Genomic DNA, 111,303 nt, shown 5'->3' on the forward strand with positions numbered 1-111,303 from the left:
CACCCAAATATCCAATTCACTGAAAGGGTGTTTCTCAAAAGATTAAGTGTCTGGAGGAGACCCCGGGCTCTCAATCTCTGGCTTGCACAAGCGCCCACAGAGGCCAGTGCACCCATCCATTAACATAAATGAATTAACAAGAAACGTCCAATGGGCCTGGTGAGAGGCAGAGGATTCTACAGCCTAGTACTGAGAAACAAAGAGGGGAAACAGTGCTGCCTTTAAAGCAGAAACCGAATGTTGAAAGAACACAGAGTGCCAATAACATCAACTATAAAAACCCATTTTCTGACAGTTACAGAGCATAAATATCCACCTTAGCTATTCGCTGCTAAAATTCGGAAGATGTTTCCTAAGTCTTTGTTCAAATTATTTGCATATATTATGCAAATGCCCAGAACCACTCGAGGACCGCCCACTCGGGGAAAGTCAAGGATACGCTCCTCTGGGCCCGCTCATTGGCTTGCCCGTCCACTTCATTTGCATGACGTGATTTGATAACCGGCAAGCCCCGCCTCCCTGACGCGTTTACCTCTCCCCCGACTGGACACCAGACCTGACTAGCTAACCCCTTCCGTCCGTCCGTCGCAGTTCTTTCCGTCTTCTCCGCTGCGAGCGTCGGGGGTTGGGGTGCGGTGAGGGGGAAGAGTAAGGTGGGGGGGAGCCCCTAGCATCAGCGTTTCCCTGCGTCTTTCTCCGCGCCCATCCTTCCTGGGACGCACCGCGCATGCGCCGCCTCTTCCTCCCACCCTCCGTCGTGTAAATTCTGCGCCCCAACGGCCCGGCGTTCCGCCCGGCCTACGCGTCTCAACTGCCGACGCCGGGGCGCCTCGCTAGCCAACCGGCGTCCTAGCGCCTGTAAGTCCCTCCCCTTTATGCAAATGCCCTCCGCACACCGCCTTTACTTTTAAAGCAGGGGCGGCCCTGAAGGGCGGAGGCGTCCGGCGGAGGGGCCCCGCCCTCTATGCAAATCAGGGGGCGTGCCCAGCCGCGGAGGGAGGCGGGAGGTGGGGGGGTGCTCCCGGGGGCGGCGGTTGCCCGGATGGGCCGTTAGTCGGAGCCCAGCCGCGGAGTGAGCGAGGGAGACGGGAGGAGCCGAGCGCGGCGCCATCCGCCGCCATCCGCCCCCGCCCCGCCGCCATCCGCCCCGGGGAGCCTCTCAGCCCGGGTCCCGGACCCCCGCGCACCCGGCCAGGTGAGTCCGGGCGAGCCGGGCGCTGACGCCCTTTCCGGCGCGGGGCGGCGGCGGCGGCGGAGGAGGCGGAGGCGGCGGCCGGGGGAGAAGCTGCCATCAGCCGCCGCCATCTTGTCCTCCCGCCGCCGGCCGCCCCTCCCCCTCGGCCTGCGCCGGCCGCTCCCAGGCCGCCCGGCTGCCGTCCTCTCCGGGCCCGGCCCCGCCGCCCGAGCGGCCCCGGCCCCCGGCGGTGCGCTGCGGCTTTCCGCGTCGAGCCGGGCCCGGGGCCGCTCGCCCGGTGCCCCGCACTCCCCTCCCCGCCTCACGCTGCCCGCTTCCCGGCCCTTCCTGCCGTGTGGTTGGTTGTCTTGGGATCTGTTGGGATTTGTCTGCCCCGCGATTTCCTTTTCCTTCTCCCCTCCCCGCTCCCCCGTTGTCACCGTCGGCTTCAGGCCGAGCAGCCCCCCGTCCTCGCCGCGGTGAAGTTCTCGCCCCGACCCCGGCTGTCGCCCTCTCCCCCATCCCCTCTCTTCACGCCGCTCCCACCCACAAATGGATGCCTGGTCACTCGGGAAGGCACGAAGATGGAGGAGAGTGTGGCCTGCCCGGGCAGTGAGCGCCGCGGAGGGAACGGACGCCTGCCTACGGCCCGTGCTCACGGGCTGTTTCCAGGGTCGCTCCGTGGCGCTTTGTTTCCCCCCAGTTTTACACAGGATGCAACCAGCGTCCATTAGCCTTTTGGTTTTGTTTGGTTGGGATTTTTCTTTTTTGTTGTTGTTTTTGCTGTTTTGTGTTTTTTGTTTTTTTCCTGCAAGCAAAATTGTTTCCAAGAGCCAGGCTGGGGGCAAACTAAGGGACAGATGGGAGTAGTCTGCTTCCAGGGGCTTTGTTGAGCCTGGGGCTGTGTGGAGGGAGCCCCTGTTGTTCAGCAGGCTGACTCTGGCCCCGGCTCCCAGCCTGGCCGAGCAAGCTCATAAAACTCCTTACGCTCCCAGCATACCTTCCTTCAAAGCTCCCCAGATGGGACTTAGAGCTGCTGGGAGTGGGAGCTGGGGTGCAGGGCCCTGGGGCGCGCTTGGGGAGCTGCAGTCTTAATAGGCTGGCAGTCTGAAGTTCTCCCCTTGCTGGATGGAGTTGCGTGCCTCGCTCGGGTTTTCTCTGGGGCCCGGACTTGGTTGCTCAGCTTTATCATATTTCTCTGGATTGATTTTTGGAGGAGTGAAAGATTTTCACTTTGGGGATGACAAGAAGCTGCCGCCGACTCTGAAGTGGCACAAAGCATAGGGCGTTTGTCAGGAAGGTGCTTGGTTTTCATCTGGCTCTCTTTGTCAGGATATGTCAGAGAGGAAGACCTTGGCTCTGGGAGCCGAGTGGGTTGTGGTTGCTTAAGAGACTGTGCTAGTTTACACAAGCCAGGGCCATCACAGATCTGGCCCTAGGGAGAGTGAGGGGGCTTTAGGCTTTTGTCTGCGGAGGGCAGAGCTGAGCTGCCTGCTTGTCTGGCCCACAGGCACCGGCTCGTTCTGGGGGAGGTGCCTGCAGGACCCAGCGTACTCAATGAGCTTCCAGCGCAATGTCCGATCGCTCGGGGCCGACTGCCAAGGGGAAGGATGGAAAGAAGTATTCCTCGCTCAACCTGTTTGATACATATAAGGGCAAGTCCTTAGAGATCCAGAAACCCGCTGGTGAGGGTCTTGCAGAGATGCTCCTAATGTTTGCAGGCTGCGCATGCATGGGCTTAGGCTTTAGAGCTCTTCAACAAAGGCAGCTAACAGACCAGGGGAAGGCTGAGGACCCCCCCCCCCATTTCATCTTCAGTTATGAAGGGGTGCTGGGCTCTGGGTAAAAGAGCAGTCAACCTCCTGCAAAGGCGTGTTTTTGGTTCCCTGTCCTTGGACACGTAAGAATCGGAGGCAAAGAAACAACGGATTTGTAAAGATCTGGGGCCAGCTTGCTCCCCGCGGGCTCAGGATCCACCGTCCCACAGAGAAGCATGATTATAACGTAGCTCGCCTGTCCCAGGAGAGTGCAGACATTGTTATTACTGAGTAATGGCATGGCTTCTGCGGGAGACCTGTGGTGACCAGGTGGTGGGATTTTGAGGATTGTGTAGTGGGTCTGTGAGTGGAGGCTGTCGGCATTCCTCAGGAGGCGTCATTCACCCTTTCTCCACTCTTTCTTCAGTTGCCCCTCGACATGGCCTGCAGAGTCTTGGAAAAGTTGCCATTGCCCGGCGTATGCCACCCCCTGCCAACCTTCCGAGCCTGAAAGCCGAGAACAGAGGCAACGACCCCAATGTCTCCCTAGTGCCGAAAGACGGGACAGGATGGGCAAGCAAACAGGAGCAGTCCGACCCCAAGAGGTAGACGCTGGCCTGAGGGACCTAGAGTCTGTTAGCTTTGAATTTGGGGGAGTATGTTGAGGTGTGGTCTGCTTCAGCAGAGAGAGAACACAGCCCACCTTCTGCACCTAGTTGGTTAGATGACAGAAACACGAAGCTTTCCGCTCCCACAGCTGGAGAGAAAGCAGGGAGAAACAAAGCCCCTCTGACTGACTTTGTCGTAGGTAGCCATAGGCTAGGGTCAGTTCCAGCTTTGTACCAGTTGGAGAGCTAAGGGAGAGGCATCTCACACCTTTCCATCCTGCAATGCCCTCAGTTCCGATGCCTCAACCGCTCAGCCGCCGGAATCGCAGCCACTGCCGGCTTCGCAGACGCCTGCCTCCAGCCAGCCGAAACGACCCCCAGCAGCCCCCGAGGTAGCTGGAGGGGCTGGAGGGGAATGACCCTAACCCTTCCCTCCTCGCGGCCACTCACTGCCTTTGCTTCCCCAGAACGCTCCTTCGGTTCCAAGCGGGGTAAAGTCCTGGGCACAAGCCAGCGTCACCCATGGAGCCCATGGAGATGGTGAGTGTGAGAGGGAGGACACTGTGAGGCAGGAGCCCTGCTGCACACCTTCAGTGAAGACTGGTCTTCTGTCTGCGTCTCCTCCCAGTATTCAGAGCTGTCCGCTTTTGTGTACATGTTCAGGAGGCGACACCCTGTCTGGTTTACACCCTCACTTCAACAGGTGGAAGGGCATCAAGCCTACTGTCGCGATTCTCTCGAGAGGAATTTCCGACCCTGCAGGCGGCTGGCGACCAGGACAAGGCTGCCAAGGAAAGGGAGTCTGCCGAACAGTCGTCTGGGCCCGGACCAAGCCTCCGCCCCCAAAGTGAGTGGCTGCCTTTGGACCAGGAGAGCGCCTGCTCTGTGGAAGAGCTCCGTGCTGCATTACTCACCTTCCTCCTCCCATCATGTGGGATGCACCGCGTGCCCCACATCAGTAGTAACTGACCCTTCTCCCTCTTTGCATTTTCCAAAATACAGATTCTACAACTTGGAGGGACGGAGGTGGGCGTGGCCCTGATGAGCTGGAGGGCCCGGACTCCAAACTTCATCATGGTCATGATCCCCGGGGTGGGCTGCAGCCTTCAGGCCCACCTCAGTTCCCTCCCTACCGCGGGATGATGCCGCCCTTTGTGAGTTCAGCTCTCTTACTTGGAGTGGTTGCACCGAAAGCCAGAGTGCTGAGTCAGGACTTGGCCTGTGGCAGACCGTAGTGAGACGGGGATGGGAGGCTGGCGCGTGTGAAGGGCTGGCAGGCTGTTTATCCCCCTTAGCAGCTGTTGTCGGGCCCTTTTGCAGATGTACCCCCCGTATCTTCCATTCCCTCCGCCCTATGGACCCCAGGGGCCTTACCGGTACCCAACTCCTGATGGGCCCAGGTAAGCTATCAGATTCTGGGTTTCGGGGGAGGGTAAGGCTACTTGGGGAGACATGATTTTTCTACCTAGGGGGCTCAGTTTTGGATGTGATTCTATCTACTACACGCTGAATTTGACATATCCCCCCTCTTTTCTTTCCCCCAATACACAGCCGTTTTCCTCGTGTGGCGGGCCCCCGGGGCTCAGGGCCACCAATGCGCCTTGTAGAGCCTGTGGGTCGGCCTTCTATTCTTAAAGAGGATAATCTCAAAGAGTTTGACCAATTGGACCAGGAAAATGACGATGGTTGGGCAGGTGACTGTGAATATTTGGATCTTAAAAAGTAGAATCTGATGAGGAAATGTCGGGTCACGTGAGAGAAGAGCAGACGTAAAAGGGGTGGAGGAGAGACACGGGGTAGAAAGCTGAGTGCTGCTCAGTGTTGGGGCAGTGAGGGTGGTCAGTACCAAGGCTGCTGTTGGAGTTCCAGGCTATTTGCTGCCGTGTTCTCGGAAAATGAGGTTGGAGAGCAGACTGCGTAGTTGACTTCCTGTCCGTTTTCTTTCACCTTAGGAGCCCATGAAGAGGTTGACTACACTGAGAAGCTCAAGTTCAGTGACGAGGAAGATGGGCGAGACTCTGATGAGGAGGGAGCTGAGGGCCAGTGAGTGAGGGCACCAGAGGAGAGCAGGGGCCCTGGTCTCCCCATGGCATAACAGACTCCTAGAAGAGCTGGTTACACTGAGTTTGATTATACCGTCATCTGCTCACAGCAAGGATTCCCAGTCAGCTGCTGCTGAGGAACCTGAAGCAGATGGCAAAAAGGGCGCCTCCCTTGGCAGTGACCCCCTCCCTCCCAAGACAGCCTGGACAGAGAACTCCCGTCCTGCAGAGACAGAGCCAGCTGCTCCTGCCCCAAAGCCTCCCCCACCTCCACCTCACCGGGGGCCTGTCGGGAACTGGGGACCTCCTGGGGACTACCCAGTGAGTATCTACAGTGAGGGCTTGATTGGGTCAGTTGTGGGAGGCATCAACTGAGTAACACTGAAGGTGATATTAAGAAGCTAGGGTAGGGGGACCAAGAGATGGCTCAGCAGTTAAGAGCACTGACTGCTCTTCCATAGGACCCGGGTTCAATTCTCAGCACCCACCTGCCAGCTCACACCTGTCTGTAACTCCAAGATCTGACACCTTCACACAGACATACTTGCAGGCAAAACATCAATGCACATAAAATAAATTTTTTAAAAAGGTAGAAGCAGCTAAGGTAGGGCTGTGCTGTATCAGAAAAGCTTGGGAACCTTTGGTTCTAGGGGAGTTGGGGTGCTGGGAGGGAAGGGAGGCCTGCATGTTCAGGCTTCGGAAGGAAAAAAGGAACAGAGGTAAGGGTGAGACCATTAATTCCAGAGCCTGGTTCTTTGATCCTGTAGCTAGAGACAGCTGTTTGGTCTCAGAGAGGTAGGAGGTCTAATGACTGACATGCCTGGCTTGCTGGGTTTGCCCATTGCCAGGATCGTGGGGGTCCTCCCTGCAAACCCCCAGCACCTGAAGATGAGGATGAGGCGTGGCGGCAGCGTCGGAAGCAGTCTTCCTCAGAGATCTCTCTGGCGGTGGAACGGGCACGAAGGCGCCGGGAGGAGGAAGAGCGGCGCATGCAGGAGGAGCGCCGGGCAGCCTGTGCTGAGAAGCTCAAGCGGCTTGACGAAAAGTTTGGGGCGCCTGACAAACGCCTCAAAGCAGAGCCAGCAGCCCCACCTGTTACCCCTCCTACCCCAGCTCTACCACCTGCCGTCCCCAAAGAACTCCCTGCGCCTCCAGCTCTGCCACCAGCACCAGCCCCAACACCAGAGAAAGACCCTGAAGAGCCAGCACAAGCCCCTGCTGCCCAGTCCGCCCCCAGCCCAGGTGTGGCTGCAGCTCCCACTCTGGTGAGTGCTGGTGGCACTGCCAGTAGCACCAGCAGTGGCAGCTTGGAAGCCAGCCCAGGTATGGAGGAAGGAGCAGGCTCTGCTGGGCTTAGGGGGACGCTGGGTGGTAAAGATGGCTGTCAGTGGAAGAGAGTGGACTGTGAGTGGGGGCGGGGCGGCAGACATGCAGAGAAGATAGGAAGCCGTTCTGTAGACCCGAAAGTGGAACGGAGATTTCCTGCTCTCTGATGGTATCACGGGAATAACACTTGTGGCCTTAGTATTGTCATGGGTCTTGAGTGGGTGGGCGTTAGCGTAGATGGGATTTGGCGGAACACTTCACTGGGGTTGGAATAGCGTGGATAATAATGAACTGTTAGGATGGACCAAGTCACTTTGTTCTTCTATGCAGTGGAACCCCAGCTGCCTTCAAAAGAGGGGCCTGAACCACCAGAAGAGGTTCCTCCACCTGCCACACCCCCGGCCCCAAAGGTGGAGCCCAAGGGTGATGGAGTTGGTCCTACTCGGCAGCCCCCCAACCAGGGTTTGGGCTACCCCAAATACCAGAAGTCATTGCCACCTCGCTTCCAGCGGCAGCAACAGGTGAGGCCAAGTTCTTTCCCTCCTGGGGCTGTTGGTGTCTTCCCGCCCTCTTCAGGGTCGCCCTCAGCCTGTGTCTGCACAGTTCCAGCAACTCCATATGTTTGTCTTTTTTTTTTTTTTTTTTTTTTTTTTTCCTGAGACAGGGTTTCTCTGTGTAGCCTTGGCTGTCCTGGACTCGCTTTGTAGACCAGGCTGACCTTGAATTCACAGAGATCCGCCTGCCTCTGCCTCCCGAGTGCTGGGATTAAAGGCATGCACCACCACTGCCCTGCTTCATGTTTTTGTATTATCAGTGCCTTAACTTTTCTCTACTGATGCCTTGGGATGTAGGCTGTGGTAACCTCTTTCATCCTGTCTTGTCCTGGCAGGAGCAGCTCCTGAAGCAGCAACAGCAGCAGCAGTGGCAGCAGCAGCAACAAGGCACTGCCCCTCCTGCCCCAGTGCCCCCGTCACCACCACAGCCTGTGACCCTGGGAGCTGTACCTGCCCCACAGGCACCACCCCCACCTCCCAAAGCCCTGTACCCAGGTGCTCTGGGCCGGCCCCCACCAATGCCTCCAATGAACTTTGACCCCCGCTGGATGATGATTCCTCCTTATGTGGACCCTCGGCTTCTCCAGGGCCGGCCCCCTCTCGACTTCTACCCTCCTGGTGTACATCCATCTGGTAAGGGTTCACAAGAGTGGTGAGGACCACCATAGTCCCAGGAGGAGGGGGCCACTGTCTTTGTGACAGGCAGCCATGGAACAAGGTGGTGTGCCCGCTTAGCTCTTTTGAGGGTCTTGTGAGAATAGGCCTGGGGAACAGGGAAGCAGTGGTCCTTGATGACGTCATAGGCAAGCCAAGTGGTTGCCTATTTCCACAAGAAAAGACAAAGCCTGTGCTTAGGGAACAGGGGGAGCAGGTGCTGATGGCTCACACAGAGAAGGAGCTTCTGGTATGGAAGGCCTGTGACGGGATGATTTCTTTGTTTTCTTAGGCCTGGTTCCCCGGGAACGCTCAGACAGCGGGGGCTCAACCTCAGAGCCGTTTGAACGCCATGCGCCCCCCCCTCTGTTACGGGAGCGGGGCACCCCACCGGTAGACCCCAAGTTGGCTTGGGTAGGAGACGTCTTTACCACCACACCCACTGATCCTCGCCCTCTTACCTCACCACTGCGCCAAGCAGCAGATGACGACGACAAGAGTGTGAGGTGAGCTGCTAGGCCTGGTGCTGGCCTGAGCCATGTGGCTGAGGTGATGAGGGTGCAATGTGGAAGATGAGCCTAGGTGGCGTTCAGAACGTGCTCTTCCATCTGCTGTGCTCATCCTCCTCCTGACAAACTTCTTTCCTGTTTCTCTTCAGGAGTGAGACTCCTCCAGTCCCGCCGCCCCCACCTTATCTGGCTAATTATCCAGGTTTTCCAGAGAATGGAGCTCCTGGGCCTCCAGTCTCTCGATTCCCTTTGGAGGAGCCAGCTCCCCCGGCACCCCGTCCACTACCCTGGCCCCCAGGCAATGAAGAGGCTGCGAAGATACAAGCTCCACCACCCAAGAAGGAGCCCCCCAAGGAGGAGCCGCCGCAGCTGTCGGGGCCAGAAGCGGGCAGAAAGCCGGCCCGTGGACTTGGAGGCCAAGGCCTGCCGCCGCCACGTAGAGAAAATCGTACTGAGACTCGATGGGGCCCTCGCCCAGGCAGCTGTCGCCGTGGGATCCCTCCAGAGGAGACAGGTGTTCCTCCTCGACGAGCTGGGCCTATAAAGAAACCATCGCCACCTGTGAAAGTCGAGGAGCTGCCTCCTAAATCCCTAGAACAGGCGGACGAAACCTCTAAGGTTCCAAAGCCAGATCCACTCAAGACAGCTAAGGGGAAGGTGGGCCCCAAGGAAACCCCACCGGGTGGCAACCTCTCCCCTGCGCCTAGGCTTCGGAGGGACTATTCCTATGAAAGAGTAGGCCCTACATCTTGCCGGGGTCGGGGCCGAGGCGAGTATTTTGCTAGAGGAAGGGGTTTTCGGGGGACCTATGGGGGCCGAGGTAGGGGAGCCCGGAGCCGAGAATTTCGAAGTTATCGGGAGTTCCGAGGAGACGATGGGCGTGGGGGTGGTGCAGGAGCAGCACCCCAGCCCTCTGGTCCCCGAGGCCGCACTGCCAGCGAGACACGAAGTGAGGGTTCCGAGTATGAGGAAATCCCCAAGAGACGCCGCCAGCGCGGCTCTGAAACAGGCAGTGAGACCCACGAGAGCGACCTGGCCCCCTCTGACAAGGAAGCACCTCCACCCAAAGAGGGGGTGCTCGCTCAGGTCCCTCTTGCCCTACCACCACCAGGAGCTCCCCCATCACCAGCCCCAGCCCGATTCTCCACTGCCCGGGGTGGTCGTGTCTTCACTCCAAGGGGAGTGCCATCGCGCCGAGGCCGAGGTGGGGGGCGGCCCCCTCCTCCTCTTTGCTCTGGCTGGAGCCCTCCAGCCAAGTCTCTGGTTCCAAAGAAGCCTCCAACAGGTCCTTTGCCCTCAAGTAAGGAGCCTTTGAAAGAGAAGCTGATCTCAGGGCCTCTGTCCCCCATGTCCCGAGGCAGCAACATGGGTGTAGGCATGGAAGATGGGGAGCGTCCGCGACGGAGGCGGCATGGCAGGGCTCAGCAGCAGGATAAACCGCCTCGGTTCCGGAGGCTGAAACAAGAACGTGAAAACGCCGCCAGAGGAGCTGATGGCAAGCCCCCTTCTCTAGCCCTTCCGGCCTCCGCCTCTGGACCTGAGGAGGCGCTGGCAACAGTTGCAGTTCCCCCACCCCCTCGCTGCACAGCTGCTAAGTCTCCTGATCTGTCAAACCAGAACTCAGACCAGGCCAATGAGGAGTGGGAGACTGCGTCAGAGAGCAGCGACTTTGCTAGTGAGCGCCGGGGTGACAAGGAGACTCCCCCAGCGGCACTTATGACCTCTAAGGCTGTGGGGACTCCTGGGGGCAATGCAGGTGGCTCTGGACCAGGCATTTCAACCATGTCTCGTGGAGACCTGAGCCAACGAGCCAAGGATTTGAGTAAGCGGAGCTTCTCGAGTCAGAGGCCTGGCATGGATCGACAAAACCGGCGCCCAGGCCCTGGGGGCAAGGCTGGTGGCGGCGGCGGCGGCGGCGGCAGTAGTGGAGGTGGTGGTACAGCCCCTGGGGGACGGACGGGCCCTGGACGAGGGGATAAGAGGAGCTGGCCCTCTCCCAAGAACCGAAGGTGGGTAAGGATGTTAGGTTGTAGGGTGTGGGTGGATAGTACCAGGGGTTTGGGGCCCTATGAGTATAGCAGGCATCAGGAAGGTACCGCAGATCCTCGATCTTGTGGAGGGCAGTTAGGGACAGAAGCTGGCGAGCCCCCTGCACGTTTCCCTGCTCCGGTTTTGTCTGCGCACCTTTGTAAACAAAATCGCAAAGGGTTTTAGGGGGAGAGGACGGGATGCCAGTGGAGAAGCTAGAAAATAGGTGCTTGGCTTGTAGGGACAGAGTGAGTTCAGTGAGCTCTTGTGAGGATGGTGCTCTGCTCTCTCCAGCCGTCCTCCTGAAGAGCGACCCCCGGGGCTGCCTCTGCCTCCGCCACCCCCTAGCAGCTCTGCTGTCTTCCGCCTGGACCAAGTGATCCACAGCAACCCTGCTGGCATCCAACAGGCTCTGGCCCAACTTAGCAGCCGCCAAGGAAATGTAACTGCACCAGGGGGGCACCCAAGGCCTAAGCCTGGCCCTCCCCAAGCCCCTCAGGGCTCCTCCCCTCGGCCCCCAACCCGTTATGATCCCCCGAGGGCCAGCAACGCTGTCAGTTCTGGTAAGCTGGAGGCAAGCGGGTGGGAATGACTCCATCCCCAAAGGTCAGGTGCTGGAGTGGGGAGCACAAGTTTGGTCTGGGGGGCCCTGCTGTTGGGTTCTGCCAAGCTGGAAGGCCTGGGAGGTGGGGCTGGGAGAACAGGTTCGGGCCAGTGGTAGAGTGAGGCAGATGCTGACAGTTTTCCCCTTTTCCCCAGACCCCCACTTCGAGGAGCCAGGGCCGATGGTGAGGGGGGTGGGCGGGACTCCCCGGGACTCTGCCGGGGTTAATCCCTTCCCCCCGAAACGGCGGGAGCGGCCTCCCCGAAAGCCGGAGCTGCTGCAGGAGGTGAGGGACGGGGCTGGAGACTGGGCCTCAATGCACTCCCACCTCTGCAGGCTCTTGGCCATGCTTTCTTTACGCTTCTGCACTCTGTTCAGCTCTCGCCCCAGACTCTCACTAGCGGCTACCACTTGTCTCCCACGTATCTGTCCTCCCCTATTGCTGCCGCGCCTCACTCTGCTGCTGCTTAATTGCATTTTGCCCTTTGGGGTTTCCTTACCTTAGGAGTCTGTGCCAGCTTCTCATAGCTCTGGATTCTTGGGCTCTAAGCCTGAGGTCCCAGGCCCTCAGGGAGAATCCAGAGACTCGGCCACTGAGGCCCTAACTCCCCACATCTGGGATCGTTTACATACTGGTGAGTGCAAGTAAGGAGGAAGGAAAGACTGGACTGGGGCACGGTGGTGTGTGAGATGGGCCTTAGAACTAGAACTGCCTCCTCACTGCCTGCCTCAGGGGTGGTGTTGGTGTTCTCCTTCAGCCACAAGCCGGAAGAGTTATCAGCCTGGCTCCATAGCGCCCTGGATGGAGCCCCTGAGTCCCTTTGAAGATGTGGCAGCCACAGAGGTGAGTGAACACTGGGAAGGAGGTGGCTGTGGGGCTGGGGCTGTTTTGAGTGTTGGTCTTGTTCACCTGTTCTGGATCAGTACACCAATCTGGAGGCTGTTCTAGCCTCCTCGGGGTGTGTGCACCTGTCAGGTGTCAGGGTGTTTTCTGCTCTTAACTCCTCAGATGAGTCAGTCTGACAGTGGGGTGGACCTGAGTGGAGATTCTCAGGTGTCATCAGGTCCCTGCAGCCAGCGAAGTTCTCCTGATGGAGGACTTAAGGGGTCAGCAGAGGGACCCCCCAAGCGGCCTGGAGGACCCTCGCCCCTGGCTGCTGTTTCTGGTGAGGGTGCATCTTGCTCTGAGCCCTCTGAGCCTCCTAGGAGACGGCCACCTGCTTCCCACGATGGGGACAGAAAGGTAAGAGACCAGGGTGGATGGGGAGTGTTGGCAGGACGCCTCCCTGGCCCTGTCTTTGTCTGTCCCTTCTCTGCCCATTGTTGTGGTGTTTGTTTCTCCGTCACTTCACTGTGCTTTGTTTCCGACCTAGGAGCTGCCCCGGGAGCAGCCTCTGCCCCCTGGTCCCATAGGCACAGAACGATCTCAGCGCGCAGACCGGGGCCCAGAATCCGGCCCCCTCCGACCAACGCACCGACCTGGCTCTCAAGTTGAGTTTGGCACTGCTAACAAGGTCTGAACGGGCTACACTTGGGCATGTCCTGGGTTGGATATGGCGAAAGACACTAAGTGGGGTGGAAGTTTGAAATGGTGTTACAGCTTCCCTTCCCACCCCCATGTTACAGGACTCAGACTTATGCCTAGTGGTAGGGGACACTATAAAAGGAGAAAAGGAGTTGACAGCGTCAGTCACAGAGGTAGGTGGCAAGGTCTGTGACTCCCGAAGGTAGATAGGAGCAGTGAGCATCTAGACCAGTGGTTCTCAGCCTTCCCGGTGCGGTGACCTCCTGATACAGTTCCTTGTACCGTGGTGACCCCCCCCCCCAGCATAAGATTACCTGGTTGCTCTTTCATAACCATGGTTTTGCTACTGTCTTGAGTCGTAATGTAAATATCTGAGGTGGAGCCATGTGAGAGTGCTGTCCAGCCTCAGAGGGGTCATGACCCACAGACTGAGAACCAGTGGTCTAGAATGTCAGCCTTGACAAAGCTTCTTTTGCTCAGGCCATTCCCATATCCAGAGACTGGCAGCTGCTCCCTAGTGCTTCTGCTTCTGCTGAGCCGCAGCCCAAGAGCCTAGGTTCCGGGCAGTGTGGTCCAGAGCCGAGCCCTTCCGGTCAGCGCCTGTACCCTGAGGTCTTCTATGGCAGCCCTGGACCTCCCAACTCCCAGGTGAGCCCTATCTTTATCATATGCCCCTTTCTTTCCTTTTTTTTTTTTTTTAATTTTATATATATATTTATTTTTTATTATGCATACAGTGCTGAAAAGGGCATCAGATCACATTATAGATGGTTGTGAGCCACCATGTGGTTGCTGGGAATTGAACTCATGACCTTTGGAAGAGCAGTCAGTGCTCTTAACCACTGAGTCATCTCTCTAGCCCCGCCCCTTTCTTTCTTTCTGTCTGTTTTCTATGAGACAGGCCCTTGGAACTCGGTTGTCGTGTCTGCCAGTGTGTGGGTTTCAACTGCTAGCACAGGGCAGGCAGCTGTGCCGGGCTCCTTCCACCTCTTTGGTTGGTTTGGTTTGGTTTTTCGAGACAGGGTTTCTCTGTGTAGCCTTGACTGTCCTGGACTCACTTTGTAGACCAGGTTGGCCTTGAACTCACAGTGATCCTAACCCTGCCTCTGAGTGCTGGGATTAAAGGCGGGTGCCACTACCGTCTGGCCTCCTTCACCCTTTTACACGCATGGGTTACAGGCTAGTGGGTGTCAGCAGCACCTGCCTTTACCTGCTGAGCACTCTCATCTGAGGTTGGCTAATGAGAGAACATTGCGCTGTATTCCATTTTTCTTTTTCCTACAGTGGGCAGGTGAGGTCTTTTTGTTCAGGAAGTTTTTTGTGCGTGCGTGCGTGGGTGTGTATGGATGGGTGGGTGCGTGCACGTGCCTGTGTGTACCCACAGTCAGTGCCCATAGAAGCCAGAAGAGGTCATTGGCTCCGCTTGGAACTGGAGTCCCAGGCGGCTGTGGGCTGCCGTGCGGGACTTTGTGGAAGAGCAGCTGGTGTACTTGATCACCAAGGCATTGCTCTAGCCTTTTAATTACGTGTGTTCAGTGGGTATGCATGCATCATTTCATGTGCTCGCAGAGCCCAGAGGTGTCTGATCTCCCTGGAGCTAGTTAGAGATCTTTTGTTAACTGCTGAGCCATCTGTCCAGCCCCTGCCCGTGCCCTGTTGCCATCCACACTGGCCTTGAGCGTGCTCTGTGTGTAGACTGCCTGTGAACTTGGCGTCTGCCTGACTAGGATCCTTTACTGCTTTTCACTTGCTCTGTCGGGCCCCTGGCCTGCTGGAGGTACTGCCTGCCTGCCCGGTTAGCCCTTCCCTGAAACATGCAGACACAGGAGTGTGCTCTCAGTCTAGCTGACCACCAAGACCCCATCACACTGCAGGGAAGCCCCGCTACCACTGTTCTGTGTAAGCCTGGGGCCCAAGTGAGCATTTTTGAGCAGAGGAGACGCGGGAACAGCTTCCACCCTGCTTTTCTCCAGCAGGTCTCTGGGGGCACCATGGACTCTCAGTTGCATCCCAACAGTGGAGGCTTCCGCCCTGGGACACCCTCGCTGCACCAGTACAGGTAAAACTAGTAGATCCTGCAGACGGCCAACGGGAGTGGGTACCAAAGAACAGTGAGTGGGTAAGGCATCGCTCAAGCTCAGGAGTAACACCTCTCCTCCCCGACTTCTTTCCAGGTCACAGCCCCTGTATCTACCCCCAGGTCCAGCCCCTCCGTCGGCGCTGCTCTCTGGGGTAGCTCTCAAGGGCCAGTTTCTGGATTTCTCCGCACTGCAGGCCGCAGAGCTGGGGAAGTTGCCTGCCGGGGGAGTTCTCTACCCTCCGCCATCCTTCCTCTGCTCCGCAGCCTTCTGCCCCAGCCCTCTGCCTGATCCGCCCTTGCTTCAGGTAGGAGGTGGGCAGTTGCTAGGGCAGCAGAGAGGCTGGTCTTGGGGGACCTGACCTGTTCGGGTCTTCTCACTCTGTAACCCAGGAGAGCCTAGAATACATTATGTGGTCTAGACTGCAAGTGAGCCATCAAGCCCACCTGAGAATTGACCTCCTCCCCATTTTCCAACAGGTACGCCAGGATCTGCCATCCCCTTCAGATTTTTACTCCACTCCTCTGCAGCCTGCTGGGCAAAGTGGCTTCCTCCCTTCGGGGGCCCCTGCTCAGCAGGTATCCTTAATCCTCCCGTGTCCCCTCATCCTGTGCCTCTGGCTTAGTTGGTGTTTCCCCCACATGCCTTGCTGCCCTTGTGGGCTCACTGGGGTTTCCTGTTGCAGATGCTTCTACCTGTGGTAGACTCACAGCTGCCAGTGGTGAACTTTGGCTCCCTGCCGCCAGCGCCACCTCCTGCTCCGCCCCCCCTTTCTCTGTTACCTATGGGTCCTGCTCTTCAGCCCCCCAGCCTGACTGTGCGGCCCCCTCCTGCTCCTGCTCCTCGGGTCTTGCCTTCACCTGCCAGGCCCTTCCCCCCTAGCTTGGGTCGAGCAGAGGTAAGGTAGAAGGACTCAGTATTTCAAGTTCAGTGGGTTTTAAAAGATGGCAAGGTGGGGAGGACTCATGGTCTATGTGTCCAAAGGCGGGGGGGGGGGGGGATGGTTCAGATAGGAAGTTCATAGGGTGAATTACTTTTCATCTTCAGCTGCACCCAGTAGAACTGAAGCCTTTCCAGGATTATCGAAAGCTGAGCAGCAACCTTGGGGGTCCTGGGTCATCGCGGCCTCCCCCATCTGGAAGGTAAGTAGGATGGGGTATAAGCTCTGCGTTCCCAGGGATTGGGTCTCAGGACTTGCCGTGACACCTTTCCTCTTGTAGGCCCTTCTCTGCTCTCAATTCCCGTCTCAAGGCCCCACCTTCCACCTACAGTGGAGTATTCCGGACTCAGCGCCTCGACCTCTACCAGCAGGTGAAAGAGAGACAGTGAGCCCAGCCTATAAGTTCAGGCCCCCTTCTGAGCCCCCAGAGGGTTGCTGATTGACTCTTCCGCGTGTACCTGCCCTCAGGTCTCCCCACCAGATGCCCTACGTTGGATGCCGAAGCCTTGGGAACGGACAGGGCCACCTTCTCGAGAAGGGCCTCCCCGAAGAGCAGAGGATCCTGGGCCCCGGGGGGACAAGGAGCCTGGATTGCCCCCACCCCGCTGAGGGAGTTCCCCTTACCCCAACCCCCGGGGCTTGTATATAGATTATAAATATATAAGGGGGAAAGGGGTGAGTGGGGAGGGGTTGTGGGTCTGGAGCCTCACTTCCCCTCTTCTCTTCCCCTGGTCCCCTATCCCTGGGGCCGTTTGTTAAAAAAGAATAATAAAAGAATAAAAAAAAAAAAAAAAAGTGGGGGGGGGCCCTGTGGGCCAGTTAGTTGCAATGCTTTAACTGTTTCAAGTTTCTAGAGGTAGGAATTTGAGATAGACGCACAAAATGAAATCATCTTGAACCTGTGGACAAGGTCAGTGGGTGTCTGTTTTAGTTAGAGCGTCTGTTGATGTCACCGTGGCAGCTCTTAGAAAGTGCCTGCCTGACAGGCTCAGGTCCATCCTCACGATGGCAGCATGCTAGAGGAGGGTCTGCTGCTGAGCGTCTGAAACCTCACAGCCCACTCCAGTAACACAAGGCCATGCCACCTAACATGACGCCCTATGAGCCTATGGGGACATTTTCATTCAAATCACCACATTCCACTCCTTAGGCCCTGTAGGCTTGCAGCCATGTCAAAATGCATCCTGTCCAACTTCAAAAGTCTGTCTGTCTCAACCATTTAAAAGTCCAAGAAGTCCAGTCTTTGGAGATCGATGGCATCTGTTCTATTAAGCACTGTAAAGTAGTCCTTACATTCATACCCTTTAGTCACTGGGACTGTTTTTGCACATACAGTGGCACACAGCATCATTCCCAGTCCAAAGTCGGAGTGTAGTGAGGAAATGCAAGAACCAAAGTCAGCTGGGCAAACTACAAACTGCGTCTCTCTTAAGCTCTGCAGCTCTCCTGGGCAGGTGCCTCACAGCTCTGGCATCGCTAACATCTTGGGGCCTCCATGCAGAGATCACCCCACACCTGGTGCCTGTCTGAAGTGAAGGGAGATTCCATAAGCCAGAACTGAGGCCAAGAACATGGCCCCTTGTTCTATTATATCTTTACCAGTTTTCTGGTTTTGCTAGTTTCCTTCACTGTCTAAACTTTGCTGTCCTGGAACTGAGATGTCCCTTCCAGAAAACTGGGATTTAAAGTGTGTTCTACTGCTGGGTGTGGTGGAGGCAGAGGCAGACATCTCGGAGATCAAGGCCAGCCTGTTCTACAAAGCAAGTCCAGGATAGCCAAGGCTACACAGAAACTTGAAAAACCAAACTCTGCTACCATAGGTCCTCACTACATAGGTCTGCTTAACTGGAATAACTGAACAACACGTCAGGATGGCTGGACACTTCTGCCAAAGCTGTTAGTCTGCAGTAGGGCCCATAAGCCACACTTGATTCCTACCATTTGAGATCCAATTCGTACGTGTATAGTGTTCTACCTGCACGCCAGAACATGCCACCAAGTCATAGGTGGTTGTAAGCCACCATGCGGCGCTCTTAACCTGTGAGCCACAGCCTGCTGGAGAACGTCTTGATCCGCAGGCAACAGGGCATCTGAAACCTCAAAGCCCATCCCCACAGACCCTTCAACAAGGCCACTCCCCAGCATCTGTGTATGATGTGCCTCAAAAAATAGTGCCACTCCCTCTCTGGTCATTTTCACGCAGACTCTGGGTACTGTGGCTTGCCGTGCTTTAGCGTGGAGCTGGGCGATGAGGCCGTTCATGTCCCAGACATTCAGGTGGGGCTGGCCTGAGCTGCTAGTGAAGGCAGTTTACGGTACACAGCTTTCTGAAGAAGGCACTTGACACTGCCAGACAAAGGAGCCAGGAAAATCCGACTTTTATTTCTTAAATACTGTGAAGGAAGGGGGGAAATGGTCCCCTGGTGAGAAAGCTAGGGGTCGTCAGCAAATGCCCGGTGGGCATTAGGGAAGCGCTGGGGGCTGTAGTTGGGATCTTCCTGCAGCCGTTTTTGGATATCAGACCGGAGCTAGAAAAAGAAAGCACAGGCAGGTCGGAGGAGCCCTGGTTTAGCCCTATGATCCCAGCAAGCGCAAAAACCGACCCTCAGGAAATACTTCCCCCACCAGCCATGCTGGCAAGCCCAATGTGAGATAGCTGAGCCTTCCCAGATGCCACAAGGAAAACCTTGACCATGAGCGGGCAGCCCCACACTACCAGCTCATCTCTGCATAGATCCAGGGGAGCAGGAACCTGGCCCAACCCCTCCCAACAGACCATCCCTGTTCTGCTGCAAAGTGGGGGCACCTGCTGCCTGTAGCTCTCCTGAACCTCTGGTGCCTCCAGGTCCCGGCTCAGGCTCTCGGGGCTTGTCAGGGGCCGAGCTCCGGCTGCCTTAGCTGCCCGGCTCACTGCCTCTGAGAGTAGCAGCTGGGGGCCCTCACCCTGCATTGTCTGGGGGACAGGTTGAGAGGGAAAAGGGGGTCAACATCAGACTCAGCACCACCACCCACTTGACCCTTTCCATTAGTTAGGCAGCGTCTACACTAGCACAGGGCAGGGAACCGCCTGCACAGAAGGCACCAGCAGGTCAGCCTGGGATTCAGAGCTATCTACTCTTGAAGTTTGCAAAGCCCACCTTAAACAACGGACCCTAATCGTTTGGGAGATCACACAGCTGAGGAACCAGAGCAGCCAAAAACCAGTAAGGTGAAGGCTCATGTGGTCCTGACTGCCCAACAGGCTTCCTAACGAAGGCAGTGAGCTAGCAAGCAAAAGCCTCTAGCTCAGCAAAGGTACTGGAGTCACCCCAGCAGGAGACCAACCTTGCGTCTCTTGGCAGGCATACCACTGAGGTAGGCGTCACTCAGGGGCGGCTGAGGCTTCACCTTGCGCTGGCTCTGAATGTCCTGCTGGATAATGGGGACCCATTCCTGGGGAGGAAAGGACCGGAAATAATTCCCACAACTTACAGCCCCTGAGCCCACTGGATGACCCCCCTGCCACTTACAGGAGGGACAGCAGCTGCCCACGGCTCTGCCTCAGCTGAAGCTCCGTCCTGCTCATCTCGGGACCCTCCTTCGGGAGCAGGGGGTGGGCCTCGGGACATGGCTTCTTCTGCTGTGGTTCCAGGAGCCGGGGAAGCATTCTCTCGCTAGAAAGGAGATGTCAGAAAGGTCCAGACTTCAGAATCTTTGCCCCTAGGCCCCTTTTCCTGAAGCCATCTACTGCACATTGTCTGGGCCCTCAACCAGCACCTGGGGTTCAGGAGAAGTTCTTTCTGCTCCCTGAACTTCCATTGGCTCTTCAGGAACTGCCTGCGAAATAGACAAAGAAACAAAAGGGGTGGTGGGAGGTGTCAGTCCAGCCCACCCCTCCCCCTTCTTTTTTAGTTTTTTCAAGACAGCATTTCCCTGTGTATCCTTGGCTGTCCTGGAGTCGCTTTGTAGACCAGGCTGGCCTCATAATCACAGCAATCCTCCTGCCTCTGCCTCCCAAGTGCTGGGATTAAAGGTGTGCACCACTACACCCAGCCCCAGCCCATCTCTTTAGTTTTCTCACATCCCCCAACCTCACAGCCATCAGGTCCCTTACCTGGGGTGGATCACCAACCCTGCGGACGTATCTGAGGATGGCGTCGGGGCCCACAGGCATGTGCTCCAAGACTACCTGAAGCCTCAGCCCCATCATAGTTGTCAGCCAGCTCACCAAGGATGGGTTTACCCCACGAGACATGCGACGCTGGGGGTGAGAAAGCAGGCTTACCATGCAACCAATGACCCTCAGGGCAACAGGTGGAACGCTCGGCAAAGAAAATGAAGGCCGCAAGACGTAACAACAACAAAAAAGCTGGAGACTGAGAATGGGGGCTACTTACAATCCGGCCATTGATGACAGCAGCAAGCTCCATCTGCTGGCCCCCCAAGCAGTGCAGGTTCAGGGCCAAGCACTCAAATAAGCCCTGGTTACACAACTCCAGCAAGCGGGCTCCAAATCCACTGTCTGCAGGGAGCAGGAGAGGGCACATGACTCGGCTGTCCTACACAGCCAGCAAGCTCCCTCCCCGCCTGGGCCTGGCCGACCTGTGCAGTGTAGCACGTGAGCAGCTATGCTGTTAAACTGCTCCTGGAGGAATTCCAGATTTGTCCGGATGATGTCCACACCTGGCTGAACCTGCACCAAAGACTGAGACAAGACACAGGAAGACCTCTAGGTCAGGACCTTAAGGACCTATAAGGTAGAGGAAACCTCCAGCCTCCCCACCCAAGCCGAGACAGGAAGAAAACACACGAAGAATACTCACAAAACTCTCCCGTACATACTCCTCCAGCCCAGCGATGAGCGTGTGGGTCGCCATCTGTAGGGAACAGCACAGGTCAGGCTTACCCAAGGCCACGCAGAGCTTCACCCTGCCCCCGCAGGCCCAAGCTTGGGCTGAAGCACTGCCATCACGGACAGAGGCAGTCAGGACTGAGGAGGGGGCAGGAGGGGGATGGCACTGGGCCCTGGGCCTTCATTTACCCGGATGTTGGCAGGCGTTGGCTCCTGGCCCCCCAGGTAGTGTTGGTGGAAGAAGGAGCGCAGCTGTGGCTGGAGGCGCTGCAGTGGCTGGCAGTGCCCGTGCAGAAGCATCACCACGTCCACCATGGACAGGCTCTGGCACAGCAGAGACAGCAGGGCTCCGAAGAACCCTAGGGAGGGCAGCAGTGAGCAACTACCTCCGCGTAAACCAAGGCCACCATCTCCCCTGCCTTCTGCTCCCCAACACCATAGCACCCCCATTTTGCTTACCAAGGGCCCCATCAGCCCCAGGCTCAAAGATGTTGCTGGATCCACTGAGGCGCTGGATGAAGGCAGCAATACTCTCACTGCTGCCAGCCCGAGCCCCCAAGGAGCCCAGGAGGGAGCTCAAGACGCCCTGCACCACTGAGGTGAAAAACTCTGGGGGCAGGCTCTCAGGACCTAAGCCTCCAGGACCCCCCGTTCCACCAGAAGGAGACCCTGGCGGGGGCGTGGTCTGCTGCTCTGGGGCAGGGGGTGGAGGTGGAGGGGGTGGAGGGGGTGGAGGGGCAGTCTGTGATGCCTAGCAGAGAAGGAATTAAGAACAGAAGACAAAGACCACAGGGTCAAGATCACAAAACAACAGGCGTGGCAGACGGGGAGAGCGCTAGATTCTGATCTGACTTAAAATCAAACAAACAAAACAAAAACCTATTTTATCACTATATTTGATGTGTACAGGCATTTTGCTTTCCTGTAAGCCTGTGAAATGTGTCTGGGTGGTGTGGGGACCAGAGGAGGGCACTTGATCCCTGGAGCTGGAGTTACAGGGGTGGTGAACCACCATGTGGGCGCTGGAAATCAAACCCCGGTTTTCGGCAAGAGCCAGCTCAGACCTTAACTTTTTTTGTTGTTTGGGCTTTTGGAGACAAGGTTTCTCTGTGTAGCCCTGGCTGGCCTCGAATTCAGAGACCTGCCTGCCTCTGGCTCCCTGAGTGCTGGGATTACAGGTGTGTGCCACCACCACCCAGCTAACTTAACAAGCTAGAATGCTCAAGGACAGACATTCAACAGAGGGCATGACACCCAACAACTGCCTCTCTGCTCTGCATGACAGGTCAGACCAGAAGCAATGACATCACTAACTCCCGACCTAACAGTGCAGGCAGCATCAATGAGCTTTCAGGTCGCTTATCCACTCGTGTCATTCTCACGTCACTACGAGCTGTTACTCGGAAGCTACAGAACGGAACAAGCATCACTGCTCTCCTGGGCTGGGGACAGAGGGGCAGAGGGGCAGCCGCTCACCTGTAAGAAGTCGGTCATGCCCTGGAGAAAAGCAGGAACACCAGGCATTGCCACAGTGATGGTGGGAGAAGCCATGCCAGGCCCGCCAGCCCCTGGCCCTGCAGGCCCTAGCAGGTTTCCCAGGAGCTGAGAGAACTGAAGATCAGCCGCAGAGGGCTGAGGGGGTGGAGGCTGGGCAGGCCCCCCGGGAGCAGGGCTAGCTGTGGTAGCTGTGTTGGTAGTGCCAGCACTAGCTGAGGCAGTAGCGGGAGCAGGAGCTGCAGCTGGAGCCATTCCTGGAGTCCCCTGAGCTGTCAGGAACCAAAAAAAAAAAAAAAAAAAAAAGTACAATTCGAACAAAAACCAGATTCTAGCTGTCCATTCTGGTCTTCCCAGCAGGAACACAGGAACTGAGACACTGCAAGGCGAGGAGGTGTCGGTGAGCAGGAAAGGAGGTCAACAGGGACAGTGGGCACCGATGCCCCATTGTAGCCCAGGCTGACCTGGAAGCTAAGGCTGTAGTCTAGGGCGTCCTTCAACTCAGGCACCTGCAGTCTCAACCCTGAGGCCCTGACCATCTGCATGCATGGTTGTTGCAGCAGCTGGACATAAGTCAAGTTTCATCCAGGAAAGAACAGGCTCACTGCCAGGCGGTTGTGGCACACGCCTTTAATGCCAGCACTCGGGAGGCAGAGGCAGGCGGATCTCTGTGAGTTCGAGGCCAGCCTGGTCTACAAAGGGAGTCCAGGACAGCCAAGGCTACACAGAGAGACTTTGTCTCGAAAAACCAAAACCAAACAAAAAAGAAAAAAAAAAAGAAAAGAAAAAAGAAGACGAGCAGACTCACCTACAAGAACAGGCTGCATGAGAAGCTGCCCCACAAGGCCGCTCACCATCTGGGCCAATGAAGCGTTTGTGCCCAGCCCAGCGCCCTGCTGGGGACAGGAGGAGGATTCAGTCTTGTCCATCCCACAGGCCACCAGGGTCTTCCCTGGGGTACGTCCCCAACCCTTGCTCACCAGAGTCCCAGAGACTGGAGGGCCCCCAGGATGGGAAGGCCGAGCCTGAGGAGGAGTGGGCCGAGCAATCACCACCCGAGTTGGTGCTGTTGGGAAGCCAGGCACCTGCTGTCCTGTGGATAGCAGAGAGAGAGCAAAGGGGCTGAGGGCTCAGGCCTCGCCTGGCAGCAGACAGTCCCCAGCACCGTCAACTAGGCCCACCTCCCAAGCCTCCCTTCCAGGTCATTACCTGCGGCCGCGGAGGCAACAGCTGCCACCATGGCCTGATGAGTGATCTGGTGGGCGACGGCGTGCATGAACTCAGGGGGCAGGGAGGGCAGCTGGATGAGGGTGGAGCCTGGGGGGTGGGTCTGATGTAACCTTGAACCTGGACCCCTTCAGGCCACCCACTCAGCCCTACCCCTTGTCCTACACAGAGCTCTCTCAACCTGCTCTGATACCTTATCCTTACCCAGGGTCTGTCCATGACCAGGAGGCCCCAGGGGACCGGTGGGAGCACTCGGGACACCAGCAGGTTGTGCTCCAGAATCTGAGCAGGAAGACAGACAGAAATGTAAAGAGGGCAGGGCCACGGCCTGGCTGTTCCCTCCTGAGGTCCCATCCTTCCAGCCTCCAGACACCCTGCCCTTTCCCCACCGCACCAGGAAGGCCAGGTTCCCTTCTCACACACCCAAGGACAAAGCCCCCGCTCCCGCCCCTCTCCCCTCCCCTCCCTGGCCCTCCCGCCCCTCCCCCTGCTCTTTTCTGAGGCAGGTGTGCCTAACTCACCTTGAATGTTCATGTGCATCATGACCACGGGCTCCACGCTCTGGTGGGAAATCCGGATGACCCGCGGATGGCTGGTGGCTGGGGGCGGAGCTGGCCCTGGGGGCGGAGCTCCTTCAGCTGATGAGTCAACAGTGGTAGAGGATGGAGGCAGGGATGAGGCCTGGCCAGAGCCTGGGGATGCCGCCTCCGCACTAGGAGCTGGTGGAGGCCGAGTCCCGTTGCCTGTCATGGTCACTGTAGTTCCCACATTGATCTGAAGAGAGGACAGGCAGATATGACACAAGCACAGGAGCCTAAGCCAGCATGCCGGGTCGCCTGTGACGCCTCCACAGGCTGTCTTCCTGCTCTCCCTGAAGCCAGGCTTCCTGAACCCACCTGGATGGGAATGGCGGCCTGCTGGAGCACCATGGGAGTCGTGTAGTGAGACATGGGCCGCACCACATGCAGGTGCCGTGGGGGCGCACAGGCTAGATTGCAGCGCAGATCAGACAAGGCCACAAAAGTGTTGCCTAGTAGCCGCAGGCTCTCCCCCACCAAGTTGATCAGCCTCTGGTCCTCCTCACGGCCCTCATGCTGTACCCAGAAAAACAAGAAAGTAAGAGCCGGGATGACAGCTGGGCATGGTGGCACACGCCTGTAATCCCAGCACTCGGCAGGCAGAGGCAGGCGGATCCCTGTGAGTTCGAGGCCAGCCTGGTCTACAGAGTGAGTCCAGGATAGCCAAGGCTACACAGAGAGACCCTGTCTCGAAAAACCAAAAACAAACAAACAAAAAAAGAACAGGGATGCACATAATACAAAACGCATAAGGAATTTTCTACACAACATGGCGAAGGTTAAATAACCACCTGTAGCTCCTCTCCTCCTCCCACTCCCGCCGCTTGTTTTCATCTTGTTTTGTTTTTCCAGACAGGGTTTCTCTGTGTAGCCCTGGCTGTCCTGGACTCACATTGTAGACCAGGCTGGCCTTGAACTCACAGCGATCCGCCTGCCTCTGCCTCCCGTGCATGCGCCAAGGTGTCTGGCTCTCTAATTCTTTACTACTCTGCATAGTTCCTAACTAAGGACACAGCAGTCCTGCTACCACTCTCACTCCAGAAGACTAAGGAGGACTCTGCGCCAACGCGGAGGAGTGAAGGACTATCTGCAGACGAGGGAGGACTCTGTGCTAACGCGGAGGAGTGAAGGACTATCTGCAGACGAGGGAGGACTCTGTGCTAACGCGGAGGAGTGAAGGACTATCTGCAGCTCAGCCAGCTGCGTGCAGGTCTGAGGAGAGGGCTTCAGAGGCTCACGTTGTTGTTGTAGTCTGTGGTGGCTGCGGCGCCCAGGACCTCACAGTAACGCTGCAGGAAGGGCTGAAGACGGCGCTGCAAGCGCTGCAGCTCCTGCAGCACCTCCACATGCTCTGCAGGGGAAGGGTGGCTGTGGAAACACAGGGCCGTGAGTGGAGGCTCCTCAGCGGACGCTCTACCATTCCCCAGGGAATCTCTCTGCTTTCCTAAGAGCAGCAGAGGCTGGAGAAGAAAAAGCAAACAGCTCCATCTCCCAGCACAGTCCTGTACAGAAGAGGCAAAGGAGCTCAAACCAGACAAGGCCTCAGTAGGCCACAGCTCGAAAGCTACCTATGGTCATTCTGCCTCAGAGACAGTAGTGCTCCTGCTCTGCTGCCAGCCCTAACTGCCTTTGTCCACATGGGAGCACCCTTGACCCCACAACATTCCAACCCTAAGACCCACAGTGACCACTCTCCTCCCATCACACCCTCCCTGGTCCTTGCCCTGCACCATGACCACTCCTCCCTCCGAGCCCCCAATGGTTCCCTGAATCTCTCACTTGGGTGCATTTGTCTCTGGTGCAGGTGTTGGGCCTGCTGGAGCTGGGCCAGAGGGGGTAAGCTCTGGAGTCTGGGCTGGGGCGCGTTCTTCCATTTCTTCTGACTCCATGGGCTCTCGAGGAGGTGCATCGCTTTCAACTGGTTCTGATGTTTGTGAGTTCAAGGCTACCGTCTCCGGAGCCACAGTGGGTGTCTGCAGAGGTGGCTGACTGGCCTGTGCTTGGGATCCCCCTCGACACTGAGGGTGGACAAAGAGTCAGAACAGCAAAGGCAGGATGAGACTCCTGCTGCTGAGGCTTATGAAGACCAGAGGAATTAAGAGAGGAGATGGTGCTTGACCCAGGGCCCTACAGGCATGGCCATGCACTCCTGTGACTGGCAGAAATGGATGCACAGTACGTATCTGTAACATTTAGTGTAAGGCTATGCTTCCCTGACTTCCACAAGGAGAAGAATGGCCACAGGCTGCAGCTATAACAAAACTAATAAAGTTTGGGTAACCCTACAATTAAACTACAATTTAAAAATTGTGGGGCTGGAGAGATGGCTCAGAGGTTAAGAGGATTGTGTGCTCTTCCAAAGGTCCTGAGTTCAATTCCCAGCAACCACATGGTGGCTCACAACCATCTGTAATGAGATCTGGTGCCCTCTTCTGGCATTCACATACACATGGGGGCAGAGTGCTGTATAAATAATAAATAAATAAAATAAAATAAAATAAAAGCTGACCTTAAACCAATTAAAGTTTCTCAGCAGTGCAAGGATCAAAGTTTTAAAAAATAAAAAGTTAAAAATAATAAAAATTGTGGGGCCATGGTGGCACATGTCTTTAATCCCAGCAGTGGGAGAGGGAGAGGCAGAGGCAGTCAGATCTCTGCGTTCAAGCCTGGTCTACAGAGTAAGTTACAGGACAGCCAGGGCTACATAGGAAAAACCCTGCCCAAAACAAAACAAACCGGAAAGAAATCTAAAACTTGGGACATACAGTTATACATGCACTTGAGATGAGCTAGGTAGGAGGCACACTTTGAATCCAAGGACAACCCAGGACAGAGTGAGTTTAAAAAAAAAAAAAAAAAAAAAAAAGGGGAGCGGAGCGCTACTTCTTCAAATGAAGGATCTGAGGCGTCATCTGGCACACCTGAAATGACTCCCTCAGACAGCAGGCACGGGGAGGACTGGCGACGGCACGGACGCAACAATGGCGCACGCCAGGAAGCCTCACTTGAGAAGGGACGAGACAGCCTCACAAAGACACTTTCTCTGCCTAAAGAATGACTACAGAGACAATTCCAGACTAGGGCAGGAAGGCAGACTCCTGTAGCCAATGCGGATGTGGCCAGGAATGTTTTTACCGCAAGACCCCGAGAGGAAAGGAACACAGAAGACATTCTAGCCTGACAGACTCGCCCACTCACCTCCATCCGGGACAGTAAGGTCTGTATGTCCCTGATCATGTGCTGAGCCATCACCAGCCGTACCCGGGGCTCACTCTACAGACAAGAGGGATGATCAGGGCAGGACTGAGACCAAGCTGTGAGCCCCACAACACACTAACCCAGTTCCCAGGCAACTCTTCAGCCAGGGCCTCCTCCTCCCCCCATGGCCTCCTTCTCCCAGATCCCCTTCCCTGACCCTCCCAGGCCCCTCAATACCTGAATTGGGGCCTGTTCCATGTTGATGTGAACATCCACAGCAGAGCCGTCACTCTGGGGAAGGGCAAGGGAAGTTGCTCTGGGAGAAGCCACATCCTAAAGCCTCACACTGCCAGCTCCTTTCCTGCAGCCCTATCCTCTCCTTGAAAACTGAGGCCAGGCCAGTACAGGGCAGAATGTTTTCCAAACCCAATGCAACCACTCAATACACCTATCTTCCAAACTCCCCACAGCTGCCATAACCAACAACTACTATTCCCAACAAAACCCTCCCACATGAGAAACACAGGCTCACAGGAAGATTGAAGGTTCCAACCATGACATAGCTGTTGGCATTCCGATCGTGAACAGAGGCCCCAGGCCCCCGAGCGCCAGGAAGAGATGCCCCACCATGAGTTGCTGAGGCAGACCCTGTCCCAGAAGAGGCTCCAGAAGGGAGCTGAGTCTGAGGAGGAGCCCGCTCCACCAGGTGGATAACCTTTCCCCCAACATCTGCAGAAAAGAAACACACAGCAAGACCTGTAAGCAGGTGGAGCCCGCCTGGCCGGCAGCCCCGTCCTCAGCAGGCCCTGCCCCTTACTGTATTCCTGGAGCTTCTTGTCATCTTGCAGGACGCGGCCCTGGTAGATGAGCCGCTGTTTCTCAGAGGGGATGCTGACAGAGGCAGCTATGTGTTCCTTAAACTCCTTTACAGTCATCTGAAAGGAGAGCCATGTGCTGAATCAGAAAACTAAAGACAGAAAGAATGAAGAGGGGGCTGGAGCGACGGCTCAGAGGTTAATAGCACTGCCTGCTCTTCCAGAGGTCCTGAGTTCAATTCCCAGCCACCACATGGTGACTCACAACCATCTATAAAGAGACTTGGTGCCCTCTTCTGGAATGCAGGCGTGCATGCCTGCAGAATACTGTATTAATAAATAAATAAATCCTTTAAAAAAGACAGAAGAAATGAATGAAGAGGGGCCTGACCTCAGGTGCCGAGGCCACATCAGACGGTTTCCCTAGTCAACCACACATCAGCAGGCAGGGATTTATTGAGTCAAAAAACAACAAGAACAACAAACCAAAACAGACAATAAACAAGGCTCTGTGTAGGGAGTGGAAGGGAAGACACCAGGCGGGTGGGCAGCTAGGGAAATGGCTTGGTACTTAAGAGCTCACACTTCTCTTACAGAGGACCTCAGTTCAGTCTCCAGCACCCGCTGGGCAGCAGCTCCAGGCACCCAGTGTCTCTGGCCTCTATGAGCATTTGTGCCTAGCAGCATAGACATGCCCCCCAATACACCAATACATAACTAAAAACAAGCCAGGCACCATGGGACACGTCTGTAATCCCAGCACTAGGGAGGCAGAAGCAGGGGGATCTCTGTGAGTTCAAGGTCAGCCTGAGTCCAGGACAGGCAAGGCTACAAACAAAACAAAAACCCTATCTTGAAATAATAAACAACAACAATAAAACAAACAAAAAAAGATAGCAGGAAGCTGGGTGTGGTGCACAGGCCTTTAATCCCAGCACTCAGGAGGCAGAGGCAAGGGGATCTCTGTGAGTTTAAGGCGTCAAGGCCATCCTGGCCTACAGAGTGAGTCTAGGATAGCCAAGGCTGTGATACAGAAATAGCAGGAATTCATGGCTGTGATCTCAAAGCTAAGTACAGGTGGGCACTGTGACACAAGCCTCTAACCCTCACAGGCAGGTGGATCTTACTAGCCGGCCAGCCATGACTATAAAGACTACAAAGTGAGGCCCTGGCTTAAAACACAAATGAAGGGCTAGCGACGACACTCGGAGGCTGACAGCACGTGCAGCTCCTGCGCAGGTCAGGGTTCACGTCCTAGCACCCACACAGTGGTTCACAACCAACCACAACACAGTAGGGACTGTGCCTTCCTAACTTCCATAACCAGAGGAAAAGGCGGCAGCAGGTGGTGGCGCACGCAAGGCGGGTCTCTGAGTTCTAGTCAGCCTGGTCTACAGAGTGAGTCCAGGACAGCCAAGGCTACACAGAGAAAACCTGTCTCGAAAAACCAACCAACAACCAAACCAAGAGGAAAAGGCCACAGGTTTGCAGGATCTGATGACCTCTTCTGACCTCCTGGGGCACCAAGCACACACATGGTGTGTGTGTGTGCGCGCGCACACACACATATTTATTTATTTGCAGACAAAATACTTACACATAAGACAAAAATAAAAAGAGTCTATTTAAAAATGGGAAACACACACACCCAGACTGGAGAGAGGGACTGATGGTTAAGAGAGCTCTTCCAGAGGACCACGGGTCCACTCCCAGCACCCACATGGCAGCTCACAACCAACCGCCTTTAACTCTAAGATCTGACACCCTCACACAGACAGACATGTACATAAAATAAAAATACATTATTTAAAACACACACACACACACACACACACACACACACACACGGACCACCGCCACCAATGGCAAGCAGTTCAGGGCTGGGAACCAGGCTTGCAAAGGTAACTAACGCAGAAGGTAAGCAGAGCGCGGGGCCTCTGACGGTCTGGCAGTGAGTACCCTGTGCTCAGTCCGAGGTGCGGTGCCCAGCAGGACTCCACACATAAATTAAGTCAGGGAAGACAGAGAAAGAAGAACCCAAAGGAGGCTAAGGTGGCGGGGCACCTGAAGCCCCACCTCAGTGGGCAGAGGCAGCAGGAGGAGGAGTTAAGACCATCTGTTCTCAGACATATATGAACTAAGACTGACCCTGCCTCAAAACAGAAAAAGAAGGAAAAAAAAAAAAAAATCAGGTGTGGCACACACACCCATCATCTTAGCACACAGAAGACAACAGAGGCAAAATGGTCAGGAAGTCAAAGCCAGCCAAGCTAAATGAGATTGCCCCACTCCCCCAAAAAAGACGCTCTCACATTACACGAGGGACTCTTGGTAACGGCCAGAAGTAACTAACACAAGTGCCTGCTCAAATAAATTCGTGCTTTAGAAAACCACGAAAATGAATTATGCAGTAAAAACAAAGATAATTGTGTCCATGCTGCACTCAGCTCAAGACACTCAAATTACACCTCAGATACTGGCACAGTATCTACTTCTGGGACCTATACGCCTGTCAACAGCCTGTTTAACAAAGAACAAGCACACTACACATGTCTGAGGTCCCAGAGCCAGATCTGTCCCTTTGGGCTGGGGTCTGCCCAGGACAGGTCCAGAATCCTCTCTCTTCACTGAGTCCCCCCAAGGTGAAGACAGGCAAACCAAAATCCGCCGCACTCAACAGTAACCACACCTCCTCACTCAACAAGAACATCAGATGTCCTATCCAGGAGGGGACAAAGCAGTCAATGACAAGAAAACCAGGCCCATCCCTCAGAAGACAAACGAGCGCAGGGGGGTGTCATCTCTACAAAGTACTGGTGTCTCACCTGAGCCCCCACAATAAAAGTCCGAGTCTGAGAGTCCAGGGTCTTCACCAGTACCTCCAGGCTGGCAGGCTCCTCCATAGCGGTACTGGCACTATCACTCGGCTCCATGGCCGACAGCTCTCTAAGGAAGAACGAGGGAAGGGAAGGATGGCTCGCCGTCGCTCGCACTCTGGTTTATACACCCGGAAGCCTCTCTGGCCCCGGTCTCCGCCCCAACCCCTTAAAAGTTTCTCATACACGGGCACATATACTCATCCTCGCCCTCATCCCCCCGCCTTTCTGATTCGGGGGCAGAGGAAGAGAAACACAAAGGGCAGGAGATCGACGGCATAGGGGGATGAAGGACGGGAGGTGGGAGGGGCTCCACAGTGCCAATCACAATAGGGAGAGCCAGTTGGGCTAGGAATCAGGGAAGCAAGCACGAGACCGACGGGAGACCAGTGTCATCACCGGTCGCGACCGAGCAATCGCCCGAGAGATCGGGAAATCCTAAGACAACGCGAGGGGGGTGGGGGGCCGCGCTGGACTCGGCAGAGAAATGTGGCTTCGCGCACGCGCGCCGCCACTATCGAACCCGCCTAAATCACCGCAGACCCAAGACGGCGGGCACTCACGGGAGGCTGGACCGGCTCGCTGACAGCCCCCCTCCTTCCGCCTCCGCCTTCTGCCGGCGTCCCAGCGACACGACTTACCCCGACACGCGGCCAAACACATACACACACATACACACAGCCCACCGCCCTGTGGCTCCGCCCCCGACTTGCCCACGGCACCGTCACTTCCGGTCTCCCCCAAACCTGGCACCGAAGGCCACTTCCGTTTCCCCGATCGTATTTGGGGGACTCTCGAGGCGGTACTTCCGGCTTCCCCAGGCTCCCCACAATTTACTTCTGTGTGGCACGATGAGACAGTCCACAGCCCCAGGCAGTGAGTTTCTGGGGGGCGAGACGGGCTGGGGCCGGCCTAGATGGGAGGGAGCCGACCACCCCGAGGAGCCGCCGCCGCCGCCCGGGCACCGCACTGCGCCTGCGCGAGCCGCGCTGCGCGTGCGCACACGGACAGCAGCCCCCGCCCCCCGCCTCGGGCTGTGTGCGTTTGTTCCCTGCGCGCGCCGGAGCGCTACACGGCCGAGGTGGCTGCTGTGAACGCCTGAAGAAAAATTACTAGGCGGGAGGCTGCCCCTACCTGGAGAAGAAGCGTGGAGGCCGGCGTGGTGTTTGTGGGGACTGCACCTCGTTCACCTACGTTCACATCCTGCCGGGCAGGAGAGAGTCACAGGCACAACCCTAGCCACCTAAGTCTCTGCCAGGCCGCTGGTCCTCTCGTTTCCGGAAGCAGGCCTGCGCTTCCGGAAGTCACGCTTTTCCCCCGGACGGTTGGGGGTGACCCACAGGCTGTGTCCCCTTGTGCCCGAGTCTCCGGTCCCTGGCGGGGCCAGGCCGGTTAGGTGTTTTTGCGGACTCGGGGCGTCATGTAGGTCTTTGGTTGAGGACGCCCGAAGGAATGCCATGTCTTAGCACAGCTAAGCATCTTATTTTTTATTTTACTTACTTTTGGTTTTCGAGACATTCTTCTGCTTAAGAGTTTTGTTAAAAAAGAAAAGAAAAGGTTGCCTTGGGATCGCATTGACAGGCCCGCGGCCAAGGGAGTTGAGCCGGGCGGGGCGGTCAGTTCTCTGCCTTCGTCCCCACTCCTAGATGGCAGTGCTGATTAGAGCGTTCCAGCAAGCATTGTTCAGTGAGCAAATTACTTTGTGTCAGTCTGTGTGATGAAATTTACACACTGTCTCACTGTGTTGCCCTGAATTGTCTGGGACTGTGTTTCCCACCCCACCACCCAGGGCTGGGATTAAAGTGTTAAGGGTTTCTTGTTTTTTCAAGACAAGGTTTCACTATGTAGGTCTGGCTGACCTGGAACTCAGAATTCCACCGCCTCTGCCTCCCTAATGCTGGGACTGAATAACATAATTTGTTGTTGTTGTTTGGTTGGTTTTTGGTTGTTTTTGTTTTGTTTTTGAGACAGGGTTTCTCTGTGTAGCCTTGGCTGGCCTCGAACTCACAGTGATCTGCCTGCCTCTGCCTCCCGAGTGCTGGGATTATTAAAGACGTGCACCACCACGCCCGGCTTAAGTTTTTTTTATAAACACTTTTTCGGCGGGGCTGTGTGATGTGCATCTGCACCGCGCAAGCGTGGAAGACAGAGGGGAAATGTGCTGGTGTCCTCCTTCCGCTGTGCAGGGACCTGGGGATCAAAGTCAGGTCCTCTGCTCGGCTTGGCGTCCTCACCTAGACTCACATTTTAGTTTTTTATTATAAAAATGTCAAGGGCGGGCTGGAGAGATGGCTCAGAGGTTAAGAGCACAGGTTGGTCTTCCAAAGGTCCTGAGTTCAATTCCCAGCACCCACAGGGTGGCTCACAGCCTTCTACAGTGAGATCTGGCGCCCTCTTCTGGCTTGTGGTGCACATGCAGGCAGAACACTTTATACAAAAAAAAAATTTTTTTTATTTTATTTTATTTTTTTTAATTTCAAGGGCTTTCGGAGAAGGTAGAGAGGGCGCTTTCTTTTCTTTAAATATTGTTATTTAATTTTAATTTATGTACTTTGGTGTGAGGGTGTCAGATCTTGGAGTTACAGTTGTGAGCTGCCATGTGGGTGCTGGAAGAACAGACAGTGCTCTTACCCACTGAGACAACTCTCCAGCCAGGGAGAGCATTTTCCTGGCAAACCCAAAGCCTTAGGTTTGGTCCCTTGCTTACTTAGCCCTCCCCCCACCCCACACCCCCCAAATCTGAGCATTACTACAATAGAATAACCGTACCTGTCATCTGATGGTTGTGAAACAGGGTAGTGTTCTGTATGCAGCCGAGGGTGGCATGAATGGCTGTCCTCCTTGTGCGGCCTTCCCAGTTCTGAGGACCTGCACCACTGTTCCTTTATGTAAATCACAAGCCCCTAGGAAGTCTCACTTCTCAGGAGACTTGTTTCTAAAGAAAAGCTGGAGTGTGTGTGTGTGTGTGTGTGTGTGTGTGTGTGTGTGAGTGTGTGTGTGTGTGTACACATACATACATACACGCACGGCCTTAAGGCAGGGAGACAGGCACTTAGGAAAAGGATATAGGTATTGGCTTCTCAGAGTCACCAGACAAAAATTTTTGAGACACACCACAATTTTATGTACATAGTCCCAGCTCTCCCGGCATGGACAGCACCACGCAGTAAGCACTATCCTGTGACTATATCTTGACATCACCTCAAATCTTGACAATCTATCATTTAAAAAGTATCACCAGCAACTGCCGTGGGGCTGTGCAGTTACTAGTGATAGTGAATATTTATTTCTGACTTGGTGTGTCCCTGAGTTCAGTTAATCCTCTGAGACTAATGAACTGCCCATTCCACAAGTGGAAGAAAGAGAAAGGGGGGAGAGATATTAATACAACTGTCTGAGGAGGCTAAGGGTGCAGACCATTGCTGCCACTGAGCCTACCTGGCATGCCTGACTCTCTGGGCTTGATCCCAGCATCAGGAGGAAAAAAACAAAACTATCCAAATCTATTAAGTAGTAGAGTTCCCACATCTTAACTGTCAAGTTAAGGTTTAGACCCGCTCTTATCATTAGTGTTATGCTTTTTAACCACAGAATCTAATAAAATGTCTTCGCTACTGCCAAAGTGAATAAACCCATGAGTGCGCCCATGTGTCAGTGAGCTTTTCCGAGGTGTGTTCTTACTGGTTCCCCTACTACAAACTTGCAAGAGAAATCCAAGATGGATGAAGTGTGCACGCCTTTAATCCCAGCACTTGGGAAGCAAAGGCAGACAGGCCTCTGAGTTCCAGTCCAGTCTGGTTTACGTAGTAAATTCCAGGACAGCCAGAGCTATATAGTGAAACCCTGTTTTGAAAGAAAGAAAGAAAAGAAAGAAAGAAACTCATCACGCCCCAGCAACTGGCTGGTGCCTGTTCTAACACTTATCAGCTTGTATTGCAAAGGATTGTTTGCAAAGCTGTTTTTCCATTTTAAAAAATATCTCCCACCCCCAGCGTGGTCTACAAAGCAAGTCCAGGACAGCCAAGGCTACACAGACCCCATCTTGGGGTGGGGTGGGGGGGCAGTGGAGATCCTCCAGGATTAGCTAGTTCCTGGCAAACAACTGAAATCTCCAAATTTGCCGAGTGGATGAATGTAACCCAGGCACTCCTCTGGTGCCTCACAGCAAAGCAGAACTCCATCTCAGACACAGTTTGGTCTGTACTGCAGGGCTCAGCTCTCCACTAAGGCCTCAGAGTCACTGGACGTGGCAGGGTGTATTTGAGGGAGCTTGCACCCGGAAGAGGGGGAGGAATCCTCAGTGCTGTAGTTAGTCCAGGCTTGGGTTGGAAAACAAGGTTGAAGTTACTTATTAGCAGGTTAAAGGGTCAAGGGTCGAGGCAGGGGGGCTGGAAGCTGAGTGGACAGAGAGGCCAGCAGAGAACAGTTAAGGCAGAAGTCCGCTCACCTGCAGAGCGCCAACCCTCTCTCTCCCGAGATGTTCCACCAAGTTTGGGCAGCTCTGCTCTCTCTCTATGGTCTTCTCTTTAACTCCCTGTACCAGTGCCCTGAGCACAGCCAACTAACAGCGCTGGGGCTGGACGAGAAAGAGGTACGGGCTGAGGGCAGGGAGAGCCTGTCGTGGAAGCCGGAACTCGTGGGTGGGCTCAAACGACCAGAAACCACGTTGGAAAAGGAAGGGAGGGAGAGGGGGTGGGTGGACGGCAGAAGGCGAAAGTCACTGGTGGCTCCTTGTTACAAACAAGGAGGGCCGCCAAACCCTCTCGCCCGAGCCTCGCTCCGCGGAGTGATGGGATGTACAATGGATTTGGTGATGCACCCGTCGCTCATCCTTTTGCCCCCTTCATTGTCTCTCCAGTCCCCAGAGCCCCACCTGGGCCTGTGGTACTTTATCGCGGGAGCAGCCCCCACCAAGGAAGAGCTGGCCACTTTTGACTCTGTGGACAATATTGTCTTCAACATGGCTGCCGGCTCTGCCCCCGGGCAGCTCCAGCTTCGCGCTACCATCCGCACGTGAGTGGTGAGGAGGCAGAGGCACCACTGGGTGTGTGCTCTGCCCATGCTGTGAACGGTCGCCCCACCCAGAGCCGGCCTCCATCACCCTGAAGCCACTTTCTGGAGATGGAGTGGGCTCTGTCTCTTGGCAGCTTGAAACCCAGAGGGCTGGGATGGGGGATGAGTAAGAAGCCGGTTCTGTGTGGTTGGAATCACACTCCATCTTTCTCCCTTGCCACTGCCACCTCTGCAGGAAAAACGGGGTCTGCGTGCCCCGGAAATGGATGTACCACCTGACTGAAGGGAAAGGAAACACGGAACTCAGAACTGAAGGTTGGTCCCAGCAGCCCTCCTGGTCTCTAGTTTCCCGGAGCGGTTTCCCCCTGGGAAGTGAGGGCTGAACCTAGGACATCTAGCATGCCAGAGAGACTGCTCATCGCTGAGCTCCACTCCCAGGCCCCTTCCTAACCTCTCTATTTCTATTTATTTATCCACTCATTTTTTTAACCTCTTTATTTTGAGACGGGGTTTCGCTAAGTTGTTGAACTCACTCTGTTGCCCAGGCGGGCCTTGAATGTGAAATCCTCCTGCCTCAGCTTCCATGACCCCAGGATCACGACCCTGCAGTACCAGGCCTGCCTCAGCTCAGCCCGGTTTTGCATCTGTCTTCATGATCCTCTTTTGACCCGGACAGGCCGCCCTGACATGAAAACAGAGCTCTTCGCCAGCCCCTGTCCAGGGGGCATCATGCTGAAGGAGACGGGCCAGGGCTACCAGCGCTTTCTCCTCTACAGTGAGTGGGGGTCAAGGCAGGAAGTGCCTGAAGGGGAGGGGGGTAAGAGCCTCCCTAGTGGAGGGGATGGGGAGGACTGGGGGGCTTTCAGAACAGGATGGGCATCTTCACTAGGTCTTCTGGGAATTGGGGTGGGGGAGAAGCAGGAACACTGACCAGCCTGCTGGCTCCCTGTCCTTCCAGATCGATCGCCACACCCTGCAGAGAAGTGTGTGGAGGAATTCCAGACTCTGACCTCCTGCTTGGATTTCAAAGCCTTCTTAGTGACTCCCAGGAATCAAGGTGAGGGGTTGAAGGCTCCCAGGAGAGCTCTGGGAGTCACCAGGTCTTGTGCGGGTCTTGTGAAGAGCTTTGCGCACTGTCAGCACAGGCCGTGGAGTCACTTGTGGAGACCGAGAGGGGCCCTGGGCATCTCAGAGAGGCTTTGGTCAGTAATCTCAGCACTCGGGAGGCAGACACAGAAAAAAATCATCACAAGTTTGAAGCCAGCCTGGTCTACAAGTGAATTTCAGGACAGCCGGGACTATCTAGTGAGGCTGTCTCTCAAAAATTAAAATGAAAGGAGGAAAGACATAGGTTTCTGAGTCTCTAGAGTAGTGGCTCTCAGCTTTCCACCGCTGAGACCCTTTAATACAGTTCTTTAAATTGTGGTAACCCCAAACATAAAATTATTTCACTGCTACCTCAAAACTGTAATTTTGCTACCTTTATAAATCATAATATAAGCCTCCGACATGTGACCCCTGTGGAAGAGTTGTTTGACCCCCCCCCCAAAGGGGTCATGATCCACAGACTAGGAAGCCCTGCTTTAGATAAAGGAAGCAGATGGAGAGGGTCTCTGTTTTTGTTTTTGTTTTTTGTTTTTGCTTGGTTGGTTGGGTTTTTGTTTGTTTGTTTCTTTGAGACAGGGTCTCTCTGTGTAGCCTTGGCTGTCCTGGACTTGCTTTGTAGACCAGGCTGGCCTCGAACTCATAGCGATCCACCTGCCTCTGCCTCCCGAGTGCTGGGATTAGAGAGGGTCTCTTACCCAACTCCATTCCCAGCAGCTGCACTCCTCTCCCTGGACTTCCTTTCGTTCCTCTTACTCTCTTTCCTCCCACCACAGAGGCCTGCCAGCTGTCCAGCAAGTGACCTGTGACTTCATCTGTGTCCCAGACAAGATGGGAGCCGAGCTGTGAAGGGAGAAGCTGGAGGCTCTCCGCCCCCTCTCATGGATAATAAAGATGATTTTTCAGTCCTCATCTCCTGGGTTTTGTCTGCAGACTTCAAAGTTTTAATTTCTCCATTTTGATACTCCCGGCCCACAGAATGAAACCGCTGCCGTGTAGCGCCCCCAGCTGTTAGGCATCAGGAAGGACACTGAGCAGCACTGGTGTATTTAGGATTTAGTGTGGTGGCACATTTATTGCTGAGTGAGCAAATCCCTAGCCCGAGTGGAGATGGCGGGCACTGTGCTACCCCAGAGCTGCGGGTCAGAGCTGCAGGCCCTTCCAAGCTGGTCCTCACGCCAACGCGGCCTGCACCGGCTCTGTTTCTTCTGGCTCCCACTGAGTAGCCAACGCCCGGCAGGTACAACACCTGTACCTGCGACTGGACGCCCAGTTCCTCCTGCCTCATAGCCCCACTCTCCTGTAGATGGCGCTGTGGACCTATCTTCCTGTCACGTCCTAACAGACATCTCTGTTCTGCCTCTGGCCTCATCCACCCCTGAGGTTGGAAAGGACCCTTTGGCCTTCATTCTCCACCACTGCTTTTATTTTTATTTCGTTTTGCTTTTGAAAAGTGGAGGTGGGAATTTTAAAAAATCGGTGGGTAAATGGAAAAGCAGAAATAACACCAGCTGGTGACTCCAGTGGGGATGCCCCATTGTGCATTGCTGGACACCCTAAACAGCCGTGTCTGTCGATGTATGACAGGAGCGCCTGTCCCTTTGTGCCCCTGCGTCCCCTCCCCATCCCTGAGGTCACTGCTTACAACCTGGGTCTCCTCACTGTCCTCCTAAAGGCCACGCCGCTACCTTCACCTTTGCCCCCAGCCTCACCCGGTCATGGCAGCCTTCCTGGGCCTTCTCCCTGCTCCTTGGCTTCCCTCCCTGGCCCCTCAGTCTCCCAGTCAGTGGTCTCCTCATCCTCAGTAGGTTCCCGGAGACTGACAGCCAGCACCAAGGCCTGCAAGAGGCCAAAGAGACAGGCGAAGTGCAGGGGGTGGGCAGTGAGTAGGCTCAGGACAGCATGGAGCCCGTGGAGGGCAGCCAGGAAACACAGCAGCCCGTGCAGCCAGAGGCCCACAGGCCCTCGAAGGCCCAAAGCATCCAAGACGGCTCGCAGCGGCCTAGAGCACAGGGCCAGCAGGGCTGAGGCTAGTAGCTCCAGCAGGTGCAGGGTGAGGTTGGTAGAGATCTGCAGATACTCCTCCGGGTCCTGCAGGTAATGTGAGGGGGCCCCCGGGTCCCCCCGTAGCCAACGCAGCAGCTTCTGCCGCCGACCAGGTTTCTCCGGTAGGGCTTCTGGTCCAGTGGTGCCTAGCCTCCCTTGAGGGGACACTTCAAGGCTCTTCATGGCACCCGAGCCCACAGGATCCTGTTCCAGCTTGGGACCGGCTCCTCCAGGCTCTTGAGTGCTAGCGACCGTCTTGGCCCGCTTGAGGGAATCCGTTCTGCTCCCCAGTCGATGCACCTTGACCTCCGTGCTGGGCTCTGGAGCAGCCCCAGGGGTCCTCCGTGTCCCGGAATCCTTGGTCTTGAGAGCCCCCACATCTCCCATAGTCTCTGGGGCACTGTCCCAGTCACTCCCTGAATTCTCCGGGGAGCTGTCCACCCATCTGGGCTCTGGGGCAGGCAAGTCAGCCTTTGCTGATTTCCTGCGGCCCCAAGGTCGAGGTATCCAGCCACCAAGCCGGCGAAGGAACATGACTGAGCTGGGTAATGAGCTCCCCAAATCTGTGACTACTTCCAGAGTCCGTTTACGACTCTCGGGATCTCCTCAGAAGCCAGAGTCTGTTCCGGTTCAGAATGGGTCTGTGTTTACTGATAGCGTCCTACGCTGACTTCAGAAAGGGCTCACCCAGCCCCGAGTGCGGTGAACGGCCTGCTTCCTTGTCAGTTTTGTGGAAAAGAAATCCATTTGCCACCCGACACACTAACAAGACGTCAAGGGCCTGATAAGGCCAGCGTTCCCACCACAATGTTCTGTGATTTCAGAGTTCCTCCCCAGCAGTCAGCACCCCAAGTTTCACTCACCAAGGCCACAACACAAGGTGCCCCAGAAAGGGGAGAGGTGGTGCTCCATCGAAATAGGAAGGAAGGTGGTCCAGGGTCCTTCGGTCCTGAATTTGAGGAGCCTTAAACCGCTGCCCAAGGGAGCTCAAAGAACAGGAAGTCTCTGTTGAGAGGAAGACGGGATGGAAGTGTCCAGCGAACTCCAGTTACTTACACACGTCCCTTTACTTAGGAAGCGATCGGTCCACAAAGTGGCCCCCACCGTCCCGCGAGGGCGCAGCTGAGACGCTGCCTCCGCAAGGTCAGAACAGCGACGTCCTTGGAGATCGCAGCCGCGAGGCACAGTGCCGGCCTACCTGGGGACCCAGGCGTCTGGGTGCTGCGCGGAGAGCAGCTCCGGGGCCTGGCGTCCGGGGAGCGGCCTCCTGGAGCCGTGCGAGCCCGGAAGCAGCTGCACCGGGTCGGGAGGGACCGGCGGGGGGCGGAGTCCCGCGACTGGGGAGGCGGACGGAAAGGAACGACCTCCTCCGCAGCCCCTGGATCCACTAGCGCAGGCGTAGAGAGCGGGACCACCTAAGGCCAGAACCGAGAACAATCCCGGTCCTGCTCTTCACCGTCCAGGACCTCCCACCTCTGACGCTCCACCAGCCCTTGGTTTTTATTTGGGATTTCTTCTTCGGTTTTTCGAGACAGGGATGATTTTTCAGTGTAGCCTTGGCTGTCTTGGAACTAGCTATATAGACCAGGCTGGCCATGAACTCAGACCAGGGGCTCCTTGCCTCCTGTGTCACCACCGCCTGGCTTTGGTTTTAGAAAGTCTCCCTACATATGTAGCTCAGGAAAGGCCTGGACATTATATATATATAGAGAGAGAGCCCAGGGCAGCTCTGCGTTGGCCCTTTTACCTGCTTTCCTAATGCTGAACTCCTGGCTTCCCTACAGTTCTGCACACCCCGCCATTCCTCCGTGTCTCTCTTCAGGTAATACAGGTCCAGGAAGGGAAACAACAGAAGCCACGTGACTTAAGCAGCGCCCTTTGCCCTTCTGGACAGATATGTGAAAGCCTTCGGGTTCTAGCACTTGGTATGAGCATCCCAGGGGATGGGGGTGCCAACTAAGAAAGAGAAATGTAGGAAAGTAAAACGTGCTGCCTGGTTTTCAGGGCGTGAAATGGAGTTGCAGGACTGCCTGCCTCCGGACTAGGGCTTTAACTCAGTGAGCAGGCATGAAGCCCTGGGTTACAGCCCCCATACTGCAACAAAGTCGCCGGTGCACACACAATCTTAGCACTCCAGAGGCAGTTGTATCAGTTGGAAGCTTGAGGGTCAGCCTGATCTACATAGCAAGAAATTGTCTCAAAAAAAAAAAAAAATCTTAAAATCATCTTAAACTTCACGATTTGGGAGGTCAGAATGGCACTTGTTGGTCAGGTCACTTTGGCCAATCTTGCAGGACTCTACTTCCTTTCCGGGGACTTTTAACCTCCCTCTCACCAGGCATTACATTTAACCACAATGGGCCTCTTCAGAGAGTTCAGAACTTATGGGTTTGTGGTGTCTCCTGTTTTCAGCACATAGCAAACTTGGTTTATGACCCAGGTCACTGAATTGACCAGATGGGCCAAGAGACCCACTAAGAGGGGAGTCTTGCACAGTTCACGGGGTTTCAAGGAGCAGGAAGAATGCAGCCAGCGGGGCTGGGATTCTGTCACCTGGACAGCTTGTCCCTTTAGCTCAGGTGAGACATCACACGACCTCAAATTTGCTCCATTCCCTACTATATCATGCAGAATAGTAAACAAGCCACTATGAAGGAAGTTTATTTCCCTCTAAAAGCAGAGAGAGAGAGCCCAACAGCCAAGGCCTGAGAGTCTGGAGGTCCAAGTCCAGCCAGTGACAGACTAGGGCCAGGCCACCCCAGTCAGGGCCCGAGGTTCATGTACAGTCTCAGAGCTCGCTCCCAGGCTCTGTCCTTCTCGGCTCTCCTTCTATTCTCCCTCTGACTCAGTGTGGCAACTCGAGGCACTCTCTCTCCCCCAGACACAGCACGCGTATCCCGAGCCGGAAAGTGCGTGACTCGGGGCTGGGGTGTGGATCCATAGCCCAGCCCTTCCTGGTCCCTTTTGAGGACAGTGGGAATAGGGTTGGCACGGCCTTCACCCCGGGGCCCTAGCCCCATTCCTGGTTCCCAGCCACCCCTCAGCAGCAGCCTGAAGCCAGGACTGGAGGTGGGTACCCCCAGGGGAAGGTTGGAGGGCTGGGGACTCTTAGACTGCGAGAGCAGGTGAGCAGTCGATGTGCGGTGGTTGGCGTCTTCAAAGTAGGCGCCACAGTCCTCGCAGAACTGGGAGGAGGGGGGAGATCTGCAGAGAGAGAGACACGAGTCACAACAAAGGGAGAAAGCTGATGCCTCAGCACCTGGCAGGCCAGGCCACAGGGCTCCATGCCTTCTAGTTTTAGCACCATCTTTTGGTTTTATTTTGGAGAGGGAGCCCAGGGTCTTCCCAGTGCCAGGTTGGTACCCCACCGTCAAACTACACTAGCCCCCTCCATCTGTCCAGAGGGGCTGTTGTGGAGGACTGTTAGGTGGGTGTGTAGTGTACGGGGCACTGTATGTGACAAGCACTGTCCCACCCATCACTTCCCTTGCTAAGCTACAGCATCTTAACCCTTCGAGAAAGATGTGCTTATCCCCACTCCCCAAGCAACGACTGAGATCTGCTGCCATTGCAAATGGAACCAGGATTTATATGACAAAGGCCACCCCACTGCCGCTCTGTGACGTGGCTCTCTTTAGCGGTTCTGGGACCCCTGGTATGAGGTGTCCAGGAAAGGAAGAACTCGATAAAGATGGGTAGGGGCCAAGGGTCCAGTCCTCACCGGCTCTGGTTCTCTGGGCGCCTTGTCTCTCCAGGACTCTCTCTGACCATGCGGGCCACCTCGGGGAAGCCTGCTTCCTCAGCCAGCTGAGCAGCGTCTCTGCCTCCCAGCTCACAGACTCCTACCCAGGCAGCCCCTCGGCCTAGCAAATAGCGCACCGCAGCGCCCTGGCCCGCACGGGCGGCACACATTAAGGGAGTCCACCAGAAGGCATCACGAGCGTTGATGTTGCCCCCAGCGCCCCCTGCCTCCCGCGGTTCCAGCAGCCGGTGCAGTTCTCTCAGATCCCCATTCTGGGCCGCTCGCAGGATCCACTGGGTCATCTTGTCTTCATCCTCAGGTGAGGCTCCTTGTCCTGAGACTCCAGCTGCCGCCGCCGTCTCCCTCATCACTCTGCGTTTCTTCCTCTTCCTCTCCCTGACAGGCTCGGCTCTCTGGGGCTTAGGGGAAGTACTCTCATCTGCAATTAGAGCCTCATAGAAGGCCCGGGCTGCAGCCCCATCCAGGACAGGCTCTGGCTTCTCCGGCTGCGACTGCTGCTGCCCATCCTTCCACAGGTCACTGGGGTCAGTGGCTGGAGTAAATGCGATGAGGGATGGCCTGGCCATGGCTTTGGGGAGATACGAGAAAACGAAGAGGGGGCCAGGAAAGGCCAAGGCAAGCTAGTGTGATCACCAGCACCACCTCCAGGGGCCTGCTGGGATGAGAAGGCAGCCTAGAACTAAAATGAGCCTCTCATCCCAAAACTGACTTCAAAACTTAAGCTTCTGCAGAGCCTAGGGTTCATGTGTAAAATGGACCCGTGGGATAACAGATCCAGGCCATGATGTTAATAAAATTTCATGAGGGCATCGAAGGTATGGCTCTGTGTGGATTGCTTGCCTCGAATTTGGGAGGTCTGGGTACTATCTCTAATACAGGAGAGAAAACAAAAACAAAAACAAAGACAGAAACAAGAAAATAACATATTCCACCAGCAGACAGCTGTCTATTCTACTCCAATCTCCCTACCCCCCCCCCCCAAGAGCAAATAACATTTCTCATCCTGTAACACATACCGTTAGGAAATATCAGCTTGACCTTTTAAATCTTGCTCGATCTTATTTAGGGATCTCCTTTTCCCAGATAAAATCAGGCGTGACATTATTCTGGAAGGTTTTTTTTTTGGGGGGGTGGGGTGTTACACTGTCACTTCTGTACCGCAAAATGTCGTTCTTGTAATCTGTAAGGGTTGACACAATCAATATCCACGCGGCACAAGGACGCATGCGCAGCATCAGCAACAACAACAACAAAACACCCACAAGGTTCAGTTTCCCGCGCTGGAACCTTTCCAGGAATCCGCGTAAAGCATCGCGTGCCCAGACAGCGCGAGGACCCAGGGGGACCTGTCGGTTGGGGTCTTGCTTTTACATAACGCCCCCACAATGCTCTTCGCCACCCTCGACGTGGTCCCTCCCGCTGCAAGCTCCTTTTCTAGAGCTGCGAGGCCACGCTCTGCGCTGGCAGAGGCCCCGAGGACACAAAGGCAAGAGCCCGTGGCATGCCGAGGAGCTGCGCGATGAAGTAACAGCACGGTGCCCCTCACCACTACTCTGAGCAGGTTTCGCTCCGCTCAAGCCCCGAGGAAATGGAGAAGTGCAAAGGGACGAGCGGCAGGATGGCCGGCGCCACCTCAGGTTAGCGCGCAGGCAGGGGCGGCCAGGTTCTCACGCCGTCCCCAGCACGCCCGGCCGCAGCCCCCGTCACCACCGAGCCACACCTCGACGCACGCCCGCGCCTGAGCGAGCGCTGTCGCGGGCCCGGCGGGAGAAGCAGGGTCGCGGTGGGGTGGCCTGGGGCGGGGTCGGTCCCCGGGGCGGCGGGGAAGACCCGAGCGGGACGAGGAGAGCGCGCAGCAGCGACGGAGACGGCAGCCGGCGCCCGCCCCGCAGCCTCCCGAGCCTCCTGAGCAGAAGACTATATTTCCCAGGCTTCCTGGTCGGGAAGACGCTGTAACTGGCTTCCGCTTCCGGTGGCTCCCCAGTTCGCCCCGCCCCCGGGCGGCTTCCTCTAGGGCCTCGCGACCCCAGAGTCGTGCGCGGGTGCTCCTGGGATTGGTAGTTCGCCTTCCCCCTCACTGCGTCAGTTTCTCTCTGCTGACGGACTCCATCTCCCGGCGTCCTCGGAGGTAGGGGGCGGTTCTCGGAGCCTGCGCGTTGCCCTCTCTCCCGCCCCTCCCCATTTCCTCCCAGTTTCCACTTCCCCTCCCTCCCCGCTTCTCCTGCCGCGGTTGGGTCGGCTTCCTGCGCCGTAGCGGTCGCTGCCGTTCCTTCGAAGCACAACTCCCCTTTCCCCGTCCCAGTCCCAGCCCCCGTCCGGCCGGTGAGTCCGGGGTCGTCTCCGCGCCGAGTCGTCGGTCCCTGGATGTGGGGGGCGAGGGAGGAAGTGACCGACCGGGTCGGGTGGCCCGAGGAGACGGGACTCCCGCTCGGGAGTCGCACCGGAGTGCGGGGCCCTCGCCGACCCTGTGAGGGCCGGAGAGGCCGGTTCTGCCGGCGAAGGATGAACTTCGGCAGCCTTGGGACAGGCGCCGGGGACGTGCAGGCACCTGCGGTGCTGGGGAGCCGGGGCCCAGAGGGGGCTGGGGTAACAGGAGCAGATCAGGACCTGTCATCCTCCTGGAAAGCGGCGGGACCCATCCTCACGACGCTGGGGGGACGGGGCGGGGGTGGGGCGCCGGGGTTAGGAAGAGAAGCTTGCGGAGGGAGGGATGCTGCCGAAGCTGAGCTCCTTTAAGCCGGGGTGGCCTCGGGTTCTTTGGTGGTTGGGGAGGGCGCGTGGGAGGACGGACGACACCAGAAGCAGCAGCTTGGTCTCCACAAAACGCTCTCTTTTCTCAGCCGACATAAAGATGAGTAGCTCTGAGGAGGTGTCCTGGATTTCCTGGTTCTGTGGGCTCCGTGGTAATGAATTCTTCTGCGAGGTGAGTTGAGGTTCCCTTCTTGGCCAACTGCACGTTCCCTCGGTGTCGTATTTTATGTTGTCAGAGTTCCGATTTCCGTCGAACTCTGCAGCCTAGATTGGCCTCGAACTCCTGGCAGTCCTACTCCCTCAGTCTCCCGAGGGTTGCTGGGATTACAAGGGTTAGTCAGCATGCATGGCTTAACAGAGGTATCTCTAATGACAATTAAGAACACTTAAATGTTCCACGTTAAAGTTCGGGCAAAGCGCAGTGTGTTAAGATTAGACTGCTTAGCCTTCATGATCTCCAGGACTTCAGCCCCCAAGGAGATGGGAGCCCAGTTCCTATAGGTGAGGGACAGAAGTTGGGGGGATGTCTCTGTGTGCTGTGTGCGGTCCCTGACTGGCCTTAGAAGGAAAGAGCTGCAGTGTTTACAGGAGACAGGAGAGGAGCAGATGTGCTGGCTGGGGACAGGCGGCTCTTGGGCCCAGGGGACAGATGGGGCTTCCTCTCCTAGTTTCAGCCTCTAGACTTCCCTGCCCTGTAGGTGGATGAGGACTACATCCAGGACAAGTTCAACCTCACTGGACTCAATGAGCAGGTGCCTCACTACCGACAAGCTCTGGACATGATCCTGGACCTGGAGCCAGGTAATGCACCCCCAGGACGGCTGCTGGGGGTGGGCTTGGTGGGGTGTGAGCAGGAGTGCGCTTTCTCTTCTCGTCTCTGCTTGCCTGCTTCTTGAATTTCTTTTCCTTCTTCCTTTTCTGTTTTTGTCTTTAAAGATAGGGTTTCTCTGTATAGCCTAGAGCTCATTCTGTAGATCAGGCTAGCCCCAAACTCATGGAGCTCTCCCTGCCTCTGCTGGGACTAAAGGTGTGCCCCAACACACCCAGCCCCAGCTTGCTTCTTGGATCATCTTTCTGACTCTACAGCTCTCCTCGCCCCAGATCGGTTCCTTGCCTGTTTTTGTGTTTTCTCTCCCACCTCCATCCCCTCCCTTCACAGCCCACACTGGACTTTTCTCTTGCTCTTCCTGCCCCGCCTTCAAGTGAATGAATCGTGGTGCACACAGCAGCGTTGATCCCCTCGTGCCTCTTGCGTGCTCCAGGCTCTCTGAATGTAGCACGACCCTGGTCATAGTGACAGTTTGGTCCTGGGGTTTGCGTGCTGCCCCTTCCCTCCTGCTGCTCTGGAATGCCGCCCCGAGTATGTGTGTGCGTGTGTGTACGCATCATGAGAGGAAAGGGGCAGGAGAGACTGGAGAGAGGCCTCGCTGAGTGGCCTTGGGTCTGCAGAAGAGGCAAAAGCTCTTTCTGGGTCAGATGGCATGGACGAGGTTCAGAACTGGTGCTAGATAAAGTGTAGGCGTCACTTTGCGGGTAAGGTGGGGTTCCTAGGACAGCTGGACAGGTGGCCACACCCCGTGTTTCAGACGAGGAGCTGGAGGACAACCCCAACCAGAGTGACCTGATCGAGCAGGCAGCCGAGATGCTGTACGGCCTGATCCACGCCCGCTACATCCTCACCAACCGAGGCATCGCCCAGATGGTGAGAGGCTCTGCTCCTTCTGCTTCTGAGCCAGGAAGGGAGCCAGGTGCATGAGTCAGGAGGCAAGGAGTCTAGCAGAGAGAGGGAGAAGCCCAGGGTTGGGCGGGCGGAGAGCTGAGTCCTCACCGAGGGTTCCGCTGAATGTATTGCTTTCAGGGAAGGAGCTAAAACTGTGAACAGGGTGGCAGCTTGGGGGCCGGAGAGATGGCTCAGAGGTCCTGAGTTCAATTCCCAACATGGTGACTCAAAATCATCTGTAATGTGACCTAACGCCCTCTTCTGGCACGCAGGCACACATAACAGCAGAATACTGTATAAACAATAAATTAAATCTTTTTTTAGAAAGAAAGAAAGTGAACAGGTAGAAGTTTTCAAGGAACAGAGAGCAAATGGCCCTGTGTTCTGCAGCCTCCTAACCAGAGAAAAGGCAGCTGAGAAGTTTGAGGGCCTGTCTTGACAGAGAAGGGGCTTTAAGTCAGAGATGGGAGGCATGGGGGGCAGAGGCTGAAATGAGTTGAACAGCAAAAGAAATTGCCCCTTCCCATCCGCTCACTGGTCCTCTCCATGTCACACGCCTCAGTTGGAAAAGTACCAGCAAGGAGACTTTGGCTACTGCCCTCGAGTGTACTGTGAGAACCAGCCCATGCTCCCCATCGGTGAGTGCTGGAGGGGAGGAGGGCACGGTTGGCAGCCCTCCAGAGGGTGGGTCATCTCCACCGTGCTGGAGCCCTGTGGGCGGCCGGGAGAGGTGGGGACACCTGGTCTACAGAGTCTGGCTCTGTCGCCCAGGCCTCTCGGACATCCCAGGTGAGGCCATGGTGAAACTCTACTGCCCCAAGTGCATGGACGTGTACACACCCAAGTCATCGAGGCACCACCACACAGACGGCGCCTACTTCGGCACTGGCTTCCCTCACATGCTCTTCATGGTGCATCCGGAGTACCGGCCCAAGCGGCCCGCCAACCAGTTTGTGCCCAGGTAGAGGTCAAAGAGTGGCCCAGGGCCTGGGGAGAGCTGAGGACAAGCACAGCCTTTTCTTTAGGCCTACCTGCCCTACAGTCAGGGCTTCTTCCTGTTGAGTGGCCGGGGCGTCCCTCGGCTGCTTGTGCCTCCATCCTCCTGTCCTTTTTGTTTGTTTCGGTTTTTTGGTTTTTAGAGACAGGGTTTTCTATGTAGCCCTGGACACACACCCCCCCCCTTTTTTTTTAAAGATTTATTATTTAAGATTTATTTATTTACTTATTATGTGTGCAGTGCTCTGCCTGCATGTACACTTGCCCAACAGAAGAGGGCACCAGATCGCATTGTAGATGGCTGTGAGCCACCATGTGGTTGCTGGGAATTGAACTCAGGACCTATGGAAGAACAAACAGTGCTCTTAACCTCTGAGCCATCTCTCTAGCCCCCTGGCTCATCTTCTTTTCCATAAAGCAGTTGTGAGAGTTTGTTTTGTTTTTCAAGACAGGGTCTCTCCGTCTGTCTCTGCCTCCTAAGTGCTGGCATTAATGTGTGGCACTTGACTATTTAAACAGTGGCTATTGCTGTTGCCATTTTGGATGCTCAGCCCTTGACCAAAAATCCTTAGGTTTTGTGGTTCAGCATGACTTACCTTGGTGCCTTATTTTCACTGTGTACCAGGGAAGGTGTCTGTTTTGCACAGGTACTAATCTGTAGCTCCTTAAGTTTGAAGTTTTCCTGTGTGGGTTGGGGTCTAACCTGGCCTGTTGCCTGCTCGGCACATCCTCTCCCTGAGCTGTATGTTAGTACAGGTTGTTGTTTGGCTGGTTTGGTGTGTGTATGGGGCTGGGGTGGGGGGCGGGCTGGCAGGGTCTTTGTTGGCTGAGTTGGCTTCAAGCCATAAATGAGACTATAAATCTGTGCCACCTTTACCTGGCCTGGAATTTGAATTTTTAAGATACATGTTTTGTTTTTGTTTTTTGTGTTTTTCAAGACAATGTTTCTCTGTGTAGCCTTGGCTGTCCAGGAGTCACTTTGTAGACCCGGCTGGCCTCGAGCTCACAGCGATCCACCTGCCTCTGCCTCCCGGAATGCTAGGATTAAAGGCTTAGGGTACATTTTCAAGCTGGGCATGGGGTAGAGGCAGGGAGAGCGAGCGCTGAGTCTCAGGCCAGGGCTCTGGTACATTGAGAAGCCCTGTCTTGAAAACCCAAAGGAAAAAAAGGAAAGAGCCGTTTACCAAGTGTTCCTGAGCAAGGAAGTCGGGGAAGTGTTGAGTAGGCCTCAGGAGGAGGCTGGTGGGGGTGTGTGGGGGGCTGCCACCAGCAGGGCCAGAGCTCACCCTGCCGCCTCTGTCCTCCGCCCAGGCTCTACGGCTTCAAGATCCACCCCATGGCGTACCAGCTGCAGCTCCAAGCCGCCAGCAACTTTAAGAGCCCAGTCAAGACGATTCGCTGACCCCGCCCACCCTCCCCGTGACACCACCATTCCTTTGCTGCCGCCCTTTCAGGAAGTCTATGGTTTTTAGTTTAAATTAAAGGAATTGTTATTGTGGTGGGAATATGAAATAAAGCGGAAGAAAAGGCCGTGAGCTCGTCTCCTGGTGCTTGCCCCTGGGGAAGAGCTGAGGAGGGGAGGGGACCTGTGCAGACTCCAGGCACCTCAGAGTCTCATCCCCATTTGGAGGCAGCACAGATGGTGCTTCGTGGATTTGGTTTATGGAGAGTATATCAGCAGCATTCCGGGTTGTGTGGGGGCAAATGTAAGATAGAAAAGAAAAGGTCTCGAAGGCCAGAGGAACGGCCACTCTCTGGGCTCTGGCGGTGTGTTTCCACTGTAGGGGCTCCTTGAGACAGACGTACCCTCAGTTTTGCTATTAAAGGACATGTAACCCAGCTGGGGGCATGTTGGCACACTCCTGTAATCCCAGCACTGGGGAGGCAGAGGCAGGCAGATCGCTGAGTTTGAGGTCAGCCTGGTCTACAAAGGGAGTCCAGGGTGGAAGAACCCCATCTTGAAAAACCAAAAGACAAATTTTAAAAATATATATAATCATAAGGTAAAAAGAAGTTGAGAAAGGGCGGAGAGGCCCAATTGCTGCTCAGGGGTGTCTATGCCCCTTTCTGGGGAGGCGACTCTGTCAAACCTCTCCCAGCCCAGCATGATGAGGACCAACCCTGCTGTGTAGGTGGACAACAGGTAGTGCCAGCGACAGTCACTAACCCACGGTCCTTGATAAAGAGCCAGCTGTGGCCATGTGGGAAGCAGGCATCGTGGGTGAGGACCTGCCGTCCTTCCTGCCACCAGATAACTCCCTCCTCTGGTCAGGAGCCTGCCTCCGGGTGGAGTCAGCTCGCAGCCAGCACTCTCTGCCACTCTGCATCCACGGGTGAAAGTGGGGCTTGTGGGTACCCCGCAATGAAGGCCTGTGTGCTTGTAGGTGTGCTCATCATGGTGGGCTTCGCCACAGGGAAAGGTAAGTGCGGCCGGGAACTGAATCCAGGAAGGGGCAGAGGTGGTGGAGCTGAAATCGAGTTCCTGGCTCCATCTCACTTGTTCCTCCGTGGTGTGCCAAGCTCCAGTTCCTAACAACGTCCGCACCTGCCACTTGTGCCTCTTAGAAGACCCTTCGCTGGGCTGCATTTCTGGCTCACAAAAGTGTACCGTCAGCAGTTCGTCTCCGTGCATGGTGATCGCCATCTACCGGAGTGAGCAATGTCCACGGAGGGGGCAGGTGGTAGGGCAGTGTGGCTCTGTCCTCTCCAGAACATGAGGGTTGCTTGGGCCGCATGAGGAGCAGACAGGGGAGGTTTTGAAGTGTGTGTGTGTGTGTGTGTGTGTGTGTGTGTGTGTGCGTGCGTGCGCGCGCGCATGCGCGCGCAGACGAGTGACTTTTTTTCTCCCTCTTCCGAGATTACACGGGATAAAATTAGGTCTGCATGAGTTCTGGGACAAGCAGGTTTGGGGACCGTGGACGGTGTTCACAGGGACGGATTGTGACTGTCCCTTCTCCAGGTGTCAAGGTTCGCTTCCACGTACGCGGCTGTGGACAGCACAATTCCTACCGCTGTCAAGAAGTGCACAGGACCATCCACTCAGGCTACCACTACAGGGCCGACTGCTGCCAGTATGACTACTGCAACTCCTGGTCCTCTCCCCAGCTCCAGAGCACGGTGCCTGCGCCCCTGAGGAGACATCTGGTCCTGCCCATGTCAGAGTCCCAGAAACAGCACTTCTACCAGGCCCTGAACCTGTCCCTGCCCCTGCCTGCCTTCCGAGCTCATGGGGACTCTGAGGGCCCAGACCCTCTCAGGCTGCCCCTGGAGCTGGGCTTGTCCATGGCTGACCTGCGCCAAATATACTTGTTCCTCAACAGTTCAGGACTCCTGGTTCTTCCCCAGGCTAGACCCTGACACTAGTTCTTCCCCAGGTTAGTCCCTGACACATTCCCCTTCCCACATCCTGCTCTGCGGTCCCTCTGATCTTGTGGCCTCGAAGGCTTTCTTCTCTGGGTTGCCAGCATGGCACCTGGATCCGGGCGCTGGGTCTGTCTCCCTCCCATTCAGCATGGCCTCTGTGCAGGCTGGCCTGAGAGCGGTTCCCACCGTGAGCGTCACCATCTTCACGTACCCTCAGCCTGGTCACGTGCCACACCCAAGCTCCACTGCCAGGCTTTAGCAGGAAGGCCTGCTGTCTCTGACGGCCAGGCGAGGGGGCGGGGTGTTTCTCTCCATAATAAAGTAAAACTAGACTGAATCTGTGTCATCCTCTGTGTGCATTGAGCGGGATGGGGTGTGGGGTGTGGGTCAGGTTCAGATGTGGGCAGGTGTAGCCAGGTCAAAGAGGTAAGTGTGGGATTCAAACAGGATTGCCAAACCCTGCCCACTCGGCTTGGGCTTCCTGGCTTCCTCAAGTTACCTAAGAGGCCACATCCTTCCCTCTGCTCAGCTGGAGACCAAAGGCGAAGGCGAGGCCTCTTCTCACCTGTAGCCTTTAAGCCCAGAGCACTAAACCCACGGGGTGTGCCAGCCTTTCCCCCCCCCGAGAAGAAACTCAAGCCCGGGCCTGCCCGTACCGAGCGGCCTAGTTCATGTCAAGGTCCTGGCAGCTGGCAGCACGGGTTCTATGCTGCGGGCTGCAGATGTCGAATCTTCAGCATTTGGGGTTTGTTTTTTGAGATGAGGTCTCAAGTATCCTTAGCTGGCCTTGAACTCCGATTTTTTTTTTTTTTTTTTTGGTTTTTTGAGACAGGGTTTCTCTGTGTATCCCTGGTTGTCCTGGACTTGCTTTGTAGACCAGGCTGGCCTCAAACTCAGAGCAATCCGCCTGCCTCTGCCTCCCGAGTGCTGGGGTTAAAAGCGAGCACTGCCACCACCACACCTGGCTGGCCTTGAACTCTTGACTCTACCTTTCAAGAGCTGGAATCACAGGTGTGTGCTGCCACACTCTAAATATTGAAAGTTTTTGGCCAGGCATGGTGGTACACACCTTTAATCCCAGCACTCTGGAGGCAGAGGTGGGCAGTCTGGGCTTGAGGCCAGCCTGGTAATTCCAGGACAACCAAAGCTACAGATTTGTCTCAAAACAAAAAAAATAATGAATTGGAATTTTTCTTGCGCTCGTGGGTGCTTTGCAGCACTCTTTTATTGCGTCACAAGCGCTTGCAGGTGAGCCCAGTCAGGCTCATTGCCTCACAGGTCAGTGCTGGAGCGCCTTCTGAAAAACAGTACCGCTGCAGAGCTGGAGATGCGCTCCCCTTTCCTCCCAGGGCCTGCGTAAGTCAGTCCTGTAGTCTGAGGGGGTACTGGAGGTGGGAAACCTCATGACTGGGGAGATGCGCACCGCTGTGTGTGCTTAGAGACAAATGCACATAGAGTTTTGGGGTTTATTTTGGCCTTTTGAGACACAGATTCATGCTAGTCCATGCTGGCTTTGATCTCAAGGCCATCCTGCCTTAGCCTTTGGAATATACTGAGATTAGGTGCCCGAGTTGCCGAGCAAAGCGGCCTGCTGTGTAAGCCTTCTTCAAGGCACAAGCTTGTCACAAGGCACAATTGTTTAACCTGTTACATCAGCAGAGGCTTTTGCAGGCTCACAGTGCCCCTTCCTGAGCACTCCTAACAGGTTGTGCAGTGCACACTGTAATCTTACTATGGGAGACTGAGGCGGGAGAGTCTGGAGTTGGAGGCCAGGAAGGAGTGTACAGCAAGTCCACACTCCTCCCCAGATCTATACTACTCTGATTGGTCAAACTGGGTGACAGGGTTAGGAAGGGACAGTAAACCTGGGCATCAGAGAACAAAGTTCCCTGCAGTGACAATTTTGGAATTTTGGTTTCTTTTTTAAAACGCAGAAGTAAGTCGGGCGTGGTGGTGCACACCCTTAATCCCAGTGCTCGGGAGGCAGAGGCAGGCAGATCGCTGTGAGTTCAAGGCCAGCCTGGTCTACAAAGCGAATCCAGGACAGCCAAGGCTACATAGAGAAACCCTGTCTCGAAAAACCAAAAACAAAAACAAAAACAAAAAAATCCGCAGAAATAGCCAGGCCGTGGTGGCCTATGCCTTTAATCTCAGCATTTGGGAGGCAGAGGCAGGTGGATCCTTTGTGAGTTCAAGGCCAGCCTGGTCTACAGAGTGAGACCAGGACAGCCAGGACTACACAGAGAAACCCTGTCTCAAAAAACAAAAACAAACTGCAGCAATATAAGAATGTTTTTGTGGCACCAGGCGTGGTGGCGCTCCCCTTTAATCCCAGCACTCAGGAGGCAGAGGTGGGCAGATCGCTGTGAGCTCAAGGCCAGCCTGGTCTACAAAGTGAGTCCAGGACAGCCAAGGCTACACAGAGAAACCCTGTCTCGAAAAACAAAACAAAACAAAACAAAAGAATGTTTTTGTGTTAGTCCCAGGTGTGGGGACTCGGAGTCGCTCTGCAGCGGCTGACTGTGATTTGCCTCGTGCTCTAACAGAGGGCCAGAGTTTTGCCACCTGCAAATAGTTTCTGTGATTGTGTGGCTTTGGAATTCTGGGGATTTTCTTAGAGGGTATATAAATGCTAGAGCCCCATGAGGGGGTGGAGGTTGATGGGTTGTTGTTGGTCAAGGTTTGTTAAGTGATCATACACAAGAAACAACAGCAGGGGGCAGGAGAGATGGCTCAGCGGTTAAGAGCACTGATTACTCTTCCAGAGGTCATGAGTTCAACTCCCAGCAACCACATGGTGGCTCACAACCATCTATAATGTGATCTGATGCCCTTTCAGCACTGTATGCATAATAATAAATAAATATTTGTTTAAAAAATTAATAAAAGAAAGAAACAAGAGCAGGGAGAAAGCAGATACCCTGATGACAAAGATCAAACTTGGCTCAGGTGTTAATGCCTGGCTGGTGCTCTGGAGAGGGTCCAGGGTAGATTCTCTGGTATTGGATGCGGCTGCCCTTCTAGTTCACTTTATCTCTTGGATGGCCGGAACTGATGGCTCAGGCAACGGATAGAGAGAAGAAAAAGGAAGGAAAGAGAAAAGAGCCCAAGGTGTCTTCTCTAAGGACTGGCTGTACTGCGGCTGCGGAGAACTTAAACTGACCACCTTTTTTCCTATGGCTTGGGCTGTAAAAGTGGCTTCTGGCTAGAAGCTGCACGGGGGAGGGGGGTCATAAAAGGAGGCTCTTTGATCTGTAGATAGGCCTCTTTGCGGAGATCTCCAATAAGTTGGTGTAAACTTAGGCTTATTAGCCGTAGAAGGCTGATGCCCCTGAGTCTGCTAACTTATTTGCTAATCTATAGAGAAATAAGAAGTAAGAGAGAGAGATAGAAAATAAACCACTCACACACATATGTTCAAGAGAAGAGGACCAGGAGAAAAGGTGGATGAAGTCAGGTGTCTTGACTTCAACCGAAGTTAAGCTGCTCAGACTTTCCTTCTCTGTTCTTCCTCATTTTCTCCTCTGTTCTCCTTCCTTTTCTCCTTTGTTCTCGTCCTTGTGTTTATTGTAGCCCCTATTTATACTTCTGAGAAAAGGGAATTACCTCATAGTCAGAAGAGTACAATTAATCACAAAAGCAGATGAATTCTAAAATACAACAGGTTACATGCTTTAAATCTAAACATTTCTTATCTATGTATCCATTACGTAAGTTCATGGTGAGTTCAGAATGACAAAGATTGACAGGGTCTAAGGTTAACAGGGTCTGATACGTATAAGAGTGTACAACCTATCAGTTAGGACGGACCTGACTATACATTGTCCAGCTATCTCTTAGTTCATATGAGCTCAGGACAATAATTTTGTCTGTCTTTCATTCTAAGAAACAGAGTAAATTCAGACATCTCTAGGTAACTTCATTCCACATAGGTTCACATGAAGTTTAAACAAATTTGGCTATATTTATGGTCAAATACCAGAATTCATGGTGCCATCTGTGATGGAGGCTTATCTGAAGCCACAAATCTGCTGGTAGGCTATCCTAGTGAGGCATCTGGGGTCCACAAAGGTATTTATTGCAGCCATAAACTAACTTTAACTTTTAAAATTATTTGAGTCAAATCAGGAATTCCATAATCAGAGATTAATTCATCTGGAAAACAAAAAGTACATCTTCAATAAGATCCTATAGGAAGTTTGCTCAATCAGAGCTGGTCAGTACCCAGAAAATAACAATTCACACCAATGCCAGATGTATTTATTTTTGGTTTTTCAAGACAGGGTTTCTCTGTGTAATCTTGGCTATACTGGACTCGCTTTGTAGACCGGGCTGGCCATGAATATAGTCCTGGCTGTCCTGGACTCACTTTGTAGACCAAGCTGGCCCTAGACTCACAGTGATTCACCTGCCTCTACCTCCCTGGGTGCTGGTTTTAAAGGCATGCACCACCATGCTTGGCTCTAATGCCAGATTTCAGAGAGATGCAGCAGTGCACAATTGACAGGGTAGTCAGAGGTTGGAAGCAGTTCTGGGGTGCATCACAATACAGACCTTGCAAATATCGGATCACCTCCAGAGATCTCTCATGCCTCCTGGACTTTCCCAAATCAATGGCTCCTGACAGCATGTCAGAGGCTGGAAGCAGTTTTGGGGTACATCGTGGTATAAGGCCTTGCAAACACCAGATCACCTCCTAGACAGCCCACATGCCTAGTGAGCTCCCTGAACAGGGCGGCTCTTGGCACTCAGGGAGCTCGACACCCCTGATCAGCAGGAAGTGCTGTACCAGTGACGCTGCCCCCTCTCCAGCCCTGACCTGCTTGGTTGGTTAGTTGGTTGGGTTTTTTGTTGTTGTTGTTTTGTTTGTTTTTCCGTTTTTTTTTTTTTTGTTTTTTTGTTTTTTTTTTTTTTGAGACAGGGTTTCTCTATGTAGCCTTGGCTGTCCTGGACTCACCTTGTAGACCAGGCTGGCCTGGAACTCACAGAGATCCGCCTGCCTCTGCCTCCTGAGTGCTGGGATTAAAGGCGTGCGCCACCACGCCTGGCCCTAGTACCCTTCTCAGGCACCCTTCCGCCTCGCACCTACCTTATATACTATACCCTGCCAGTGTAGCCTCTCAGGATGCCCACTAATCTAGCTGAGCCAGCCTTACCCATGTAAGGGCATGCCATCCTCTTCAGTTTTATGTGTCTGGAGCTAAGGCAGAATTGTCATGGCAAGAGAGGAGCCCCAGCTCCCAAAGCCTTCACATCCACCAGAGGAGACAGACCAAACACTTTGCATACTACTTTATTTTGGGGGAGCATCTGGGGACCTTGGACAAGAGAGGGGGCTGGGTGAAGCGGAGGCAGGAGAGTGTTGTGGGGTGTGAATGGAGAGGAGAGGCCCCTGGTATGAGGGCGGGGCTGGGGGAAACCCCAGAAGGCAGTGGGGGGGTGGGGGGGCTCAGTGCATCATAACCCTTCTGTTTTTCGGGCTGTTGCAGAAATTCATGAAGCAGCATTGGTAGAATATCCAGAAACCGAACACGGGGGAGGCTTGGGTGTGCGAACAGTCAGACAGCTGCTCTCCGCTGCGGCAGTCGCTCACCATGACATCTGGACCGCTGCCTAGGGAGGGGTCACAGGCACAGAGCCCCCAAATCCACCCTGAGACCACGCAGGTATCATTAGCTCCCCCCACCCCAACCAAAAGAAAGCCACGGAGAGTTGGGTAGGGGTGGGCATGCCCAGGGAGCCTTTAGCAAGGGGCCTGTGAAGCTGTGCAGGGGAGGGCTGAAGGCTTTGGTGGGGTAACGGTTGTGGGGAGCCCTGCCTCAGCGCTTGTGGAAAAGGATGGGGAGACCAGCACCGTGGGGCAAGGAGGAGGAAGGTAAGGAGGTGTGTCGAAGGTTGGGCTGCGGAAAGGAAGTGGTTGTTTTCTACAGTAGAAAGAGGTAGACCAGGGAAGTGTGGCACAGGGGCAGAGTGCAGGCACAAGGCTCAGCTCCTAGCAACACCGCTAAGAGGTTCTGGGAAGATAGATGGCTCAGAGGCCAAGAGTTCTGACAGTTCTTGAAGAAGATGGAGAGAGCGTTGGGCTGCTGAGCCGCTGTCTCAAGACACCGGATAAAGTGTAAACAAGTGCCACCTTCAAGGACCGACACCTCTGCTCTGCTCTGCCCAGAGCGTGCATCCCTCCGTTCAGTCCACACTGAGTATTAATTTAATAAAGGTAGGGGGTTGGGCAGAAGAAGAGGGAGGGACAGAGGGACTGCAGTCAGTCATGCAGGCGGGAAATGAGGTCGAGGTGTGGGAGCTGGCACCTGGAGATGGGGAGAGAGCGCTTTGGCGAACCAAAGTCTGAGGCTGCTGTTCCAGAAGAGTCTGTAGCAGCAGAGATGCCATCGCTGAGGGAAGGCCAGTGCCTCTGCAGGGCCCAGGCCCTTCAAGGCCGGACATTGCAGGAAAGTGGGAGGCTGAGGAGGAAACGCAAGTGGGAGGGCAGAGAGTGCCGGAGTGTCTTAGGGCTGTGAGAACAAGACGAGGTGGACAGCGTGGGACCCTGGGAAGAGGCTGGGGTGGGGAGTGAGCTGGCCCGAGGTCGGGGAGGGAAGAGGCTTGGGGGGGGGGTGTGAGCTGGCCCGAGGTCGGGGAGGGAAGAAGCTGGGGGGGGGGTGTGAGCTGGCCCGAGGTCGGGGAGGGAAGAGGCTGGGGGTGTGTGAGCTGGCCCGAGGTCGGGGAGGGAAGAGGCTGGGGTGGGGAGTGAGCTGGCCCGAGGTCGGGGAGGGAAGAGGCTGGGGTGGGGAGTGAGCTGGCCCGAGGTCATGGAGGGAAGAGGCTGGGGGGGGGAGTGAGCTGGCCCGAGGTCGGGGAGGGGAGAGGCTGGGGGGGTGTGAGCTGGCCCGAGGTCGGGGAGGGAAGAGGCTGGGGGGGGGTGTGAGCTGGCCCGAGGTCGGGGAGGGAAGAGGCTGGGGGGGCGGTGTGAGCTGGCCCGAGGTCGGGGAGGGAAGAGGCTGGGGTGGGGAGTGAGCTGGTCCGAGGTCGGGGAGGGAAGAGGCTGGGGTGGGGAGTGAGCTGGCCCGAGGTCGGGGAGGGAAGAGGCTGGGGTGGGGAGTGAGCTGGCCCGAGGTCGGGGAGGGAAGAGGCTGGGGGGGGGTGTGAGCTGGCCCGAGGTCGGGGAGGGAAGAGGCTGGGGGGGGAGTGAGCTGGCCCGAGGTCGGGGAGGGAAGAGGCTGGGGGGGGGAGTGAGCTGGCCCGAGGTCGGGGAGGGAAGAGGCTGGGGGGGTGTGAGCTGGCCCGAGGTCGGGGAGGGAAGAGGCTGGGGGGGGTGTGAGCTGGCCCGAGGTCGGGGAGGGAAGAAGCTGGGGGGGGGTGTGAGCTGGCCCGAGGTCGGGGAGGGAAGAGGCTGGGGGGTGTGTGAGCTGGCCCGAGGTCGGGGAGGGAAGAGGCTGGGAGGTGTGTGAGCTGGCCCGAGGTCGGGGAGGGAAGAGGCTGGGGTGGGGAGTGAGCTGGCCCGAGGTCGGGGAGGGAAGAGGCTGGGGTGGGGAGTGAGCTGGCCCGAGGTCGGGGAGGGAAGAGGCTGGGGTGGGGAGTGAGCTGGCCCGAGGTCGGGGAGGGAAGAGGCTGGGGGGGGTGTGAGCTGGCCCGAGGTCGGGGAGGGAAGAGGCTGGGGGGGTGTGAGCTGGCCCGAGGTCGGGGAGGGAAGAGGCTGGGGGGGGGGGGGAGTGTGAGCTGGCCCGAGGTCGGGGAGGGAAGAGGCTGGGGGGGGGTGTGAGCTGGCCCGAGGTCGGGGAGGGTCCGCTTACTGTTCTTTATGTGCAGGGTGACGCAGCTGCTGCTGCCCAGAGGCGCGAGACAGATGTCAGACCCCAGAAGGCACCCCAACTCTTTGGTCTCCAGCAGACATCGATAGCAGCGCAGGTACTTTGGTAGTGGAGGTGGCAGAGGGGGTCCGTCGAGAAGAATGGTTCTCCCTGGAACACGGAATGCTGTGACTCTGAGGTCCGCCCCCCTGCCCCCTCCTGTGTCAGCCTTCCTGTTTCTGCTCTGTAACCATAAGTCTGTTTCTTGAAAGCCACCTGCCTTAACAGACATCATTAAAAGGCTCCGCCTTTGCCAGGTTTCATATTCTCCCTTTAAGCCTGTACTCAGGGGCGGATCTCTGAGTTTGAGGCTAGCCTGGTCTATACAGTATGAGGCCACAGCCAGGGATATGCAGTAGGAGATCCTATCTTTAAAAGTTAACAAGGCAATAAAACAAACAAACAAATCAGGCTTCCACTCTGTTACACCCTAAAGAAATGCATTCATTTAGCATACACTGAAGGGCTAGCCTGCACTTGAAGGGCTAGCTTGAACCCAGAGGTCCGTAAGTTTAATTTACATTTACAGGTGAAGCTGAGGCTGCCCATCTAACCCTGTTAGAGTAGTCTTTCCTCAGCTGGGCGTGGTGGCGCACGCCTTTAATCCCAGCACTCGGGAGGCAGAGGCAGGTGGATCTCTGTGAATTCGAGGCCAGCCTGGTCTACAAAGTGAATCCAGGACAGCCAAGGCTATACAGAGAAACCCTGTCTCTAAAAAAAAAAAAAAAAAAAAAAAAGAATAGTCTTTCCTCTATGACTTATTCAGTATCTCACCCCATCCAAGTGCTGGGACTAAAATCATGTGCCACCACGCCCAGAATCCTCGTTCTCTTTAAACAGTCCACGAACACACCCAGTGGATCTCACTATCAGCCTTACCTGGCCTTCAATCCTTCTTGCCTGCATGCTAAGACTGCCACTAGTGAATATGCTTGCTTCTTTTTCTTCTTCTTCTTCCTCCTCCTCCCCTCCTCTTCCTCCACCTTGTCTTCTTCTTCTTTTAACTTAGTTTTTTGAGTTTCCTCTCTGTAGCCCTGCTGTCCCGGAACTTGCTCTTTAGACCAGTCTGGCCTCAAACTCACAGCGATTCGCCTGTCTCTGCCTCCCGAGGGCTGGGATTAAAATCATGTGACACCATGGCCTGGTTTGGACATGCTTTCTTAATACGTAATGTTCAGAGGTGAAAACAAGAGTCCGTGAGAGATAAGGAGAGCCTGTGTCTCGTAGACAGATGACCTCAAATAACCCCATGCCGCACACCTCACTCTGCTGTCCAATCTCTGTGCAGGCTCCTGTTAATGCAGCCTACCGAAGGGCCCTGCCTGGTCTTCCCCGAACCGCATGCATAAACAGCTGCCTCTTCTCCTGGTCCTTGGTCCACGCCACATGTTAAGAGCCCAGGCCTAGCAGCAGATGGTTTAGTGTGTGCAGAGGCCTGGCCCCCAGCTGAGGGGGGCGTGTTGAATTCAGTGTCACTCAGCCTGGTGGACTCTGCTTCCCTCATCTGGCACAACTCCAGCCCTCTCTGTTTTGTTTTGTCCTTGGAGCTGGAGAGGATCCATTCAGGGTCTCCAGAACACTGTTGTTGACGCAGCAGCAAGGTTGCCCTCCCCAGGACTCTCCTTTGGGGCCCATTGCAGTCCCCACATATTCCCACCCACCCACCCACCCATGGTGTCATGCCTGCCGCTGGGGTCACCTGTGACCCTGCACAGAAGGACCTAGCCCCTCGGAGAGACCAGGATTTCTCCACCTCATTGGCCTGGTTCTCTTTGGAGCAGCAGTTCATAACCTGTGGGTCATGACCCCTTTGGAGGTCAAATGACCCTGTGTGTGTGTGTGTGTGTGTGTGTGTGTGTGTGTGTGTGTGTGTGTGTGTGAGAGAGAGAGACATACTAGATACCATGCATATCAGAAGTTCACATTATGATTCATAACTAGGAAAATTACATCTACAAAGTAGATGTTCTGTTTGGGGGGGTCAGCACACCGTGAGGGAGCTTGGTTAAAGGGTCGCACGCAGCGTCAGGAAGGTTGAGCACCAAGGCTCTGGAGCCACTTACCAAGGGTGGAGTCCATCAGGAACAATGTCATTAGGAAGAGGGTGACACCCAGGGCTTGGGTGCCACTGTGGAGACTCAGGGGCCTCGGAGACCAGCGGGGTGCAGGGCCTGCCATGTAAAGCATGACTCCCCTCCGGCCTCCAGCCTGGCCTTATATTGTGGGGAGAGAGGCTGGCCAAGAGGAGAGACATGGGCAGCACTCCCAGGTGGAAAAAACCACCAGAACTTAGCCAGTTCAGAGTGTCCTCAGCCCACACCCTCGCTGGGCCCTAATGGCCTGGCGTGGGGGAGGGGCTCAGAAGGTGCTGTCCCTTCTGTCTGTTCCCTTTCCTGATGTTCTCATAAACACCAGACAAAAGCAACTTAGGGGAGGGACATTTCTGTATTTTATTTCTATATATTTGTTTTATTGTTTTCCTCCTCATTATTATTATTTTTGTTTTTCAAGGCAGGGTTTCTCTGCATAGTCCTGACTGTCCTGGACTTGCTCTGTAGACCAGGCTGGCCTGAAACTCACAGTGATCCTCCTTCCTCTGCCTCCTGAGTGCTGGGATTAAAGGGGTGAGCCACCAAGTCCAGCAAAGGGTTTATTTTAGCCTATTATTCCTGGCTAACCGTGGCACGGACGTCAGAGTGACAGGAAATTTAGAGAATTGGCAATATTGCAACCACAGTCAGGAGCACAGGACGACGAAGGAATGCGTGTAAGGTGGTATACGGTCACTTCCTCCACCCCGCCACAGGATTGGTGTGCTTGTATGTGTGTGTCTAAATGTATGTAGCACATGTGTAGGTTGGTGGCCTTGAGAGCCAGAGGAGGTGGTCGTATCTATTAGAGCAGGAGTTTTCCACCATCCTGGAGACTGAGAAAGTACTCAGACTGTGAGAAAGGATGGGGAGGGCAGAGTGACAGGGACTGGAGGGGTGGTGGGGAGTGCAGAATGTGGACCTCAGCAGTGGTGGGCAGGGCAGAGTGTGGACCTGAGCAGTGGTGGGGAGGGCAGAGTGTGGACCTGAGCAGTGGTGGGGAGGGCAGAGTGAGGACCTCAGCGGCAGTGGAGAGGGCAGAGCATGGCCCTGAGCAGTGGTGGGGAGGGCAGAGTGTGGACCTGAGCAGTGGTGGGGAGGACAGAGTATGGATCTGAGCGGCGGTGGAAAGGACAGAGTGTGGATCTGAGCGGCGGTGGGGAGGACAGGGTGTGGACCAGAGTGGCGGTGGGGAGGGCAGAGTGTGGACCTAAGTGGCAGTGGGGAGGGCAGAATGTGGACATGAGCGGTGGTATGGAGGGGAGCGTGTGGACCTGCGAAGTGGTGGGGAGGACAGAGTGAACCTGAGCAGTGCAGTATAGGACAGAGTGTGGACCTTAGCAGTGGTGCGGAGGGCAGAGTGTGGACCTGAGCAGTGGTGGGGAGGGCAGCGTGTGGACCTGAGCAGTGGTGGGGAGTGCAGAATGTGGACCTCAGCAGTGGTGGGGAGGGCAGAGTGTGGACTTGAGCAGTGGTGGGGCGGGCAGCGTGTGGATCTGAGCAGTGGTGGGGAGGGCAGAGTGTGGACCTGAGCAGTGGTGGGAGGGCAGCGTGTGGACCTGAGCGGTGGTGGGGAGGGCAGAGTGAGGACCTGAGCAGTGGTGGGGAGGGCAGAGTGTGGACCTGAGTGGCGGTGGGGAGGGCAGAGTGTGGACCTGAGTGGGGGTGGGGAGGACAGAGTGGACCTGAGCAGTGGTAGGGAGGGCAGCGTGTGGACCTGAGCAGTGGTGGCGAGGGCAGAGTGTGGACCTGAGCAGTGGTGGGGAGGGCAGAGTGTGGACCTGAGTAGGGGTGGGGAGGACAGAGTGGACCTGAGCAGTGGTGGGGAGGGCAGAGTGGACCTGAGCAGTGGTGGGGAGGGCAGAGTATGGACCTGAGGAGCGGTAGGGAGGGGAGAGTGTGGACCTGAGCAGTGGTGGGCAGGGCAGAGTGTGGACTTGATTGGAGGTGGGGAGGGCAGAGTGGGGAGCTGAGCGGTGGTGAGGAGGGCAGAGTGTGGACCTGAGCGGCGGTGGGGAGGGCAGAGTATGGACATCAGAGGCAGTGGAGAGGGCAGAGCATGGCCCTGAGCAGTGGTGGGGAGGGCAGAGTGTGGACCTGAGCAGTGGTGGGGAGGGCAGAGTGTGGACCTGAGTGGGGGTGGGGAGGACAGAGTGGACCTGAAAAGTGGTGGGGAGGGCAGAGTGGACCTGAGCAGTGGTGGGTAGGGCAGAGTATGGACCTGAGGGGCGGTAGGGAGGGGAGAGTGTGGACCTGAGAGGGGGTGGGGAGGACAGAGTGTGGACCTGAGCGGTGGTGGGGAGGACAGAGTGTGGACCTGAGCGGGGGTGGGGAGGACAGACTGTGGACCTGAGCGGTAGTGGGGAGGACAGAGTGTGGACCTGAGCGGCGGTGGGGAGGGCAGAGTGTGGACCTGAGCAGGGGTGGGGAGGACAGACTGTGGACCTGAGCGGCAGTAGGGAGGACAGAGTGTGGATCTGAGTGGCGGTGGGGAGGGCAGAATGTGGACATGAGCGGTGGTATGGAGGGGAGTGTGTGGACCTGCGCAGGGGTGGGGAGGACAGAGTGAACCTGAGCAGTGCAGGAAAGGACAGAGTGCAGACCTTAGCAGTGGTGGGGAGGGCAGAGTGTGGACTTGAGCAGTGGTGGGACAAGCAGTGTGTGAATCTGAGCAGTGGTGGGGAGGGCAGAGTGTGGACCTGAGCAGTGGTGGGAGGGCAGTGTGTGGACCTGAGCGGTGGTGGGGAGGGCAAAGTGAGGACCTCAGCGGCGGTGGGGAGGGCAGAGCATGGCCCTGAGCAGTGGTGGGGAGGGTAGAGAGGACCTGAGCAGTGGTGGGGAGGACAGAGTGGACGTGAGCAGTGGTGGGGAGGACAGAGAGGACCTGAGCAGTGGTGGGGACGGCAGCATGTGGACGTGAGCAGTGGTGAGGAGGGGAGAGGGAAACTGAGCAGTGGTGGGGAGGACAGAATGGACCTGAGGAGTGGTAGGGAGGACAGAGTAGACCTGAGCAGTGGTGGGGACGGCAGCGTGTAGACGTGAGCAGTGGTGGGGAGGGCAGCGTTGGAGCTGAGCAATGTTGGGGAGGACAGAGTGGACCGGAGCAGTGGTAGAGAGGACAGAGTGGACCTGAGCAGTGGTAGAGAGGACAGAGTGGACTTGAGCAGATATGGGGAGGGCAGAGTGTGGACCTGAGCAGTGGTAGGGAGGGCAGAATTGGACTTTAGCAGTGGTGGGGAGGACAGAATTGGACTTTAGCAGTGGTGGGGAGGACAGAGTGGACCTGAGGAGTGGTGGGGAGGAAAGAGTGGACCTGAGAGGTGATGGGAGTGCAGAGTGGGGACCTAAGCACTGGTGGGGAGGACAGAGTGGACTTGAGCAGTGATGTGGTTGACAGAGTTGACCTGAGCAATCTGACGAGGACAGAGTGCACCTGAGCAGTGGTGAAGAGGGCAGAGTGGACCTGAGCACTGGTGGGGAGGACAGAATGGACATGAGCAGTGATGGGGAGGACAGAGTGGACCTGAGCAGTGGTGGGAAGGAAGGAGTGGACCTTAGCAAAGGATGGGAGGACAGAGTATGGATCTGTGCAGTGGTGGGGAGGGCCGAGTGGACTTGAGCAGTGATGTGGAGGGCAGAGTATGGACCTGATCGGTGGTGGGGAGGGCAGAGTGTGGACCTGAGCAGTGGTGGGGAGGGCAGAGTATGGACCTGATCGGTGGTGGGGAGGGCAGAGTGTGAACCAGTGCGGCGGTGGGGAGGGCAGAGTGTGGACCTGCGCGGCAGTGGGGAGGGCAGAGTGTGGGACTGAGTGGCGGTGTGGAGGGCAGGGTGTGGACCTGAGCAGTAGTAGGGAGGACAGACTGGACCTGAGCACTGGTGGGAGGGCAGAGTGGACCTGAGCACTGGTGGGAGGGGCAGCGTTTGGACCTGCGCAGTGGTGAGGAGTACAGAGTGAACCTGAGCAGTGCAGCAAAGGACAGAGTGTGGACCTTAGCAGTGGTGAGGAAGGCAGAGTGTGGACCTGAGCAGTTGTAGGGAGGGCAGAGTGTAGACCTGAGCAGTGGTGGGGAGGGCAGCATGTGGACCTGAGCTGCAGTGGGAGGGCAGCATGTGGACTTGAGCGGTGGTGGGGAGGGCAGAGTGAGGCCCTCAGCGGCAGTGGGGAGGGCAGAGCATGGCCCTGGGCAGTGGTGGGAAGGACAGTGTGGCCCTGAGCAGTGGTGGGGAGGGCACAGTGAGGACCTGAGCAGTGATGGTGAGGTCAGAGTGTGGATCTGAGCAGTGGTAGGGAGGACTGAGTGGACCTGAGCAGTGGTAGGGAGGGCACAGTGTGGACCTGAGCGGCTGTGGGGAGGGTAGAGTTTGGACCTGAGTGCGAGTGGGGAGGACAGACTGTGGACCTGAGCGGCAGTGGGGAGCACAGAGTGTGGACCTGAGCGGCAGTGGGGAGGGGAGAGTATGGACCTGAGCGGCAGTGGAGAGGACAGAGTGTGTTCATGAGCGGCGTTGGGGAAGGCAGAGTGTGGACCTGAGCTGCGGTGGGTAGGGCAGAGTGTGGACCTGAGTGGCGTTGCGGAGGGCAGCGTGTGGACATGAGCGGTGGTGGAGAGGACAGAGTGTCGACCTGAGAGGCGGTGGGGAGGGCAGAGTGTGGACCTGAGCGGTGGTGGGGAGGGCAGATGTGGACCTGAGCGGTGGTGGGGAGGGCAGATGTGGACCTGAGTGGTGGTGGGGAGGGTAGAATGGATCTGAGCAGTGGTGGGGAAGACAGAGTGCACCTGAGCAGTGGTGGAATTGACAGAGTGGACGTGTGCAGTAGTGGGGAGGGCAGAGAGGACTTGAGCAGTGGTGGGGAGGACAGAGTGGACCTGAGCAGTGGTGGAAAGGACAGAGTGGACGTGAGCAGTGCTGGGGAGACCAGAGTGGACATGAGCAGTGCTGGGGAGGGCAGCGTGTGGACCTGAGCAGTGGTGGGGAGGGCAGCGTTGGAGCTGAGCAGTGGTGGGGAGGACAGAGTGGACCTGAGCAGTGGTAGAGAGGAAAGAGAGGACCTGAGCAGATATGGGGAGGGCAGGGTGTGGACCTGAGCAGTGGTAGGGAGGACAGAGTGGACCTGAGCAGTGTTGGGGAGGGCAGAGTGGGAACCTAAGCACGACTGGGGAGGACACAGTGGACCTGAGCATTACTGACGAGGTCAGAGTGGACCTGAGCAGTGCTGGGGAAAACAGAGTGGACCTGAGCAGTGGTAGGCAGGGCAGAGTGTGGACCTGAGCCGTGCTGAGGAGGACAGAGTGGACATGAGCAGTGCTTGGGAGGGCAGCATGTGGACCTGAGCAGTGGTGGGGAGGGGAGAGGGAAACTGAGCAGTGGTGGGGAGGACAGAGTGGACCTGAGAAGTGGTGGGGAGGGCAGAGTGGACCTGAGCAATGTTGGGGAAGGCAACGTGTTCACCTGAGCATTGGTGGGGATGACAGAGTGGACCTGAGCAGTGATGAGGTCAGAGTGGGGACTTAAGGACTGGTGGGAGGACAGAGTGGGGGATGAGAGTGGACCTGAGCAGTGCTGGGGAAGGACAGAGTGGACCTGAGCAGTGCTAGGGAGGACAGAGTGGACCTACGCAGTGGTGGGGAGGACAGAGTGAACCTGAGCGGTGCAGGAAAGGACAGAGTGTGGACCTTAGCAGTGGTGGGGAGGGCAGAGTATGGAACTGAGCAGTGGTGGGGAGGGTAGAGTGTGGAACTGAGCAGTGGTGGGGAGGACAGTATGGACCTGAGCAGTGGTGGGGAGGACGCAGTGTGGACTTGAACAGTGGTGGGGAGGGCAGAGTGTGGACCTGAGCGGCGGTGCGGAGGGCAGAGTGTGGACCTGAGCGGCGGTGGGGAGGGCAGAGTGTGGACCTGAGTGGCGGTGGGGAGGGCAGAGTGTGGACCTGAGTGGCAGTTGGGAGCACAATGTGTGGACCTGAGCAGTGGTGGGGAGGGCAGAGTGTGGACCAGAACAGTGGTGGGGAGGGCAGATTGGACCTGAGTAGTAGTGGGGAGAACAGAGTGTGGACCTGAGCAGCTGTGGGGAGCACAACGTGTGGACCTTAGGAGTGGTGGGGAGGGCAGAGTGTAAACCAGAGCAGTGGTGGGGAGGACAGAGTGTGGACCTGAGAAGTGTTGAGGAGGGTAGAGTGTGGATCTCATCCGTGGTGGGAAGGGTAGACCTTAACAGTGGTGAGAACGGCAGAGTGGACTTGAACAGTGGAGGGGAGGGTCGAGTGGACCTCAGCTGTAGTGGGAAGGACAGAGTGGACCTGAGCAGTGGTGGAAAAGACAGAGTGGACCTGAGCAATGCTGGGGAGGACAGAGAGGACCTGAGCAGTGCTGGGGAGGACAGAGTGGACCTTAGCAGTTCTAGGAAGGACAGAGTGGACCTGAGCAGTGGTGGGGAGTGCAGTGTGTGGACCTGAGCAGTGGTAGGGAGGGCAGTGTGTGGACCTGAGCAGTGGTTGGGAGGGCAGAGTGTGGACCTGAGCAGTGGTAGGGAGGGCAGAGTGTGGACCTGAGCAGTGGTGGGGAGGACAATGTGGACCTGAGCAGTGGTGGAAAGGACAGAGTGGAGGTGAGCAGTGGTGGGGAGGACAGACAGGGCTTGAGCAGTGCTGGGGAGGACAGAGTGACCCTGAGCAGTGCTGTGGAGAACAGAGTGGACCTGAGCAGTGGTGGGGAGGGGAGAGGGAAACTGAGCAGTGGTGGGGAGGGCAGGGTGTAGTCCTGAGCAGTGGTGTGAAGGTCAGGGTGGACCTGAGCAGTGCTGGGGAGGACAGAGAGGACCTGAGCAGTCATGGTGAGGGCAGAGTGGACCTCAGCAGTGGTAGGGAGGGAAGAGTGGACATGAGCAGTGGTGGGGAGGACAGAGTGGACCTGTGCAGTGGTGGGGAGGGCAGAGTGTGGACCTGAGCAGTGCTTGGAAGGGCAGCGTGTGGACCTGAGCAGTGGTGGGGAGTGCAGCATGGGGACCTGAGCAGTGGTTGGGAGGGCAGTGTGTGGACCTGAGCAGTGGTTGGGAGGACAGAGTGTGGACCTGAGCAGTGGTGGGGAGGGCAGAGTGTGGACCTGAGCAGTGGTGGGGAGGACAGAGTGGACCTGAGCAGTGGTGGAAAGGACAGAGTGGACGTGAGCAGTGGGGGGAGGACAGAGAGGACTTGAGCAGTACTGGGGAGGACAGAGTGGACCTGAGCAGTGGTGGGGAGGGCAGAGTGTGGACCTGAGTAGTGGAGGAGAGGGCAGTGTGTGTGGATCTGAGTAGTGGTGGGGAGGGCAGCGTGTGGATCTGAGAGTGGTGGTGAGGACAGAGTGTGGACCTGAGCCGTGGTGGGGAGGACAGAGTGAAACTGAGCTGTGGTGGGGAGGACAGAGTTGACCTGAGCAGTCGTGGGGAGGACAGAGTGGACCTGAGCAGTGTGGGGGAGGACAGAGTGGACCTGAGCAGTGATGGGCTGGGCAATGTGTGCACCTCAGCAGTGGTGGAGAGAGAAGAGTGTGGACCTTAGTAATGGTGGGGAGGGCAGAGTGTGGACTTGAGCGGTGGTGGGAAGGGGAGCGTGTGGACCTGAGCAGTGGTTGGAAGGGGAGCGTGTGGACCTGAGCAGTTGTGGGGAGTGCAGCATGTGGACCTTAGCAGTGGTGGGGAGGGTAGAGAGGACCTGAGCAGTGCTGGGGAGAACAAAGTGGACATGAGCAGTGCTGGGGAGGGCAGCCTGTGGACCCGAGCAGTGCTGGGGAGGACTAAGTGAACCTGAGCAGTGCTAGGGAGGACAGAGTGGACCGGAGCCGTGCTTGGCAAAAAAGAGTGGACCTGAGCAGTTGTGGGGAGGGCAGAGTGTGGACCTGCGCAGTTGTGGGGAGGACAGAGTGAACCTGAGCAGTGCAGGAAAGGACAGAGTGTGGACCTTAGCAGTGGTGGGGAGGGCAGAGTGTGGACCTGAGCAGTGGTGGGGAGGGCAGAGTATGGACCTGAGTGGCAGTGGGAGATGTGGACCTGAGTGGGGGTGGGGAGGACAGACTGTGGACCTGAGCGGCGGTGGGGAGGACAGGGTGTGGACCTGAGCGGCGTTGGGGAGGACAGGGTGTGGACCTGAGCGGCGTTGGGGAGGGCAGAGTGTGGACATGAGCGGTTGTGGGGAGGACAGAGTGTGGACCTGAGAGGTGGTGGGGAGGGCAGAGTGTGGACATGAGCAGTGGTGGGGAGGGCAGTGTGTGGACCTGAGCAGTGGTGGGGAAAACAGAGTGCACCTGAGCAGTGGTAAAAAGGACAGAGTGGAGTTCAGCAGTGGTGGGGAGGGCAGAGAGGACCTGAGCAGTGCTGTGGAGAATAGAGTGGACATAAGCAGTGCTGGGGAGGGCAGCATGTGGACCTGAGCAGTGATGGGGAGGACAGAGTAGACCTGAGCCATGCTGGGAAAAACAGAGTAGAACGGATCAGTGCTGGGGAGGACCGAGTGGACCTGAGGAGTGGTGGGGAGGGCAGAGTGTGGATCTGCGCAGCGGTAGGGAGGGCAGACTGTGGACCTGAGTGGCGGTGGGGCGGGCAGGGTGTGGACCTGAACAGTGGTGAGGATAGAGTGGACCTGAGCACTGGTGGGAGGGCAGAGTGGGACCTGAGTACTGGTGGGTATGGCAGAGTGTGGACCTGAGCAGTGGTGGGGAGGACAGAGTGGACCTGAGCAGTGGTGGAAAGGACAGAGTGGATGTGAGCAGTGGTGGGGCGGACAGAGAGGACCTGAGCAGTGCTTGGGAGAATAGAGTGGACATGAGCAATGCTGGAGAGGACAGCATGTGGACCTTAGCAGTGGTGGCGAGTGCAGTGTTGGACCTGAGCAGTGCTAGGGCGGACAGAGTGGGCCTGAGCAGTGGTAGAGAGGAAAGAGTGGACCTGAGAAGTGATGGGGAGGGCAGAGTGCGGACCTAAGCACTGGTGGGGAGGACAGAGTGGACCTGAGTAGTGCTGACAAGGAGAGAGGGGACCTGATCAGTGCTGGGGAGGACAGAGTGGACCTGAGCAGCGATGGGGATGACAGAGTGGACCTGAGCAGTGCTGACGAGGACAGAGTGGACCTGGGTAGTGCTGGGGAGGACAGAGTGGACCTGAGCAGTGCTGGGGAGGAAAGAGAGGACTGGAGCAGTGCTGGGGAGGCCGAAGTGTGGACCTGAGCATTTGTGGGGAGGGCAGAGTGTGGACCTGAGCGGCGGTGTGGATGGCAGGGTGTGGACCTAAGCAGTGGTGTGGAGGACAGAGAGGACCTGAGCACTGGTGGGAGGGCAGAGTGGGATCTGAGCGCTGGTGGGAGGGCAGAGTGGACTGGAGCAGAGGTGGGGAGGGCAGAGTGGACCTGAGCAAATGAGGGGAGGACAGAGTGTCGACCTGAGCAGTGGTGGGGGTGCAGAGTGGACCTGAGCAGTGGTGGAAGGGCAGAGTGGGACCTGAGCATTGGTGGGAGGTCAGAGTGGACCTGAGCAGTGGTGGGGAGGACAGAGTGGACCTGAGCAGTGCTGGGAACAACAGAGTGGACCTGAGCAGTGCTGGGAAGGGCAGCATGTGGACCTGAGCAGTGGTGGGGAGTGTAGCATGTGGACCTGAGCAGTGGTAGGCAGGGCAGAGTGTGGACCTGGGCAGGGGTGGGGAGGACAGAGAGGACCTGAGCACTGGTGGGAGGCAGAGTGGACTGGAGCAGGAGTGGGGAGGGCAGAGAGGACCTGAACAGTGCTGGGGAGGACACAGGGGACCTGAGCAGTGCTGTGGAGGACAGAGTGGACCTGAGCAGTGCTGGGAAGGACAGAGTGGACCTGAGCAGTTGTGGGTAGGGCAGAGTGTGGACCCGAGCAGCGGTGGGGAGTGCAGGGTGTGGACCTGAGCAGTGGTGGGAGGACAGGGTGGACCTGAACAGTGGTAGGGTGGACAGAGGGGACCTGAGCAGTGTAGGGAAGGGCAGCATGGTGGACCTGAGCAGTGATAAAGAGGGCGGAGTGTGGACCTGAGCAGTGGTTGGGAGGACAGAGTGTGGACCTGAGCAGTGGTGGGGAGGGCAGAGTGTGGACCTGAGCAGTGGTGGAGAGGACAGAGTGGACCTGAGCACTGGTGGGAGGGCAGAGTGGACCTGAGCAGTGATGGGGAGGACCAATTGGACCTGAGCAAAGGAGGGGAGGACAGAGTGTGAATCTGTGCAGTAGTGGGGAGGGCAGAGTGGACCTGAGCAGTGGTGGGGAGGGCAGAGTATGGACCTAAGCGGTGGTGGGGAGGGCAGAGTGTGGACCTGAGCGGCAGTTGGGAGCGCAATGTGTGGACCTGAGCAGTGGTGAGGAGGGCAGAGTGTGGACCAGAGCAGTGGTGGGGAGGGCCGAGTGGACCTGAGCAGTGGTGGGGAGGACAGAGTGTGGACCTGAGCATCGGTGGGGAGCACAGCGTGTGGACCTTAGGAGTGGTGGGGAGGGCAGATCTTAACAGTGCTGAGGATGGCAGAGTGGACCTGAGCAGTGGAGGGGAGTGCAGCGTGTGGACCTGAGCAGTGGTGGGAAGGGCAGCATTTGGACCTGAGCAGTGGTGGGGAGGCCGAAGTGTGGACCTGAGCAGTGGTGGTGAGGACAAAGTGAACCTGAGCAGTGCTGGGGAGGACAGAGTGGACCCGAGCAGTGCTGGGGACGACAGAATGGACCCGAGCAGTGGTGGGGAGGGCAGAGTGAGGACCTGAGCGGCGGTGGGGAGGGCAGGCTGTGGACCGGAATAGTGTTGGGGAGGGTAGAGTACACCTGAGCAGTGGTGGAGAGGACAGAGTGGACCTGAACACTGGTGGGAGGGCAGAGTGGACCTGAGCAGTGCTGGGGAGGACAAATTGGACCTGAGCAAAGGAGGGGAGGACAGAGTGTGGATCTGTGCAGTGGTGGGGAGGGCAGAGTGGACCTGAGCAGTGGTGGGGAGGGCAGAGTGGACCCTAGCAGTGGTGGGGAGGACAGAGTGTGTGGACCTGAGAAGTGATGAGGAGGGCAGAGGGCAGAGTGTGGACCTGAGCAGTGGTGGGAAGGGCAGCATTTGGACCTGAGCAGTGGTGGTGGTGGGGAGGGTCGAGTGGACCTCAGCTGTAGTGGGAAGGACAGAGTGGACCTGAGCAGTGGTGGAAAAGACAGAGTGGACGTGAGCAGTGGTGGGGAGGACAGAGTGGACCTGAGCAGTGCTGGGGAGGATAGAGAGGACCTGAGCAGTGCTGGGGAGGACAGAGTGGACCTTAGCAGTTCTAGGAAGGACAGAGTGGACCTGAGCAGTGGTGGAGAGGGCAGCGTGTGGACCTGAGCAGTGGTGGGGAGAACAGAGTGTGGACCTGAGCAGTGGTGGGCAGGGCAGCGTGAGGACCTAAACGGTGGTGGGGAGTGCAGTGTGTGGACCTGAGCAGTGGTTGGGAGGTCAGAGTGTGGACCTGAGCAGTGGTGGCAAGGGCAGAGTGTAGACCTCAGCGGTGGTGTGGAGGGCAGAATGTGGACCTGATTGGCGGTGGGGAAGGCAGAGTGTGGACCTGAGGTGTGGTAGGGAGGGGAGAGTGTGGACCTGAGCGGGGGTGGGGAGGGGAAAGGGAAACTGAGCAGTGGTAGGGAGGACGGAATGGACCTGAGAAGTGGTGGGGAGGGCAGCGTGTGGACCTGAGCAGTTGTGGGGAGGGCAGAGTGTGAACCTGAGTGGTGGTGAGGACAGACTGGACCTGAATAGTGGGAGGGGGAGGGCACAATGTGGACCTGAGCAGTGGTGGCGAGGACAGAGTGACCCTGAGCAGTGCTGTGGAGAACAGAGTGGACATGAGCAGTGCTGGGGAGGGCAGCATGTCGACCTGAGCAGTGGTGGGGAGGGTAGGGTATAGTCCTGAACAGTGGTGTAGAGGACAGTGTGGACCTGAGCAGTGCTGGGGAGGACAGAGAGGACCTGAGCAGTCGTGGTGAGGGCAGAGTGGACTTGAGCAGTGGTAGGGAGGGAAAATGGACATGAGCAGTGGTGGGGAGGACAGAGTGGACCTGAGCAGTGGTGGGGAGGGCAGAGTGTGGACCTTAGCAGTGCTTGGAAGGGCAGCGTGTGGACCTGAGCAGTGGTGGGGAGTGCAGCATGGGGACCTGAGCAGTGGTTGGGAGGACAGAGTGGACCTGAGCAGTGGTGGGGAGGGCAGAGTGTGGACCTGAGCAGTGCTTGGAAGGGCAGCGTGTGGACCTGAGCAGTGGTGGGGAGTGCAGCATGGGGACCTGAGCAGTGGTGGGGAGGACAGACTGGACCTGAGCAGTGGTACGGAGGGCAGTGTGTGGACTTGAGCAGTGGTTGGGAGGGCAGAATGTGGACCTGAGCAGTGGTGGGGAGGGCAGATTGTGGACCTGAGCAGTGGTGGGGAGGACAGAGTGGACCTGAGCAGTGGTGGAAAGGACAGAGTGGACGTGAGCAGTGGGGGGAGGACAGAGAGGACTTGAGCAGTACTGGGGAGGACAGAGTGGATCTGAGCAGTGATGGGGAGGGCAGAGTAGGGACCTAACCACAGGTGGGGAGGACAGAGTGGACCTGAGCTGTGATGAGGAGGACAGAGTGGACGTGAGAAGTGGTGGGGAGAACAAAGTGGAGCTGAACAGTGCTGGGGAGGACAGAGTGGACCTCAGCAGTGCCTGGGAGAATAGAGTGGAACTGAGCAGTGCTGGGGAGGACAGAGTGGACCAGAGCAGTGCTGGAGAGGACAGAGTGGACATGAGCAGTAATGGGGAGGGCAGGGTGTAGACCTGAGCAGTGGTGGGGAGGACAGAGTAGGGACCTAAGCACTGTTGGGGAGGACAGAGTGGACTTGAGCAGTGGTGGGGAGGACAGAGTGGACCTGAACAGTGCTGGGGAGAAGAGTGGACCTGAGCAGTGCTTGGAAGGACAGAGTGGACCGGAGCAGTGCAGGGGATGACAGAGTGGACCTGAGTGGTGGTGGGGTGGGCAGAGTGTGGACCTGAATAGTGGTGGGGAGGGTAGAGTGCACCTGAGCAGTGGTGGGGAGGACAGAGTGGACCTGAGCACTGGTGGGAGGGCAGAGAGGGACCTGAGCAGTGGTGGGGAAGACAAATTGGACCTGAGAAAAGGAGGGGAGGACAGAGTGTGGATCTGTGCGGTGGTGGGGAGGGCAGAGTGTGGACCTGAGCGGTGGTGGGGAGCACAGAGTGTGGACCTGAGCGGTGGGAAGGAGGCCAGAGTAGACCTGAGCGATTGTTGGGAGGGCAGAGTGTAAACCTGAACAGTGGTGGGGAGGGCAGAGTGTGGACCTGAGCGGTGGTGGGGAGGGCAGAGTGTGGACCTGAGCGGTGGTGGGGAGGGCAGAGTGTGGTCCAGAGCAGTGGCTGGAAGGGCAGAGTGGACCTGCGCAGTGGTGGGGAGGACAGAGTGTGGACCTGAGCAGCTGTGGGGAGCACAGCGTGTGAACCTTAGGAGTGGTGGGGAGGGCAGAGTGTGGACCTGAGCAGTGGGGCTGGGGGGGAGGACAAAGTGTGGACCTGAGAAGTGGTGAGGAGGGCAGAGTGTGGACCTCATCCGTAGTGGGAAGGGCAGATGTGGACCTTAACCGTGGTGAGGAGGGCAGAATGGGCCTGAGCGGTGGAGGGGAGGGCAGCATGTGGACCTGAGCAGTGGTGGGTAGGGCAGCATTTGGACCTGAGCAGTTCTGAGGAGGCCGAAGTGTGGACCTGAGCAGTGGTGGGGAGGGTCGAGTGGACCTCAGCTGTAGTGGGAAGGACAGAGTGACCTGAGCAATGGTGGAAAAGACAGAGTGGACATGAGCAGTGGAGGGGAGTGCAGCATGGGGACCTGAGCAGTGGTTGGGAGGGTAGAGAGTGGACCTGAGCAGTGGTGGAAAGGGCAGCGTGTGGACCTCAGCAGTGGTTGGGAGGGCAGAGAGTGGACCTGAGCAGTGGTGGGAAGGGCAGCGTGTGGACCTCAGCAGTGGTGGGGAGGGCAGAGAGTGGACCTGAGCAGTGGTGGAAAGGGCAGCGTGTGGACCTGAGCAGTGGTGGGGACTGCAGCGTGTTGACCTGAGCAGTGGTAGGGAGGGCAGTGTGTGGACCTGAGCAGTGGTTGGGAGGGCAGAGTGTGGACCTGAGCACTGGTGGGGAGGACAGAGTGGACCTGAACAGTGGAGGAAAGGACAGAGTGGACGTGAGCAGTGCTGGGAAGGACAGAGTGACCCTGATCAGTACTGTGGAGAACAGAGTGGACATGAGAAGTGCTGGGGAGGGCAGCATGTGGACCTGAGCAGTGCTATGGAGGACAGAGTAGACCTGAGCAGTGGTAGGGAGGACAGAGTGGCCCTGAGCAGTAATGGGGAGGGCAGGGTGTGGTCCTGAACAGTGGTCTGGAGGGGAGAGGAAAACTGAGCAGTGGTGGGGAGGACAGAGTGGACCTGAGCAGTGGTAGGGAGGACAGAGTGGACTGGAGCAGTGGTGGGGAGGGCAGCGTGTGGACCTGAGCAGTTGTGGGGAGGGCAGAGTGTGAACCTGAGTGGTGGTGAGGACAGACTGGACCTGAATAGTGGGAGGGGGAGGGCACAATGTGGACCTGAGCAGTGGTGGCGAGGACAGAGTGACCCTGAGCAGTGCTGTGGAGAACAGAGTGGACATGAGCAGTGGTGGGGAGGGCAGCATGTCGACCTGAGCAGTGGTGGGGAGGGTAGGGTATAGTCCTGAACAGTGGTGTAGAGGACAGTGTGGACCTGAGCAGTGCTGGGGAGGACAGAGAGGACCTGAGCAGTCGTGGTGAGGGCAGAGTGGACTTGAGCAGTGGTAGGGAGGGAAAATGGACATGAGCAGTGGTGGGGAGGGCAGAGTGTGGACCTTAGCAGTGCTTGGAAGGGCAGCGTGTGGACCTGAGCAGTGGTGGGGAGTGCAGCATGGGGACCTGAGCAGTGGTTGGGAGGACAGAGTGGACCTGAGCAGTGGTGGGGAGGGCAGAGTGTGGACCTGAGCAGTGCTTGGAAGGGCAGCGTGTGGACCTGAGCAGTGGTGGGGAGTGCAGCATGGGGACCTGAGCAGTGGTGGGGAGGACAGACTGGACCTGAGCAGTGGTACGGAGGGCAGTGTGTGGACTTGAGCAGTGGTTGGGAGGGCAGAATGTGGACCTGAGCAGTGGTGGGGAGGGTAGAGGGTGGACCTGAGCACTGCTGGGGAGTTCAGAGTGGACATGAGCAGTGGTGGGGATGGCAGAGTGTGGACTTGAACAATGGTGGGAAGTGCAGAGTGTGGACCTGACCAGTGCTGGGAAGAGCAGCGTGTGGACCTGAGCAGTGATGTGGAGGTCAGAGTGTGGACCTAAGCAGTGGTGGGGAGGACAGAGTGAACCTGAGCAGTGGTTGGAAGGGCAGAGTGTGGACCTGAGCAGTGGTGGGGAGGTCATAGTGTGGACCTGAGGAGTGGTGGGGAGGGCAGAGTGTGGACCTATGCTGTGGTGGGAAGGACAGAGTTAATTGAGCAGTGTTGTGGAGGGCAGTGTGTGGACCTGCACGGTTGTGGGGAGGGCAGCATGTAGACCTGAGCAGTGGTGGGGAGGGCAGTGTGTGGACCTGAGCAGTGGTAGGGAGGGCAGAGAGTAGACCTCAGCAGTGGTGGGGAGGGACGAGTGTGGGACCTGAGCAGCTCTGCGGGGTGCAGAGTGTGGACCTGAGCAGTTGTGGGGAGGGCAGAATGTGGACCTGAGCAGTGGTGGGGAGGGCATAGTTTGAACTTGAGCAGTGCTGGGGAGGGCAGATTGGACCTGAGCAGTGGTGGGGAGGGCACAGTGTGGACCTGAGCAGTGGTGGGGATGGCAGAGTGTGGACTTGAACAATGGTGGGAAGTGCAGAGTGTGGACCTGACCAGTGCTGGGGAGGTCAGAGTGAACCTGAGCAGTGCTGGGAAGGCAGCGTGTGGACCTGAGCAGTGGTGGGGAGGGCAGAGTGTGGACCTGAGCAGTGGTGGGTAGGTCAGAGTGGACCTGAGCTGTCGAGGGGAGGGCACCGTGTGGTCCTGAGCAGTGCTAGGGAGGACAGAGTTGACCTGAGCAGAGCAGTGGTGGGAAGGGCAGAGTGTGGACCTGTGCAGTGGTGGGGAGGGCAGAGTGTGGACCTGAGCAGTGGTGGGGAGGACAGAGTTGATCTGAGCAGTGGTGGGGAGGACAGAGTGGACCTGAACAGTGGTGGGGAGAGCAGAGTGAGGACCTGAGCAGTGGTGGGGTTGGCAGATTGTGGACCTGAGCAATGTTGGGGAGGACACAGTGTGGACCTAAGCAGTGGTGGGGAGGGCAGAGTTGACCTGAGTGGTGGTGGGGAGGGTAGAGTGTGGACTTTAGCAGTGGTGGGGAGGGCAGAGTGTGGACCTGAGCAGTAGTGGGGAGGGCAGGGTGTGGACTTGAGCAGTGGTGGGGAGGGCAGAGTGTGGACCTGAGCAGTGGTGGGGAGGACAGAGTTGAACTGAGCAGTGTGGGAGGGCACAGTGTGGACCTGAGCAGTTGTGGGGAGGGCAGAATGTGGACCTGAGCAGTGGTGGCGAGGGCAGAGTGTGGACCTGAGCAGTGGTGGCGAGGGCAGTGTAGACCGGAGCAGTGGTGGGGAGGGCAGTGTGTGGACCTGAGCAGTGGTGGGGAGGGCAGTATCGCAGCTGACGCCAATGGCAGTGGGGCATCTGCAGAGGAGCAAGGTGTCCAGATGTTTTGTAAATTTCTGCCTGTGTTGTAGAATGGAGAGGAAAAAAGAGAAATCAGCTGACTGAGCCTCGTGACCCCTCGCTGCTACTCGAGTGCTTAGGAGGATTGCAAGTTCAAGACTTGACTGAGCTACAATGACCTCAAAAAGAGCCTAGATGATTTAGTATGTACTTGTCTAAGAAGCCAAATAAGCTGGGAGATGTGGGACTCACCTTTAATTCTGACATCCCTGAGCATGTGAGGCCAGCCAGGGCTCCATAGTGAGTTCCAGGCTAGCCAGGACTACACTGTGAGATCCTTTGTGGGGAGAGAGGGGGGGGTGAGAGAGAGAGAGAGACAGAGAGAGAGAGAGAGAGAGAGAGAGAGAGAGAGAGAGAGAGAGAGAGAGAGAGAGGTGAGAGAGAGAGAGAGAGAGAGGGAGAGAGAGAGAGAGTGAGAGAGAGAGAGAGGGATGAGAGAGAGAGAGGTGAGAGAGAGAGGTAAGAGAGAGAGGTGAGAGAGAGAGAGAGAGGTGAGAGAGAGAGAGGTGAGAGAGAGAGGTGAGAGAGGAGAGGAGGTGAAGATAGAAGGGTGAGAGAGAGAGGGTTAGAGATCGAGGTGAGATGAGAGAGATAGGATAGAGATAGAAGGCGAGCCAGGTAGCAGATAGAGGGGAGAGAGAGAGGAGAGAAGAGAGGGCATAGCAGAGAGAGAGAAGAGAGAGAGAGAGAGAGAGAGGAGAGAGAGAGATAGGCAGATAGAGAGAGAGAGAGAGAGCCCGATGGATATGCGATGGAGAGCTGCAGCTGTTAACCTGCTCGCAAGGACTGAGATTCAATCCCAGAACCTGGGTGGAGGACAGGCCTGTGCGCAATTGCCATGTTTAGTCAACAGATGGCGACATAGGGTTTTGGAAGCGAGGTGAGGAGCCAGCTTATGAGTGAATGGAGGTAAACATTCTGTTTAGTAAAACAGAAAAATCATACAATTCTCGCGCTTGTCGCCCTTCTGGCACACGGATGAAACTATCACATAATTGGCCTGGTGACCCAGGTACGCTGAGCTGCCTCCTGCCCCCGTGTCGCTACGCTGGGATGACAGGCCCCACCTCACACAGCTTCTGATGGGCAGGCTGGGAGTCAGACCCCAGGGCAAAAGGAGCTGGCCCACTTGTACAGAGAAGTGCCCAGCACACACTTCCTCTCTGCCCCGCTGAGCTTGGCTGCGGGTCTGTGTCTGGTCTTGGCACCCAAGACCCCGCTCCAGTGACGGCACATCGGCTCCGGGCCGCGCAAGCGCAGTTTGGTAGGAACCTGGAAGGCGTAGGCACAGGGCTTTGGAGCCAACGCCAGTGGGCGCTCAGCGATTTGTTGCTGTGTCCACAGAAGATTTATTTTATGTTTTTATTTTATTTTATTTTTTTGAGACAGGGTTTCTCTGTGTAGCCGTGGCTGTTCCAAACTCACTTTGTAGACCAGGCTGGCCTTGAACTCACAGAAATCTGCCTGCCTCTGCCTCCCAAGTGCCAGGATTAAAGACTTGAGCTACTAATCCCAGCCTCTTTTTCTTTTAATATTCTCTTTAATATCTATATATAGTGTTTTGTGTGCAGGCCTACAGGCCAGAAGAGGGCACCAGATTTCATTATAGATGGTTGTGAGCCACCATGTGGCTGCTGGGAATTGAACTCAGGACCTTTGGAAGAGCAGACAGTGCTCTTAACCACTGAGCCATCTCTCCAGCCCCCCAAGAAGGGTCCTTTTGTTTTGTTTTGTTTTGTTTTAGTTTTGGGTTTTTTGTTTTTGGTGGGGTTTTTTGGTGTTGTTGGTTTTTTGTTTTTTTTTTTCAAGACAGGGTTTCTCTGTGTAGCCTTGGTTGTCCTAGACTCACTTTGTAGACCAGGCTGGCCTGGAACTCACAGCGATCTGCCTGCCTCTGCCTCCGGAGTGCTGGGATTAAAAGCATGTGCCACCATGCCAAGCTTCTTTTAGTAATTTTTTAAAAGTTTAGGTGAGGATGTTTTGCTTACATTTTTTGTCTTTGCACATGGTGAGCAATGTGTGTGAAAGACAGAGGGGGAGTGGAACTGTAGACCTTTGTGAGCCTCCCTGTGGTGCCAAGAACCCAATGGCCGGTGGTCTGCAGGTACCGAGTCATCTCTGCAGGCACCCCACCATGCCTCTGTTGCTCTTCTGTCAGCTGTTGGCACTGGCTAGTGAGGACTCAGGGTCCAGATGCTCCTGTCACAGAAACAGGTTTTCCTAAGGTAAAGAGGACTTTGAGATAGTCATCACAGTGACTGCAGCAGATGACCGCATCTGTGCTGAGTGCCCTCCCTGTGACACAGGGTTTGAGGACAGAGAGTTCACCATTACAGAGAGGGAGAGATGAGTACCGGGCAGGCCTTAATGATTGCCTTGGAGAGCCAGCTCCAATCAGGGAAGTCACCCAGGGAAACAGCTGGTGCTGAATGTTAAAGATGACTAGGTTCATAAGGACGTAAGGATAGATGGGTAGACGGACAAACGGATGCCCAACTCTGTGGACTAGCTGGGCCTCCACCCTCAAGAGCCCCTCACTCCAGGGCCCTTGTTTATTTTTGACAGCGTTGGAGGAAACATATGCCCCTTCCTGGGGCTGGAAACAATGCAGGCTGGTGCCCTGGTCAGCAAGAGTCAGGTAAGATGTGTTGTTAAAGACCCAGCCTTGTTGCTCATTCCGCCTCCCCAGCTCTCCTTCTAGAGCTTTCTCTCCACGGGCCTGGCTCCCCGGGTGCCTGGTTAGCTGGGGTGGGGCCACCTCAGCTGACTTTGCCTTAGCTTTCAGGGGCCTTGGTATGTAGGAGAGAAATGGGCAGACAGTCCCCATGCTGAGGCTATGGGACGGGCAGTGATCTAGACTACAGCCCCAGTGTGGGGTGGTCCAGAATCCAGGCTGTGTGCACCCCTTTCCCCTTCCACTCTGGTATCCACAGCTCCTCTTCTGCATGTTCTAGAAAGGCGTGGGTGACAGCCCCGATGGCTGTCTAGGAAGGAGGAGCTCTTGTGTCCCAATGTAGGGGTCCCTTACCGGAACAGACTTAGTTTCGAGTCTTTAATTTTTTTTTTTTTTTTTTTTTTTTTTTTTTTTTTAAGTATTTACACCAGGCGTGGTGGAGCATGCCTTTAATCCCAGCACTCCTGAGGCAGAGGCAGATAGATCTCTGACTTCAAGGCCAGCCTGGTCTACAAAGCGAGTTCAGGACAGCCAAAGCTACACAGAGAAACCCTGTCTCAAAAAACAAACAAAAAGTATTTACTATGTATAGTGTTTTTCCTGCATGCACACCTGCAGGGCAGAAGAGGGCATCAGATCACATTATAGATGGTTGTGAGCCACCATGTGGTTGCTGGGAATTGAATTCAGGACCTCTGGAAGAGCAGTCAGGGCTCGAACTGCTGAGCCATCTCTCCAGCCCACCAGGATTTTAGTTTAACTGGCTTTAGCCTGGAACTGCTCTGCAGGCTTTGCACTCAGGTTGGCCTGCCTCTGCCTACTGAGCACAGGGAGAGCTGCTTGCTAACACTTCCCACCATGTCTGCCTCCTGGGTGGGGCAGAAGCTACAGCTACGTCCCCTCTTCTAGCCCCAAGCCTGTCACATCACCTGCCAATCTCAGCCCTCGTTTATTTATTTACTTATCTATTTATATGTGCCTGCATGTCTGCGAGGGTGTCAGGTCCTCTGAAATTGGAGTTACAGACAGTTGTGAGTGCTGGGACTTGAACGCAGGACCTCTGGAAGAGCAGCGGTGCTTTAACCATTGAGCCATCTCTCCAGCCCTCCGCTTGGTTAAGATTCAGCACTGTGTCACTGAGCTGCTGCGCTGACACACAGCCTCTGCCCCATGGTTAAGACAGTTGTGCCCGGGGGCCGGAGGCCACACAGAAATCAGCCAGAAACTGTAGCTGGCACTAGACACTGACGTCTTTGGTTATGCGCCTTGTTCCAAACAGTGGCCCAGGCCCTGGAGCTGGGGTTACCTCACCCGGTGAGAGGTTTCCGAGGGAATGAGACCAGTGCATTAGTTCATCCCACGAGCCCGAAGATCAGAGTGCAAGTTGTGAGGATCCAATTTCCTCAGGTTCTGTGCCAGGAGGACAGGAGCACTTGGCACCTGGCCCTCAGTCCCCTTTGGCCTTGTCTGCTGCATTGTAAACAGGGTGTGCAGAAAGACTTGGTGACAAGCCAAGGACAGGCACAGGGTTTGTTGGCTGCAGGAGCCACTCCCAGTTCCTCAGGGAGATAAGAGCCGAACAAGGAAAGTGGGGGGAGAGGGACAGGAGGGGGTGCTTTCAGGAGAGAAGCTGAGGGGCAAAACTGCCCATTACAAAGTGCAGTTATGAATGAGGGGCTTTTCCAAGCCGGGCGCAGTGGCACACACCTGTCATCCCAGCGCTCGGGAGGCAGCGGCAGGCAGATCGCTCTGAGTTCCAGGACAGCCAGGGCTACACAGAGAAACCCTATCTTGAAAGGCAACCAACAAAAACCCATTTGGGCCATCTCCCAGGCGGCTTTGAGGCTTGGGGAAGCGGGGAGCAGCACGGGTGCTGTGTGAACATTGGGCGCAACACAGGAAGGGTCTGGTCTGGACTGGAGACCCACTGCGTGATGCTAAGGCACTGAGAAATTAAGCTGGCCTGAGTGGGGCTTTTGCTCTCCCTCCCTAGCCACCTGCTGCCTAGAGAGACATCTGGAGAGTCTCACAATCAGCCAGATAGTAGAAAAAATACCTTTTTATTATTAGCAATAAATCATTCATTTAATGTGGGGTGTGTACCAGGGAGAGCTAAGTGCTTCCACATGGATGAGGGAAACGTGCAAGAGGACGGGTCACAGGGCATCCCCCATGTCCAGACTATACACAGCGACAGGAACAGAGATCAAGACCATGTCCCTCACGCCCTCCCAAGCTTGTCCTTCCAGAAGAGTCTAAACGTGGTCCCTAGAGGTGCCAGGGCATCTGGAAGTGCTGGGCCGGGAGTGGAGTGCAGTGTGTGGCCTCAAAGTTGTGTAGGTGTTTCCGGGCCTGAGGAGAAGAGGCAGGGCAGGTAGGTGGAGGGCGCCTTGCCCTCTGAACCCACCCCCCCTCCGAAGGATTCCATGCCAAGCCCTGTCTAAGCCCCTCCACGTAGGCCCTTCCCCTCACCCAAGTCCTGGGCTCACCAGAAACAGTGCCAGCTGCCTCCGTCCATCTGCACTCATGTCCTCCCCTGCAGAGAAAAGGCCCTCAAATCCGGAGTCTGGGACCATCCCGCCCCGACTCCTCACACCCCTCCCCACCCTGCTTACCCACACTCCAGGGGAAATCGGGCCCGTGCTCTGCCTGGTAGGAACGAAGCACAGACAGACACCAGTCCTCCTCCACCTCCCAGCGACTGTAAATGGAGGCTGGTGGGAACAAAGGAGTCCATCGTCCATCAGCAAGCTCCCGTGCCAGGCCCTGCCCGCCAGCCTCCCGATACCTCACCTTCCTCCAGCTGGGAGGAGGCCTCCAGCCACTGCCTCACAGCTCTGAGCCCCTCCTCCGCCACGACTCGCGGATACCTTGGGACAGAGTGGAACCACTTGACTCCTCTGCCCCTCACTGCGTCCCCTCGCTGGTGTGAGCACTGAGGCGTGTCCTCCCCCAGCCCTCACCGGAACTGCAGGAGCTTCAGCAGGAGGTCATTGCCTCTGTTGGACATGATGTCCTCTGGAACCCTGGGGCAACAAGAGTGACCCTGGTTGGGGGAAGCTGGGTCCACGGAGGCGGCGCGGGTGGGAGGGGAGGCAGAGCCAGGCACTCACGTGGTGGTGATGATCTCGTCCTTGGTTCTCCGGATCAGCAGCACAGGGCCCTGGAACCTTAACAGAGCAGCAGGGAGAGGGCTGAGAGCCAGGCCACAGCTGACCCTGGCGCCCACTGCCAGCCAGGCTTAACCCTTCAGGGCCCGATCTTGAGTGAGGACGCTCAGGGCCTCACACGGCTGGGAAGGCCTGGGCCAGCTGGAGTGGTGGCTGCTTACCCCTGAGCAACCAGTGCCGTGCGGTCCTCACCTGCACAGCTGCTCCGAGTTGTTGAGGTTGAGATGCTGCCTCACAGTCCTGGTCACCAGGACGCCTACAGTGGACACAGAATGGCAGGATGAAGACCTCGCCTGGGATAAAGTCCCCACTGCCCACTGGAGAGAAGCCCTGCTTCTCAGCCATCGGGTGGCCCAATCAGAAGAGCCCGATGCTAACCACTGCTCCCCCGAAGGACAGGCCTGGGAGCTGCACTTACGCCAGCTGTCGGGCATGACCTTCAAGGCCAAGGGCACCAGGTCATCGAAGGAAGCGTCCAGGATAACAGCACTGACGTCTGGGTAGGACATGGCTGCCCACGTGGCTAAAGTACAACAAGAGGAGATGGGGCAGCTCAGAAGAGCCAATGGGGACCAGGCTCCCTCTTACCCACTTCCAACGACCTTTCTGAAAACTTCCACCCCGCTTGGGAGCCACCAGTGCTGTTGGCCACATCTGGGCACGGATAAGAGTCTGTGTGGGGTGGGCTGGCAGGTACCAGTGAAGCCTCCGATGGACCAGGCGTAGAGGACGATGTCCTGGGGCTGGAAGCCCAGGCGGTGGATGGCGAACTGAAGGACCACATCCATGGCGTTGGCCTCGTTTTGTGGGAACGGCACTCCCTGCAGGGACATGAGCAGAACGGGGGGGTGGGGGTGGGGTCAGCCAAAGGGCTGCCCCTAGTGGGGCGCTCTGCAGCCCGCACCCTGCAACATCCACTGCACCCACTGTGCCCTCTGCCTGCCACGGGAGGAGAGCTGCAGCTCCTCCGGCTCCCCAGCACCGGGCAGTGGGAGGCCCTGCAGAAACAGGCACCAGCTCCCTCTCCCCACAGCTGACCAGAGGAAGACACAGGATTCCAGAGAAGGACAGGTCTCCAGAGAGGGTCTCACCGTGCTTCCAGCAAAGCCTGGATGATTCCAGCCCAGGACAGAGTATCCAGCTGTAACACAGGGGGTGGGGGTGGGGGCTGCGTGACTGAGTGGGGAAGGGAGGGGAGGGGGAGCAGGACAAGCATGACAGAGCCACAGGCAGCCTGGGGAGGAGAGTATGGTCAGCAGAGCTGGAGTGACTTCCCTCAGTGAGACTTGAACCACACCCTGATCGGCTGGAGGTCAGGCCGGGGGAGGTGACAGCAGTGTGGGAGGGGCACATTCAGGTCAAAGCACAGAGATAGGAGATGTGAGCCAACACCTACCTTCCAGGGGTGTGGAGACACAGCCCACCTCATAGAAGCCTGCATTCCCCTCACAGCAGATCACCTGGGGAGGAAACAGAAGGTCTGGGAGGGTGCTGGGGTGAGGCAGTCTGTACAAGGGGCAAAGACCCCTGAGGCTGAACTCAAGCCACGCAGCACAGTGACCACACCCCCTGGGATGCCACCAGGGAGACCTCTAACAGGACAGGATACAGGATTGGGGACAGCAGTGGAGGACGCAGGAGTGACCCAGGTGTGCAGACACCTCATCTTCGCTGTTCTCCATGCTACAGGCTGAAGCTCAGAGTTGGTGGCAGATGGCAGAGCCAGCACCAGAGCCCAACCCCCCAGACGCCTGTGCAGTGCTCTTCCCAGGCCAGGGCCGCCTTCAGGACACAGAACGCTGGGGCCTGGCTGCCCAGCTCAGGCTGCAGCACGGCTACTTGCTGACAGCCACCGTGTGTGTGTACACACACACACACACACACACACACGCTACTGAGGACTAAATATTGCATGTATCCATGTTTTTCCTTGAGATGGGCTCTTGCTAGGTAGTTCAGGCTGGCCTGGAACTCAAATCCTGCCTGGCCCTCCTGAGTGCTGGGATCCAGGCCCGCACCACTGTCTCATCTGTTATTTGTTGTTGTGGGACAGGGTCTGCATATCTTGGTCAGGTCCTGAGACAGGACAACTTCAGCCTCGTCTGCTCCTGTGCTGGGATGGGGCAGTGTGCACCACGCCTGGCTGTGTGTGCGCCTCCTGCACTCCTCAGGCTCTCCACAGCTCTAGCCCAAATAACCAATCCTTTCCCCCTCTGGGGCAGGGGACTGACTCCAGCAGGGTGGACACACTGCAGCGCTGCGCCCAGGCTGCTATGATGTTCTCATCTTTAGAGACACAGGCTGGCTGCAAACCCCCCATGCAGCAAGGAGACCTTACTGTGTGTGTGTGTGTGAACACTATAGCACACACGTGTGCTCTGTAGCACGTGTGCTCTGTAGCTACAGCACGTATATGTTGTGGTCAGAAGAAGAAAACCTCCCTTGTCACTCCTCACCTTTGACTTCGATGTAAAAGGAACTTCTATTTGCCTGTTTCGGCTGCTGTCTCAGAGGCTCGCTGCCCCCGACTGCTGACCTAGGCCTAGTCCTGGAAGCTTTGAGTCTCTGTACTATCTAACCCAGGCCTGAGACTTAGGGCTTAATGAGCTCACCCTTTCCTGTTCTTTCTGAGCCCTGGGCTGGCTGGTTCAACTCAGCTGTTGTGCCTCGAACTCCTCTCCCAGCTGACTTATTCCATCTGGTTTTGCTCTCTGCCCCTAAATTGCTCTGCTTGGCCTCAAACTAACTCCAGCAATCTGCTCTAATCTTCCGGCTCCTTCTGTCCTCATCCGTGTCTGGCTTGTTCCCTCACTCAGCCTCTCTCTGTAGAACTAACTGTCCTGGTGACACTGCCTCTCACCCTATCCCCTCCTCTGTCTTGCTCCCTTAAGTCACTTCCCTCTCCTCTCTGTTCTCATGAGTTGGGTGAGTCCTATTCTGTCAAATCTTCTCTGATTTGTCCCTTATTCTGCCACTCAATTAGGCATCACTTTCAAACATGGGTGCTTCCCTCTACAGACTGTACCTCCCTTGTTTGGCATTAAAGGTGTGTACCACATGCCTGGACCTCAGCTTTTCTTTACTTGAAACTTGCTCTAGACTATGCTGGCCTTGAACTCAGATCGGCTTGCCTCTGTCTCCTGGATTATGCGTGTCTGTATTCCAGCCGGATCAAACAGACCTAGGTCTTTGGATGAGATCTCTTGCCAGAGCAGCCATGTTCTGAATTAACATTCCTAAGCCAGGCATGGTGGCACAGGCCTTTAATCCCAGCACTTGGGAGGCAGAGGCAGGTGGATCGCTCTGAGTTCGAGGCCAGCCTGGTCTACAAAGTGAGTTCAGGATGGCCAAGGCTACAGAGGGACCCTGTCTCAAAAACCCAACAAAACAAAACATTCCTCGACACTTGGAGGCAGGGTCTTCTTGCTGTCTGTGACTATGCTGCATGTGTCAGACTGTACACAGCTCTGAAGACCAGACAGAACTCGGGACTTCCTGCTCGCATGGCAAATCCTTCACTCAAGGAGCCGCCCACCCAGCCCTGAACTTCTCACCCTCTTGTCTCTACTCCTGGGTGCTGGGGTTACAGGCAAGCACTCTAGAGCTCAGTGGGTACGGGCTGGTGTGAGACCTGCATGCAGCTACGTGGGCATGGCAGCCAGCTGCACCCGTCCCCATGTGCCCCCCCCTTTGCCCCCCCCCTCAGCTCTCCTGTGAAGAGGCCTTGGTGGATCTGGAGTGTGCCTTATTTCTAAGTGTGGTCTCACAGGGAAGGCGCTGTAGCACGGGGGCTCCAGTCTCCACTGCCCCCCATCATCCCCTGTGGCCCCAGTCTCCACGGCCCCCCATCATCCCCTGTGGCCCCAGTCTCCACTGTCCCCCATCATCCCCTGTGGCCCCAGTCTCCACTGCCCCCCATCATCCCCTGTGGCTCCAGTCTCCACTGCCCCCCATCATCCCGTGGCTCCAGTCTCCACTGTCCCCCATCATCCCCTGTGGCCCCCAGTCTCCACTGTCCCCCATCATCCCCTGTGGCCCCCAGTCTCCACTGCCCCCCATCATCCCCTGTGGCCCCCAGTCTCCACTGCCCCCCATCATCCCCTGTGGCCCCAGTCTCCACTGTCCCCCATCATCCCCTGTGGCCCCAGTCTCCACTGCCCCCCATCATCCCCTGTGATCCCCAGTCTCCACTGCACTCATCATCCCCTGTGGCCCCAGTCTCCACTGCCCCCCATCATCCCCTGTGGCCCCAGTCTCCACTGCCCCCCATCATCCCCTGTGGCCCCAGTCTCCACTGCCCCCCATCATTCCCTGTGGCCCAGTCTCCACTGCCCCCCATCATCCCCTGTGGCCCCCAGTCTCCACTGCCCCCCATCATCCCCTGTGGTCCCCAGTCTCCACTGCCCTCATCATCTCCTGTGGCCCCAGTCTCCACTGCCCTCATCCTCCCCTGTGGCTCCAGTCTCCACTGCCCTCATCCTCCCCTGTGGCCCCAGTCTCCACTGCCCCCCATCATCCCCTGTGGCTCCGTGCCCCTTCTCACCAGCTTCTGGCCCTGGGGCTCAGCTGTCCCCCGGCGATCCACAAACATGGTGTCAATCTCGTTGCCATCACAGGCGAGCAGTTTTGCTCGACGCCCATTATACTGAGTAAGGAAGTTGCAAAGACCTGGTCATGAGGGGCCCACATCCCCTTAGAGGACAGGCCAGCAGCAGGCGGGGCCTCACCTCTTCCACCAGTCGGGCCTGGCCCTGCAGCAGCACAGGCATGAGGGCCTTCTGGAGCAGGTACACAGATCCGGGGTACAGCATGCGTCGCCCCAGGGTGTGCGCGACCAGATAGCTGTGGGGACATGGGTTAGTGAGCCCCACCAGCAGGGTCCAGGACTGACCTGTTCAGACTGGGGCATGCCAACATTTTTCTCTCTTGGCCCTCGATTAAAAGCAGTGTGAGCCTGGTATTTTCCAAGCTCTTCTCTTTTATTTCTCCTTTTTTTGAGACAAGGTTTCTCTGTGTGGCCTTGGCTGTCCTAGACTCCCTTTGTAGACCTGCCTGCCTCTGCCTCCCGAGTGCTGGGATTAAAGGTGTGTCCACTTTAGGATTTTAGGAATGGGGACATAGCCTAGGAGCAGAGCGCATGCCCAGCATGTGTGAGTCCCTGGGTTTAACCCAGCACTATGAAAACCAACCCAAGCCATTTCCTATTGCGGCCTAGTACAGTTCAATTACACGGACGCCCCTAGGCTTAGAAGGTCATATCTTTTAAAAATCGTGAGTTGGAAATAAGAGGCTGCAAATGCACTTGACGCCCATTACCTACTCAACATGACAGTGGAGTCACCACAGGGAGGAAGAGCACTCTCACCTCATGGGGCCGTGGCTCACACAATACACTGCCCACTGCTAGGCCAGGAAAAGATAATTTCTAAGCACAGTGGACAGATACAGTTATGAAATATTCTGTTAATGCATAAAAATACAACTTATTAAAATCTCTCAAGGGCCAGCAGGATGCCCTCTGGGCAAAGGCGTTTGCTGCAAGGCGTGGCAACCTGAGTCCAGTCACCCCTTGGCTTCCACAGGTGGAAGGAGGGGACTGCCAAGTGCACCATGGCGCATGAGTGCCCTATATGTGCTAAGTCCTCACCAGGTGACATCTGCTTACTATGCACAAACCGTCCCCAGCAGCAAACGACAACAAAATGGTGGCTCCTGAGTCACTTAAGTGATTTCCAGACTGAGGAAGCCAGGTGTGGTAGTGCACACATGGACTCCTAGCACATGGGAGAATCAGGAGCGCAGGGCCAGCCTTAGCTACACCACGCGGTCAAGGACAGCCTTGGCTACATGAGGACATGTCTCAAATAAGACAGCAACAGGTCAAGATCTGTAGCCTGGAAGACACCGAACTAGATCACACAGACAGCGACCTGGCTGTCATGTTCATGGTGACAACACCTACCACAGCTGTCCAAGCTCAACAAATGTTTGCTGAGTGTGTGGACCCACACAGACAAGATGTGCTAAGCACTGCTGCAGAACAGCTTAGTCGCTTGTGTCCTCAGAACACTGCGCCACCTGCCAACATGCCCTCAGAAACCTCAAAGCTGGTCACCCTCTGGGACAATGCAGGGTGTCATCAGCCGGAGCTAAGCCCACCCCTTCTTGGTGCCCATTCCCAACACCTGCTCTGGGCAACGTAAGGGGCACACTGAGCAAGGGCAGGTGGGTGTCTGTGCACCTAGGGCCAGTCTGACCCTATCAGCATCCAGGACTAAGCTCTCTCTCCAGCAGGCAGGTAAAACAGCAGCCTGTGATGGCCCCACAGCCACCTGTGTATGAACCTGGCCCATGGGGGGGGGCACTATTAAAAGCTGTGGCCTTGTTGGAAATGTGTCACCATGGGGGTGGGCTTTGAGGTCTCCTATGCTCCGCTCAGCTCCACCCAGTGTGGCTCACAGTGCTGCTCCGTGAGCATCAACACAGAACTCTTGGCTCCTCCTCCAACACCATGTCTGCCTGCACGCCACCATGCTGTTAATGGACTACAGCTCTGACACTGTGAGCCAGCCACAGTGAAATGCTTTCTTTTCCAAGAGTTGCCATGGTCACGGTGTCTCTTCATAGCAGTGAGACCCTACCTAAGACGCGGCCATTCCCAGTGTTACCAGTTCATCTCAGCAATCTGAGAAACTGAGGCACAGTGGGGCCTCCAGGAGCAGGGGACAGAACAATCACAGCAGCACACTAGGACCCAGTAGCAGCGAGGGCTTTTCTCTTCACTGCAGTGCCCGCTGCTCCTTCAGCTGCTGAGGGTCTGGCATCAGCAGACCCATCTGCCCCGAGACTGGGCCCCCAGAGCTTTTCCCACAGGAGATACGCAGAGAATACAGTCCTAGACCCCATAAGTGACAGGTACTGTACAGCGAAGTTCATAGTCCAGTGGCATGGCCTGTGCCCCCCTTGGCCCGGCAGCTCCCCACCCCACTCAGCCACAGTTCCCCACCTGGTGATTTGACAGGGAAGCTTCTTGACCCTGTTGAGAAATGTGTCTGCTGTTCCCCGGTGCAGAGGCTCTGGGCGAAGCAGGGCCACACCCCTGCGGGAGGGGCCACCTCGGGACCCCTTCCTGAGAAAGAGAAAGGAAGGGGACAGTCAGGAGCAGCAGTCTAGACCCAAGGTGTTGGAGGAGAGCACTGGAGGATGGGAGAGAGCACTGGAGGGTGGGGAGAGCACTGAAGGGTGGGGAGAGCACTGGAGGATGAGCAGAGCACTGAAGGATGAGGAGAGAGCACAGGAGGGTGGGGAGAGCACTGGAGGATGACGAGAGAGCACTGGAGGATGAGGGGAGAGCACTAGATGATGAGGGGAGAGCACTGGAGGGTGGGAGAGAGCACTGGAGGGTGGGGAGAGTGCACTGGAGGATGAGGAGAGCGCACTGGAGGGTGGGGAGAGCACTGGAGGATGGAAGAGAGCACTGGAAGATAGGAAGAGCACTGGAGGATGGGAGAGAGCACTGGAGGATGAGAGAGAGTACTGGAGGATGGGGAGAGCACTGGAGGATGAGGAGAGCACTGGAGGATGGGAGAGAGCACTGGAGGATGGGAGAGAGCACTAGAAGGGAGACTCTAGGGGAGAGTGGGGTGTGAGATTGAGCCCATGAAGGGAAAGAGCTCAGCAAGGGCAGCCTCACCGGCTGCTGGGCTCCTCCCAGTGGAAGTCGACGGGCCAGCTCCTGAAGTCGAAGTTATAGTTGGCCAGCTGCCTCTGTGGACAGACAAAGATGGATAACTGTGGGGAGGCCCAGCCTCAACACCTTCATCCTGCAAGGCCTGTCCCCATGTCACAGGGAGGCCAAGTGCAGGTCAGCACGCTCTCACTCATGGATGGAAAGATCTAACAGGAGCACAGTGTTGGGATAAGGCGGCTGCCCTGCCCCCCACCCCACCCCAGCCCATCTGCCCATCTCCAGAATTCCTAACCCTGCCTTCCTGAAAATCCAAAGCTGGGGTAGGGTGCTTGCTTAGCATGCATGATGCCCTGGGTCAATCCCCAATGGTGGCACACATCTTTAATCCCAGCACTCGGGAGGCAGAGGCAGGTGGATCACTGTGAGTTCGAGGCCAGATTAGTCTACAAAGTAAGTCCAGGACAGCCTGGGCTACACAGAGAAACTCTGTCTCGAAAAAAGGAAAAAAAAAAAAAAAAAAAAATACAGGGAATTTAAGGCTAGCCTGGGACAGAGTGAAATCCTGTTTAAGGACAGGTCATGGTAGCATATACTGTGACCTTACCCAGGAGGCCAGATGATCACCAGAAATACTAGGTCAGCCAGGGCTACACAGTTTTAAGGCTGACTTAAAACTACAACCACTTAAAACACAGACACACTTAAGGTTGACTCATGGCAAGGGCAGTGCTTCTGTGCAAAGGTGGGGAGAGGGTGCTGGCTGGTCACATGACCCTCCTCCCACCTGGTCTATATAGAGTTCCAGGACAGACAGGGCTACACAGAGAAACTGTGTCTTGAAAAAAAAAAAAAAAAAGACATAAAGAATCCCCCCAGCAGACCAAACTGACTGAGAGAACACCCATGCCCACAGTGGTTCCTGTGCCACTCAGGATTCAGTGTCACCCATAAACACCTGTGCCCGTGTCACTGTGGCACTCAGGGGTCAGTGTCACCCGTAAACACCTGTGCCTGTGTCACTGTGGCACCCAGGGGTCAGTGCCACCTGTAAACACCTGTGCCCGTGTCACTGTGGCACCCAGGGGTCAGTGCCACCTGTAAACACCTATGCCTGTGTCACTGTGGCACCAGGGGTCAGTGCCACCTGTAAACACCTATGCCTGTGTCACTGTGGCACCAGGGGTCAGTGCCACCTGTAAACACCTGTGCCTGTGTCCCCATACTACTGTGGGCCACAGGGTGTGGGCAGTAGGGCTACATCCATCTCCACAATTCACTGTCCTCCCCCACACCCAGAGCTCCAAGGTCTCTATTTTGAGGACTATTTATTTTTTGCCACAGAAATGTTTTTGACATTTTCAAAAATAACTAAAAAAGAGCAACAGAAAAACTATACAAAAACATAAATGACAAAACAAAATAAAATGAAGCAGCCACTTCTGCCAGACTCGGCCCAGATCTACGCCCAGCTCTCAACTCAGCCACTTCCTCACTCTGAGAAAGGTCCTTTTCCTCTTTTTGCCCCCCTTTCCACAGATGTAAAATTGAGGGTCATTATGCCACTTCATGTGGTGATGAGAGGGCTGGAAAGGGTGAGTGCAGCCAGCACAATACCTCACGCCCCACAGAGAGTGATGACGCATCCCTGTGAACACCGGTGTGGCATGGTCCCTTCATACCAGGAAGGGGCTTTCTGAGGCCTCAGGGCCGCATCTCAGAGATAATCGCGCTCCAGGACCAGAGGGCCAGGCCTGGCACAGCTTAAAGGACACAGCGCCCTGCTGGCACTGCTCTGCTGTCGGGCACAGGAGTGGATGCACCTGCCCATCTTGTTCCAGGCCCAAAGAAAGCTGGTGTGGTGTCTACGGCACACAAAGAGGTAAGCACAGAGGCTCCTGTGTTGTGTGGCTCTTGAGCATGGAAGTCAGGATGGAACATCCTAACCAATATCCACCAGGAGAAGGGAGCACAGCACACTGAGAAAGGGCGTGGCTGTACGCAGCAGAGGACGGGCCTGGGCCCTGGGGGCAGCAAGACACACATTAGCACTCTTTCTAGAACTTCTCACCTTGTTTTCTGCAGACTGGTTCCGGTGTGTGGCTTCCAGGATGGTGATGAACTGTCGGTACTGGGGGTTAGTCCAGCGGCCGATGCCTGGAGAGAGAGGGCAGAAAATGTACAGCTAACTGGAAAGCCAGGTGCCTAGGCATCAAGAGAAGAACCGGAAATGGGCAAGCAGGCCCTGGAAGGAGGAGGAGGAGGAGGAGGAGGAATGGGGGCCTCTTATGTGGGGAAACAGAACTTGCTCTTTCCTCCTCACAGCAACTGCCTGCAGGACTCTTCTCCTGAGTCTTCAGGTTTTGTATTAATAGTAAGAATTATATTGTATGTGTGAGAGTGTGTGTGTGAGTGTGTGTGTGTGTGTGAGTGTGTGTGAGAGTGTGTGTGTGAGTGTGTGTGTGTGAGTGTGTGTGAGTGTGTGTGAGAGTGTGGGTACACAAATACTACGGCAGGAATGCGGACGTCAGAGGACAAGCTTCAGAAGTCAGTTCTCTATCCACCGTGGGATCTGGAGACCAAAGTCAAGTCTCCAGGTTTGTGCAACAAGCACTTTACCTGCCAAGCCATTGCACCCACCCTTTTGACTCTTTGCTGGCCTGGAACCCATTATGTCATAAAGTCTGGCCCAAGAGACCCACTTGTTTTAGCCTCCCAAGTCCCAAGACCCCAGGCAGCAGCACAGCACACCTGACACTTGCTCAGTTTATTTCCTTTTGTCTTCAACAAGGGCTTTAGCCTGTGCCCAGGCTGGCTTGCAAGTCATGACAATGGCCAGGCTGGCCTACAGCCCTCAGCAGTTCTCCTGCATCGGCCTCCCATGTACTGCAGCCTGGCAGAATGTTTCCCTTGCCCTGTGCTGGACAGTCCTGACCTGACCGCTCCCTGCTGACAGCGGCTTCCTTCCTGTCCTCGTGAGGCATTCCGGCGCTTGCTTTCTGCATGACCTCAAACCCTGCCCTGGTGCCAAGGCTCTGCCCACAGCCACTTCCCCACCTCCATGCCTGCATCTGCCCCGTGACGCCAGTTACTGAGGCAGCTCTTCACTCCCGACATAGGAGGACAGAGCTCTTTTCCCCTCCCTGACCTGGCAGGTGCTGAGTGCTGAGGACCATCCTACCCACAGGACGGGCAGGAAGTAGGAAACCCAGCTCCTGGCCCTGAGAAGGTCTGTGCTTGAGACTGGGGTAGGACTGGGGAAAGACAACAGACCCACATGTCAGAGGGTAAGTGCTGCTACAACAACAACAACAACTCCGGAACTCCAAAGCATCAATACAATAAGGAGAAAAGCAACAGCTGAGAGGGGGCCATGTACAATGCTGTCAGTCATGCCAAGTCTGTAAATGCAGGTGGGTGTGGTGAGGTGTGCCTATAGTCCTGGGCTACCCTGTGGTGGGGTGTGCCTATAGTCCTGGGCTACCCTGTGGTGGGGTGTGCCTATAGTCCTGGGCTACCCTGTGGTGGGGTGTGCCTATAGTCCTGGGCTACCCTGTGGTGGGGTGTGCCTATAATCCTGGGCTACCCTGTGGTGGGGTGTGCCTATAGTCCTGGGCTACCCTGTGGTGAGGTGTGCCTATAGTCCTGGGCTACCCTGTGGTGGGGTGTGCCTATAGTCCTGGGCTACCCTGTGGTGGGGTGTGCCTATAGTCCTGGGCTACCCTGTGGTGGGGTGTGCCTATAATCCTGGGCTACCCTGTGGTGGGGTGTGCCTATAGTCCTGGGCTACCCTGTGGTGAGGTGTGCCTATAGTCCTGGGCTACCCATGGCCAACAGACAATCACAGGCTATAGAGACGGCTCCGTGATTAACAGCGCCAGGCTGTTCCTAGCACCCACACATATGACTGTAACTACGCTTCATGCTACACAGCGTCCACTGGCCTCCGAGAGAATCTGTACACATGATGCACTTAAGAAAATTCAGAGCCAGGCGTGGTGGTGGTCGCCTTTAATCCCAGCACTCGGGAGGCAGAGGCAGGCGGATCGCTGTGAGTTCGAGGCCAGCCTGGTCTGCAGAGTGAGTCCAGGACAGCCAAGGCTACACAGAGAAACCCTGTCTCTAAAAAAAAAATTCAGGCACATCAACCACATTAAAAAAGAGACTAAACAAACTCTTTAAAACGCACAGTGTGGAGCCAGAAAGATGGCCCTGTGGTCAGAGCACATACAGTCTTCCAGGGCCCAGAGCTCAGGCACACCTGACTCCTCTGGCTCCCCGGCACCTGCACTCATCACACACAGCTACACACAGACACACATTTATATCAGTAAATTTTTTTTCCAGAGCTGAGGACAGAACCCAGGGCCTTGCGCTTGCTAGGCAAGTGCTCTACCACTGAGCTAAATCCCCAACCCCCAGTAATTTTTTTTTAATACAAACTAAACATGTAACCATCACCCAGGTCAAGAAAGAGAACACTGGGGCTGAAGAGAGTTGGGTTCCCAGCACCCACATCAAGTGGTTCATGACAGACTGTGATGCCAGCTCCAGGGGATCGAGGAACCTTGTCCAGCATTCATGGGCACCCCCCACATGCACACTCCCACACACGCACCCCCCACATGCACACTCCCACACACGCACCCCCCACATGCACACTTCCACACACGCACCCCCCACATGCACACTCCCACACAGTACCCCCACATGCACACTCCCACACACACACCCACACACACATGCACACTCCCACACACGCACCCCCCCACATGCACACTCCCACACACGCACCCCCCACATGCACACTCCCACACACACACCCACACACACATGCACACTCCCACACACGCACCCCCCACATGCACACTCCCACACACGCACCCCCCACATGCACACTCCCACACAGTACCCCCCACATGCACACTCCCACACACGCACCCCCCACATGCACACTCCCACACAGTACCCCCGACATGCACACTCCCACACACGCACCCCCCCCACATGCACACTCCCACACAGTACCCCCACATGCACACTCCCACACACGCACCCCCCACATGCACACTCCCACACAGTACCCCCCGACATGCACACTCCCACACACGCACCCCCCCACATGCACACTCCCACACACACACCCACACACACATGCACACTCCCACACACGCACCCCCCACATGCACACTCCCACACAGTACCCCCGACATGCACACTCCCACACACGCACCCCCCCACATGCACACTCCCACACAGTACCCCCGACATGCACACTCCCACACACGCACCCCCCACATGCACACTCCCACACAGTACCCCCCACATGCACACTCCCACACACACACACACACACACATGCACACTCCTACACACGCACCCCCCACATGCACACTCCCACACACGCACCCCCCACATGCACACTCCCACACACGCACCCCCCACATGCACACTCCCACACAGTACCCCCCACATGCACACTCCCACACACGCACCCCCCACATGCACACTCCCACACAGTACCCCCGACATGCACACTCCCACACACGCACCCCCCCACATGCACACTCCCACACACACACCCACACACACATGCACACTCCCACACACGCACCCCCCACATGCACACTCCCACACAGTACCCCCCACATGCACACTCCCACACACACACCCACACACACATGCACACTCCCACACACGCACCCCCCACATGCACACTCCCCACACAGTACCCCCCACATGCACACTCCCACACACGCACCCCCCACATGCACACTCCCACACAGTACCCCCCACATGCACACTCCCACACACGCACCCCCCACATGCACACTCCCACACAGTACCCCCCACATGCACACTCCCACACACACACCCACACACACATGCACACTCCCACACACGCACCCCCCACATGCACACTCCCACACAGTACCCCCCACATGCACACTCCCACACAGTACCCCCCACATGCACACTCCCACACACACACACCCACACGCACATGCACAGTTGCATGCGTGCATACTCCATACATATATGCACGTAAAAATAAGTCTTAGAAAAAGAACACTGGTTCAAGGCCAGGCTGAGCTGTCTCAAAAAGAACAAAAGAGCCAGGGAGGCTGGAGCTCTGCCCGCCTGACAGCCAGAGTTCAAGCCCAGGACCTGCACGCCAAGAGGAGAGAACTGACCCCATCAAGTTACCTCTAACCTATGCATGCATGAACACACACAGGCAAAAACTTAAAGAATCCAATGAGGTTTTTAAAAAAATGGGGCTGGAGAGGTGGCTCAGAGGTTAAGCACACTGACTGCTCTTCCAGAGGTCCTGAGTTCAATTCCCAGCAACCACATGGTGGCTCACAACCATCTATGATGTGATCTGGTGCCCTCTTCTGCAGGTGTACATGCAGACAGAGCGTAATAATAAATCTTTAAAAGAAAAAACAACCCTCTTTTAAAAAATGGCAGTTTCTCAGAAAAATTGGAATAGCTCTACCTCAAGACCAAGCTATACCACCCCTGGCCATACACACACAGGATGCTCCACCATACAAGGACACTTGCTCAACTATGTTCAGAGCAGCTTTGTCTGTGACAGCCAGAAACTGGAAACAACCTAGATGTCCCTCCATCAAAGAATGGATAAAGTATATTTATACAATGGAGTTACTCAGCTATTACATTGCGTATACAATGTTGTGCCTGCATGTGTGACTGGCTACAAGCTCTCATTGTAGATGGTTGTGAGCCACCATGTGGTTGCTGGGAATTGAACTCAGGACGTCTGGAAGAGCAGACAGTGCTCTTAACCTCTGAGCCATCTCTCCAGCCCCCAGGTGAGACTTTCATGGAGGGATTGGACACCAACCCAACCACAAAATATTAGACACAATGTGTCCCGCCTACAAGATGTGCAGGGGTAAAGATGGAGCAGAGATTGAGGGAGTGGCCACCAATGACTGGTCCAGCCTGAGACCCCCGCATGAGAGGGAGCCCACGCGACACTGTTTCTGATATTCTGCTGTGCTGTGACAGGAGCCTAGCGTAACCGTCCTTGAGAGGCTTCACCCAGCAACTGATGGGGACAGACACAGAGACCCACAGCCAGACAGTAGGCGGAGCTTGGGGGATCGTGGAGGGGTCAGGAGGAAGGACTGTAGGAGCCAGAGGGGTCAAGGACACCACAGGAAAACCTACAGAATCAACTACCCTGGGCCCATAGGGGCTCACAGAGACGGAACTGCCAGCCAGAGAGCATGCGTGGACTGACCTAGGCCCTCTGCACACATGAAACAGCTGTGCAGCTGGGTCTTCACTGGGACCCCCGAAGCGGGGCTGTCTGACTGCACTGCCTGCCTGTGGATCCCTCTCCCTAACTGGGCTGCCTCCTCTGGCCTCAGGAGAAGACGCGCAAGTCTTACTGCAACTTGCTGAGCTAGGGCTGGTTGATATCAGGGGAGGACTGACTGGGAGGAGAGTTGGGAGGGGAAACTGTGGTCGGGATGTAAATAAAAACAAAACAAAACAAAGTAAAACAAAACAAAAACCACAACAGAGGCACCGCCCACCGGGGTCTCCCCACACCCTCCTGTCCTCTGGGTCTCATCCATTCTGACCTTCACTTACTGAGTCCCACAGTGTAGCCCAGGCTGGCCGGGGACTCCTTCTTACTCAGGCGCTGAGAAAGGAGGGCAGATGTTCATGCTTCTCTGCGCCTTTTCTAAGTGAAAACTAGTGTCGTCCCCACAATAGTGTACCTGCCAGTGCCTATAGCGCTGACCTCGCGATGTCCTCACGCACATTAAAGTTTACAGCCAGGCCTGGAGAGACGGCTCAGAAGTTAAGAGCACTGACTGCTCTTCCAGAGGTCCTGAGTTCAATTCCCAGCAACCACAAGGTGGCTCCCAACCATCTATAGTGAGATCTGGTGCCCTCTTCTGGCCTGCAGGTGTACATGCAGGCAGAGCACTATACATAATAAATAAATCTTTAAAAAAATAAAAAATAAAAAAGTTTGCAGCCACTGGTGCTGTCTCCAGCTGAGAATTACTTAAGTGGGGCGTGCTGTGTTCCTGGTCACGTATGTCGCCTGCTCACACGTGGGATGTATTATAAGCTACTTGAGGAGGGCGCACACTTAGGCCACTCTCAGTTATTCCCCTCAGGGCTATGCTTATTATTTACACAGTTTCAGACACAAACCCGGCCCCCCTCTCCCTACCTCGGAGGCAGGCCACCCCTGCCAGGAGTAGCAGCAATGTCCCGGCATAGTGAGAAAACGGCACCACCTTAGACAGACTCAAGTAACCTGGGAGGGAAGAGAAACAGCGTGAGACGCGCTCGGGCTGCCAGCAAGCCTCCCCAGCTTGCCCACCAGCAAGCCTCCCCAGCTTGCCCACGACCTCCAGCCCAGGCCCTGTCTGCTGCTTAGCCATTCCCTGAAGAGCAGCGGTTCTCAAACTGTGGGCTGCAAACCTCCATCTCCACAGATATTTACATTACGATTATAATGGTAGCAAAATTAGTTATGAAACAGCAATGCAAATAATTTTATGGTTGGGGTCACCACGAAATCAGGAGCTATGTGGAAGGGTCACAGCATTGGGAAGGCTGAAAACCACTGCCTTAGAGGAAAAGACCCTGGTGAAGAGGAAAGCCAAACCATCCTCAGGGGACCCGCTTCCTCTGGGAAGCTGATTCCCCTGGCAGCGCCCTGCCCACCTCGTGCCCATCACCTGTGAGAACACACTGACCTTTCCTGTACAAGTAGAAGAAGGCGAAGGGGGAGGAGTAGTAAGAGACGGACCAGAAGACTGAAGCCTGCAGCAGAGACAGACACGGCACTCAGTGCGGCTCTGAGCACGCTGCTCCGCCCTGCCCAGGCCCTGGCGCTGAGCAGGACCTGGGGACCATCACTCTAAGCAAATGTACTGTTCCTGACATCATGCACACAGTAGGGACACTAAGCAAATGCTTTGTCCATGACATCACGCACACAGTAGGGACACAGACATCTGTCTCGAGGTAGTGTGTCCGGGCATGATGGAGGCTGACGTAATTTCATCACACTGAAAACACCAGGCTCCCTGTCTACTCAAGTTAATCAGGCCTTCACATTTGGCCCCAATCAAGACAGTTGAAGGCTTTGTCCCCAAGAGATGTGAGAGTGTCACCATAGGAACTCTGCCAGCGAGAACAGCCGTCTCTGCAGCAGAAGAGTTTGGTTGCCAAGGCAGACAGGCCACTGGGGCCTGCAGGACTCAGAGACCTGCAGACAGCCCCAAGGGTAAACCTGGTACTCTCGGGGCGCAAACTACCCTAGAAAAAGCTTACATGAGGGGGAATTCCTCAGAGGGAATGCCAACCGTGTGCACTGGGGACATGCTGGTGCTCTCTGCAAGTTCTGCCATCGGAGCCTCCCGGGATGGAGAGAGCAGGCGGGCCTGACGGGAGCTACCAGGTCACATATGCCGGAGCTGACTTACCAGTGCCAGGATGCTGTCAGCATGTTTCTCCAGGGCGCGAGGCTGATAATACGTATCCTGCCAAAACAGATGGCCCGTTCAGGACCCTGCCAGTCGCAGGCCCTTCCTCGCTCCCCGAAGCCCTAATGTGTGCCACCTGGCCCTATCCTCTCTGGCCGTTTCTCTTGGGATGCCCCTGGCCCCTACTGACGCTTCCCTTCCCTAGCCTGACCTCTGCACCTGAAAGCCATCACCGGGTGCTGGACTTGGAAGCAAAAGTGAAACTGGCTTTTCCCCCAGAACACAGCTATAAACATGAGTGTGTGTGTGTATATGGGGAGAGGGTAAGAGTGGAAAACGAAAGACTCCATGACAATTCTAAGAGGGAAGAAATAGCATGTGGCATAGGAAGAACGTGGCTATGTGTGGGCACTTTGGAAAGGCCCCTTGGCGCAAACTGCCACCAATAAAAAGGGAAGAGAGCGTTTTTTCAGGCAGACCACCACCTGCAGCTGGCGTGGCTGCAATAACCCTGGTCTTCAGGCTTTGGGGGTGCAAGGAGCACACGTGGATACATGACATGCACAAGTCAGATTAAAGAGAAAGCCCCAGCACTCAGGAGGCAGAGGCAGGTGGATCTCTGTGAGTTCGCGGCCAGCCTGGTCTACAAAGTGAGTCCAGGACAGCCAAGGCTACACAGAGAAACCCTGTCTCGAAAAACAAAAACAGAGAGAGAGAGAGAGAGAGAGAGAGAGAGAGAGAGAGAGAGAGAGAGAGAGAGAGAGAGAGAGAGAAAGCCCCGGGGGAGGAAAAACAAATTGGGAGTTATGGGGGCAAAAGCCGTCAGTGCGCGCAGGGGGCTCCACACTCAACTGGGACGAGCCATGAACTCTGACAGTCAGGGGCGGGAGACGGGAAGGGGGCAAAGCACGCCCTGGGGCGGGGGGCGAGAGGAAGTCCTCCAAAGCCGGCTTGGCTGGGAGCCGGGAAGCGCCCGCGGGCGGGCAGGCTGCGCTCGCTCCCCCGTTCCCGGCAGTGGGCGCGTCCGGCGGGCGCGGGCCCAGCGCGGTTTGGACCGCACCATGTTCTCAGCCGGGGGGGGTGGGGCTCGACTCACCCAGGAGCTGGAGGAGGGGGCGGGGACGGCGGTGGGAGTCTCGGGGACGCTGGCCGCGGCCCGGTCGGTGTCCCTCTCCCGGTAGATCTTGTAGAGCCGGGGACCGAGGACGCAGCTCAGCAGCTTCGCCATGGCCCCGGCTCCCGCCGCTGCTCCTCGGCCTCAGGTCCCCGCCGGGCCCGCCCTCGGCCTCCGAGGCGCTGCGTGTGTGACGTCAGCACGTACCGGCCCTGCCCCGTGGCGGCGTCCGGCGTGGCGTCCTGGCCGCGAAAGAAGGGTTCCGCGCAGTTTGGGCCTGCGGTGCACGGACGGTCGTGAATTAGTCGGAGGCGTGCTGAACCCATGGAGTAATAATGATAGTAACAATAATAAGTAATTAATAATAATGATAATATAATTCCGCCATGCACTGTGGTGCACATCTTTAATCCCAGCACTCAGGGAAGCAGAGGCAGGTGGTATCCGTGAATTCAAGGCCAGCCTGGTCTACAAAGTGAGTCTAGGACAACCAAGGCCACACAGAGAAACCCTGTCTTGAAAAAAAAAAAAAAAAAAAAAGCCCAACTGAAGTTTCTCAGAGATGCTCAGCGGTTAAGATTGCTTTTTCCAGAGGACCCAGGTTCAATTCCCAGCACCCACATGGCAGCTGACAACTGTCTGTAATTCGAGGATCCAACACCTCACATTAGACTTACAGACAAAACATAAAAAAACAACAAACAAACAAACAAAAACAGTGGAGCTGGAGAGATGGCTCAGAGAAGAAGAGTACTGTCTCCTCCATGGTGGCTCTCAGCCATCTATAATGTGACATGATGCCCTCTTCTGGCCTGCAGGTGTACATGCAGGCAGCGCACTCATACAAATAAATATTTTTTCTTTTTTTAAAAAGTTATAGCTGGGTGTGGTGACACACACCTTTAATCCCAGCACTCGGGAAGTAGAGGCAGGCATATTGATGTGAGTTTGAGGTCAGCCTGGTCTACAAAGCGAGTCCAGGACAGCTAAGACTACACAGAGAAACCTTGTCTCGAAAAACAAAGCAAAGCAAAAAGACAGTTATGCTAGGCTTCTGGTGGGACTGGGAGGAGAGGAGGGAGGGGAGCTGATATCAGGCTGTAAAGCAATTTTAAAATAAATATATAAATGAAGAGAAAAATATGCCCTGGTGTGAGTGAACCTTTTTTTTCTTTGCCTAACCCTTAATGTCAGCATGGTCTGCAACGATTGCTGGGTGAGAGAACCCTGGGATATTGAGAGAGACAGAGACAGAGACAGAGACAGACAAGGAGACAGAGAGATTTATAGATAAACCTATAAAACAGTTACTGAAAGAGGTAACCCGATCTGCCCAGTGTAACAGCACATGCCTTTAGACAGGCAGGCGTGTTGGCAGATGGCTATCCTGAATTCCAGGCCACCTTGGTCTACATATGTGGCGAGTTTTAGGCCATTCAGGTCTATATAGAGAAACGCTGTCTCAAAGTGCAAGGTTGGAGGCATGTGTCACCACCACACCAAAATTCTTTCCAATTTTTAAAAATTAAGTTGTGTGTGCATCCATACAGGCATACAGCCTGCAAATCTGAGAGTTTTGGATTAGCGGCATTGACAGAGGAGACTTCAAGACAGTCTTGTATTGATTCCGTCACGTGGTTGCTAGTGGTCACTCTTACGCAGATCTATAAGGAAAAGAAGCAAGCCAGTGAGCAGCACCCTCCATGGCTTCTGCATCAGCTCCTGCCTCTGGGTTCCTGCCCTGACTTCCTTCAGTGATGAACTATGGTACAAACCTTTTCCTCCCCAAGTTGCTTTGGTCGTGTGGTTCATCACAGCAACATCAACCCTAACTAACACACTTCACTAGGGCTCCCCCAGGTCTGTTTTTGTTTGTTTTATATTTTTGTTTTGAAACAAGGTCTCCCTCTGTAGCCCTAGCTATCCTGGAGCTCACTATGTAGACCCAAGTGCTGAGAATAAAGGTGCATACCACCCTACCTACCTTACTTAGGGTTTCTATTGCTGTGATGAGACCCCAGGACTGGAAGCAACTTGGGGAAAATGGTTATTTCATCTTCCACTTCCACGTCACAGTCCATCATGAAAGTAGTCAACGCAGGAACTCAAGTAAGGTGGGATCCTGGAGGCAGGAGCTGATGCGGGGCCTGTGGTGGAGCGCTAGCTCCTGGCTTGAGTAAGCACTGAGCCTGCTTTCTTATCCCACGCAGGACTGCAGGTCCAGGTGTGCACCATCTGCAGTGAGCAGAGTCCTCCTACAGCAATCATCAACCAAGACCGTTCCCTGCAGACGTGCCTGTAGGTCAGTCCTACGGAGGCGTTTCCTGGATTAAGATTCGTTTTCCCCACAGGGCCCTAACGTGTAAAGTTGACATTAAAAACTAACCAGCACACTGGGCGTGGTGGTGCACACCTATAATCCCAGCACTTGGGAGGCAGAGGCAGGTGAATCGCTATGAGTTCGAGGCCAGCCTGGTCTACAAAGTGAGTCCAGGACAGCCAACGCTACACAGACAAACCCTGTCTCAAAAAAACAAAAACAAAACAAAACAAAAACCCCAAACCTAACCAGCACATTTTATGTGAAGGTCAGGGGGAAGCTTGGGAGATTTGGTTCTTTCCCCTCACCATGTAGGTTCAGAGGACTGAGCTCAGATTGCTAGGCCTGCTGACAAAGGCCTTTTACCCTTGACACCATGTCGCCATCCCAAAAGAAAATAATTTCATGGCTGGGGATATAGCTCAGTGTCAAAGAACTTGCTCCATATTTGGAATAAGTAGCCAGCTGTTCATAAGGATGCATGCCTATCGCCTCACACTTTTGGAGGTGGGTGAGCAAGAATTCAAGGTCATCTCTGGCTACACAGTGGGTTTGAAGTCAAACCTGTACAACTTGAAGCCCTGCCTCAAAAAAAAAAAAAAAAAAAAAAGCCAAACAAACAAAAGCAACTAACTAACTAATTAACTAACTAAAACATTATAAACAACCAGAGGTATCCAGGCCCCTGTTACGTTTCACCTTGAGTAAGAGCTAAAGACACTCCTCAGGAGTTCTGGAATGGTCTATGATATGCCAGGTAGCAGGAAGAGTCGTTGGAGATCACATATGGCCTGGATGTACAGTTTAGTGCCGCGTGCCAAGGACATCAACAGGCAACTCCTTCCACATGAAAGAGAGCAGCTCGCACCAGGACCTGACTCCACAGTCTGACAGATGGAGGCTCCCTCTCCTCGAGAAGGCATGCAAGGGCCTTTTATCTCCCCACACTCTCATTCTCTCCCAAGGCCCCCTCCACAGCCCCCCCTTGCCTCTAGGCCAGGGAGTGTGGCCCCTTTATCTGTGCTCTGCTTCCTCCCTGGAAACCCCAACTCTCTGGAGCAGGGGAGCTTGGCAGGCTCTCCCCATGGCGGTCACAGTCGCTCTTCTTCTGTTCCTGTGTGGGCTCCCCCAGGCTGCTGCAGGTAAGGCCTGGGGGATTTGAGATGCTGGGAGGGGCTGCTACTGCTGCCCGTTAGCGCTTCTGAAGAGGCATGTGACTCAAGGAGACAGACTAACCTTGTCTGAAGCCTCATTAGTTCTGGGGAACCCAGAGGCATCACGGCCCTAGGTTTATACAGTTTCCTGTAGTTTAAAAAAAGATAAGTGCTGGGCCTGGGAGTGTAGCTCAGAGAGTACGTGCCTAACATATACAGAGTTCTCGGTTCATCTCTGGCCAAGAGTTTGATCCCTATTACCACATGAACTTGGCATGATATGCCCGTAACCCCAGAGCCTGGGAGGAGACTGCAGCAAGCTCGGGCAGTCCAGGTGACCTTCAGCTACACAGCTAGAAGATAAGGGTCTTGTGTGTGGCCGTCATGGTGACTCTTCTAATGTACGTCTCCCTGGGTATGTCTGTGAGGGCATTTTCAGCGAGGAGGCTGTTGTTGTTTCTGAGACAGGGTTTCTCTGTGTAGCCTTGGCTGTTCTGGACTTGCCGTATAGACCAGGCTGGCCTCGAACTCACAGCCATCCACCTGCCTCTGTCTCCCGAGTGGCGTGCGCCACCACTTCCCAGCTTCCAGGGAATTTTAACTAAGGAGGGAAGAGCTACCCTGAATGTGGTTGGCATCACCCAGTGGGCTGGGGTCCTAAAGAAAATAAGAACAAGGAAAGGACAAAGCCCATGAGCCAAAATAAGTCTTACTTCTAGGTGAGCAGTGGTGGCACAGGCGCCTAATCCCAGCACTCAGAAGACAGAAGCAGGCAGATGTCTTAGTTCGAGGACAAGAGAAACCCCATCTGGAAAAACGAAATCATCATCTCATCATCATCATCCTTTAACTTGCTTTAGCTGGGCATTTTGTCAAATCAATGAGAAAGCCACAGTAGCCCAGGCTGGTCTTGAACTCTCAGCTCAAGCATTCCTCTTTCCTCTGCCTCCTGAATGCTATGATTGCAGGTGTATGCCACCACACCCGGCTCACAGCTTCACTTATTTTACTTATTTATTTTGTTTGCTTGTTTTGGGATTGAGTATTGCGTTCTGCTCGCCGTGGCTGGCCTGGTACACATAATGTAGGACAATCTCCCTTCCTCATCTTCCCAAGTGCCAGTTCGCGCTACCACACTTGGCTCAGTTCCCTTTAGAAAATAAAAACAACAAGCTGGGCTTGGTGGCACACACCTTTAATCCCAGCACTTGGGAGGCAGAGGCAGGCGGATTGTTGTGAGTTCAAGGCCAGCCTGATCTACAAAGCGAGACCAGGATAGCAAGGCTAACACAGAGAGACCCTGTCTCTAAAAACAAAAACAAAACAAAACAAAACAAAAAACAGATGAGTAAATGTTTGAAGAGGTAAGGGCTCTCTCTCACCAACCATCACAGCCTCCTTCTGTCCTGACCCAGAACCTCTCTGACAAGGAAAGATGGAAAGCTTTTGTCCTCTTTCCTCCACCTCCTCTCCCTGACTCTTTCTGGGGCTCACGTACCCCAGGGTAGCCTTGAACTCCTTAAGCAGCTAAAGATGACTGCGGGTGCTGGGGTTCCAGGCATGCACCAGCAGGTTCAGTTTATGGGTTTGTGCCCTGCTGGGAGCCAAAGTCCATGTTTCATGCATAATAGGCAAGCACTCTGGCAGCTGAGTGCTGGGTACAGAACCCCAAACCTCAGGCAAGCACCGAGACTAAGCCACACCTCCAGCCTGCCTCCTTTCTTTATAGTGTTTGCTTGGGAGGTGTGCTCACCCGCTAATCCAGTGCTTGGAGTTAAAGTGGGCTTCCTGACGGTACGGATGGCAGACGGCAGCTCTAGTCTGACACCACCATTTCTCCACAGACAGCATCCAGAGCACCTATGTGGTCTCAGGGGAGTCAGTGGAGCTGCCGTGTCCCTCGCCACCCCCCCTGCACGGGGGCCAGCTCCTCACCTGGTTCCGAAGCCCAGCAGCAGGCGACTCCACCATCTTGGTGGCCCAGGTCCAAGTGGACAGGCCGCCCTCAGATCTTGGGAGACCTGAAGATGAGTCCAGGTTCAGACTCCTTGGGAACTACTCCTTATTGCTGGAGAGGCCCAGGGATGGCGAGGCCGGGCGGTACTGGTGCACTGTGATGGGTCAGAACCACAAGTACCAGAACTGGAGGGTGTATGACGTCTCTGTGCTCAAAGGTGAGTTGGGCTGTGAAGACCACTCTGCACACTAGAGGAAGCCACACAAGAAACTGAAGGGTCGGGGCTGGAGAGATGGCTCAGGGGTTAGGAGCACTGCCTGCTCTTCCAAAGGACCCAGGTTCAATTCCCAGCACCCACATGGCATTCTCATACTAAGGCACATAAAAATTAAAATTAAAAAAAAAAAAGAAAAAAAAAAAAAGAAAAAGAAACTGAAGGGTCCTTCTCTTCCCGCCAGGATCCCAGTTCTCTGTGAAGTCTCCAGACGGCCCCTCTTGCTCTGCCCTTTTGTGCTCTGTGGTCCCCGCCAAGCGTCTGGACTCTTCCGTGACCTGGCTAGAGGGGAGGAATACAGTGAGAGGACATGTTCAGTACTTCTGGGGGGATGGGGCTGCCCTGCTCTTGGTGTGTCCTACAGAGGGCGTTCCCGAAACCAGGGCCCATAGGCCGAGGAACATCCGTTGTCTTATGCCTCAGAACAAAAGATTCAGCTTTAGCCTGGCAGGTAAGGTGAGGGAGGGAACGGAGGGGTGGTGTTCTCTCTAACACATCTCTCAAATCTAGGGGAGATGGCAAACCAAGCCGGTAACTTGAAGGTGACTTTCCAATAGAGAAAAGCTCCCCCACCAAATCCATCACAAAGAAAGGTTGATTAAACCAACGTCCTGGAGGAACACACCAGACCAGGAGCCAAGACCACCTTCAGTGGGACATGCCACTGTTTAGAAAGGGGTTAATCTAGGGGCAAAGAGAGAGCCCAGCTAAGTAAAGGGCTTGCAACGCAAACATGAAAATCCAAGTTTGAACTCAGAAGTCATACAAAAAGGTCCCAGTCATGGTGATGCCTGCCTGTAGCCCCTACATTGGGGAGACAGGGACACATGGAGCCCTGGGGCTCTCCAGGCAACCAGCCTGGCCTGCTTCCAGAGCTCCAGGCCATGAGAGAGCCTGTCTCTCTCTCTCTCTCTCTCTCACACACACACACACACAAAGGTGGAAGTCTCCTAAGGGACTACAGTTGTGTTGACCTCCAGCCTTCACACACATGCATGCACACACATACCCACACGAACACATCCACACCCACATGAACGCACACACAGGCATGCTCACTCCCCCCCACGTGAACACACCCCCACCCACATGAACACACACACAGGCATGCTCGAACACCCCCCCACATGAACACACCCACACCCACATGAGCACACCCACACCCACATGAACATTCACACAGGCATGCTCACACATACACACCCACGTGAACACACACACACACATGAGCACGCCCACACACATTAACACATACACCCTCCCACATGAACACACCCACACCCACATGAGCACACACACAGGCATGCTCGCGCACACCCCCCCATATGAACACACACACACAAACACACCCACACCCACATGAACACACACACACAGGCTTGCTCGCACACACAGGAACAGGCTGGTCCAAGCAGGCCATGAGAGGCAGAAGGAAGATCGGAAGTGTGAGGACAGCCTTGGCTATGTAGTGAGTTCAAAGCCAGCCTGCTTCACATGTGACCCCTAAATAAAATAAAATAAAATAAAATAAAAAGTGCTGGGCGGTGGTGGCGCATGCCTTTAATCCCAGCACTCGGGAGGCAGAGGCAGGCGGATCACTGTGAGTTCGAGGTCAGCCTGGTCTACAAAGTGAGTCCAGGACAGCCAAGGCTACACAGAGAAACCCTGTCTCGAAAAACCAAATAAATAAATAAATAAAAGGCTATTCTATGGAGAGCGGACACTACTAGATGTAGAACCACCCATTTATAAGTCAGAGAGAGGAGCGAACGGCCATTGTCTCAAGGCCCAGCAAATGGGTTCATGAACGACGGATGAATAAGCTAATGAAGAAATGGAAACCGTAAAGCAATCTTCTTTTGCCCTTTTTCATCTTCACGTGTGTGGTATGCATGTGTGTGTGTATGTGTGTGCGTGTGTGTGTGCGTGTGTGTGTGTGCGTGTGTGTGTGGGGTGCGCATATTTGCATGGTGTGGGCACTGCCTGTCATTCTTGTTTTGCTGTCTTTGTTTGGCAGCTTCCACAGAACCTTCTCCCACCGTCTGTGCCTCTCCTCCGAGCTGGGATGTGCCCTGGATACTGGTGCTGCTGTTCACAGTAGGCCAAGGCGTCATCATCACAGCTCTCAGCATTGTGCTCTGGAGGCGGAGGGCCCAGGGGTCTCAGGACAGAGGTGCGTCTTTTCCCACAGAGGTCACCTGGGTGTGAGGTGAAGGGTTGGGCTGGCATCTACGCTCTGGCCTCTGTCTGCTCCAGGGGAGGGGTCCCAAGGGCACATACACCCCTGAACTCGCTGGCGGCTTCTATACATCACACGGTCTTTTCTCCCCAGAACCCTCAATTCCTCGCTTCAAACCTGAAGTCCAGGTTTATGAGAACATCCACTTGGCCCGCCTCGGGTAAGGAACAAGCAGGGATGGAGGCTTACACCCCACACGGCCTGGGCACGGGAGACTGTTGCCTGGAGCCTGGGAGTGGATTGCAGGTGGGGGTCCTGGCTCCTGAGAAGGTGCAGTCATTCTAACATAACCTTTTTGCTTTGCAAACCCTGCAGCCCGCCCACCCACAAGACCAGGTGACCTTGGAGCATCTGCCTCGGACAGCCTGACCTACTGTCCTGTGTCTCCAGCATCTGGCAGGATTCCCTGAAAACCTTAGTAAGGGGGTGGGGGGTTGAGGACATGACTCCAAGTGACTCTACTTCCCCTTGGTGTCCAACAGGCACCAAGCTGGGGAGGGGCAGGGACGACATAAGGAGGGGAGTAACATCATTCGTTCTGTCATGTCACCTACAAAAAAAGGTGTGGTCTCCTGTCTTGAGGAGGGACTCAGAGCGAGAAGTGGGATGGGGTCTGCAGGCTCTGCCGTCAGGAGGGACAGGAAAGCCAAGAGACTGGAGAAGTGACGGGGAACCTGTCGGGGAACCTGTCGTAGGAGAAGCTAGAGATACATGTGGGGAGAAGCAAGGAAGAGAGGGGACACAGAGGCTGAGCTGGGGTGGGGGGCTGACTGCTGAGCTGGGGCAGGGGGGAGCTGACTGCTGAGCTGGGGTGGGGGGCTGACTGCTGAGCTGGGAGGGAGCTGACTGCTGAGCTGGGGCAGGGGGGGAGCTGACTGCTGAGCTGGGGTGGGGGGGAGCTGACTGCTGAGCTGGGGCAGGGGGGGAGCTGACTGCTGAGCTGGGGGGGAGCTGACTGCTGAGCTGGGGGGGAGCTGACTGCTGA

General features: G+C 56.0%; 10 protein-coding genes and 1 non-coding gene across 13 annotated transcripts; 6 read left to right on the top strand and 5 right to left on the bottom strand.

Moving 5' to 3' along the window:
* The first annotated feature begins 1,043 nt into the window (after positions 1–1,043).
* Positions 1,044–16,576, top strand: Prrc2a (proline rich coiled-coil 2A). The gene is made up of 31 exons (XM_051153522.1): positions 1,044–1,195; positions 2,685–2,859; positions 3,359–3,536; positions 3,832–3,931; positions 4,007–4,079; positions 4,243–4,386; positions 4,542–4,693; positions 4,860–4,939; positions 5,091–5,233; positions 5,492–5,582; positions 5,692–5,902; positions 6,430–6,904; positions 7,238–7,428; positions 7,797–8,094; positions 8,408–8,621; positions 8,774–10,633; positions 10,947–11,215; positions 11,412–11,542; positions 11,762–11,891; positions 12,015–12,100; positions 12,266–12,499; positions 12,630–12,770; positions 12,883–12,954; positions 13,262–13,429; positions 14,758–14,840; positions 14,956–15,166; positions 15,339–15,437; positions 15,545–15,757; positions 15,907–16,001; positions 16,080–16,170; positions 16,268–16,576. Exons 2-31 carry the CDS (start codon positions 2,748–2,750, stop codon positions 16,406–16,408), a joined length of 6,486 nt encoding a protein of 2,161 aa, XP_051009479.1. The 5' UTR covers positions 1,044–1,195; positions 2,685–2,747; the 3' UTR covers positions 16,409–16,576.
* On the top strand, positions 3,032–3,163 carry LOC127196043 (small nucleolar RNA SNORA38). The gene has a single exon (XR_007831441.1). It is a non-coding gene; the product is annotated as a small nucleolar RNA SNORA38 (small nucleolar RNA).
* A 1,573-nt stretch (positions 16,577–18,149) lies between the features above and the next one.
* On the bottom strand, positions 18,150–31,782 carry Bag6 (BAG cochaperone 6). Its single transcript, XM_051153523.1, has 26 exons — positions 31,565–31,782; positions 30,768–30,888; positions 27,945–28,062; positions 27,660–27,856; positions 27,365–27,418; positions 27,128–27,202; positions 25,709–25,947; positions 25,168–25,297; positions 24,248–24,445; positions 23,873–24,125; positions 23,556–23,633; positions 23,334–23,441; positions 23,105–23,217; positions 22,933–23,020; positions 22,107–22,396; positions 21,090–21,381; positions 20,820–20,989; positions 20,602–20,655; positions 20,381–20,483; positions 20,176–20,300; positions 19,893–20,039; positions 19,556–19,615; positions 19,309–19,452; positions 19,124–19,231; positions 18,606–18,752; positions 18,150–18,327 (listed from the first exon to the last, which is right to left on the bottom strand). The coding sequence occupies exons 2-26, from the start codon at positions 30,873–30,875 to the stop codon at positions 18,232–18,234; spliced, it is 3,495 nt and encodes a 1,164-aa protein (XP_051009480.1). The 5' UTR covers positions 30,876–30,888; positions 31,565–31,782; the 3' UTR covers positions 18,150–18,231.
* A 3,480-nt stretch (positions 31,783–35,262) lies between these two features.
* Positions 35,263–37,847, top strand: Apom (apolipoprotein M). Its single transcript, XM_051152632.1, has 6 exons — positions 35,263–35,409; positions 35,677–35,831; positions 36,067–36,146; positions 36,508–36,606; positions 36,790–36,888; positions 37,712–37,847. The coding sequence occupies exons 1-6, from the start codon at positions 35,296–35,298 to the stop codon at positions 37,735–37,737; spliced, it is 573 nt and encodes a 190-aa protein (XP_051008589.1). The 5' UTR covers positions 35,263–35,295; the 3' UTR covers positions 37,738–37,847.
* Positions 37,848–38,288: 441 nt separating this feature from the next.
* C11H6orf47 (chromosome 11 C6orf47 homolog) lies at positions 38,289–39,746 on the bottom strand. Its single transcript, XM_051153524.1, has one exon. The coding sequence runs from the start codon at positions 39,513–39,515 to the stop codon at positions 38,652–38,654; it is 864 nt and encodes a 287-aa protein (XP_051009481.1). The 5' UTR covers positions 39,516–39,746; the 3' UTR covers positions 38,289–38,651.
* Positions 39,747–41,629: 1,883 nt separating this feature from the next.
* On the bottom strand, positions 41,630–43,927 carry Gpank1 (G-patch domain and ankyrin repeats 1). Its single transcript, XM_051153525.1, has 3 exons — positions 43,761–43,927; positions 42,703–43,312; positions 41,630–42,185 (listed from the first exon to the last, which is right to left on the bottom strand). Exons 2-3 carry the CDS (start codon positions 43,308–43,310, stop codon positions 41,744–41,746), a joined length of 1,050 nt encoding a protein of 349 aa, XP_051009482.1. The 5' UTR covers positions 43,311–43,312; positions 43,761–43,927; the 3' UTR covers positions 41,630–41,743.
* A 379-nt stretch (positions 43,928–44,306) lies between these two features.
* On the top strand, positions 44,307–49,736 carry Csnk2b (casein kinase 2 beta). Of its 3 annotated transcripts, none has more exons than XM_051153526.1 (7): positions 44,307–44,381; positions 45,585–45,667; positions 46,194–46,296; positions 47,082–47,197; positions 47,778–47,853; positions 47,987–48,176; positions 49,523–49,736. In XM_051153526.1, the coding sequence occupies exons 1-7, from the start codon at positions 44,333–44,335 to the stop codon at positions 49,611–49,613; spliced, it is 708 nt and encodes a 235-aa protein (XP_051009483.1). In that variant the 5' UTR covers positions 44,307–44,332; the 3' UTR covers positions 49,614–49,736. The 3 variants fall into 3 exon arrangements, with proteins under 3 accessions (XP_051009483.1, XP_051009485.1, XP_051009484.1); XM_051153528.1 differs by lacking the exon at positions 44,307–44,381 and adding an exon at positions 44,697–44,872 and having other exon boundaries at positions 49,523–49,734; XM_051153527.1 differs by lacking the exon at positions 44,307–44,381 and adding an exon at positions 44,910–45,066 and having other exon boundaries at positions 49,523–49,733.
* Positions 49,737–50,320: 584 nt separating this feature from the next.
* Ly6g5b (lymphocyte antigen 6 family member G5B) lies at positions 50,321–51,643 on the top strand. Its single transcript, XM_051152633.1, has 3 exons — positions 50,321–50,631; positions 50,732–50,863; positions 51,171–51,643. The coding sequence occupies exons 1-3, from the start codon at positions 50,574–50,576 to the stop codon at positions 51,566–51,568; spliced, it is 588 nt and encodes a 195-aa protein (XP_051008590.1). The 5' UTR covers positions 50,321–50,573; the 3' UTR covers positions 51,569–51,643.
* Positions 51,644–57,021: 5,378 nt separating this feature from the next.
* Ly6g5c (lymphocyte antigen 6 family member G5C) lies at positions 57,022–61,613 on the bottom strand. Its single transcript, XM_051152634.1, has 3 exons — positions 61,485–61,613; positions 59,365–59,532; positions 57,022–57,187 (listed from the first exon to the last, which is right to left on the bottom strand). The coding sequence occupies exons 1-3, from the start codon at positions 61,606–61,608 to the stop codon at positions 57,024–57,026; spliced, it is 456 nt and encodes a 151-aa protein (XP_051008591.1). The 5' UTR covers positions 61,609–61,613; the 3' UTR covers positions 57,022–57,023.
* Positions 61,614–82,937: 21,324 nt separating this feature from the next.
* Positions 82,938–102,551, bottom strand: Abhd16a (abhydrolase domain containing 16A, phospholipase). Its single transcript, XM_051153529.1, has 21 exons — positions 102,357–102,551; positions 101,261–101,317; positions 100,529–100,595; positions 99,997–100,083; positions 93,841–93,926; positions 91,776–91,849; positions 91,089–91,211; positions 88,810–88,924; positions 88,626–88,727; positions 85,479–85,542; positions 85,174–85,223; positions 84,780–84,903; positions 84,501–84,605; positions 84,275–84,338; positions 84,026–84,082; positions 83,876–83,938; positions 83,706–83,782; positions 83,528–83,626; positions 83,402–83,448; positions 83,135–83,264; positions 82,938–83,083 (listed from the first exon to the last, which is right to left on the bottom strand). The coding sequence occupies exons 1-20, from the start codon at positions 102,486–102,488 to the stop codon at positions 83,181–83,183; spliced, it is 1,677 nt and encodes a 558-aa protein (XP_051009486.1). The 5' UTR covers positions 102,489–102,551; the 3' UTR covers positions 82,938–83,083; positions 83,135–83,180.
* A 3,227-nt stretch (positions 102,552–105,778) lies between these two features.
* On the top strand, positions 105,779–110,721 carry Ly6g6f (lymphocyte antigen 6 family member G6F). The gene is made up of 6 exons (XM_051152635.1): positions 105,779–105,836; positions 107,693–108,022; positions 108,264–108,530; positions 110,097–110,252; positions 110,412–110,478; positions 110,634–110,721. The coding sequence occupies exons 1-6, from the start codon at positions 105,779–105,781 to the stop codon at positions 110,656–110,658; spliced, it is 903 nt and encodes a 300-aa protein (XP_051008592.1). The 3' UTR covers positions 110,659–110,721.
* Positions 110,722–111,303: the final 582 nt, after the last annotated feature.

The sequence above is a fragment of the Acomys russatus genome, chromosome 11 (assembly GCF_903995435.1).
Source record: "Acomys russatus chromosome 11, mAcoRus1.1, whole genome shotgun sequence".
NCBI classification, from domain to species: domain Eukaryota; kingdom Metazoa; phylum Chordata; class Mammalia; order Rodentia; family Muridae; genus Acomys; species Acomys russatus.

Coding starts and splice junctions, on each gene's coding strand:
- Prrc2a (XM_051153522.1), top strand. CDS start 2,748: ATGTCCGATCGCTCGGGGCCGACTGCCAAGGGGAAGGATGGAAAGAAG. Junction 4,387..4,541: donor ACCAAGCCTCCGCCCCCAAA/GTGAGTGGCTGC, acceptor TCCAAAATACAG/ATTCTACAACTTGGAGGGAC. Junction 7,429..7,796: donor GCTTCCAGCGGCAGCAACAG/GTGAGGCCAAGT, acceptor TTGTCCTGGCAG/GAGCAGCTCCTGAAGCAGCA.
- Bag6 (XM_051153523.1), bottom strand. CDS start 30,875: ATGGAGCCGAGTGATAGTGCCAGTACCGCTATGGAGGAGCCTGCCAGC. Junction 22,397..22,932: donor CATGCAGCCTGTTCTTGTAG/GTGAGTCTGCTC, acceptor GGTTCCTGACAG/CTCAGGGGACTCCAGGAATG. Junction 20,990..21,089: donor TGGGGCTGATGGGGCCCTTG/GTAAGCAAAATG, acceptor TGCCCTCCCTAG/GGTTCTTCGGAGCCCTGCTG.
- Apom (XM_051152632.1), top strand. CDS start 35,296: ATGTTCCACCAAGTTTGGGCAGCTCTGCTCTCTCTCTATGGTCTTCTC. Junction 35,410..35,676: donor TGGGGCTGGACGAGAAAGAG/GTACGGGCTGAG, acceptor TTGTCTCTCCAG/TCCCCAGAGCCCCACCTGGG. Junction 36,889..37,711: donor AGTGACTCCCAGGAATCAAG/GTGAGGGGTTGA, acceptor CTCCCACCACAG/AGGCCTGCCAGCTGTCCAGC.
- C11H6orf47 (XM_051153524.1), bottom strand. CDS start 39,515: ATGTTCCTTCGCCGGCTTGGTGGCTGGATACCTCGACCTTGGGGCCGC.
- Gpank1 (XM_051153525.1), bottom strand. CDS start 43,310: ATGGCCAGGCCATCCCTCATCGCATTTACTCCAGCCACTGACCCCAGT. Junction 42,186..42,702: donor CGCCCAGAGAACCAGAGCCG/GTGAGGACTGGA, acceptor CTCTCTCTGCAG/ATCTCCCCCCTCCTCCCAGT.
- Csnk2b (XM_051153526.1), top strand. CDS start 44,333: ATGGAGAAGTGCAAAGGGACGAGCGGCAGGATGGCCGGCGCCACCTCA. Junction 46,297..47,081: donor GATCCTGGACCTGGAGCCAG/GTAATGCACCCC, acceptor CCCGTGTTTCAG/ACGAGGAGCTGGAGGACAAC. Junction 47,854..47,986: donor CCAGCCCATGCTCCCCATCG/GTGAGTGCTGGA, acceptor TCTGTCGCCCAG/GCCTCTCGGACATCCCAGGT.
- Ly6g5b (XM_051152633.1), top strand. CDS start 50,574: ATGAAGGCCTGTGTGCTTGTAGGTGTGCTCATCATGGTGGGCTTCGCC. Junction 50,632..50,731: donor GGGCTTCGCCACAGGGAAAG/GTAAGTGCGGCC, acceptor TGGTGTGCCAAG/CTCCAGTTCCTAACAACGTC. Junction 50,864..51,170: donor GGTGATCGCCATCTACCGGA/GTGAGCAATGTC, acceptor TCCCTTCTCCAG/GTGTCAAGGTTCGCTTCCAC.
- Ly6g5c (XM_051152634.1), bottom strand. CDS start 61,608: ATGCTTTACATGGCAGGCCCTGCACCCCGCTGGTCTCCGAGGCCCCTG. Junction 59,533..61,484: donor CCTGATGGACTCCACCCTTG/GTAAGTGGCTCC, acceptor TCCGTGTTCCAG/GGAGAACCATTCTTCTCGAC. Junction 57,188..59,364: donor CACCCTGCACATAAAGAACA/GTAAGCGGACCC, acceptor ACCCCTCCCTAG/GCAGCGGTCCAGATGTCATG.
- Abhd16a (XM_051153529.1), bottom strand. CDS start 102,488: ATGGCGAAGCTGCTGAGCTGCGTCCTCGGTCCCCGGCTCTACAAGATC. Junction 93,927..99,996: donor AGGGGTGGCCTGCCTCCGAG/GTAGGGAGAGGG, acceptor CTCTCTCTCCAG/GCATCGGCCGCTGGACTAAC. Junction 85,224..85,478: donor TGTCTCCACACCCCTGGAAG/GTAGGTGTTGGC, acceptor CCTGTGTTACAG/CTGGATACTCTGTCCTGGGC.
- Ly6g6f (XM_051152635.1), top strand. CDS start 105,779: ATGGCGGTCACAGTCGCTCTTCTTCTGTTCCTGTGTGGGCTCCCCCAG. Junction 108,023..108,263: donor TGACGTCTCTGTGCTCAAAG/GTGAGTTGGGCT, acceptor TCTTCCCGCCAG/GATCCCAGTTCTCTGTGAAG. Junction 108,531..110,096: donor ATTCAGCTTTAGCCTGGCAG/GTAAGGTGAGGG, acceptor TTTGTTTGGCAG/CTTCCACAGAACCTTCTCCC.